Source organism: Salmo trutta, chromosome 22 (genome assembly GCF_901001165.1).
Source record: "Salmo trutta chromosome 22, fSalTru1.1, whole genome shotgun sequence".
Taxonomy (NCBI): Eukaryota; Metazoa; Chordata; class Actinopteri; order Salmoniformes; family Salmonidae; genus Salmo; species Salmo trutta.
Window position 1 is genome coordinate 19,537,965 of NC_042978.1, and position 144,179 is coordinate 19,682,143.

Below are 144,179 nucleotides of genomic sequence, written 5' to 3' on the forward strand. Positions count from 1 at the left end.
AGAAATGTCGCGAACTGAAGGCTCAGCACCATGAGGCTCAATGTGAGGGGCTAAAGACAGGAGAGGGTGGGGGGCAGAGAGTGAAGGAATGAGAGAGATGTATTTATCATTGTTCCGTAGCAACTGCTATTTACATGTTCCTAACACACACCTAAACAAAATTACAAATCTAGTTACAGTTGAGCTCTCAAATATTGTTCCCGTGGAAATGTCCATCAGCAGAGGAAATATGGTCCTGGACTGACTGGCAGTTCTTGTGTCCTCTCTTGGAAAGCTAGCGTGAAACAGAAATAAATTACGAAGGGAATATGTAAATAAATGTAACTCCTCCTAATCCCAAAGCCAACAATATAGTCTTGAATAGCAGATGCCGCTCTTGTATTTCTCTCATCATCTCCACATCAATAACACAACCTAATTGGGAAAAAACAATAAATCTGTCTGATGTACCTTGAAGATCCTGAGTTTGGTCATTGGAAAACAATGGAAAAATCTTCCTTTCTGCTGAGCCTCGATCTCTGCTCTTTATTTACGCCCCTGAACGCCCTGTGGACAAACAGGATTCGTGGAGCAGCCGGACGCAGAGCAGAACTCAGACAGGACTTGTCTGATGAGCTGCTGAGATGTTGTCATGTACGCGGACTATTGGGAGGGCCCATCTAGAACTGGGAGTAACACGAAGTACCTGGGATGCTGTGGCTCAACATGCTATTGGATGGTCCTACCTGATCCAACCCCCATGATGAGGGGGGAATCAGAGAAGGCAGCAAACAGTGCTTCACCGACTCCTGCAAAGGTGTATAGGTCTTCAGAGCCAGTAAGATATGAGAGGAGAGCTGCCCTGCCATCTCATCAGCTCCTTGGACCAGTATTTAATTTCAAGAGCCAGCAGCCTTCTGTCCACCGGGCTAAGGCTCCACTCCTCAGGTTCACCCCCAGGATACAAGCCAGCACCGGCAGCAAAATCTTGAGGGCCGTATGGGTCACGATCTTAACGATCTTCAGACACAGCATGGATAGCTGCTCGAACGTCAGCTTTAGCCAACAACGGTGTAGGGTTTTGTCAATATCTTAATTTTGTTTTGCCTTTCAGATGACACCCTATTCCCTATATAATGCACTACCTTTCACCAGAACCCTATCTAAAGAGACTTACGTTATTCTTCATGCCATGCTTGATCACTCTCCATTGGCTGGATAAAAAAAAGATATATATTTTAATTGGTGTTCACTGGTGTTAATGAAGTTACCGTGTCACCAGATAGCCATTAGCTACAACAAGAGTCTATTCCATTAATAGTGACTACCGAGTACATGAGCCATTTGTTCTAGGCTTATGGTTAGAGTGAAGGGTATGGTTGAGGTTGTGTGTAGTGATTGCTGTTATTGTATTTGAGGTTAGTGAAAGACATGGGACACTCATCCGTCAGACTTCAACTTCTCAGGTAGTTGAGGAGGATTGGAGCACAGCCTTTCGCTATGTTGAGAGAAGGCATTAGAGTCCTCTGAGCCTCTTTCTCCAGCTGCTCAGTGGTAGACCTCCGGTCCATTTTAACCACACCTGGGTCCCTGAGAGGACTCTCGGGAACCACAAAGAGAAATATGGAGTTGAATCTTAAGTTATATGGTTCCCTCTCCTCGTCTTATTTCCTTCAACTGTACTGATTTGATAGCACTGGACAGGTGAAAGCATATCCAACATCACCATAACGCAATGAACACACCTCAGATCGGTCAAACTCATTGTACAAAAGGCCGAGTGTCTGCGGGTTTTCGCTCCTCCCTCGTACTTGATTGATGAATTAAGGTCACTGATTGGTAAGGAAATCCCTTAACCTGGTTGTCTACGTCTTTATTGAAAGGATAAACCAAAAACCAGCAGACACTAGACCCTCCATGAAATGAGTTTGCACTCCTGGTCTAGACGATCCTATCTGCCAATCAGGGCTGAGTACGTAATTATATTTAAATTTGTATAAACACGCCCCACATGATCAGACAGCATTTCAATAGCAAAAGGCGGCTCAAGGAAATAAATAATAAAACATATGTTGTTTTAATTAAATAAACACACACAAAACGATTTATTAGACATACAGTGATAATTTAAAACATTCAATAATAAATTATAAAAAAAAAAAAATATATACAGTTGAAGTCGGAAGTTTACATACACCTTAGCCAAATACATTTGAACACAGTTTTTCACAATTCCTGACATTTAATCATAGTAAAAAAATCCCTGTCTTAGGTCAGTAAGATCACCACTTTATTTTAAGAACGTGAAATGTCAGAATAATAGTAGAGAAAAAGATTTCTTTCAGCTTTTATTTCTTTCATCACATTCCCAGTGGGTCAGAAGTTTACATACACTCAATTAGTATATGGTAGCATTGCCTTTAAATTGTTTAACTTGGGTCAAATGTTTCAGGTAGCCTTCCACAAGCTTCCCACAATACGTTGGGTCATTGTCCATTTGGAAGACCCATTTGCGACCAAGCTTTAACCTCTTGACTGATGTCTTGAGATGTTGCTTCAATATACCCACATAATTTTCCTGCCTCATGATGCCATTTATTTTGTGAAGTGCACCAGTCCCTTCTGCAGCAAAGCACCCCCACAACATGATGCTCCCACCCTGTGCTTCATGGTTGGGATTGTGTTCTTCGGCTTGCAAGTCTCCCGCTTTTTGGACATTTCTCCAAAAGTACTATCTTAGTCCCCATGTGCAGTTGCAAACCATAGTCTGGCTTTTTTATGGCGGTTTTGGAGCAGTGGCTTCTTCCTTGCTGAGTGGCCTTTCAGGTTATGTCGATATAGGACTTGTTTTACTGTGGATATAGATACTTTTGTACCTGTTTCCTCCAGCATCTTCACAAGGTCCTTTGCTGTTGTTCTGGGATTGATTTGCACTTTTCTCACCAAAGTACGTTCATCTCTAGGAGACAGAACGCATCTCCTTCCTGAGCGGTATGACGGCTGCGTGGTCCCATGGTGTTTATACTTGCGTACTATTGTTTGTTCAGATGAACGTGGTACCTTCAGGCGTTTGGAAATTGCTCCCAAGGATGAACCAGACTTGTGGAGGTCTACAATTTTTTGGGGAGGTCTTGGCTGATTTCTTTTTATTTTCCCATGATGTCAAGCAAAGAGGCACTGAATTTGAAGGTAGGCCTTGAAATACATCCACAGGTACACCTCCAATTGACTCAAATGATGTCAATTAGCCGATCAGAAGCTTCTAAAGCCATGACATAATTTTCTGGAATTTTCCAAGCTGTTTAAAGGCACAGTCAACTTAGTGTATGTCAACTTCTGATCCACTGGAATTGGGATACAGTGAATTATAAGTGAAATAATCTGTCTGTAAACAATTGTTGGAAAAATGACTTGTGTCATGCACAAAGTAGATGTCCTAACCGACTTGCCAAAACTCTAGTTTATTAACAAGACATTTGTGGAGTTGTTGAAAAACGAGTTTTAATGACTCCAACATAAGTGTATGCGAACTTCCGACTTCAACTGCATTCGGAAACTATTCAGACCCCTTTACTTTTCCCACATTTTTTTACGTTACAGCCTTATTCTAAAATGGATTAAATAGTTTTTTCCCTCATCAATCTACACACAATAGCCCATATTGACAAAGTAAAAATTGTTTTTTAAAAATATGACATTTACATAAGTTTTCAGACCCTTTACTCAGTACTTTTTTAAAGCACCTTTGGCAGCGATTACAGCCTCGAGTCTTCTTGGGTATGACGCTACAAGCCTATATTTGGGGAGTTTCTCCCATTCTTCTCTGCAGATCCTCTCAAATTCTGTCCGGGGCTCTGGCTGGGCCACTCAAGGACATTCAGAGACTTGTCCCGAAGCAACTCCTGCGTTGTCTTGGCTGTGTGCTTAGGGTTGTTGTCCTGCTGGAAGGTGAACCTTCACCCCAGTCAGGTCCTGAGCACTCTGGAGCAGGTTTTCATCAAGAATCTCTCTTTACTTTGCTCCGTTGATCTTTCCCTCGATCCTGACTCGTCTCCCAGTCACTGCTGCTGAACAACATCCCCACAGCATGATGTCACCACCATGCTTCACCGTAGGGATGGTGCCAGGTTTACTGCAGACGTGATGCTTGGCATTTAGGCCAAAGAGTTCAATTTTGGTTTCATCAGAACAGAGGATCTTGGTTCTCATGGTCTGAGAATCCTTTAGGTGCCTTTTGGCAAACTCCAAGTGGGCTGTCATGTGCCTTTTACTGAGGAGTGGCTTCCGTCTGGCCACTCTACCATAAATCCTTGATTGGTGGAGTGCTGCAGAGATGGTTGGCCTTCGGGAAGGTTCTCCCATCTCCACAGAGGAACTCTGGAGCTCTGTCAGAGTGACCATCGGGTGCTAGGTCACCTCCCTGACCAAGGCCCTTTTCCCACGATTGCTTAGTTTGGCCGGGCGGCCAGCTCTAGGAAGAGTCTAGGTGGTTCCAAACTTCTTCCATTTAAGAATGATGGAGGCCACTGTGTTCTTGGGGACCTTCAATGCTGCAGACATTTTTTGGTACCCTTCCCCAGATCTGTGCCTCGACACAATCCTATCTCGGAGCTCTACTGACAATTCCTTCGACCTCATGACTTGGTTTTTGCTCTGACATACACTGTCAACTGTGGGACCTTATATAGACAGGTGTGTGCCTTTCCAAATCATGTCCAATCAATGGAATTGACCACAGGTGGACTCCAATCAAGTTGTAAACATCTCAAGGATGATCAATGGAAACAATATGCACCTGAGCTCAATTTCGAGTCGCATAGCAAAGGGTCTGAATACTTTTCTAAAAACCTGTTTTTTCTTTGTCATTGTGGGGTATTGTGTGTAGATTGATGCAAAAAAAATATATTTCATCCATTTTAGAATAAGGCTATAACAAAGTAAAATGTGGAAAAAGTCAAGGGGTCTGAATACTTTCCGAATGCACTGTATATATATTTTACAAAGTGCAGAAAACCACCTTCTCCTTTAACTCTAGTGTGGTTATATTATAAGCCACAAGCTGGTTGTCAACATTCCAAACAGCAGCCCTGTTCCGTCTGTGACATGTACTCTGTAGTTAGAGCGTGCATGATTAGTGTGCCCTTCTGAATTTCCTGTCAAATGTCCTTTTTATGTGTCAGCATCTCACAACTTCAGCAATTCCTTCCTCGCCCCTCTGTTCTTTGCAAATCTCAAAGCCCCCCATGCTGCTTGTAAACCATCAAGTCACAATGTTTTTGAGGCCTGCAAAATCTCTCACTGCCCCGTCTCCCCTGTTATATCTTTCCACATTCAGTAAGTTCTCATACTTCACCTCAGACACAGATCTACTATGTAGCATTAGCAGGGAATGGGGAGTATAATTCCACCACATGGGAAACCTGAAATGTCAGACTGATAAAAGGAATGAAGGAGTTGAGAGATTGATGTATTGCTCCCCCTCCTGTCCTTTCTCTCACCCTCCTCTGTATGTTACCATGGCAGCAGGGGGTGCGTGACAGTCATGTGAAAACAAAGCTGATTGGATTAAAATACTTTGTGTGATCAGGGGTCAGGTAAAACTGCACACGCACTAAACACACCATAAACTGATTATATATACACACAGACACAGGCAGACACACACACACACACACACACACAACATATTCACACAAAACACACACACACAATCACATTAATGGCATAGAGCATGGCATACAAATTTAGACCACAGCTACATAGATACAATAGACAATGCATGACACGCTAACTTGATTAAAGACGTTTACTACAAAAGACTCGCAAAGACACAAATAGATGCACATAGTCCCTCATGTCTCCTGCACATTTTTTACTTACTTTAAAAAGCAACAGCACCTTTAATTGATGACATCCAAGCCACATGCTGTAAACCTTGTTTGAGGGGTTCCAAGCTTATGAAACATGGATTCATTCAGTCCAGGCCAAGAGCCTCACTAGACAGGATGTGAGGATAAAGGCCCACACACACAACTGTCCTATGTAAAGTACCATGAGTTTAAATGATGGATGTGACCGTGCAACATACATGCAGTGTTATCAGTTTCTACTACAGTAATACAAGCCCCTCTATTGTAGTTCTACAACTTAGACATAATCATATTTACTATAACAGTATTGAATAATATCAATAACAATCATTGTCATTAAACCAGTGTGTTTCTCTCCTCCCAGCTTTCCTTATGCTTCCCTGTCTCTTCCTGTTCCTCTTCTCTCACGCTCCCTCTCATTCAGCTCCCTCCCATCCAGCAGCTGCACGGTAGTGGACGATGGGGTTGTAAAAGCGAGGGTCGAAAGAGGAAGTCAGCGGGACCTTGTGAGTTATTATCCCCCCACCCCCCAACGTACACACAGGGGCCTGGGAACTGTCCTCTTCTCATAGAGGACCACAGTGCAGCGTGGAGCAGGGCTGTTCTCCGGGCCTACTTCCTCCATCCCCATCTGTGTACCTTACCACCCCCTCACAGGCCTGCTATACGTCCACAGCCGTCTTAACAACACATGAGCGTATATGTACAACAAGACAGCATTTGCTTCATAATAAAACCACATTGCCTTACAACAGATTTGTCCCCACCGTGATCACTTGCGGGTACTGCCCGAGGTGTCTGTTGCTGTGTGGCCCTAAACACGTCACAATGTGATAATTCATGGCAAAGTCATGGGTCTGGCAACAGAAATAGAAAATGTACGTAAATGTATGACTCAATGGGTCGGACATTATTACCGGGTACACCAAGATATAGACCATTTAAAACACAGTCAGATTTCACCTGTGGAGGCCCATGGTTATGGTGTTGAGATGCACCATCTGGGTTTATTAATAGTGTCCTATCTGGATCCCTGGCCTCTGGTCTGAGAGAAAACTGTGAGGTGTGAATACCAGTCATGCCTTTCCTCTAACAGCTGGTGATGATACAATTAACCCCCGCCTGGAGAAATGCCAGTCTCACTCACTTTACACTCGGGACTCCCGAGTGGCGCAACAGTCTAAGGCACTGCACCTCAGTGCAAGAGGCGTCACTACAGTCCCTGGTTCGAATCCAGGCTGTATCACATCCGGCTGTGATTGGAAGTCCCATAGGGCGGAGCAGAATTGGCCCAGCGTCGTCCGGGTTTGGCTGGGGTAGGTCGTCATTGTAAATAAGAATTTGTTCTTAAAACTGACTTGCCTAGTTAAATAAATAAATAAAAACACAATTTCTCTGTGTGTCAGACACTAACTCACAAACATGAACGAACACACACACCAGTGCTTTCATCTCACTTGCACCTCACTGATAAACACTCATCACTGATATAGAAGAACATCTGACTTACAACAGCAACACTTTTTTAATTCTCTCTCTCCCCCCTCCCCTCTCTCTCTCTCTCCCACTCTCCCCTCCCTTTCTCTCTCTCTCTCCCCCCCTCCCCTCTCTCTCTCCCACTCTCCCTTCCCTTTCTCTCTCTCTCTCCCCCCTCCCCTCTCTCTCTCTCCCACTCTCCCCTCCCTTTCTCTCTCTCCCCCCCTCCCCTCTCTCTCTCCCACTCTCCCCTCCCTCCCTCCCTTTCTCTCTCTCTCTTTCTCCCCCTTCTCCCCTCCCTTTCTCTCTCTCTCCCCCCTCTCCCCTCCCTTTCTCTCTCTATCTCTCACTCACTTTCTCACCCAGTCAGTGTGTCAGTGTGGTTAAAAGGCCATGGACTATGGCAGATTAGTTTGACCTTAGTGTACCGTGGGGCCAGAGAGACAGGATATGACTCCAGAGGGGAGAGAGCTGGCACCATGAACTCCAACTCCAGCCCATATACCAAGTCAAACATACGCATGCATTTGTTATTGTGTATTACAGAGGTCCTGGTATTGACCTGAGAACCTCAGGGCTCCCCATATTCCTCTAAATAATCTGCTCCAATCATATCAGCTCCAACTCTACCATACTACAAACAGACCTTGACCCAGCTAGAAGCTGGTTCCATGTAGTCTTTGAGTCTCCAGGTCATAAATATGACAGGGAAATAAACCCTGCAGAACCCAGCTCCCACTACTGGGGCCATCCTTTTCCCACAGTGCAGTATAAATAGCCCAGAAAAGTGTAGGCCGGGTGACAGCATGGCCACTCAGGGAAGGATCCCACACGCAACAGCACATTCCAGCCCACCTGGCCTTGACAGCGCCCAGGTCACCTTTCAGGATATACATCCCCCTCCCGTCTCCCCAAATAACCTCACACCTTCAAACCGCTCCCCCGCCGACCCTCTGCTTTCTCCACATCCCCCTCAGTAGGACCCCTTTGCTCTGAAGGCATCCAGGCTACCTCATGCCTGCCTCCTCGGCTCACGCTCAATGACCTTCCAACCCTGACCACTGTGGAACGCCATGACATGGCACGTTGGCGCGCCCAGAAAGAGGGGAGGGGGGTTTGAAAGTTGAAATGTTTTGAAAGCTGAAGCTCATTTATTGCATTTCTATTCAATTAAAAAACTTTAAAATGCTATTTGGAAAACCCTATCCATTATCACCTTAGATGCTGTAGGTTCATTCACCTCAGTAAATCTATAAAAAACACATAGACTATTAGCTATACAATTGTAATATGAAAAATGGGGGGAAATATATCGGACATATCTGTAAGCGACTATTTATTTACTAGTTGTGCACTCATTCTCCGAGAGTCGGTTTTTGTTTGTTTGGGGGATGTCCATAGACACCGCAGGAGTCGCGGGACAGGTTTAAAATAGCTTTTTGCCCGGCATCTCGCCAAAACCGTCAGCAGAGTCTCTAGACTGTTGCCTATTGCGCAGACTGCGCGTTGGGGTAGTTCATTTTACGTCCGCGAGAAGGCGAAGTTAGCCGTTTTAGAAAGTGGTTAACGTTTTGGTAAAAAGGCACATCCAGGAGGCAAATCCGGGGGACGCAGGAGAACATAACGAACTAACCACTGTTAAGGATTCCATTCGTTAGCACCCGATGCAAGCGCTCAGTCAGATCAAGAATATAAGAGTTCTGAGCTTTGATCAACTGGGAACAATGTTGACCCGTAATTTATTTTCAATATATATTTTTTTATTGTATTAATTTTTTTCTAATGAGAAAAAATTACCGGGGTAAGGTCTGTAAGTCGCTCAGGATAAGAGCGTCTGCTAAATGACTTAAATGTAAATGTAAATGTAAATGTCTGGACTTCGGTGTCTTCATATGTAGGCTTAGTTACGGCCATAAGCGCGCCAATGACAACACAAGCACAAGTAAGCGCCTCACGCGCTTCTCACCAACTTGTTTTGATGTGGTTGTGAAGTAGCCTTAAGCATATTTCCATGTATGAACATCAAGTGCAATATGATATTGTGTGCTGCTGTAGAACTTGATTGGGTTTTGTAGGTCACACTCCATATCTCAGTCAGTGTGTAGAGACATTGTGGAGACCAAGGCCTAGTCACATCTATAGCCTAGTCATAACAAATAGTTGAGGGAATCAGTGGTTAGTTGTTATTTAAGGTCTGAACTTGTGACTTGACAAGACCTGAATTCAACAGTATTTATCGAACTTTATTGTCCAATGTGTATTGTCAGTCAATGTCGAAAGTCAACAAGGTAAAGGAATACCACAATGTGTAAATAACATTTGATATGGGTTTCTGTCAAGTCAATCACATACTGTAGTTGAATTATGAACACGTTTTATGATCTGGGTGTTCTCTATTTCCTGACATTAACATTGGCTCATGACATGATTAATGCAATGTGCTTCTTATTTTGGAAGTGCATTTCTGCAACTGTATCACTTCATCTCTAGCATAGACTAGAAACACTAAAGATATGTTGACGGTGCAACATGAAAACAGTTGCCTCCAATGCAGTGTCCACCCTTGAAATATCTGTTTGGTGACAGTAGCCAAAGCTTGTCTCTCATTTTCTTGGATCTTGTAACCCATCTATTCCTCTAACCGACAGCCACTTTATATCGGGGTGTTGTGTATGCATACCTTTTCTTATACCTCAACATCTCAACATGCCCTAAGGTCCTGCCCAGTGCTGTGTCGTGCAGACATGTATAGCTGTCTGTGGTTTCATTTCCTACGGATGTCTCAATGGGTTGGTGAGAAGGGGGAGGTAATCGGCCCTAAATATACCCGTTGCTTCCTGTCACCGGGGGGGAGGGGGTTCTAAGGCACAGCATCTCAGTGCTAGAGGCACCACTACAGACCCTGGTTCGATTCCAGGCTGTATCACAACCGGCCGTGATTGGGAGTCCCATAGGGCAGCGCACAATTGCCCCAGCGTTGTCCGGGTTAGGGTTTGGCTGGGTAGGCCTTCATTGTAAATAAGAATTTGTTCTTAACTGACTTGCCTAGTTAAATTAATAAAATAAATAAATAAAAAACTATCACCAAGTGTATAATTATTTCGATCTTTTGGTCTGTGTTCAGATATTTTCTGTGGATTAATCCAGGAGCCTACTAGGGGCCATGTTTCATAGATGAGTGTCGTGAATTACATGTAAACAACTCCACCAACCATCATTGACTTAATGTCGATATGTCTACCTCAGAGGAGGCTTGTGGTAGGAGCGATAAGAGGATGGGCTCATTGTAATGGCCAGAATGGAATTCATGGCACGGAGTCAAACATGGTTTCCATATGTTTAATACCGTTACATTTATTCCATTCCAGCTTCCCACCAGCCTTCTCTGGTATAACTATATATTCGTCTCACTTGCCAACTATGCCGCTACAGAAGGTTACTTCCTTCTAGAATGACAACCAGTGATTTGGTTTCCCACGGCTATGAAATCGGGGTGGGGGAGTACCAATGAGGGGGGGTACCAATCCACGGGCAATCACTCTTCAGCTCTTTATCTGCCCCCTGGCACCAATGTCCACCGCTATAAATCTATTGCCTGGCAGCTGGAGTCTTCCTGATAATCACTACAGTGGTGTGAACCACGCTACTTGACAAACACACACATTGAATCTCCAGAACTATACACACACAGATCTATACAGAACAATTCAATATCTGTTGGCCTACATCTTCCTCAATTGAACAGATCAATTTATCCTTGTTTTGCCTCCCAAATCAGGAAATGGGTGCTACAGACTCAAATACATAATTTGTGACACTGCACTGTTCAATCAAAGACTCTGAAGTGAGTGGGGTAGTTTCCAGGTGTATGTCCTTGGTTATTAAACGTATTTGAGTTGTTTATAAAAACAGTCATGTTTTTTTTTTAACATGTTCTAGCCAATGCATCAAGAGAAGGATGAACAAACTGAAGTACAGCAACCAGGGGAAGCTGGTTGAGAGAATGCCAAAGCTGTCATCAAGGCAAAGGGCGGCTACTTTGAAGAATCTCAAATGTAAAATATATTTTGATTTGTTTAACACTTTTTTTTTAACTGGTATTGTATGTCTCATTTTCAAGTAACTTATGGTCTTTGGATAAAGTGTCATTTTACGATCCAACTCATGATGTATCATAAAACTGTTTTGATATTTGTTGCATGAAATGTTTCTACAGCAGTGAATTTGTGTCCTGTCTGTTAAAAGAGAAGACAAGGTGTTTATTGAAGGCAGATGGTAGAACTGAGAGAAAGAGAAAGTGATGGCACTGTAAAGGAATAGAAAGCGAGCAAATGTATTTTTTGTTGCTTTACATTGCATTGACCCTGCTGCCATAAGGCTTGTCTTGACATTGATTACCGCTACAATAGAGTTAGGTGGAATCCCCGAGGAGATCAATTTGCTCCCCCTGGACGCAGCTCTTTCATGAGCGGTGAATAGGTACAGCGGGAAGTCCCAACAGCAGGGGTCCTACAATGTTTCTCTAACAGAGTGTGAAGACAAACACATCACTGTGATGAGCTCTTTCTTTAGGTCATGAGCCTGCTATTTACACCTGGATCAGAATGATATGACCACGTCAACCAGCAATAATTGTTGTAATTATCTGTGGATACAGTAATAGATAATTAAGTTTGTTGTTATATTGGAGGTTGAATGATATCAATAAAGTGATGCTCTTTTGCTCAAACTGCATGATGGAAATAGGATTTTGATAAGATCACTGACCTGTTTCTAATATTGAACTATGTCCTGACCTACAATAACTCTAATGTATGGCATATCACCCACTATTTTACTGTAGACAGATTGCTCAGTGACTGACTGACTGCTGACTGCTCTACCAGATTGCTCAGTGACTGACTGACTGCTGACTGCTCTACTAGATTGCTCAGTGACTGCTCTACTAGATTGCTCTGTAACTCATTTTTATTTACGTAGCTTTTTTACTAATCTATTGAAAGTTATTTTGTTCATCAAAACAACATTGACTGTAAATACTATGGTATAGATATTGAAGGGAATATTCTTTCACAAATACCAGTAAACCTGCCGATGAGGGCAACCTATAGTTGCACAATGTTTAAGTGGAAGTTAAAAGGCAGAACGGAAAATCGTCAACATCTCTGCGGAGAAAAATACTAAGAAATAAATCAACGGGTTAGTTTAGAATCGTACGAAGCTTTGAGAAGTTGAAAAGGAGTGAAAATTCCTCCGCCGCGGCGACAGAAAAAAAAGAAGTTAAATTCGAAAGGTGGATATTTAAAACAGTTCTACAATTAAAAGCACTCAAATATCTCAGTAATCCGATTGTAATGCAATGTTGGTTGGGTGAGTGTCAAGTGTATATTAAAATGTGACGACACTCAAACAGATAGGCCAACTCCTCAGATAGATCCTCCTCTGTAACTTCTGCGGAGGAATATATTTTCCTTTGAGTGACTTCGGTAGTGACGGGGTGAGGGGATAGTAGTGAAGAAGCTTTGACCAGGGTGACGTTGTCTTTTATAGGAAAATATAAACAAAAACTAATATTTTAAAGTTAGAACAGACGCGGAAGAAATAAAGGGAACGGGTGTTTTATTATTTTTTACTCAGTAACAGTATTGTTCTTGGCGACAGACTTTTGAGTTCATTTCACCTAACCAGAGACGGAGCTCAGCCTCGCGCTGGCGACTCTATGTGGATTTTACAGAAAACATGGGCCAATTACCCGGTTTAGCTTCGGACAAAGTATTAGTCTTCGTCGTCTGCTGCATTCGGCTTTCTTTGGGTAAGATACTGCGATGTTTTTTTGTAATCCCTTTTTTTTACCTAAATCGTATTCTCTCGCTAGTTGCTTAGCATCTCTGCACACATGTCTGCATAACAACGCAGATGTGATTTTGACTTATTGATTCGCAAGGTGATTGGGCTACGTTTGATACAAAGTAACACATTTCGATACTTTGAAACTTTGTCACGTCAGTTTAGTAAATAGCCAGACAGAACGTTGTAGTGGTTACATGGCCTTAGCAGCTCGAGTAAAGGTGAAGAATGGGAAAAAGTTACAGGACAGCTACTGTTTTCTTTAGCAGTTTATTATTCAGAGTACATTGCATAGGCCTATTTATATTTTAAATATGTGATATAGTACACACAATATCACGTAAGATTGATAGATGGTGTTTAATTATAAATTATACTTAGTTGCCGAATTGTAGCTATATTGACTTTATTCTCGAGAGCTCGCACCGCTGCCCAGATGTTAGCTAACCATTGCGCTCGTCCATTATAGCTAGGGCTACAAGTGAAAGGAATTCAAAATGGTTGTGTTGTGTTAACTGTGAAAGTCGGAATTAAAATGTACGAATAAATCTCTTCTTTGTCATTTAATTGAGGTTGATGGAGTGTAGATTTGAGATGTCTATATGTTATTTTTTTGTATTTTTTAAAATGTTTTGGCTGTATGTGTTTAATGCTTATTGCTGATTGGCTCAAACAAAAAATATTCTGACAACACGCATATTGTCACATATTGACGATAATCACAACAATCATAGTGATAACAGTACTATTGTCAATACAATCATTCAAATCATCACGCTATGAATTATTATGCTAATACCAATGATATAAATACAGAAATTGTTATTGTAAGGGACAGATCGAAATATACTGGGAGGGTGGTCCAAAATAGGGGAGAGTTGTCAAACTTTTTTTTCTGCTTTGGGGAGAGAGGGTAGTGCTTTCCCCCATTGGTTTACATTTGCTGTTCTGCTCGTATTTCCCCTATAACCAATGGCTTAAGTTATTTTTGATATTACCCATATAAAGTTGATAAACATTTGTGAATGTTTGGTATTGTGTTGGTATTACTATCTCTCTGGGGTTAGGCCTATGCTTCTCTTCCTTTGTACAGTTGTTGGAAGTTTACATACACCTTAGCCAAATATATTTAAACTCAGTTTTTCACAATTCCTGACATTTAATCCTAATAAAAATTCCCTGTCTTAGGTCAGTTAGGATCACCACTTTATTTTAAGAATGTGAAATGTCAGAATAATAGAGGAGAGAAAGATTTATTTCAGCTTTTATTTCTTTCATCACATTCCCAGTGGGTCAGAAGTTTACATACACTCAATTAGTATTTGGTAGCATTGCCTTTAAATTGTTTAACTTGGGTCAAATATTTGGGGTAGCCTTCCACAAGCTTCCCACAATAAGTTGGGTGAATTTTGGCCCATTCCTCCTGACAGAGCTGGTGTAACTGAGTGAAGTTTGTAGGCCTCCTTGCTCGCACACGCTTTTTCAGTTCGGCCCACACATTTTCTATGGGATTGATGTCAGGGCTTTGTGATGGCCACTCCAATACCTTGACTTTGTTGTCATTAAGCCATTTTGCCACAACTTTGGAAGTATGCAATTGTCCATTTGGAAGACCCATTTGCGACCAAGCTATAACTTCCTGACTGATGTCTTGAGATGCTGCTTCAATATATTTCATAATTTTCCTCCCTCATGATGTCATCTGTGGCTCAGTTGGTAGAGCATGGTGTTTGCAATGCCAGGGTTGTGGGTTCGATTCCCACAGGGGACCAGTACGGGGAAAAAAACATGTATGAAATGTATGCATTCACTACTGTAAGGCGCTCTGGATAAGAGTGTCTGCTAAATGACTAAAATGTAATGTAAAAATGTGAAGTGCACCAGTCCCTCCAGCAGAAAAGCTCCCCCACAACATGATGCTGCCACCCCTGTGCTTCATGGTTGGGATTGTGTTCTTCGGCTTGCAAGCCTCCCCCTTTTTCCTCCAAACATAACGATGGTCATTATGGTCAAACAGTTCCATTTTTGTTTCATCAGACCAGAGGACATTTCTCCAAAAGTACGATCTTTATCCCCATGTGCAGTTGCAAACCGTAGTCTGGCTTTTTTATGGCGGTTTTGGAGCAGTGGCTTCTTCCTTGCTGAGTGGCGTTTCAGGTTATGTCGATATAGGACTTGTTTTACTGTGGATATAGATACTTTTGTACCTGTTTCCTCCAGCATCTTCACAAGGTCCTTTGTTGTTGTTCTGGGATTGATTTGCACTTTTCCCTGTCATGTTGTCCGATGCAAAATGTTCCTAAAAGTAACTCTGAAATGGTATTGTTTTTATGAAGATTTTTGAATATGTCACCATTTGGATGGAACCTAGCTATAGACACTCTAAAGACTCTGGCAAGTGAGCCCCAAACATCTAAAGAATAAGCTACCAGCCAAACAAGCTTGTAAGAATTGTACTTAAATTCCCCCCTCGTACTCATCTGGAGAGTGAGCATTTTTTCGTGTCTGTATCTATGTAATGATACTGTGTCTATGTAATGTGTCTGTATCTATGTAATATGTCTGTATCTATGTAATGTGTCTGTATCTATGTAATATGTCTGTATCTATGTAATGTGTCTGTATCTATGTAATTGTTTTCATGTAAAAAATAGGGACCACAATGGAAATAAGTCCCAGACTTTATTGTGCAATCCCGGGCAATTTTAAAAATCTTTGTGTGTGTGTATATATATATATATTTTTTTCTTTGCTCACAAATAAAATCAATCAATCCAAACCGTGCAGCAGCCAATTGATGAATGAAAAGAGACGTCTGTTACAAAACACCAAAAAGTTGAGTGACATTCAGAGATTGTCAAGTCAAGCCTTCTATACTGGGTAAGCCTACAAGGTAGGGAGGGATGTATTTTCTGTTTGTCAAGATTTACATAGTATATTTATTGTGATGTTGAAAATGCAAACCATGAGGGGGGAGGGTGTTCCGTTTATTTTACAGTACAAGGGGAGGGTCATGTGAAAATATTTGTATTGTTGGGGAGGGGGGTGTTTTTTTGGGGGGGAGGGGGGGGGGTTGACACCTTGAGTTGGACCAGCCCCCCACCAGTACATTTCTATATGTCCCTTACTATTACTATCTGCTCTGTACTATTACTCCTTTTTGATATTAACCAGATTCAACAGTACTGGTGCAGACACAGGCATAGCACACAAATGGTGGTCAATAGAAAAACACATGAATTCCACCCAGGTAAGGGACACTAACATAAAAGTGATTACATGTGACTGTAATTTATCCATTTTACATGGGCTCTCACAGTTTACAACAGAGGAGTCACACAAAAGAACACAAGACAATGCAAAACTGCTGCATGTAGGAGAAGAAGCGAGTGGAATGTTGCTGTTGGTGTTTCACATTCCTCCCTCTTTCTTTCTCTCTGTCCCTCATGCTTTCTCTCTTCCCCCTCTCTTCACTCACTCTCACAGTGCAGCACTCGGCTGTAACCTCCCTATTGTGTCAAGCAGATGATGCTGTCTTCTGTTGTGCTGTATTAAGTATCATCCCTTGAGGAGGAAGCCTCTGCCTATTTTTGTGGCACACAACCTAGTGCTTGCTCTTAGTGATGGCTGCATGTATTTACTCAGTCCAGACGGCGTGTGTGTGCACTGAAAAAGCCCAGTGATTGTGCCTGTAACTGCATTGCTTGTTCTGCAGTCCGACCCATGCTGGAGCGTGGTGTGAAATGTAATTTATCTGTGACATGCTGCCCCCTTCGCATGGAACACAAGCATCTGTTTATTGACCTGCCCACAGTTCTGCATTACTGAGCAGCTGGTGGCTCCGAGCCTGCTCTTTCCACTGCCAGTGGTGGGCACCGTGGTCGGCACATCAATCCGTCCCAGCTCTGAGTCTGCCTCTACAGACAATTTTTGATATTGTTCTGTTTGTTGCTCCTTCCTTTCAACCCTTTCTCCTTCCTAAGCTATAATGCTCATATTAGAATAGACCACATGTGTTTTTGCCCTGTTCTTTTGGTTGGGGTAGTAGTAAAAAATAATCAAGTGGCGTTACAGCAGAAAAGAACAGCTGTGTGACGAGGTCAACGGGCAAGAAGCTATGGAGCTCCAGATGTGTTTTTAGTCAAGTAGAGGGGGTGCGATCTGATGCAAGGGGGTCTTGGTGTGGTTAATGCATACATCAAAAGCACAGGCTGCCAAACTGAGCCTGAAGTGGTATCAGTGTTGGATGAGTGAAATAGCAGAGGAGGTGAGAGAGCAGAATGGAGTAAGAGAAGGGGGTGCTGCTGTGAAGGGTGGGGGGATTACAGGGTGTTGTCTGCATTGTTGAACAGGTTAGCAAATTAACAGGGAATTAAGATGTCCTGCATTCCTGCCCTAGCAGAACCCAGTAATCCTGGAGCCACCAGGGCAGAGAGCTAGTGCCCATGTCCAGGGCTCTACAGACTGTACACTACACCCAGAGCATTGCCCTCTGTGTACACAGCTTTAGATCAGGGGTGCTAACTATTTGAAACAGCAGATTATCATTGGGACTTAATTGTCGCCTCCCTCGCTGTATGTGACCTAGTCCTAATACAAACCTAGCTTGATGTTGATGCTGCTGTTTGTGCGGGCCACAGATGTAAGTAACCCTCTGACAAAGTTGTTTAGCTTAGTTTCTCTGCATGCTGAGCCAGGGTATTTTATTGCAGGCTCCCATGGCAACTGTTTGGCCCCTGGATATGGGCTATAGCAGTGTTTCCCAACTCCAGTCCTTGAGTACCCCCAATAGCACACATTTTTGTTGTAGTCCCTGACAAACTCATCTGATTGAACTCATTGAGGGCTTGATGATTAGTTGACAAGTTGAATCAGGGGTGCTTATCCGGGGCTACAACAAAAATGTGTACTGTTGGGGGTACTCGAGGACTGGAGTTAGGAAACACTGGGTTTAAGCAATTCCAGGAAACTGGGTTACTTCCTCAGTCGGTGCGAACAACTTCCTGTCCTCTCCAATATTGGACTGGAGCCAGTGCTCGGGGACGCCCATGTGTGTGCACCCTTTGTCAGTGTTTCATAATTACTTCCCCATCTCACTCCTCAGCCATTAGTTCAAATCCCCTTCGTCACTCATTCCCTCTCCGCAATGGGACCCAACTAACAGAGCCTCCCCTCCCCAGGGTTTGTAGTGGTTTCAGTAACAAAGCAGTGGTGAGCATTGAGGGAGGAATCAACGTGTGCCAGCCAGCTGCACAGCAACATGCCAAGGCCCCTGGCCCTGACTAGACATACTGTTTGTTTGTCTTTGATCTGTGCCCTTTTTTCAATTCCCATTTGTTCCAAAATATTTTCATTAATGACCGTCTTGTGATTTATCCTCATTGGAGCTTCTGAAATAGACATGGAACTTTGGTTAATATTGAACTTCTGAAATGAACAGAGATCTCTGGTTGTCAAATGTCTTACAGTGCACAGACCAATGCAGGCGCATGCACACATGCACAGAGAGAGAAAGGAAGAGGGAGCGTGAGGAAGAGGGAGCAATAGATATTCACTTCCATTTCTACTCATGTGGTCATCACATTGTCCAGCCCACACAGTCTCTGACCGCAGTCACACATGCACCTGCTCGCATCACTACACGTGTGGTGGAGGAGTCATTACTGCCTCTCTGTGTGTGTGTTGTCACAATACCAGAATTTTGACTTTGATACTAATACCAGGTTTAGTATCACAATACTCTATACCATCACGATACGCGATACCGAAACGATACCAAAACACTATACCACAGCAAAAAATAAGGAATATTAGCCAAAGTCACAGAATGGGACTTGATCCAGACAGATAAACTCAGCTACTGCTCTGTTCAATCATTGGGCATCTTTTGAATTGCATTTTTAAAAAAATATATGTCAACTTTTTTCAGAGACTGCCATGTATGCGTTAATGAATCAATCATACAATCAATTTGACTTTGTTTTTACCAATATAACTTTTATTTGAATGTTAAATCAAGATGTAGCCTAGACCTATTCACAGTACAGGTAGCCTAGTGGTGGGGCGGCAGGTAGCCTAGTGGTGGGGCGGCAGGTAGCCTAGTGGTTAGTGTTGGGCCAGTAACTGAAAGGTTGCTGGATCGGATCCCCGAGCTGACAAGGTAAAAATCTGTTGTTCTGCCCCTGAACAAGGCAGTTAACCCACTGTTCCCCAGTAAGCAGTCATTGTGAATAAGAATTTGTTCTTAACTGTCTTGCCTAGTTAAATAAGGGTTACATTTTTGTATTTAAAAAAAAAATGCATATCAATAGGAGTGTGTGTGCATGCATTGAGTTATTGATCTGGTTTTGGCTGATTTCATGCGTCTACTGATCAACAACGTTTGCATAGAAGTAGTTTCTCTTGTTAAAGTGTGCGCTGTCTCTTTAACAAGTAATGACATCATTCACGAAGCAAGAGGGGGGCGGCCTGTCAGAGCACAGTCAGTTTGCTGAGGCAATAGATCATCTCTGGGAGAGATGTGAGAGAGAGAATGAATAAGTGAATTAATAAAGTTTTTGGTGGCAATCAGCTCATGGAGAGAGAGGCAGTCGGGACTGGGCTGCATAGACGCCTGCCCCATTCGCCACTCCGCTCAGCCTCTGCTTCACATTAGCTCCTCACAGCTTCACACTCACATCAGCAGGGATCACAAGCTGCTCCCACCCAGACACTGTAAATCTCATCCGTTCTTCCTTTCTTCTCCTTTCCCGTCACGCCATCTCTTTTTTTCTTCTTCATCTCTGTTCCTGCGCTCACTCCAGCCATCCCTCAGTCAGTAGCAATGTTGAGGAAACTAGATGCAGGAGGTGAGGAAAATTAATACAAATATAGCTGTAGTAGTATGTGAGGGAAGGAGGAAGGGTATGTTTTAGTCATCTAATACCCTTTGTGGTCTCCCCCTCCTCTCCAACTGACCCCAGTTTTCCTTAGCCGCCTGGTTCTTATCATGTCTACAATGTCAGGGAATTCCCCTAAAGCACATTTCACTGAATAGGAGAGCCTCCATTAGGGGGAAGAAAGAATGTCAGTTTGTAGTTACAATAGGTTGGTAAAAGTTATTTATCAGCGGGGTGTGTGGTCGTGTGGTGGTACTGTTTGTTGTGTCTGTGTGAGAGGAGTGGGGCCAAGCTGCAGTGGGGAGGACCCTCACCTCCCTCCCAGAGTCCTCCCTCCTTTCCTCCCTCTCCCAGAGTCAAAGCCCGGGCCGGTGGCCTGCTTCAAGGGCTGTCCCTGACAAAAAAATGAAATAAATATTGGTCTACCGGAAGTCATCTGTTCTTTTGACCAATTGATTGGTTGAAATTTTTAAACGTCTATTTTTCAGTTTATAGACACACCCTATGTGTTTCAATAAAATCAACTATATGCATTCTATATGCCTTGAACTTGTCTGATGCTTTAAGTTTACGGTTTGATTAAATAAGACAAACGCCTCGAGGACGCCGTTTTCATATCTCAAAATAATTGTCATGTGGTTAATCAAAATTCTATCCAAATCTAAATGAAAATGATACAAACCTAAAAATGAACTTATTTCCATTGCCAGCTATGTAAAAATAGCCTACATAAAACCAACAAATAAAAACATTGCATCCTGCAGGTAGAAATGATCCTGATAAAAATCCTGTAAATCACATTGGCTACACATGGCCTGTCTGCAACGAACTTGAAACATTGTATCAACTATTAACTTGGGTCTGGCCTGAAGCTTGCATTGGCTAACTTGCAACATTGTATAAAATATTCTGGGCCCTCAGAGTTTCCTGTACCAGTGAGCTCGGGACAGACACAACTGTAGGCTATTTGCGCAAGGGATAAGAAGCAGTGCTTGACTTGGGCAAGAGCTCACCGGAGCTGAGTACCGGCACCACCTCTCCTAAAGTCCATGGAGAATAAGAGCACCTCCTCCCAGCTGCCCACTGCACTGAGGCTAAGAAACACTGTCACCACCGATAAATCTACGATAATCGAGAATTTCATTAAGCATTTTTCTACGGCTGGCCATGCTTTCCACCTGGCTACCCCTAACCCGGTCAACAGCTATGCACTCCCCACAGCATCTTGCCCAAGCCTCCCCATTTCTCCTTCAGCCAAATCAAGATAACCGATGTTCTGAAAGAGCTGCAAAATCTGGACCCCTACAAATCAGCTGGGCTAGACAATCTGGACCCTCTCTTTCTAAAATTATCCGCCGCAATTGTTACAACCCCTATTACTAGCCTGTTCAACCTCTAAAGCTGCCGCGGTCATCCCCCTCTTCAAAGGGGGCGACACTCTAGACCCAAACTGTTACAGACCTATATCTATCCTACCCTACCTTTCTAAAGTCTTCGAAAGCCAAGTTAACAAACAGATCACCGACCATTTCGAATCCCACCGCACCTTCTCCGCTATGCAATCTGGTTTCCAAGCTGGTCATGGGTGCACCTCAGCCATGCTCAAGGTCCTAAACGATATCATAACCGCCATCGATAAAAGACAATACTGTGCAGCTGTATTCATCGACCTGGCCAAGGCTTTCGACTCTGTCAATCACCGCATTCTTATCGGCAGACTCAACAGCCTTGGTTTCGCAAATGACTGCCTTGCCTGGTTCACCAACTACTTCTCAGATAGAGTTCAGTGTGTCAAATCGGAGGGCCTGTTGTCCGGACCTCTGGCAGTCTCTATGGGGGTGCCACAGGTTTCAATTCTCGGGCCGACTCTTTTCTCTGTATACATCAATGATGATCTTCTCAACTGTATACATCAATGAACTTGACTTCTCAACTGGCCTACCTGGTTAAATAAAGGTGAAATAAATACAAAATAATGTTCTGTTGCTGGAGCTCCTGTTCCTCTTATAGAATATTAGCTCAAAAGTATTGTTGAGCTCCTGCACCTAATATAAACACTACCAGCACCCAAAATGAGTACCGGAACCTATTTCAGTCCAAGTCAAGCACTGATAAGAAGTAATCAGGAAGCCATAAGACTCCTGAACAGCTAATCAAATGGCTACCCAGACTATTTGCATTGTCGTTGGAGTTTGAGGTGAAGAAAACATTACTTTGAGAAGCTGCACAGGCCATTAGTGGAGGTGCGTTAAGCCAATCAGAAATACTATCAGATCCCCAAATGGGCACATTAATATGCCTACATTTGTGAGCAGGCCAGGTAGCCTATAGGCCTACTTCTATGCGTGTGCGTCCTTACTCAACATTGACAGGGGCGCTCCAAACAAAAGACTGACTAAATTGACAAAACTCGTAAATGTAATGAAATTAACCAAAACTTGTTTCTCACAAGTGTAGCATAGGTTGTGCACTCTGCAAACGATGTGTCCACTCCTACAATGAGAACAGAAAGACCGACTAAATAAACTAAATATAATAATATTGAATGCATTAACAGAAATTACCATAACCAAAGTAACAAACATTGTAGATTACAAATGATAGGAATTAACGGTAAATGTACTACTGGTGATATATGTAATGGGGAATTGATATACATTAACAATCAAACGCAAACAAAAACGATTCACACAATGAAGTTATGAAACAATGAATGTGCACAAATTGTCGGGAGAGAGCGCATTCTGGACTGAGAAGTGCATTATGGTCAATCTGACGTCTGCATTGGCCATGCAGCATTTACGTGATAAGGTCTCAGCAGAAGTCAGGGCAAGAATGGCCTCAGCAGAAATCAGGGCATTCATACGTCTTGCACTTCGCGGAGTAGTACAGAGCTGTTGTCAAGGAAGTGAGTTTGTGTTTTTTACAGGATGTACCACCCCCACCTACTGTCAACCGATCATGTCAATGCAGAGCTATACAGCGCACTCTACATTGTTACAACATTTGGGGGATGAATGGTGATGTAGTACAGAGCTCGATTTGGCCTCTGCATGCCTCTGGAGGCTTCGCAATTGCGTCACACCCTTTATATGGAGCCTCCGACCTCATTTTTGGATCAAGTATTGGCTTTTAGTCTAGGCACAAATATATATACTGCTGGTCTAAAACAATCTCGGGTTGACCAACAGCCTAACGACCAAGCAATCGACCAGTCGGCTAATTGGGGTCAGCCCTGCTTCAGAATGGAAATGGAGTAATTAGTGACAGCCCATCCCAAATCCTGAGATCACTGCACCTGCAGTGTTTCCCCTAGGATTTTCTTCAGCAGCGGTGGCAAAGTTAGCTTGGAATAGTGGGCCTGGCCAATTGTGCAGTCTCCAACCAAAATGTTTTGAGACCGGCCTCTTGGCTACAAGAGAGACAAAGAGCTAATTTCCTGAAATTATATACTTTGCTATGGGCAGAGAGAAAATGATACAGTTTTAAAGCTAGTTTCCTGCAATTCTACACATTTTGACATGGCGTATGCTGTGTTCTTATGCTATCTGAGTGACTCAAGCCTTATAACAAAATTAATGCCATGACATTTTTTTAATTTTAGATTCTCCCTAACGGTCTAGTTTTTATTTTGTGATTGTTAGTTCTCAATGATGTTATTTAAAAATATATAACTCCATTATCTTTTCTACATACTTTATATCTGGTTTTAGTCATTTAAGTTTACACTGAAAACGTTTTATCTAGCACTGCTAAATGAATATAGGGGAAACACTGGCCTGGCATTGTGACGGCCTGTATGTGGAGCTTGTCAAACCAGTCAGGGGAAAGATCACAGCCGCGTACTCGCTTACTCTCCTTCTTGTTGCTCTTTTTAGCGCTCTTTCATGTCGCTATACTTTGCTATTTTTTCTGTCCTCCTACTCAGTTCTGTTTTTCTCTTGTCTTTTTGCTTTCTGTTTCTTTAACCCTTTATATACTACTTCCTGCTTTCTGTCTATTTCTCTCATTCGTGTCTAAAAAGTTATGAATTTTGGATCAACGTGGTGGCTGGCTTGAGCAGTTTTTACTGAAGAATTTCCTATTAATGAGCCAGTGTCTGTAGAGTGAAGCCCTAGACACAAATTTCACTGTTCAATCATGTGCATATTTTTGGCCCCTCTTTTTTAACCACAATGACCACAAATGAGACAGGACAGGAAAAGTGTGTCTGCCTGTAGCGCTTCCAAGTGTGTTTCTGTCACAAGAAGGCTAATAGGCCTAGCATATCATTTTAGAAATGTTTTGATATGCATTTTCTAGCAAATATCCCATTGATAATAGCCTCTCTATGCCTATCTGTGGTTAATGCACATGTAGACTAAGTTATCACAAGTTAGGATCAGCCTTGAATCATCAGTCACATGGGGACAAAAGTGAAGGATCCAGACAGAGAGGGACCTCAGTGTGATCTGTAATGTCTTCCTGTCTAAGTAGCATGAATAGTAGGTGTATTATTTTCGTGGTCAGTTAACATGCAAAGTCACACATGATATCACAGCATAGTTGTACACAGTACAGCAGTATCTGGTCTGATATGTCAGCTGATGAGTGTGTGTTTTTGCCTCAGGTGTTCCAGGCTCATTCGGTTGCCCTAAATGGTAGTGGTCATTTTCATGTAAAAGGACTAGGGCTGTCAAATGATACAAATAATGAATCGCGATTAAGTGCAATTTTTGAATTTGCTCATGTGGACCTAAATAAACCATTTTCCATTTAAAAAGCAGTGTATTGAGTTATAGGCATACTACACTGAACAAAAATATAAACGTAACATGCAACAATTTCAAAGATTTTACTGAAGTACAGTTCATATAAGGAAATCAGTCAATTGAAATAAATTCATTAGGCCCTAACCTATGGATTTCACATGACTGAGAACACAGATATGCGTCTTTTGGTCACATATACCTTAAAAAAAGGTAGGGGTATGGATCAGAAAATTAGTCAGTATCTGGTGTGACCACCATTTGCCTCATGCAGCAGCGCAACACATCTCCTTCACATAGAGTTGATCAGGCTGTTGATTGTGGCCTGTGGAATGTTGACCTACTCCGCTTCATTGACTGTGTGAAGTTGCTGGATATTGGCGGGAACTGGAACACGCTGTCGTACACGTCGATCCAGAGCATCCCAAACATGATCAATGGGGGTTACGTACAGGTCATGGAAGAACTGTGACATTTTCAGCTTACAGGAATTGTGTACAGATCCTTGTGACATAGGTCTGTGTATTATCATGCTGAAACATGAGGTGATGGCGGTGGATCAATGGCACAACAATGGTCCTCAGGATCTCATCACGGTTTCTCTGTGCATTCAAATTGCCATCTATAAAATAAAATTGTGTCCATAGCTTATGCCTGCCCATACCATAACCCCACCGCCTCCATTGGGCACTCTGTTCACAATGTTGACATAGGGCAAACCGCTTGCCCACACAACGCCATACACGCTGTCTGCCATTTGCCTGGTACAGTTGAAACCGGTTATGACACCGAACTGCAGTCAGGTCAAGACTCTGGTGAGAACGACTAGCACGCAGATGGCCTTCCCTGAGACAGTTTCTGACAGTTGGTGCAGAAATTCTTTGGTTGTGCAAACCCACAGTTTCATCAGCTGTCCGGATGGCTGGTCTCAGATGATCCCGCTTGTGAAGAAGCCGGATATGGCGTTCCTGGGCTAGCGTGGTTATACATGGTCTGTGGTTGTGAGGCAGGTTGGACGTACTGCCAAATTCTCTAAAACAACGTTGGAGGCAGCTTATGGTAAAGAAATTAACATTCAATTATCTGGCTACAGCTCTGGTGGACATTCCTGAAGTCAGCACGCCAATTGCACCTGTGTAATGATTATGCTGTTTAATCAGCTTCTTGATATGCCACACCTGTCAGACGGGTGGATTATCTTGGCAAAGGAGAAATGCTCACTAACAGGGATGTAAACAAATTGGGGATGTAAACAAATTTGTGAGAAATAAGCTTTTTATGCATATCAAACATTTCTGGAATCTTTTATTTCATTTCATGAAACATGGGACCAACACTTTACATGTTGGGTTGATATCTTTCTTCATGTTACACTACCGTTCAAAAGTTTGGGGTCACTTAGAAATGTCCTTGTTTTTGAAAGAAATGCAAATTTTTTTGTCCATTAAAATAACATCAAATTGATCAGAAATACAGTGTAAACATTGTTAATGTTGGAAATATTTTAATGGCTGATTTATGAAATATCTACATAGGCATACAGAGGCCCATTATCAGCAACCATCACTCCTGTGTTCCAATGGCACGTTGTGTTAGCTAATCCAAGTTTATCATTTTAAAAGGCTAATTGATCATTAGAAAACCCTTTTGCAATTATGTTAGTACATCTGAAAACTGTTGTTCTGATTAAAGAAACAATAAAACTGTCCTTCTTTAAACTAGTTGACTATCTGGAGCATCAGCATTTGTGTGTTCAATTACAGACTCACAATGGCCAGAAACAAAGAACTTTCTTCTGAAACTTTGTACTCTGGTTAGAGCCAGTTTGCGCAGTTCTGTGAAGGGAATATTACACAGCATTGTACGAGATCTTCAGTTTCTTGGCAATTTCTCGCATGGACTAGCCTTCATTTCTCAGAACAATAATAGACTGACAGGTTTCAGAAGAAAGGTCTTTGTTTCTGGCCATTTTGAGCCTGTAATCGAACCCACAAATGCTGATCCTGCAAATACTCAACTAGTGTGTAGAATAATTCCCAAATATGCGGAGAAGGATATCACATATCTATATAACTTTTGTGTACCTATTCAGGATACATCACCATGAAGAGATTCATTCATATCCATAATTATGCATTTATATGCAGTACAGATCAGGGACCCATGATGAAATTCCTTTACTGCAATTCCGTTACTGGGTGTAAATCCACTTTACTTACTGTAGTTCAAAACCCCAAATATTTTTTTTTCAAATTCAATGTGTCGTGTCATAGCTTACACCCCATTCTTTCTACAGACATTGTTGAATCTTAATTCAGAGCAGATATTTAAGAGTTTTTGGAAAACGTGGACACATAAAAAATGGAGGGAGATTTTACCGAAATTCTGTTATCAAACTTTGCGTCTGCACATTTCTTCCAGTAAATGTCTTCTATGTTAAATGTTCAGTGTAAATGGTTAAAAGTAGTCCTTGAGCATAGAGTTGGTTTGTTAATCTATGAAATCAGTGTTTTTTCTTTGGCATACATTTTAAGTGAAAGAAATCTGTGAGCCAGTGCAATTCCGTTTTTGTGGTATTGCCCTAGTGTGGTTGTGTTGATCAAAGTTGTTCATAGAAACTCAGTGATTATTAGTTAATATCTATTGATTCTTGGACCTCAGTCTGATTCCCTTCTTTGTCCTCCAACCATCACTCAGTTGTTTAAAATATTTTTGACAAAGATCTCGGCTTTTCCTTTAAATTGGTAGTAGCTTTGGATTTGTATATGAGCCTGCATCGTGTAATTCCTTTCAGAATGGTATGCATACAATATGTGACAGTCTTCTTACAGGAAGTAGTGTTAACGCTGAGCACACTTCCTGTGCTGTGATGACTGTCCTGTCACACGAGGGTTGGCGTTGCTGTGAAGTTGTCTGACCTGCCCTCTTTCTTCCTGGAAAGAGCTCCCTCTGGGTTTTGGCAGTGACTCACCCACTGGTTGATTATGGCAGTGAACATCAGGCAAATACTTAGACCACACTAAATTAGGCATTAATGAAAAAGGCTTATTTTTTAACGTTGTCTTTCTAGCAGCTGAAGATTTTCACAAATGCATGTTCTGTTCCTTCCTGTTGAAAATCCACATTTTTAGAATGGTGGATACTTGGTGATCTGAAATGCTGTCAGCTTTTTTCATACCTTGAGTTTAATCAACGCTATCAGCCCTCATATTAAATTTGAAAATTGATATTGGCAACTAACATCATCATTCTATTTGGCATCTGCCACCACCACCTGGTATGCATCAGGACCACTTGAGTTCCATCTCCTGTTGAATCCTCCCCACACGATAGAGGGCCTGAGTGTCTGATTGGCAGCCAGATAGATGAGCTTTGTGGTCTCAATTAAGGCTCACTGATGTCTCTGTCTGCTGCATGTTCACTCGCTGACTTATCTGGCTTTAGTAGTTTCCTATGTTGCTATGATCTCCTGGGGATGGGTTTTGCAGTACTGGTGAGTTATACATGAGTTTGATTGGCATAAGAATGTTGGAATATATATTAGGATAATTGGATCTACACTACATGATCAAAAGTATGTGGACACCTGCTTGTCGAACATCTCGTTCCAAAATCATGGCTCTTAATATGGAGTTGGTCCTCCCTTTTGCTGCTTTAACAGCCTCCACTCTTCTGGGAAGGCATTTTACTAGATGTTGGAACATTGCTGTGTTGACTTGCTTCCATTCAGCCATAAGAGCGTTAGTGAGATTGGGCACTGATGTTGGGCGATTAGGCCTGGCTCGCAGTCGGCATTCCAATTCATTCCAAAGGTGTTCGATGGGGTTGAGGCCAGGGCTCTGTGCAGGCCTGTCAAGTTCTTCCACCCCGATCTCGACAAACCATTTCTGTATGGACCTCACTTTCCTGTTTCAGCATGACAATGCTTCTATGCACAAAGGGCCTTCCCCAAACTGTTGCCACAAAGTTGGAAGCACAGAAACGTCTAGAATGTCATCGTTTGCTGTAGCATTAAGATTTCCCTCTGGAACTAAGGGGCCTAGCCCGAACCATGAAAAACAGCCCCAGACCATTATTCCTCCTCCTCCAAACTTTACAGTTGGCAGTATGTATTGGGGCAGGTAGCGTTCTTCTGGCATCCGCCAAATCCAGATTCGTCCGTCGGACTGCCAAGTGTGTGATTCATCACTCCAGAGAATGCGTTTCCACTGCTCTAGAGTCCAATGTCTGCGAGCTTCCCACCATTCCAGTTGACACTTGGCATTGCACATGGTGATCTTAGGCTTAGGTGCGGCTGCTTGGCCATGGAAAACCATTTCATGAAGCTCTCGACGAACAGTTCTAGTGCTGACGTTGCTTCCAGAGGCAGTTTGGAACTCGGTAGTGAGCGTTGCAACCGAGGACAGATGTGTCCCATTCTGTGAGCTTGTGTGGCCTACCACTTCGCGGTGAGCCATTGTTGCTCCTAGACGTTTCCACTTTACAATAACAGCACTTACAGTTGACCGGGGCAGCTCTAGCAGGGCAGGAATTTGACGAACTGACTTGTTGGAAGGGTGGCATCCTATGACGGTGCCACGTTGAAAGTCACTGAGCTCTTCAGTAAGGCCATTCAACTGCCAATTTTGCTATGGCGATTGCATGGCCGTGTGCTCGATTTTATACACCTGTCAGCAACAGGTGTGGCTGAAATAGCCAAATTCACTCATTTGAACTGGTGTCCACATACTTTTGTATATATAGTGTATGTTTTCAAGAGGGTTCTGAGTAAACCGATATTGGAAGGCCTATAGAAAAAGATCAATAACATTATTTATCATGTTGCGTGTTCTACACATTTTCCTTCCCAAGAAAATTGCAAGAAATTACCGGGCTTCCTGATATTCCCGTTCAAAGTGCATATGCTATTTAAAAGCATATAATACCTGCAAATTTTGTCATTGTTGATGTTTCCTAGTTTTAACAGGCCTATGAAGCACTGTTGGCCGATTGGTCAAATGTTATGAGGTTATTACAGTCTAGTGAAAAATTACAATTTGTTTTAGCCTACCTTTGTTACCATATGAAATGCGATTAAAGGTTGCATGTAGTTTCACCATAAACAATGCGTGCACTTTGAATTAAGGACGACTTTGTGTAAGTAAATACGGTAAGCTACAACAATGTGCGCACACACGCACAAACACACACACACACCCTGAGTGTTGATTATTGATTATGCAGAGAGCAGACAATGCCGAAGGAAGACCGATTTAGACATTGCTTGCATATCATTTCCATTTCACATCATGCTGTTCAAAGAAATAATGTATTATAATTTACCGGTTTCTCACAATTATTTATCCCAGGAAAGGGGAGTGGGTTTGGATGGAAAATCCCAGTAAATTTTGGTAACCCAGCTCCAACCATTAAACCCTATTCTTGACTGATGTGTTGTATTCCTGTCTGTTACAGCTCTTCAGTGTCTGGATGCTGTTAAGCCGTGTGTGAACAATGCTACGTGTGCCACCTTCACCAACGGGACAGGGTACTGCAGGTAAGACTGGCTTGGCTGAGGAGGAACCCCTCAGCTGATTGTTGAGTCCAGGACTAACCCAACCCAAGGGATAAATCAAACCCCATCTTTCCACAGGCACAGGGAACACTGACTAATACCAATACTGAGAGCACCACCAAAATATATACTTATACCTCCAAAGAGATCTCGGGGGATCTCCCAAGTTGTTGTTGCCAAATTAATAAAGACTCTGCCACTGTATTCAATGGTATCACTATCATTCACTGTCTAAATCCAGATAGGGTATTGCTTTTTAATGTTGGGGAATTCCACATTAACAGAGTGATGCTGAGACTGACTTTTCACTTTAAAATGTATGTGAAACAGAAACCAATGATTGCAAAGTTAAACAATTTCCACATAAAATTGAACAAAAACACATTTACTTTAAGAACAGTGCAGATGCAAAGTTTGATAACAGAATACCGGCACGAACAGCACCAACCGTCATTCTGTTACCAAACTTTGCATCTGCACTGTTCTTCAAGTTCTTCTCTTAACACAGGGGTCCCCCAGGGGTGTGTCCTCAGCCCTCTGCAGTACACCATGTTCACTCACGACTGTGTGGCTTTGTATGACACCAACTCTATCATTATGACCATCCTGTGTCACTTTACTTGGACTACAAAAATACACTTTATGAAACTGTCAATAAGCATTATGACCAGCATAATCATATAAGCTAGATAGGCCTATCACATACATGTCCTTATGTCAATCATCAGTCAAAAAGAGGGTGTCTTGTCCTACTCCTGAAATGTGCATTAGGGTAGGTGCATGTCTGACATCAATGTGAGCGCAATTACAATGATAATTTAATATGGTAAATTTCAGAAAATTGTATATAACATAAACATACTGTTGACAAGTAGGTTATGGTGTAATGGAATGTTTTGCCTTGTGAGTTTTGACACTCTTATGTAGGTGTCATAACCAGCCATAAAATAATGCAATATATCTCACAACAGGTCTAAATATATGTTGTGACAGTGTTAGGACCATATTATGACAGGTTATGTCAGCTGTTATGACATAATGACATGGTATTGACCGTGTCATAACGTGTTAGGAGGCTGGATGTCAAGTAAAGTGCTACCTAATTTTAATTGGAAATTGTTAAGTACTCCTTTTGCATAAACAAACCATACAACTTTAACTTTGCAATCATTGGTTTTTATTTGACATACATTTTACAGTGAAACATCTGAGTCTGTGTCACTCTGTTACCATGGAATTGCCATGTTCTGTAAAGGTCTGTAGTTATTTAGGTTTGTCATGGCATAGGCCTAAGCCTAATTCCTTTGAAAGTGCTTGTAATTATGACCTTAGCAGAGAAAGAACAGATACTCCCAATATGATCACCAATTATGGAAGCACACAGCTGGGTCATAAGCCTATTACGTTTCATTTAATGGTATGTGAATCACACTCTGTTTCTGTTCCCAAACCTGTGGAATCTGAAAGGTGTGCTGCTTTCAAAATAAATAGAAAACATCTAGGCTATAATCAATGTTTGCAAATACACTACATGACCAAAAGTATGTGGACACCTGCTCGTCAAACATCTCATTCCAAAATCATGGGCATTAATATGGAGTTTGTCCCCCCCTTTGTTGCTATAACAGCCTCCACTCTTCTGGGAAGGCTTTCCACTAGATGTTGGAACATTGCTTTGGGGACTTCGATGGGGTTGAGGTCAGGGCTCTGTGCAGGACAGTCAAGTTCTTCCACACCGATCTCGACAAACAATTTCTGCATGGACCTCGCTTTGTGCACGGCGGCATTGTCATGCTGAAACATTAAAGGGCCTTCCCCCAAACTGATGAGACAAAGTTGGAATCACAGAATCGTCTAGAATGTCATTGTATGCTGTAGTGTTAAGATTTTCCTTCACTGGAACTAAGGGGCCTAGCCTGAACCATGAAAAACAGCCCCAGATCATTATTCCTCCGCCACCAAACTTTACAGTTGGTGCTATGCATTGGGGCAGGTAGCATTCTTTTGGCATCTGTCAAACCCAGATTTGTCCATTGGACTGCCAGATTGTGAAGCGTGATTCATCACTCCAGAGAATGCGTTTCCACTGCTCCAGAGTGCAATGGCGGCGAGCTTTACACCACTTCAGCCGACGCTTGGCATTGCGTATGGTGGTCTTAGGCTTGTGTATGCGGCTGCTCGGCCATTAAAATCCATTTCACGAAGCTTCCGACGAACAGTTCTTGTGCTGACGTTGCTTCCAGAGGGAGTTTGTAACTCGGTAGTGAGTGTTGCAACCGAGGACAGACGATTTTTACGAGCTACGCACTTCAGTACTCTCCGGTCCCTTACTGGGATCTTGTGTGGCCTACCACGTTGTGGCTGAGCCATTGTTGATCCTAGACATTTCCACTTCACAATAACAGCAGTTACAGTTGACCGGGGAAGCTCTAGCAGGGAAGAAATCTGACCAACTGACTTTTTGGAAAGGTGGCATTCTATGACGATGCTACGTTGAAGGCCATTCTACTTTCAATGTTTGTCTATGGCTGTGTGCTCGATTTTATACACCTGTCAGCAACGGGTGTGGCTGAAATAGCCGAATCTACTAATTTGAACTGGTGTCCACATACTTGTGTGTATATATAGTGTATGTTACTCTACAGGTGTAGGGAGTCCATTGTGTGTCCTCCCCTGGTCTAGAACATGACACTGACCTTGAACTTGGTGTAGCTTTTTACCATCAGTGGTTGTAATGAGAACGACTAGGAGGATAAGGGAGCCGAAGGAAAATAACACTGAACTTGAGTCAAACACACTGGTTTTAAGGGTGACTATTGAGTAACTGGCATTGACTGCCCCAGAGGGAAGTTTCAACATTCAAGTTTGTCCCTCTTCTCTATTATCTAAAAATATAAATGTACTCCTTTGTCCCATATTGAATGTCTATGATGATAACGGTAGCAGCAGAGTATGTGAAGGCTGAGGGGCCTGGCAGCGGGCTGCGCCTCCTGAAGAGAGGAGTCTTTCAGTCCAAGGCCAGTCAGGTGACCGAGAGCAGGGCAACTGTTAGACTGATTAACCAATCAGTCTATGTGCCGTCGTCACACAGGCACGGCTCCTTCCCGCCGACCGACCTCAAAAGAGTCATTGTGTGAAAATCCCATTATGTGTTTATTAGACTTCTAACATATTAAAAGGCAAGCAGTGAAAAATAAACAGTGACCTTCCATTCCCCCTCAAGACGTGTAATTATGGACTGTAGAGCAGCCCAGGGGTGAGAGAGATAATTATGATGACTACTGTTGTGTTGACATGCTGTCTTTTGGACAAGGCTGGACACCGGCAGGGGACGAGGGAGGCAGGCTGAAATGTGCTCGAAGATGGATTGATGGCTGCCCGTTGGCTTTTGTGCAAATGGAACAGGAGGATACAGAGAAGGGAACAGGAGGATACAGGAGGATACAGGGAAAGACAGGAGGATACAGAGAAGGGAACAGGAGGATACAGAGAAGGGAACAGGAGGATACAGAGAAGGGAACAGGAGGATACAGAGAGGGAACAGGAGGATACAGAGAAGGGAACAGGAGGATACAGAGAAGGGAACAGGAGGATACAGGAGGATACAGGGGAGGAACAGGAGGATACAGAGAAGGGAACAGGAGGATACAGAGAAGTGAACAGGAGGATACAGAGAAGGGAACAGGAGGATACAGGAGGATACAGCAAAGGGAACAGGAGGATACAGAGAAGGGAACAGGAGGATACAGAAAAATACAGGGAAGGAACAGGAGGATACAGAGAGGGAACAGGAGGATACAGGAGGATACAGAGAAGGGAACAGGAGGATACAGAGAGGGGAACAGGAGGATACAGAGAAGGGAACAGGAGAATACAGGAGGATACAGCGAAGGGAACAGGAGGATACAGAGAAGGGAACAGGAGGATACAGGAGAATACAGGGAAGGAACAGGAGGATACAGGAGAATACAGAGAAGGGAACAGGAGGATACAGAGAAGGGAACAGGAGGATACAGGAGGATACAGAGAAGGGAACAGGAGGATACAGAGAAGGGAACAGGAGAATACAGGAGGATACAGCGAAGGGAACAGGAGGATACAGGAGGATACAGGGAAGGAACAGGAGGATACAGAGAAGGGAACAGGAGGATACAGGAGGATACAGAGAAGGGAACAGGAGGATACAGAGAAGGGAACAGGAGGATACAGAGAAGGGAACAGGAGAATACAGAGAAGGGAACAGGAGGATACAGAGAAGGGAACAGGAGGATACAGGAGAATACAGAGAAGGGAACAGGAGGATACAGAGAAGAGAACAGGAGGATACAGGAGGATACAGCGAAGGGAACAGGAGGATACAGGAGAATACAGAGAAGGGAACAGGAGGATACAGGAGAATACAGAGAAGGGAACAGGAGGATACAGGAGGATACAGGAAAGGAACAGGAGGATACAGGAAAATACAGAGAAGGGAACAGGAGGATACAGGGGAATACAGAGAAGGGAACAGGAGGATACAGAGAAGGGAACAGGAGAATACAGGAGGATACAGGAGAATACAGAGAAGGGAACAGGAGGATACAGGAGGATACAGGAGGATACAGCGAAGGGAACAGGAGGATACAGGAGAATACAGAGAAGGGAACAGGAGGATACAGGAGAATACAGAGAAGGGAACAGGAGGATACAGGAGAATACAGAGAAGGGAACAGGAGGATACAGGAGAATACAGAGAAGGGAACAGGAGGATACAGGAGAATACAGAGAAGGGAACAGGAGGATACAGGAGAATACAGAGAAGGGAACAGGAGGATACAGAGAAGGGAACAGGAGGATACAGGAGAATACAGAGAAGGGAACAGGAGGATACAGGAGAATACAGAGAAGGGAACAGGAGGATACAGAGAAGGGAACAGGAGGATACAGGAGAATACAGAGAAGGGAACAGGAGGATACAGAGAAGGGAACAGGAGGATACAGAGAAGGGAACAGGAGGATACAGGAGAATACAGAGAAGGGAACAGGAGGATACAGAGAAGGAGATAGGGGCACATTCAGCTGATGCTTAGTAATGCTTTTTCATTGAGGTGACACCCAAGCATTCCTCTGTCTATCTTTTTGCTTACTGGGAACGTATGAGAGAGTTGAGTCTGGGAGGGAGAGGCTGGCTGGCTGGCTGGCTGGCAGAGCAGAGCAGAGTCTGGGAGGGAGGGGCTGGCCGGCTGGCAGAGTCTGGGAGGGAGAGGCTGGCTGGCTGGCTGGCAGAGTCTGGGAGGGAGAGGCTGGCTGGTTGGCAGAGCAGGGTGTGTTTCAGCTGTTGGACCGGTGGGACTACAAACCTTCAGCCAGGGTGTGTGAAAGAGGCGTGTGTCACCGCTGTGTGTTTTGTGTGTCGCCTGTCTGTTGAGCCGGAGCCCAAGTGAACCTATGTGTCACAGCACAGTGTTGATCTTAACATTTAGAAAACATAAGCTACGCTAGACCAATAAGGCCCAAAGAGAATGGCCGTTGGATGATATTCCTGTTTTTAGGAACATTCACAAGATACTAGAGCCTAGTACCTGAGAACAGCAACCCTAGGGCGAGAGTGATGGCATCCAAACCTTTTTTCTTTGCTGAACAAAATCCCTTTGTCTACTGCAGTGCCATGGTGCAAACTGATTATTTCTCCTCTCGCTCTCTTGCTCTCCCTTTCTTTTCTGGCTAGAGAGTTTAGTGTGTAGTTTGTTTGACCTGACAAGTAGAATTTGCCTTGGGGCAGAGGGAGGGAGAAAGAGAGAGTAAAGAAAGGAGGATGTCTCTAGCAGTAATTTGAGGAGAGTATCTCAGAGCAGACTCGTCGCTGATGAGCGGTGGGGAGGGGGGAGAGAGATTAGCCTGTCACTGCCCCTCGCTCATCACTCTGTCTGTCAGTCATCTCTCAGTCTGCCGGGCTAGATGCCTCTGGACACAATTTATCTGGCTTCTTAATCCTTTGCTCTCTCCCTCAATTTATCTCCCTTTTCATTATTCTCACCATCTTCTCCCTTTCTTTTCATTTAACCCCTCCACCCTACTTTTTGTATCTCTGTCTCAGTCCCTCAATCACTCTGTTACCCCTTGTCTTTGTCCCACTGACTTAACCTTACCCCCTTTCTACATGTCTGTCAGTCCTCTTTCATCCTAGGCTTTCCCTGCAGAGAGCCATGATGTGATTTCCTATCCCAATGGAGCATCATACTGCCTCAGGTGAAACAGGAGAGAACCAGAAACTCTAGCAGTAAGGAGGGAGAGCAAAGTGGAGGAGCACTGCTTTAGCTCAATCACTTCCTCACTCCTTTCACTGCACTCTACTCCATACCTCTACTCCACTCCAGCAGACTAGCAAGCACACAGCCGCAGTAGCTGATAACACACACACACACTTGAGTGGCCAGGCAAACACATGACCAAAACCTAAGTCAATAAAACCCTGTGATTTTGAAGAAACAAACCCAAGGCGTTGATTTTTCTCTTCATAGTCTCGAGTCATCACAGTCCTCTTACCCACCACAGCTCAACTAGATGCATTGATAGTGTGGAACCACACAGATTAGAGGCTAAAGCCAGGCCCAAGGGCACCTTGAGACTAGGGAGTGGCTGGCCTGGCACTGGGACAGTCAAGCAGGGAAAGAGCTGAAGTGTGGCTGGCATAGAGGGCTAGGAAGAGGTCTGCCGGTGGGGGTGTTGGTGGATGTTAGGGAGGGGTATGACTGGGGGCTGTGTGTATGGTCTATGGGAAGGTTCAGAACGGGGTGGAGACGAGACCATTCATCATTGCCAACTCTTGTCAACATGGCCCGCTAGCCAAGAGGGACTGTCCCTTTTGAGGGTGTGTGTTTGTTCCTGCCACACACACATGCACACACACACACGCACCCCCACCCCCCACCCCCCACATGTCCACACACCCACTCTCACCCTCAAAGGGAGGAAGCCTTACAGAATAGTGGGGAATATAACAACCAGATTCTAAACCCACAAGACACTGCAGTGACAAGTGGAACTCTGTGACAAAGATCTGTGGTGATAATGACAATAATGAAGAGGTGATGCCACTCTGAAGCCATCCCACTGTGGTCTCATGTCCCATCTATGAAGCCAGTACAGTTAAGCTGGGCTAACCATGTGAAGTTTAAAATGAGAACCGTTTCAAAGGCCCAGTGGTTGTATGACCTCAATGAAATATGTAGGCCTGCTAGACCTTAATAACTAAACAACACCACACAACAGAGGAAAGCAGATGGAGCATACAGACTCAAAATGGATTCTTCCTTCTGTCTGTCAGATCTTGATTCTTTTGGAGTGTGCTTTTAAATACAGTTTGCTATTTTACCACACAGCCCAACATTGGACTCCACCCTCCAACAGTCTCTTTTTCTCTCCTCTCTTCCTCCTTTCATTCCCTCTCCCGTCTCTCCGCAACCCACCCTTTTTCTCTCTCTATTAATTACTTTCCATTCGCACCCCTCCCCCTTTCACCCCCATCACTCGTGTTGTTTTTGCAGCCTTTCTTTCTTCTCTTTATGAAAATAGGTTAAAGCTGAAGCTGAACGAGACCGAGTGTTTGCTTCCAAAAATACCACTCTGACATGTCTTCTGAGTAAAGAGCATAGAATGCAGTGAGCAAAAAGGAATGGGAGAGTTTTATTGTAAAGAAGCCAAGAAAGAAAAGCAATACTTTTTCTATTATGCCCATGGTGTCCTATAGCCTAGATCAGGTGTGTTAACCACACGGTCCCCCAAGGACGATTCTGTGATTCAATTTTTACAGCTAGGAAATATAGCACATTTTCAGTGTGAACCTCCAGACCTCATTGAATACCGAATGTGGCCCCCGGGGAAATGAGTTTGACACCCCTTGCCTAGATCTTCTAAAAAGAGGCACACATCTCCCAATATTTTCAACCTACACCATCATTTTTGGTTTTGAATTGTTACTTTCTACTGTAGAATATATACTACATACTTGCACCAGAGAGTCCACCTACGCTCCAGTCCAACCAGCCAAAGCGAATGAGGCGAGTGTGAAATGTGAACAGGAACTCTGTTTGTACAGCCCAGTCAGTGTCTGATGGCCAGAGGGAGAGAGGAGAGGAGGAGGGCATGACAGAACGATTAGGCATTAGTGAGCGGGCGGGAATAAATGAGAGCGTTAGAGAGGCGAAATCCTCCCCTCAGCCCTCACCCACGCCCCAGTGGACAGGACCGGGAGAGGTCAGCCATCGGAGAGCCAGAGGTAGAGTGAGAGTGAGAGGGAGAGGGAGAGGGGGTGCAGGGACTGGACGGGGGCCTCTAATGTGAACCAGCTGTAGAAACCTGACACCACGAGAAGAGGGAGGAAAGCTGCAGGGAACTGAACTGAGAGAAGGAAACAGGGAGGGAAAGAAAAATCCCACATTGAGGATAACAAAGAATCCTATAGATGAGTTTGGCTGCAGAACCTCTGGGTTATTCCTGAAAGTAGAGCTGACTACAGTCTAGCTATGTGGTGAGGAGCAGTCTGGACCGTATTTGACTGAAGGGCTTTGTGCATGATTTATACCATTTATTTTTTTGTTCAAGTTCAACATTTTTTATTTGTTCAACATTTCAGTGAACAGACTCCACAGGCCAACATGTTTTGTTGTATTATATACACTGAGTATATCAAATATTAGGAAACACCTTCCTAATATTGAGTCGCACCCCTTTTGCCCTCAGAACAGCCTCAATTCGTCAGGACATGAACTCTACAAGGTGTTGAAAGCGTTTCACAGGGATGCTGGCCCGTGTTGACTCTAATGCTTCCCACAGTTGTGTCCAGTTGATTGAATGTCCTTTGGGTGGTGGACAATTCTTGATGGAAACGGTTGAGTGTGGAAAAACCCAGCAGTGTTGCAGTTCTTGATACACTCAACTGTGTGCCTGGCACGTATTACCATACTCCGTTCAAAGGCACTTAACTATTTTGTCTTGCCATTTACCCTCTGAATGGCACACACACAATCCATGTCTCAATTGATTTAAGGCTTAAAAATCCTTCTTTAATCTGTCTCCTCCCCTTCATCTACACTGATTGAAGTGGATTTAACAGATGACATCAATAAGGGATCATGGCTTTCACCGGATTCACCTGGTCAGTCTATGTCATGGAAAGAGCAGGTGTTCCTAATGTTTTGTACACTCAGTGTATGTAATTTTAGGTCCTCTCCCATAATAGTAATGATGTGTGTCATGCACAGCCTTGTTCTTCTGTTGCAAGGGGTAGGTACTGATTTGGTTAGGGGCAATATTATACTGAACAAAAATTTAAGTGCAGCATGCAACAATTTCAAAGAGAGTTACAGTTCATATAAGGAAATCATTCAATTGAAATAAAATCTGGTGTGACCACCATTTGCCTCATGCAGTGCGACACATCTCCTTTGCATAGAGTTGATCAGGCTGTTGATTTTGGCCTGTAAAATGTTGTCCCACTGCTCTTCAATGGCTGTGAGAAATTGCTGGATATTGGCGGGAACTGGAACACGCTGTCCTCCAAATCAATCTAGAGCATCCCAAACATGCTCAATTGAGGACACGTTTGGTGAGTATGCTGGCCATGGAAGAACTGTGTACAGATCCTTGCAACATGGGGCTGTGCATTATCATGCCGGAACATGAGGTGATGGCGGCGGATGAATGGTACGACAATGGGCCTCAGGATCTCGTCATGGTATCTGTGCATTCAAATTAACATCGATAAAATGCAATTGTGTTCGTTGTCCGTAGCTTAGGCCTGCCCATACCATAACCACCATGGGACACTCTGTTCACAATATTGACATCAGCAAATCATCAACAACAATGCCATACATGTGGTCTGCGGTTGTTAGGCAGGTTGGATGCTCTGACAAATTCTCTACAACTATGTTGTAGGCGGCTTATGGTAGAGAAATGAACATTAAATTCTCTGGCAACAGCTCTGGTGGACATTCCTGCAGTCAGCATGCCAGTTGCATACTTCCTCAAAATTTGAGACATCTGTGGGATTGTGTTGTGTGACACAACTGCACATTGTAGAGTAGCCTTTTATTGTCCCCAGCATAAGGTGCACCTGTGCAATGATCATGCTGCTTAATCAACTTCTTGATATGCCACACCTGTCAGGTGGATGGATTAGGAGAAATGCTCGGTAACAGGGATGTAAACAAATTTGTGCACAACATTTTAGAGAAATAAGCTTTTTGTGTGTATGGAACATTTCTGGGATCTTTTATTTTCACTCATGAAACATAGGACCAACACTTTACATGTTGCGTTTATATTTTTGTTCAGTGTATATTGAATAGAGCACAAAACCCTGAAGGACAACTATGTATCGCTGACGCTGTGACATTTCATTTTGTCAACACCGGTTTGATAATCCCAATTTAATTCAATCAAACTTATGTCATCTTTCTTTCAACACTGGTGAATTTCAGACAGATTTTTCAAATAAGTGCACATTAGTTTATAGCCATCTACACAGTAAAATATATTGTTCCCTTTAATCATACAGTATAGGTCTTACTGCTGAAACATAAAACGAATACTAACGTGGACATGGTCGGCTTTGTTTGACAGGCTGCTAATGTGATCTATGTCTGGGGGAGCAGGGGCTGTGTCATCATTCTTTCAGAGGGTTGAGAGGTTGTCATGGAGTAGAGGGGAGTGTAAATTCCCAGGTCATTAGTATTGTTGCGATACCTCTTAGTACAGCCTGTCGATGGTGTGGATAGTGTTACTGGAGAGAAGTGCTGAGACAGGGAGGAGACAAGATGGAGGGATGGGGAGGAGTTCTGGGGAGGTAGCTATGCCTGTGGAGCATGTCCAATCGGAGAGAGGTGAGGTGAAGAAGTCTGTGTCACAGCTCTTTGAAGATCTGTTTTCCTTGTCTTTCTAGAGGTTGTGTGTGTGTGAAACAACAAGTGTGTTAAAACAGGTGTGTGAACCCTCGGACTGTGTGATGAGTACTTGGGTGAAGACAACACTTACACACTTTCTATTGATCTATTCTGGGCTTCTCTCTGTCATTGATCATGACAGCCGGAGTTTCCCATGCTCTCTCAACCTAATATTTTCAAGCTGCGTTTAGTGCAGAATAAATATAGTACTGTGAGACTTCATTTAAAAAAAAATTCTATCTCCATTTCAAAAGATTCAAATTATTCTAATTTACTGTGCTCCTGCATATTTGTCCGTCAATTATCTGCGAAAAAAATAAATATATTACCAGTTTGAAAAGGTAACTGTGTGTATGGGGGGTGAGATGTGAAAAGGTAACTGTGTGTATGGGGGGGGTGAGATGTGAAAAGGTAACTGTGTGTATGGGGGGGTGAGATGTGAAAAGGTAACTGTGTGGATGGGGGGGGTGAGATGTGAAAAGGTAACTGTGTGTATGGGGGGTGAGATGTGAAAAGGTAACTGTGTGTATGGGGGGGTGAGATGTGAAAAGGTAACTGTGTGTATGGGGGGGTGAGATGTGAAAAGGTAACTGTGTGTATGGGGGGGTGAGATGTGAAAAGGTAACTGTGTGTATGGGGGGGGTGAGATGTGAAAAGGTAACTGTGTGTATGGGGGGGGGGTGAGATGTGAAAAGGTAACTGTGTGTATGGGGGGGGTGAGATGTGAAAAGGTAACTGTGTGTATGGGGGGGTGAGATGTGAAAAGGTAACTGTGTGTATGGGGGGGTGAGATGTGAAAAGGTAACTGTGTGTATGGGGGGGTGAGATGTGAAAAGGTAACTGTGTGTATGGGGGGGTGAGATGTGAAAAGGTAACTGTGTGTATGGGGGGGTGAGATGTGAAAAGGTAACTGTGTGTATGGGGGGGTGAGATGTGAAAATGTAACTGTGTGTATGGGGGGGGGAGATGTGAAAAGGTAACTGTGTATATGGGGGGGTGAGATGTGAAAAGGTAACTGTGTGTATGGGGGGGTGAGATGTGAAAAGGTAACTGTGTGTATGGGGGGTGAGATGTGAAAAGGTAACTGTGTGTATGGGGCGGTGAGATGTGAAAATGTAACTGTGTGTATGGGGGGGTGAGATGTGAAAAGGTAACTGTGTGTATGGGGGGGTGAGATGTGAAAAGGTAACTGTGTGTATGGGGGGGTGAGATGTGAAAAGGTAACTGTGTGTATGGGGGGTGAGATGTGAAAAGGTAACTGTGTGTATGGGGGGGTGAGATGTGAAAAGGTAACTGTGTGTATGGGGGGGTGAGATGTGAAAAGGTAACTGTGTGTATGGGGGGGTGAGATGTGAAAAGGTAACTGTGTGTATGGGGGGGGTGAGATGTGAAAAGGTAACTGTGTGTATGGGGGGGTGAGATGTGAAAAGGTAACTGTGTGTATGGGGGGTGAGATGTGAAAAGGTAACTGTGTGTATGGGGGGGTGAGATGTGAAAAGGTAACTGTGTGTATGGGGGGTGAGATGTGAAAAGGTAACTGTGTGTATGGGGGGGTGAGATGTGAAAAGGTAACTGTGTGTATGGGGGGGTGAGATGTGAAAAGGTAACTGTGTGTATGGGGGGGTGAGATGTGAAAAGGTAACTGTGTGTATGGGGGGGTGAGATGTGAAAGGCTGTGTTTGTGTTCCTATCGTCTGTACCTGAGCCTTCTCAGGGAGGTAGGTGTGGTTGCCTGTATCTGTGAGGCAGCAGTTCACTCTATGGCTGAGAGTCCCTCGACAATGTGTCGGCAGTGTGCCAGACACACACACACACTCAGCAGCACTGAGGCGCAAAAGGCCCCTGAGACAGTGTCTGTCTAGAGCAGGGTGACTGACCACTGATGATGCTTCAACATCAGTCTCTGACCACAACCAGCAGATAGCACTTAAGAAAATACAGACACAACCAAGACAAAATACCAGACTTAAATACACACACGTCTAGCTGACTACAGTACAAATTACACTGCCAAATAGAAAGAGTCAAACTGAGAGGGAAATGTCAGACTGAGAGAAGCGGAAAGTGAAAGTAGGGGGTGGTGGGACAGGGGTAGGTCATAGAACGGGTGGAGTGCAGGTTTTCATTTTTCCTCTTGTGCAATATTGTAATTCCCTCTGTGCTGTTCGTCATGTGGTTAAATCACTTTACAGAGAGAGAAGAAAAGAGAAATGTATTCCCTATGTCTTGTGACCTAGCAAACACACACACACACACACACACACACACACACTCACACACTCACACACACACACACAGACACACAGGTTCCAAGTGCTTGTCCAACTCCACATACGATTGTTCTTGTTTTTAGTTTTTGCCACTTGGGTAACTTCCATGTAAAACCACCTCGTCACATCCTTCTGCTTTTTGATATGTCAAAAACCTGACCTTGCTGTCACCCTTTCAGTTCTTTTCAAATGTCTTAGCTCCAGCGAAATTAACATGAATAGTCCAAATAGTATTTTCCCTGTATGAATCACACACACCCTCTCCAACATAAGATTCTCACACTATGACATGTACTGTCCACTATTACTGCTTCTCTTTCTCTTTGATGTATAGTGTTTGTTGTGTAGGTTTCTATAGCTGATAACGTGCTGTCTTTAATGTAGTCGCTAGCTGTGAAAACTCCTATTGTCCTCTGTCTACAGGTGTGCCGCAGGCTTCCTGGGTGAGTACTGCCATCACAAAGACCCGTGTCATCCTGGTTACTGTCTGAATGGAGGGAACTGCTCAGTGGCTGTGTTGGGCATCCCGGGCAGTCCCACCTGCTCCTGTCCCCTGGGCTACACCGGGCAGCACTGTCAGACCCCCCAGAACTCCACCTGCTATCCCAACAACCCTTGTGCCAACAGAGGAGTCTGCACCCTGCTCTCCCTCGACAAGTACAAGTGCCAGTGTGCTCACGGATGGACAGGTCAGCTCCTCTCTGACTCAAAAGTACTACTGTACAGTCCATTCCTGACAAGTGCTGTGCAGTTCACTAGTCCAAATCCCAATACATTATTTCCACTATTCGTCATATGTTTGGTACACGTGTTCAGGACAGTTCTTAGCCTTTGCTTTGATCAGAACTCTGTACTGTATGTTGTGGTCATGATACGTAACCAAGGTTACAAGGACATGAGGCTCTGTTTCCCCTATTTTTCTGTTATATAACCTTATATAAGCCCACTCATCTCTCTCCCTGTGCATCCAGACATACGATGTGAGCGTGTGGACACCTGTCTACCAGGACCCTGTGCTAACGGAGGCACCTGCAGCTCTCTGTCCGGGGGCAAGTTCAGCTGTACCTGTCCTGCAGGCTACTGGGGTCCCCGCTGCCTCAATGACACTGACGAGTGTGCTGCCTCCGCCCCGGTGTGTCAGAACCAAGGGACGTGTGTCAACACCCCCGGCTCCTACAGATGTAACTGCGCCCCCGGGTTCACCGGCCGCCACTGTGAGACCCCCTACATCCCCTGCACCCCCTCGCCCTGCCTCAACGGGGGCACGTGTCGCCAGACTTCTGAGACCAGCTACTGGTGCCACTGCCTGCCAGGTGAGAGAGAGCGAGGAAAGGAAAGAAAGAAAATAACGAGAGAAAGGCTTCATGAGGCCTGCATGCATGCAGCATATTGTTGCAATCAATGTTTGAGGTGCAAGCACTAGAATCCTGCTGGCGCTGTAACACTATTCACCATGTATTAAAACCCTACTGTACCCAGCAGAGCTTTATGGGCACAACAATCAAGCACTGTCAACCATAGCCCATGTTATCTGTTTACAATATAACTTGTTATCACTATGATAACTGATACATGATATGACAGAGGTTGCCAGCCAGATTGATAGCAGTGAAATATCATTCCTATTTTTGACACTCTCATGGCAGGTTTCAATGGGACTAACTGTGACAACAACATAGACGACTGCCCCGACCATCACTGCCGAAATGGAGGGACCTGCATGGATGGCGTCAATACCTACAATTGCAAATGTCCCCCGGAATGGACTGGTAAGTATAAAGATAGTCTATGATTTTTTTCTGTTTGTCTTTTTTCTTCTTTGTTTCAGTTTCTGTCTTTTGTTCAGTGTCTGTGTTTCTGTGTCTGTCTGTGGTTTCTCTCTGTGTCTAAATGGGGGACTTATTTCTACTCTAGTCTCACGTGTCCAACTCTCTTCCCCCAACCCCCTACAGGTCAGTCCTGTACAGAGGATGTGGATGAGTGTCGCCTGCAGCCCAACACGTGTCAGAACGGAGGGACCTGCAGCAACATCCAGGGCAGCTACACCTGTGTGTGTGTCAACGGCTGGAGTGGCCTGGACTGCTCTGAGAACATAGATGACTGTGCTACGGCTGCCTGCACCAAGGGCTCCACCTGTATCGATCGTGTGGCATCCTTCCTCTGTGTCTGCCCCTATGGAAAGACAGGTGGGGACAAACAGCCTGTCTGCTGCGTAGATATATACAGCTGTCTCATATAGACTGATCAATGGATAAGTAGAAAGATAGTGTATTAATCCCCAAGGGGAATCTATAAGCACAGAAAACACACAGGCTAAGTGACCGTTGAATATTCCCTGCCAGGTTTGCTGTGCCACGTGAACGATGCCTGCATCAGTAGTCCGTGCCGGGACGGGGCGCAGTGCGACACCAACCCCATCAACGGCATGTTCAACTGCAACTGTGCCCCAGGCTACAAGGGAAGCACCTGCAACGACGACATCAACGAGTGCATCATTGGTGAGGGACAGATCAAAGCACATGATACCCAAAGTGTTTTGCGATTAGACTATACAGACTATTCTGTAAGAAGTATCCTTCCTCTCTGTTTGGTACTTTCTGTACTCCTTTATAGTTCTGTGTAACTAACCTCTCAGGCTTCCCCTCAGGTCCAAACCCCTGTGAGCATGGAGGATTGTGTGTGAACACGGATGGCTCATTCACATGTAACTGTGCAAGAGGTTATGATGGGCCGCGCTGTGAGACAGACATCAATGAGTGTGTCTCCAGCCCCTGCCAGAACGACGGCACCTGTCTGGACCGCATAGGAGACTACAGCTGCATCTGCATGGAAGGTAAATGTGATCAGTGATTCCCTATCTCTCTTTCTCACACACACACACACACACACACACACACACACACACACACACACACACACACACACACACACACACACACACACACACACACACACACACACACACACAATACTGTTGTGTAATATTCTCTCTCTGTTTCCAGGATTTGAGGGAACACACTGTGAGATTGACATCAATGAGTGTGCTAGCTCTCCATGTCTGAACCAAGGGATCTGTCTGGATCAAGTCAAACGCTACGTCTGCCAGTGCCCTCTAGGTTCGTCTGCCTTTTTCTAATCAATTGAATTTCTCAATAGTGTTTCAGAAGGTGTCTAGCTACAGTATTTAACGCTGAGTTCCGTTCCTGGCCTTTAGGATTCAGTGGGGAGATGTGTCAGATCGACATTGACGAGTGTTCCAGCACGCCCTGCCTCAACGGGGCCAAGTGTATCGACCGACCCAACGGATACGAGTGTGAATGTGCTGAAGGTACTAACCGTGTGTATGTGTGTGTGTGCGCACTAATGTTCAAAATTTTGGGGTCGCTTAGAAATGTCCTTGTTTTTGAAAGAAAAGCACATTTTTTTCTCCATTAAAATAACATCAAATTGATCAGAAATACAGTGTAGACATTGTTAATGTTGTAAATGACTTTTGTAGCAGGAAACGGCAGATTTTTTTTATGGAATATCTACATAGGTGTACAGAGGCCCATTATCAGCAACCATCACTCCTGTGTTCCAATGGCACGTTGTGTTAGCTAATCCAAGTTTATCATTTTAAAAGGCTAATTGATCGTTAGAAAACCCTTTTGCAATTATGTTAGCACATCTGAAAACTGTTGTTCTGATTAAAGAAACAATAAAACTGGCCTTCTTTAGACTAGTTGAGTATCTGGAGCATCAGCATTTGTGGGTTCGATTACAGGCTCAAACCCCTGCCTTTCTTCTGAAACTCGTCAGTCTATTCTTGTTCTGAGAAATGAAGGCTATTCCATGCGAGAAATTGACAAGAAACTGAAGATCTCGTATAATGCTGTGTACTACTCCCTTCACCGAACAGCGCAAACTGGCTCTAACCAGAATAGAAAGAGGATTGGAAGGTCTCAGTGCACAACTGAGCAAGAGGACAAGTACATTAGAGTGTCTAGTTTGAGAAACAGACGCCTTACAAGTCCTCAACTGGCAGCTTCATTAAATAGTACACTGCAAAACACAAGTCTCAACGTCAACGGTGAAGAGGCGACAATTAACAGGTGTGCCTTGTTAAAAGTTCATTTGTGGAATTTCTTTCCTTCTTAATGCGTTTGAGCCATTCAGTTGTGTTGTGACAAGGTACGGGTGTCTCAACGTCAACAGTGAAGAGGCGACTTTGGGATGCTGGCCTTCTAGGCAGAGTTGCAAAGAAAAAGCCATATCTCAGACTGGCCAATAAAAAGAAAAGATTAAGGTGGGCAAAAGAACACAGATACTGGACAGAGGAATTCTGCCTAGAAGGCCAGCATCCCGGAGTCGCCTGTTCACTGTTGACGTTGAGACACCCATACCTTGTCACAACACAACTGAATGGCTCAAACGCATTAAGGAGGAAAGAAATTCCACAAATGAACTTTTAACAAGGCACACCTGTTAATTGAAATGCACTCTGGGTGACTACCTCATGAAGCTGGTTGAGAGAATGCCAAGAGTGTGCAAAGCTGTCATCAAGACGAAGAGTGGCTACTTTGAATAATCTCAAATATAAAATATATTTTGATTTGTTCAACTATTTTTTTTGTTACTACAATACTCCATGTGTTATTTCATAGTTTTGATGTCTTCACTATTATTCTACAATGTAGAAAATAGTAAAATGTCGAAAAACCCTTGAATGAGTAGATGTGTCCAAGCTTTTGACTGGTACTGCGTGTGTGTGTGTGTGTGTATATATATATATATATATACAGTTGAATATATATATATACAGTTGAAGTCGGAAGTTAACATACACCTTAGCCGAATACATTTGAACTCAGTTTTTCACAATTCCTGACATTTAATCCTAGTAAAAATTCCCTGTCTTAGGTCAGTTAGGATCACCACTTTATTGTAAGAATGTGAAATGTCAATAATAGTAGAGAGTGATTTATTTCAGCTTTTATTTCTTTCATCACATTCCCAGTGGGTCAGAAGTTTACATACACTCAATTAGTATTTGGTAGCATTGCCTTTAAATTGTTTAACTTGGGTCAAACGTTTTGGGTAGCCTTCCACAAGCTTCCAACAATAAGTTGGGTGAATTTTGGCCCATTCCTCCTGACAGAGGGTGTGTAACTGAGTCAGGTTTGTAGGCCTCCTTGCTCGCACACACTTTTTCAGTTCTGCCCACAACTTTTCAATAGGATTGAAGTCAGGGCTTTGTGATGGCCACTCCGATACTTTGACTTTGTTGTCCTTTAGCCATTTTGCCACAATTTTGGAAGTATGCTTGGGGTCATTGTCCATTTGGAAGACCCATTTGCGACCAAGCTTTAACTTCCTGACTGATGTCTTGAGATGTTGCTTCAATATATCCACATAATTTTCCTGCCTCATGATGCCATCTACTTTGTGAAGTGCACCAGTCCCTCCTGCAGCAAAGCACCCCACAACATTATGCTGCCACCTCCGTGCTTCACGGTTGGGATGGTGTTCTTCGACTTGCAAGCCTCCGCCTTTTTCCTCCAAACATAACGATGGTCATTATGGCCAAACAGTTCCATTTTTGTTTCATCAGACCAGAGGACATTTCTCCAAAAAGTACGATCTTTGTCCCCATGTGCAGTTGCAAACCGTAGTCTGGGTTTTTTATGCCGGTTTTGGAGCAGTGGCTTCTTCCTTGCTGAGTGGCCTTTCAGGTTATGTCGATATATGACTCGTTTTACTGTGGATATAGATACTTTTTTACCTGTTTCATCCAGGATCTTCACAAGGTCCTTTGCTGTTGTTCTGGGATTGATTTGCACTTTTCGCATCAAAGTACGTTCATCTATAGGAGACAGAAAGCGTCTCCTTTCTGAGCGGTATGACGGCTGCGTGGTGTTTATACTTGCGTACTGTTGTTTGTACAGATGAGCGTGGTACCTTCAGGCGTTTGAAAATTACTCCCAAGGATGAACCAGACTTGTGGAGGTCTACAATTTTTTTTCTGAGGTCTTGGCTGATTTCTTTTTGATTTTCCCATGATGTCAAGCAAAGAGGCACTGAGTTTGAAGGTAGGCCTTGAAATACATCCACAGGTACACCTCCAACTGACTCAAATGATGTCAATTAGCCTATCAGAAGCTTCTAAAGCCATGACATCATTTTCTGGAATTTTCCAAGCTGTTTAAAGGCACAGTCAACTTAGTGTATGTAAACATCTGACCCACTGGAATTGTGATACAGTGAATTATAAGTGAAATAATCTGTCTGTAAACAATTGTTGGAAAAGTGACTTGTTTCATGCACAAAGTAGATGTCCTAACCAACTTGCCAAAGCTATAGTTTGTTAACAAGAAATTTGTGGAGTGGTTGAAAAACAAGTATTAATGACTCCAACTTAAGTGTATGTAAACTTCCAACTTCAACTGTATATGTATATACATTTCTTGCATGTTAAAACCATGATGTCTAAACTAAAGCTTTAACACATGGAATATTTAACCGTTACTCAATGTGTGGTTTCTCTCCCCAGGCTTCTATGGGCCACTGTGTAAGGAGAACATCGATGACTGTGACCCGGAGCCCTGCCACCATGGTGTGTGTCGTGATGGCATCGCCACCTTCTCCTGTGACTGCGACCCGGGCTACACCGGCTCCATATGTAACATCCAGGTCATGGAGTGCCACAGCAACCCCTGCCAGAACCGCGGACGCTGCATCGACCTAGTCAACAAGTACCAGTGCAACTGTCTGCCTGGCACCTCAGGTGAGCGCAGCGAAAGAATGGATGAAATATTTTTTGTATTTCTTTGTTTTTGGGTTACAAAAACATTCGTAATAAGGGGAAACCAGTGCAATAACAGAAAGTTTGGGCAAACAAAAACATAAACTCACATACACTGTGCGGTGTGGACGGTGCATCTCTGTCTACATACTATTTGTGAAACTTTGGACTAGACTCTAGACCATGACTGATTTCTTGTTTGTGAAACTGTAGTAGACCATGACTTAATTGGTGTTTGTTATGTATCCCCAACTGACCCTTTTAACTGCTGCTCACTCAGTGCTGTCAGCCAGCCCCAAAGCTCTGTGCTGTGCTCCTGTGAACTTGAAACACCAGCAGTTCCTACTCTGTTCTGTGGAGTAGAAGTGGCTTCCTGCAGGGTAGAGCAGAGCTCTCAGCTCAGAGCACTCAGACAGGAGGGGATCAGTCATAAGGGTAGGCCCAGCTCTGCTCTGCCAAGCACGCTGCCCTGGCCTGGGGGATTTGTGCAGGCCAGTGCACTGGTACTGTACACAGACACACACACACACACACACACACACACACACACACACACACACGCAGGAGACAGCTTAGGTCACACATACTTTCACTCGCTCAGCTCACTGTCTTTGGAACACACCTGTTAAACACGGTCAGCTAGTCCACTGCTCCCCCTGGTGGATGCCATTGGAACTGCAGCTAACTTTTGTAACGGAGTGCCTATTCAAAAAGCCTCCAAATGCATCCTTCCTTTCTTACATTTGACTCAAAGCTAAATGGTTTGTCTTCTGGTTTTCTTCTCAGGGGTGAACTGTGAGATCAATGTTGATGACTGCGCCAGTAACCCCTGTGAGTATGGGAAGTGCCAGGATGGGATCAACGAGTACAAGTGTGTCTGTGCTCCAGGGTACACAGGTAAACACACATACTTTTCCCTCTCAACTATTCAGATGCTTCTCCATGTTAATGACAGTACATGCCTGATTTTTCCAGTGAATTAATTAAGCCATTTCTGAATTATTTCTCTCAGGTGCAAAATGTGACGTGGACATCAATGAGTGTAATTCCAGCCCGTGTATGAGTGGGGGCACATGTGTAGACAAGGTGAACGGCTTCATCTGCCTGTGCCCCCCTGGCACCCACGGCCCCCTGTGCCACTCTGGCACCGACCACTGTGCCCCCCGGCCCTGTGTACACGGAGACTGTGTAGAGCAGCAGAGCGGGTACGCCTCTCCTCACCTTTTCTCTTCCTCTCTGTCACTCTAGCTCTCTATCACTCTTTCTTGAGTCATTTTTGAGTCATTTTTCCTACCCATCGACATATATGATTTCAGGTTATATGAATGAAAATGTTGAATTGTATTAGTAGCCCATTAGCTGACACCATGACGTCAGCTGATCTTCCTGGGCTCCAACACATAGTTCATATGATAGAAATGCATACTTTAGGTCACTCTCTGTCTGTCATGAACCCTTACTCCCTCCCTTGGTCTGTGTGTAGGTACCATTGTGAGTGTGAGTCTGGCTGGGTCGGGCAGCACTGTGACCAGGAGAAGGATGAGTGCCAGTCCAGCCCCTGCCAGCATAGTGGCAGCTGTGTGGACAGACTCAATGGATACTCCTGCCAGTGTCGCCCCGGATTCACAGGTCTGAATCAGGCTTTTCTAAATCCTTTATTCATTATACAGATGATCCCATTAAACTGCAGTCCTCAATAGATTCAAGCGTTATTCTGTTCACCGTTTTATTTTAAAGCCCACTAATTTCCTTCCTGCCTCTCCCCTCAGGTGTGAACTGCGAGGTCAACATAGAGGAGTGTGCATCAAGCCCGTGTGAGAACCATGGTACCTGTGTGGACGGAGTCAACAGCTACACCTGCCTGTGTGCCGCTCCGTACTCAGGTAACAGTACCATCCGCTCTACGGTACTACCCACATTCCCTCTGGTGTAGCTGACGTTGATTGTATCATGGGCATTTTGGATATGAACAATCTTGTGTCCACAGGAAAGCACTGTGAGGAGGAGTTGGTTCCCTGTGCGTCTCATCCATGTGAGCGGGGAGGTGTGTGTCAGCCAACCCCAGACTACACCTTTTACACCTGTAGATGTCCCAGCGGCTGGCAAGGTGGGTATTCACACAGAGGGAAAAGGTGTGTGTTGGGGAGATTTTCTACCGTGGTGTTCATTCAAATGGGATGTTTGAATAGGCCCCCGTTGCACTGAGGATGTGGATGAGTGCAGGAAGAACCCGTGTCAGAACAGAGCCCGTTGCATCAACAGCCAGGGCAGCTACGTGTGCAAGTGTCAGCCAGGCTACAGCGGCCTCAACTGCCAGACCAACATCGATGACTGCTCCCCCAGTGAGTTATCACCCAGCTCTTGTGCACACTCCCACGGATAGCCCAGGCATACTTACATTACATATTGTGTATATTCTCTATGAGCATCTTGTGCACTGTACTCCTCTCTGGAGCTAATGTATCAATCTTCACAAACAGCTTCTATTGTGGGTCTGTTGAACTTCTTGTCTGTCTCTCTCTCTCTCTCTCTCTCTCTCTCTCTCTCTCTCTCTCTCTCTCTCAGACCCGTGTCTGAACGGCGGTTCCTGTGTGGATGGAGTGGGAGGGTTCTCCTGTGACTGCCGGCCAGGGTTTGATGGGGAGCGCTGTGAGGCAGAGATGGATGAGTGTGCCAGTCAGCCGTGCCGGAACGGAGCCATGTGCCGTGACTACGTCAACAGCTTCGTCTGCGAGTGCCGTCCAGGCTTCGATGGAATCCTATGTGAACACAACATCCCAGAATGCACTGAGAGGTGGGTTACAAAGGACTGTAACTGCAGTCACTGTGTTAAAGTGTTTGCAGTTGATTCACTCAAAATTATTCTTCAACGAGTTTTCCTTTTTGATATGTGGCTCCATGTGGACTGGGACGCATTTAGAAAAAAGTATTGAAAATTGAGTTCGGTTGCAAAACGCAAAGACTTCTATCATGGGTGACCACATATCTTTCTTTCTCGCTCTCTCCCTCCCTCTATTTCCCTCAGTTCTTGTCTGAATAACGGGACCTGTGTTGACGACATCAACACCTTCTCGTGTCGTTGTCGTCCTGGTTTCTACGGGACCTTCTGTCAGTATGAGCAGAATGAGTGTGACTCTCAACCCTGTAAGAACGGAGGGACCTGTACAGACGGCCTGGGCTCCTACCGCTGCACCTGCCCTGTGGGCTACAATGGGCAGAACTGCCAGGTAGAGAGAGAGTGTGTAAAATGGCGTTGAACTGAAAATGACGTTAAAAAAAGGTATCTGACTATAACATCTCTCTTTGTCTGGTTCTTCATATGAAAATCAACACTAACATTTCCGACTCCATTTGTCCCATTGCAGAACTTTGTGAACTTGTGTAGCCAGCCACTGTGCAGGAACGGAGGGTCCTGTTCCCAGTCACAGACCACCTGGTCATGTCACTGTCCTGTGGGCTGGACTGGTCTGTACTGTGACGTCCCCAACATGTCCTGTCAGGACTATGCTGCTCGGAATGGTGAGCATTCCATGTCTCTACAATCCACTGTGTTTTATTCAGTCACCTCTCTCAGGTAACGGTCAAATAGCCCACAGTCAGTCAAAGGGATAGTTCAGGATTTTGGCAATGAGGCCCATTATCTACTTCCCTAGAGTCAGATTAACCATTTTTATGTATCTGCGTCTACTATGAAGGAAGTTAAAGCTAGTTTTACGAGCCAGTGCTAACTAGCGATGACTTGTTATCAACTTCCTTCAAACTGCATGCAGATACATAAAAATTGTCTCCACGAGTTCATCAGACTTTGGGGAAGTAGATAAACAGCCTCATTGCCAAAATACCAAACTATCCCTTTAATCAAATTACATGTTTATAAAGACAGATGGATGAATATAAAGAACATGACGATATAAAGGAATTTATAAACTGGGTGGTTCGAGCCCTGAATACTGATTGGCTGACAGCCGTGGTATATTTAAGTAATAAAGCATTACGAGGTGTGGTATATGGCCAATATACCACGGCTAATGGCTGTTCTTATGCACGACGCATCGCAGAGTGCCTGGACACAGCCCTTAGCCTTGGTATATTGGCCATATATCACAAACCCCCGAGGAGCCTTATTGCTATTATAAACTGGTTACCAATGTAATTAGAGCAGTAAAACTAAATATTTTGTCATACCCCTGGTATAAACTGGGTGGTTTGAGCCCTGAATGCTGGTTGGCTGGAAGCCGTGGTATATGAGACCGTATACCATGGGTATGACAAAACATTTATTTTTACTGTTCTAATTACGTTGGAAATCAGTTTATAATAGCAATAAGGCACCTCGGGGTATATTGACAAAATACCACGGCTAAGGGCTGTGTCCAGGCACTCCACGTTGCGTCGTGCGTAAGAACAGTCCTTTGCTGTGATATATTGGCCATATACCACACCTCCTCGGGCCATATTGCTTAAGTAAACCATGCTGATTATGGCTAATATGTTGTGTGTGTGTGTCTCTGTCAGGTATCCCAGTGGAGATGGTGTGTAAGCACATGGGTCGCTGTGTGAACGTCGGTAATGCCCACCAGTGTCAGTGCCAGCCTGGCTACACAGGCAGCTACTGTGACAAGACTGTGGACGAGTGCCAGTCCAACCCCTGCCGCAACGGAGCCACCTGCATGGATTACCAGGGCACATATGAGTGTATGGTAAGTTTTTTGTGTGTGTGTGTGTGTCTGTGTGTGTGTGTGTGTGCGTGTGTGTGTGTGTGTGTGTGCGTGCGTGCGTGCGTGTGTGAACATCTAACAAGGTGTCTCTGTTCCAGTGCAAGGCTGGCTACCAGGGGGTGAACTGTGAGTATGACGTGGATGAGTGTCACTCTAACCCTTGTCGTCATGGAGGAACCTGCATCAACCTCATCAACCGCTTCTCCTGCGCCTGCCCGCCTGGTACACATGGTAAGCAGATACCAGAAGATTCTTTCTTGTTTCATCTATCTCTTTCGCTCTCTTGTTTTCTGGCCCATTGGTTTTACATAACCCTGACCTCTCAACCGATGGTCTTTCCTCTCTCTTTCCTCTCTCTTTCCTCTCTTTCCCCTCTCTCTTTCCTCTCTTTCCTCTCTCTTTCCTCTCTCTTTCCCCTCTCTCTTTCCTCTCTTTCCTCTCTCTTTCCTCTCTCTTTCTTCTCTCTTTCCTCTCTTTCCTCTCTCTTTCCTCTCTCTTTCCCCTCTCTCTTTCCTCTCTCTTTCCTCTCTTTCCTCTCTCTTTCCTCTCTTTCCCCTCTCTCTTTCCTCTCTTTCCTTTCTCTTTCCTCTCTCTTTCCTCTCTCTTTCCTCTCTTTCCTCTCTCTTTCCTCTCTCTTTCCCCTCTCTCTTTCCTCTCTTTCCTCTCTCTTTCCTCTCTCTTTCCTCTCTTTCCTCTCTCTTTCCTCTCTCTTTCCCCTCTCTTTCTCCTCTCTCTTTCCTCTCTCTTTCCTCTCTCTTTCCCCTCTCTCTTTCCTCTCTCTTTCCTCTCTCTTTCCTCTCTCTTTCCTCTCTCTTTCCCCTCTCTCTTTCCTCTCTTTCCTCTCTCTTTCCTCTCTCTTTCCTCTCTTTCCCCTCTCTTTCCCCTCTCTCTTTCCTCTCTCTTTCCTCTCTTTCCCCTCTCTTTCCCCTCTCTCTTTCCTCTCTCTTTCCTCTCTCTTTCCCCTCTCTCTTTCCTCTCTCTTTCCTCTCTCTTTCCTCTCTCTTTCCTCTCTCTTTCCCCTCTCTCTTTCCTCTCTCTTTCCCCTCTCTTTCCTCTCTCTTTCCTCTCTCTTTCCTCTCTCTTTCCCCTCTCTCTTTCCTCTCTCTTTCCTCTCTTTCCTCTCTCTCCTCTCCCCCTCTGTAGGTGTTCAGTGTGAGGTGAACATGGACGACTGTGCTCCCAAGCCTGGCTCCTGGGGGCCTCGCTGTCTGAACGGGGGCCAGTGTGTGGATGGGGTGGGCCGCTACACCTGCTCCTGCCCCCCTGGCTTCGCTGGAGAGCACTGTGAGGGGGACGTCAATGAGTGTCTCTCTGGACCCTGTCACTCTCCTGGCAGCCTGGACTGTGTGCAGCTGGCCAACGACTACCAGTGCCGCTGTCGCCTGGGCTACACAGGTAGAGAACTACACCCCTCTGTATATGTTATAAGACACATCAACAACTGTTATCTAGCTTACCCCACACTCATGCTGTGTAACATGCCATCTGTCTCTTTTTTAGGACGCCTCTGTGAGTCCATGGTGGATCTGTGCCAGTCTAAGCCGTGCCATAACAGTGGCACCTGTTCCATGAACATGAGCTCAGTCCATGGATACACATGCACCTGTCAACCAGTAAGTCATGATAATGTTACTCTACCCTTTTACAATGTTGGTTTTCCAATTGCCAGACTGCTGTGTTTCTAAGTACTCCATGTACCAGCTTGCTGATCTTTATCTCTTTCTTTGGCAGCCCCATTGATATTGCATTGTGCTGTATAACATTGTATTTACCTCAAATGTAGCTATGGGTGTCTATTCTTTCACTACTGGCTTGTTTTCCTAACTACTAACCATTCTCATCCTCCTTACCTTTGCTTCAGAGGGTGAGACAACATAGTTCAGGTATGACTGAGAAACAGGAAGAGACCAAACATTCGCACAGGTTTTCTGACTAGTCAACTGCAGGAATGTATGTTATGAATGTAAAACCGAGTCCACAGGTGTCTATCCAGCCAGTCAGTTCACGTCTGACGCCTTCTCTGTCTCATTTCTTTACTCAGAGTTTCACTGGCTTCAACTGTGGAGAGGTAGAGGGCTACAACTGTGCCCAGCTGCGTTGTCAGAACGGCGGGCACTGCCAGGATTCTCAGGGTGGTCAACTGCACTGCCGTTGCCAGCCAGGCTTCAGTGGGTCGCGCTGCGAGACCGTCCACAGCTGCCAGAACCGGCCCTGTCTGAATGGAGGAACCTGTATGAAGGACCCACACAACCCATACCAGTACAGCTGTCGCTGCCCAGCCCACTTCTCAGGCAGGCACTGTGAGAATGTCATCTTCGACCAGTCCCCCCGCACCCCCTCCTGCCCTTATGTAGAGTGTGAGCAGCGGTCCGGGGATAAGGTGTGTGACCCGCAGTGCAACAACCATGAGTGCCAGTGGGACGGAGGGGACTGTTCTCTACATTGGCGCCGGCCATGGGTCAACTGCACCGCCTCTGTGCCCTGCTGGGAGCTGTTCCGCAACGGCCGCTGTGACCACGAGTGTGACAACTCTGGCTGCCTCTTCGACAGTTTTGAGTGTCAAGAGAGCACAAAGTCCTACTGCAAGTACGTACAAGAGTTGTTAACAACACAAACACATCAATACACATGTTTATTAGGTACACCCATCTAGTACCGGGTCAAACCCCCCTTTGCCTCCAGAACAGCTTGAATTCTTCAGGGCATGGAAATGTTGCTCAATTGGTATTAAGGGACCTTAACGTGTGTCAGGAAAACATTCCCCAAACCATTACACCACCGCCACCAGCCTGTACTGTTGACACCAGGTGGGATCGGGCCATGGACTCATGCTGCTTACACCAAATCCTGACTCATCAGCCATCAATGCATGACGCAACAAGAACTGGATTCATCGGACCAGGCAGTGTTTTTCCACTCCTCAATTGTCCAGTGTTGTTGATCACCCGTTTTGCCCATTCTAATGTTCAATCGAACAGTAACTGAATGCCTTGATGCCTGTCTGCTTTATATAACAAGCCACGGCCAAGTGACTCACTGTCTGATGGAGCGAGCCATTATCGTGACCCTAATAAACTGGCCACTGAGTGTATATGTCTTATTAAGAGATTATTAAGATTATTACGAGAAAATGTATACAATAAATTCAGATTTAAATGCTTTTTAAGCCATAGGAACTCCTAGAGTCTTCTAAATTCCCTAACCCCTCCCTCTCCCCTTTCCTATCTACAGGTATGATGACTACTGTGCGGACCACTATGCCAACAAGATCTGTGACAAGAGCTGTAACACAGAGGCATGTGGCTGGGATGGCCTGGACTGCTCTGAGGACACCCCTGCTAAGGTGGTTGATGGCACGCTGGTGATCGTAGTGTTACTGCAGCCTGAGGAGCTGCTGGGAGACGTGAGAGGCTTCCTGCGCTCCCTGGGAACCCTGCTGCACACCAACCTCCGTGTCAAGATGGACGCCCAGCAGAAACTCATGGTGTATCCTTACTATGGCCTGGAGCACGACAACGCCATTGAAGGACAGTCTGCTACAATGAAACGTAGAGGCAAACGGGAGCTGGACAAGGAGGTTATCGGGTAAGGAGATGTCTTTATCCTGACTGTCTCTCTCTCTTTCACTGCTAGATAAGATTAAGTGTGTGTAGTCCTCCGTGTTGTGAAGTAAGCCTAACCAAAGTTGTGTTTGTTGCAGGTCTAAGGTTTACCTGGAGATTGATAACCGAGAGTGTGCTGAGAGCTCCATGGACTGTTTCTCCAGCACAGAGCTGGCTGCATCCTTCATCGCTGCAGAGTACCTGAAGTCTGCACTGCCCTACCCTGTTGTTTCTGTCGACAGTAAGTCCCTCTCCTTTTTCCCATTGTGACACCTCTAAACCACCATAATGGTAATGTTACATCAGCACACACTTCATTATCTTTGAGACCTTATTAAACTCACTTATCATGTTCTTTGGTAAAAAGTGACACTTTGCTCCATTACTCATGCTCTGAATGCAGAGCCCATTTCAGATAACGTCACCTAGTTAAGAGTTCCATGTCTCCTCCTCCTCCAGGTGACCATATGGACCCCCAGAAGCCCCCCGTCATGCTGTACCTGGCTGTGGGAGCAGCTGTCATCATCCTGCTCATCCTGGTGCTGGGTGTGCTGGCCGCCAAGAGGAAACGCAAACACGGCATCCTCTGGCTCCCCGATGGCTTCCTGGCCAAGAAAGACGACAAGAGGAGAGAGCCCCTGGGCCAGGACGACTTCGGCATGAAGTGAGTGCAGAAAAGACAGAGGTTGCGTCCGAAATGGCACCCTATTCCCTGTACAGTGCACTACTTTTGACCAGAGCCTGCGTATGGTCTATATATACATTGCATTCGAAAAGTATTCAGACCCCTTGACTTTTTCCACATTCTGTTACTTTACGGCCTTATTTTAAAATGTATTAAATTTGTTTTTTTCATCATCATTCTACACACAATACCCCATAATGACAAAGCAAAAACTTTTTTTTCTTATTTTTTTTTACATTTTAGCATATTTGTATATATTTTTAAAAAATGAAATCACATTTACATAAGTATTCAGACCCTTCACTTCATTGAAGCACCTTTGGCAGCGATTACAGCCTCGAGTCTTCTTGGGTGTGACGCTACAAGCTTAGCATACTTGTATTTGGGGAATTTCTCCCATTCTTCTCTGCAGATCATCTCAAGCTCTGTCAGGTTGGATGGGGAGCATTGCTGCACAGCTATTTTCAGGTCTTTCCAGAGATGTTCGATCGGGTCCGGGCTCTGGTTGGACCACTCAAGGACATTCAGAGACTTGTCCTGAAGCCACTCCTGCGTTGTTTTGGTTGTTTGCTTAGGGTTGTTAAAAATGTTTATTGAACCTTTATTTAACTAGGCAAGTCAGTTAAGAATAAATTCTTATTTACATTGACGGCCTACCAAAAGGCCTGATGGATTGTGAACCTTTTCCCCAGTCTGAGGTCCTGAGCGCTCTGGAGCAGGTTTTCATCAAGGATCTCTCTGTACTTTACACCGTTCGTCTTTCCCTTGATCCTGACTAGTCTCCCTGCCGCTGAAAAACATCCCCATAGCATGATGCCAGGTTTCAACCAGACGTGACGCTTCAAATAGTTAAATCTTGGTTTCATCAGACCAGAGAATCTTGGTTCTCATGGTCTGAGAGTCCTTTAGGTGCCTTTTGGCAAAACTCCAAGCGGACTTTCATGTGCCTTTTACTGAGGAGTGGCTTCCGTCTGGCCACTCTACAATAAAGGCCTGATTGGTAGTGTGCTGCAGAGATGGTTGTCCTTCTGGAAGGTTATCCCATCTCCACAGAGGAACCCTGGAGCTCTGTCAGAGTGACCATCGGGTTCTTGGTCACCTCCCTGACCAAGGCCCTTCTCCCCCAATTGCTCCGTTTGACCGGGCAGCCAGCTCTAGGAAGGTTCTTTGTGGTTCCAAACTTCTTCCATTTACGAATGATGGAGGCCACTGTGTTCTTGGGGACCTTCAATGCTGCAGACATTTTTTGGTACCCTTCCCCAGATCTGTCCCTCGACACAATCCTGTCTCGGAGATCTACGGACAATACCTTCGACCTCATGGCTTGGTTTTTGATTTGACATGCACTGTCAACTGTGGGACCTTATATAGACAGGTGTGTGAAAGGGTCTGAATACTTATGTAAATAAGGTATTCCTGTTTTGGTTTTGCAACAAATTCAAAACAATGTTTTCGCTTTGTCATTATGGGGTATTGTGTGTAGATTGATGAGGATAATTATTATTTTTTTTAAATCCATTTTAGAATAAGGCTGTAATGTAACAAAATGTGGAAAAAGTCAAGGGGTCTGAATACTTTCCGAATGCACTGTATATACTGAACGGAATATAAACGCAACATACAACAATTTCAAAGATTTTACTGAGGTACAGTTCATATAAGGAAATCAGTCAATTGAAATAAATTCATTAGGCCCTAATCTATTGATTTCACATGACTCTGAATACAGATATGCATCTGTTGGTCACAGATACCCTTTAAAAAAAAGTAGGGGTGTGGATCAGAAAACTAGTCAGTATCTGGTGTGACCACCATTTGCCTCATGCGGCGCGACACATAGAGTGTAGAGTTGATTGGGCTGATGATTGTGGCCCGTGGAATGTTGACCTACTCCACTTCAATGGCTGTGCTAAGTTGCTGGATATTGGCGGGAACTGAAACAGGCTGTCGGTCACGTCAATCCAGAGCATCCCAAACATGCACATTGGGTGACATCTCTGGTGTGTACGCAGGCCATGGAAGAGCTGGGACATTTTCAGCTTACAGGAATTGTGTACACATCCTTGTGACATAGGTCTGTGTATTATCATGGTGAAACATGAGGTGATGGCGGTGGATGAATGGCACAACAATGGTCCTCAGGATCTCACCACGGTTTCTCTGTGCATTCAAATTGCCATCAATAAAATGCAATCATGTTCGATGTCCATAACTTTTATTTCAGCTCATGAAACATGGGACCAGCAACTTCACATGTTGTGCTTTTTTTGTTTATATTAAATTCCGGCACTATACTGGGAATGAAGACAAATAGTGTACCTCTATAGTGTACAGTACCATACTCTAGTATGTTCAAACTGGTACTGAACTGAGAAAAATGTTTGACCAATGTACCATAATGTAGAGCCTCATTCTCCTGATCCACACCGTCCTCTTCTTCCTCTCCTCCCTGCAGGAACTTCAAGACCCAGGATGGAGGGATGATGGACGGAGGCCAGCGATGGATGGAAGAGGAGGCTCCGCCCAAGAAACCAAGGGTGAGAATGAGAAAGGAGAGAGACATTTTGGGTCAGAAGGCTCACCAGTTGCATACCAGCATGATGTATTTAGTTAGTATCTAAACATCTCCTCTCCCCCAGACTGAGGACAAGCCCCTGCTACCACTGGGTGTGGATGGAGGAGTGGACCGACGGGAGTGGACTTTACAACACCACAAGGCTGCTGACATCTCTCTCACTCCACCACAGGCTGATCTGGAAGCAGACTGCCTTGATGTCAATGTCAAAGGACCAGGTAGAGTTTAAGGTTGATTAGGATTGTTGTCAATCAAGTATAAGGATACCTGACTGATTGCCCTTGGTGTAACTGTATAATTTTTACTCTGAACCAAATTGAAAAATTCTCTTCCAGATGGCTTTACCCCCCTGATGCTGGCTTCTCTACGAAACGGAGGGGCGTCTGATTGCGGCCTGCAGGCAGAGGAGGAAGAGGAGAGTGGGGGAGATGAGCCGGGACCCAACGTCATCTCAGACCTCATCAACCAGGGTGCAACACTCATGGCCCAGACAGATCGCACCGGGGAGACGGCACTCCACCTGGCTGCTCGCTATGCCCGGGCCGATGCCGCCAAAAGGCTGCTGGATGCTGGGGCAGATGCCAATGCTCACGACAACATGGGTCGCACACCTCTCCACGCTGCTGTGGCAGCCGATGCCCAGGGAGTGTTCCAGGTAAGAGGCTTGAAAGACACTCTTATTAGAGCAGTTGATTAACTAGTGCTGGTACTGTGCTCACATGAGCAAAGGTTGAAAAATCATATTGAGCTTATTGAGTTAACACTCTGTTCCCTTCTCAGATCCTGATCCGTAACCGGGCCACCGAGTTGGATGCCAGGATGAACGATGGCACCACACCTCTGATCCTGGCTGCCAGGCTGGCTGTGGAGGGCATGGTGGAGGAACTGGTCCACTGCCACGCAGACATCAATGCTGTCGACGACCACGGTGAGCCCTGGCATTGTTTTTACATGTATATTGTATATCAAGGGTCTCCAACAGGTTGATCGTGAGCTACCAGTAGCTCGCAGCCGACCTATGAGTAGTTCGGGGAAAAAATCTGAAAGTACATGGAATTTTTCACGTGCTCCAAACTATCATTAACAAATCTCACAAGTATCAGACACCGCAAGCTCCCAGCTACTATCTAATCAATGCAACACTGACATTATCCCACCCCTGGTTAGCCACTATTGGCTTAAATAGCCAAATCTAACACAATATCTGCCAATTAATTTCCAGCAACATTGCCCCAGTCTGTGTGTGTGTTGTGTGCTTTTGTCTATCACTCTGTGTGTAGCCAGTTGATCTGACAACTGTCTTGTGTGTTGACCGGAATACTTTCCCCAAATCCTCCTCAATTAAAAGTTATGTGCAAAGTAGGCATACCAGGCTTAAATATATATTTTGTATCTATTGTTATTTGCTAACTTTGCCATGAAATTAGCATCGGCAGTACAGAACCATCGCTAGACCGGCACATTAGATGGAACATTCCTCACTCGTTAGATGCGCAATTAAAGGGCAAATAAACAAAAAAAATCAAATGTGTTAGTTTTCTTCCAGACCCCAAAAACGTGTCTTCTGGTGTGATTTAAGCATTGACATGGACTCAGAACATCCAATTTCATTGTTTCTCTATGAACAATTGTAATTTTGAGTGAAAAACTAACTAAATCTAAAACCAGGAAAAATAAAACTGAGAACATAATTTGGGAAAATATGAAACTGCATTTGGGTAAAAAATAACAGATTTTATAGGGCCCCCTTAGAGTTGTTTATGAACCATTATTTTACCAGGTATATTGGCAGAAAACATAGTGCACTACTTTCTATTGTACACTAAGGACCTGGAGAAGAGAAGAATGTGCCAAATTGAAAGCTTAAAAAAAATGTTGCTCTCATGCTAGAAAAGGTTGTTTTTACATTATTTTATACAGTTAATCACATTGGGATGAGAGACTTGTCGTAAACTGAGACTAACTGTTCAGTAATACAGTACATAGGAAATATTGTTTTAGACATTTTCTCACTGAGTGGTGCCATACGGAGCAAGAAATAGGGAAACAAATAGGAATGGAGTCCAATTACCATTATAGTATGATTAGAGCTGGGTCTTTAGTTTGCGTTGTGGTTTTGTCATTTGCATTTCCGTCATGCTATTGCTCGAGAACCATAACAGAGCAATTTGCATATTTGTCTCAATGACCAGTATTATTCTTCTCTCTCTCTCTCTCTCTCTCTCTTTCTCTCTCAGGTAAGTCTGCTCTGCACTGGGCAGCTGCTGTGAACAATGTGGAGGCCACCCTAGTGCTGCTGAAGAATGGAGCCAACAGAGACATGCAGGACAACAAGGTTTGTATTTCACATCCCTGTCTTGTTTTGCACGAGTTTTCCTACCTCAAAAGTAGCTTTTATGTCAAGCTATATCCCATATTCTATCACTTTAGTATAATTTTTTATTAGCTTTGTACATTTACATGTCTTCATGGGTTGTTTTGCCTGTTGTGTTCCTCCAGGAGGAGACCCCATTGTTCCTGGCAGCCAGAGAGGGTAGTTTTGAGGCGGCCCAGGTTCTGCTGGACCACTACTCTAATAGGGACATCACAGACCACCTGGACCGGCTTCCCCGTGACACCGCACAGGAGCGCATGCACCACGACATTGTACGTCTGCTCGATCAGTACAACCTAGTCCACAGCCCTCACAACGGCCCCAACCACATGGGCGGAGGAGTGGGACACTCCCTGGTCTGTGGGGGCAATGGAGCGGGCTACATCGGCATGCGGGCCGGGCCCCAGGGCAAGAAGAGCAGGCGGGGCGGGGGGAAGGTTGGAGGTCCGGGCGGGGGTACAGCCAAAGAGCTGAAAGACATGAAGGCTAAGCGGAGGAAGAAGCCAACAGGAGGAGAAGGGCCTGCAGTGGGAGCTGTTGGAGGAGCCAGTGGCAACGGCACTAAAGCTGCAGGAGGGCTGTCAGAGAGCTCAGTCACCATGTCTCCTGTGGACTCCCTGGAGTCTCCACACTCGTACACAGGAGATGCTGCCGTGGCATCTAACACAGCCAACTCTCCTCCTCTCCTGAGCAGCCCCTCCTCTAGGCCCCTGCTGCCTCCCGTCAGCCACATGCTGGGCCAACAGCAGAGCTGGCTGGGTTTGAAGCATGGATACGGCAGCCACATGTTCAGCCTCCTCCCCCAGCAGATGGGTAACGGCCATTCTGGTATGTCCCAGCACCATGGCCAAGGCCTGCTCACCCCCATGAATGTCACCATGAGCCGCGAGCAACTGCCTCCCATCGTTACCTTCCAGATGATGGCACCGGGGGGCGGACAGGCCCTGCTGAAGCAGCCCCAGCCTGGGCAGGTGCAGTCACAGGGGCAAAACCAGGGCCAGCCCCGCTCTCAGCAGGGCCCTACTCACCTGCACTGCACCCAGGGCATGATGTACCAGATGCCCGGCGTGGGCCTCCAGCACAGCCTGTCCCACAGCCTCCCCCACTCTCACGGCCTGGCCCACAGCCACGGCATGGTGCATGACGGCCAGTCCCGCCAGCAGCTCCCTCCATATCAGGCTATCCAGAGCCCCGTGGATAAGTACCCCACCCCTCCCTCTCAGCACAGCTACGCCACCGCTGGCTCGGAGGGCACCACCCCGGGGCACCCGGCTCACCCACCCAGCGAGCACCCGTACCTCACCCCCTCCCCCGAGTCCCCTGACCCCTGGTCCTCCTCCTCCCCCCACTCCAACTCAGACTGGTCTGACGTCACCACCAGCCCCACCCCCCTGGGGAACCCCCATGCACTGCCGCCTCCCCGCCACACACATATTCCGGAGCAGCCGCAGTCCCAGCAGACGCAACAGAACCCCCAGCAGCCTCAGCATGGCAACATGCAGGTGTTTGTATAGATGAGGACTCTCTTAAAGCACCCAACTCTTAAAAATGTTGTTGATCTTTGTAGTTAAACTACAACACTTAAACTCTTATCCGTCACTTCTTTCATAATTTGTTTTTGTCTTATCGTCTCTCTGGTTACAGTAATCACTTTTACACTTCATTGTTACATGCTTTTCTTCCATTTTGCACTTACAGATAGAGTGTGTAGTCTGGTTTGAGCATTGCTAACTAAAACCAAAAACTGTTTGACTACCTTGGACAGTTTGAAAGTGACTGATCATCAGAAATCAAACAAGGAACCAGAGCCAAACAGTGATCATGTCATGTAAGGAAAATGGACTGTTCAAGAAGGCACTAAGACAGAATCGACATTGGATATTCTTCATTTGGCTTAATCGGCTTCTTTTTGTCATCCCTTTTGGGCCGTTTCTTTTGGCTGAGCCTTATTTTTGACATTTTTGATGGACATATTTGCTCATTTTAACATTTGATCGTTTTCATTCACTTTGTTTTATGTAGACCTGCCAATGACATACTAATGTTTCATTGAAAATTAACTCTACTTTTTATATGATGGGTCCGTTCACTTATGTTAAGTTGTGTTCTTTAAGCAAAAACGTAGGATTTGTATTCTGGAATGTTGCTTAGTAGGATGTGGTGAGGCTATTTTGAGGGGCTGTCGTCGTGTGGTTAGAAAGATACACACAAGCTAAAAACATATAGATACATCTCTTCAATGTTTGGTTCTAAGCTAAACTGTGGTGTAAATAGTTGTAATATAAGTCACTGTATTCTTTTTCATTCTTGCTTCTGTTACAGTGTAGCCTCTGTACTCCCCCACACCCTGGGAGGGATGTTAGTAAGTTGTGGCTGTGGTGTTTCTGTGTCAGGAGAATCTGTGTTACTGAAGAGTTGGAGATTTATGGTACGTTTATGGATGCAAAAGAATATATGGTGACTGATGAAATACCAGATGAAAGAGAAGGGCATAATTGGATGTTGCACAATGTCTCTCGCTATAGATGGTCTTTCATCATAGGGGTTTCACTATGGTGTGTGCAATACGATGATTACGCTTTACACCACCAAGCCAACCACCTTAGTAAGTCCCCACTGTTAAAGAACAAGGTTTAACTATGATACCTGTTACTTTTAAAGCTGTTATTACTATTCTATTTTACATGAATATTGTTGTATATTATCACTTCTCTCAACAGTTTGACTGGTTCTGAAGTTGTACTTTTTTTGTTTGATATGGCAGTTGCTTTTCCCCCAAAATCATTTAATCACCCTTTTGCTTAATTACAATCAGTGTATTGGTGCACCTTCTTTAATTGTTTTGTGATTCATAAGCAAAGTCTGAATATGTTTAAGATATTTGTTTTGTAATGAGTATTTTTGTTTTCGTAATGTTTCTCATGTGAGCACAGCCTTATGTGACTACTCTGTGACTGCAGACAATCATTGATTGTTTCTATTTTGCACCGTTAAATGGAACATCAATGTCTCCAAGACCAAATTTACTTGTTAGCCAAAAACTCATTGCTAATCATTGTATATCCACAGCATTGTTCACAGTTTAAAGTGTTGATTGGAAATGTTGCATTTGGACATATTGTCTAATCAAAGTAGATTATTGTCACAATGTATTCTAGGTTCATGTATTTTGACAGAGCAAGATCCAAATACACACACTCACACCTGACAAGGTGGTCTGCAGTCAATCATTATAAGTCTGTTATGGTAAGGTATATTGTTTTGTGAAAAGTGCCTCTATGAGCAAACCACAAACCAAAGTCATTACCCGTTCCCCATCTCTGGCACTTAATATCCTCCACTACAAATTACTTCCAATGTGCTATCTCTGGGTCCAGGCCTTTTGGCTAATTGGACCATCAATCCACGTGATCAAATCAGCAGAGCTCCCCGAGCATGGTATTTACACTTAAATGCCTCATTATTCAAGGCTATTTTTTACAGGCTGTATATAAACTATTTTTGTATGTTTGTTCTTTATTTTTCTGTAAACCATATACATGTTATATGAATGAAGTAGTTTCCCCTCATGTTTGTATAATGTAGAAGGTGCCTGTTAATAAAGAACAAAACCTATCTAATTGAAATAAACCAAACAAATGATCAAGTGCATATTATATACATAAATAAAGTCAGACTTTTCAGATCCATCTGCCTATTGTGCATGTGTCATTCTTTCATGGTTTTTCACAGGAATTGTTTTAAGAAATGAAAACAAATAAAACGGTTTAATTACAACAAATTGTGCTCTGTATTACACTGAACAAATTCAGTGATAAAGCAATCAAAGCAAAGCATTGATATTATGCTGCTTGGCAGACAATTTCATCCAAAGTGACTTACACAGTTTAAATGTATGCACTCACTGTACTGTATGTGATCTCTGGGGGGATTGAAGCCATAACTTTACCAATGGAGCCAGGAGGAACACGCAGGATGTAAACCATCGTTGCCTCAAACCACATTTCATGTGACCTTACTTGCCAGTATGAGCATACTTGAATGACAGAAATCTTACATATAGTAAAGACCCGATTCATCTAAAACTCACAGACAATGCCACCACAGTTTGCAGCAGAAACCTGTCCACCAGACAGAAATGTAATTAATTTGATTTCTATGGTCCACCCATCCAGCAGACAGCAGTAGAGAGCAGGCTGAAGGTCAGTTGTTAGTGTTCTGAGCAGATGAGGAAGCAAAAATACTGTACAAGGAAGTAAAATCATACAAAATGCTTTTGATTTAGCTATGTCGTTGCAACTTTAGAATATATACTGTCATAACGCAGACAACAATTATGGTATTATGGACAACAACATCGGTATGAAGGGGCAATGGTAGAATCCCGTTGCTGTTAGCCAGCCTGGGTCAATGGACGCGAGGACTTGAACTGTGGATAAGTTACCTGGCTAGCTACTAACAGACAGCTGAGCTCATTAGCTAGCAACTACAGCTCTCGCTTGAAGAATTACGGCTCAAGTTCAACAACTTTTGTATTACCTAGCTAGCTTTCCAGTGCTACCAGGTAGGTCTGCTAGTCTTGCACTATCAAACTGTATGAGATTGGGTCAGTGTCTCCAGCGTAACATTATCAAGCCTGCTTTCTTGTTGATGAGTGATTAGACACCTGCGCTAGCTAGCTAGCCAACTTTCTTGGAATGGTCACATGCTTTGACTGTAATCAAACTGAATTAAAAGTTGAACTATTAAGTTGATCATTGAATGGTTAGCTTTCTGTCAATTGTTCAATGTAGCCTGACTTGTTTTGTCTAATCGTCATTGAAAGGGATTCTCCAATCATGAGAATGTCCAAACGCACCTCTCACACTACAAATGAAAGGTAGTTCGTCTTTGTTGGACAAGGAAACTGTCAGTATGGCATTTGCTGGTGCCCCTGATCTTGTGGCCAAAGAGAGGATTGTGTGTTGCTGTTTGTTAGCCAGCAGGAGGGGGCCAGCTTGGCTGCCGGGCTACAGTGTCAGTGTGAGCAAATGTTTCTTCACAACCACTGAAGCTTGTCTCCAGTGCCAGACCACAGGAGCAAGAGTTGCAGCCATTTGGCCCATCGGTTCTTCCTTTGAATGTTTTAAGACTGTCCCCTCTTCCTGCAGACTGACTCCCGTCTGTCCCCAACATGGCATCCTCCAGGCTGAAGTACCTGTCTCTGGGGGTGCTGGTGTTCCAGACCACCTCTCTGGTGCTGACCATGCGCTACTCCCGCACCCTGCAGGGGGATGGTCACCGCTACCTGGCCTCCTCGGCTGTGGTGGTGGCTGAGTTCATGAAGATCATTACCTGTTTGCTGCTCGTCTTCAAGGAGCACAGTGAGTGGTCTGGATAGAGCTGTCTACTTCCCATCTGCAGTATAGGAAAATAAGACTTTGTGTTTATGTATAAATTTAGGCCTAGAGGATGACACATGGAAGGGTTATGCAAGTTATATCTCGGTATCTAACTTTCCCTCTATCTACACCTCTCTCCTGTATGGCCCAGGCTACAGTGTTCGGGCTCTGAGCAGTATTCTGAGGCAGGAGATAGCCCACAAGCCTATAGAGACCCTGAAGCTGGCCATTCCTTCTGGGATCTACACCCTCCAGAACAACCTGCTCTACGTGGCTCTGTCTAACCTAGATGCTGCCACCTACCAGGTAGAACAACCTGCTCTATGTGGCTCTGTCTAACCTAGATGCTGCCACCTACCAGGTAGAACAACCTGCTCTATGTGGCTCTGTCTAACCTAGATGCTGCCACCTACCAGGTAGAACAACCTGCTCTATGTGGCTCTGTCTAACCTAGATGCTGCCACCTACCAGGTAGAACAACCTGTTATGGAGTTTTTTTCTCATCCATCTCTACACATAATGCCCCATAATGACAGAGTGAAAACCTGTTTTAGACATTTTTGCAAATGTATTGAAAATGAAATGCACAAATACCTAATTTACATACGTATTCACACCCATGAGTCAACACGTTAGAATCACCTTTGGCAGTGATTACAGCTGTGACTCTTTCTGGGTAAGTCTCTAAGAGCTCCTGGATTGTACAATATTATTCAAGGTCTGTCAAGTTGATTGTTCATCATTGCTAGACAGCCATTTTCAAGTCTTGCCATAGATTTTCAAGACGATTTAAGTCAAAACTGTAAGTACGCCACTCAGGAACATTCAATGTCGTCTTGGTAAGCTACTTCAGTGTATATTTCATTTGTGTTTTAGGTTATTGTCCTGCTGAAAGGTGAATTTGTCTCCCAGTGTCTGTTGGAAAACAGACTGAACCAGGTTTTCCTCTAGTATTTTGCCTGTACTTAGCTCTATCCCATTTCTTTTTATCTGAAAAAACTCCCTAGTCCTTGCCAATTACAAGCATACCCATAACATTCAGCCTGGTCTCATAGACTATACAATACATTTTTACATTTTAGTCATTTAGCAGACGCTCTTATCCAGAGCGGCTTACAGTAAGTAAGTAGTGAGTGCATACATTTCATTTCATGCATTTACATTTTTTAAATTTTTTTGTACTGGCCCCCCGTGGGAATCGAACCCACAACCCTGGCGTTGCACACACCATGCTGGCGTTGCAAACACCATGCTCTACCAACTGAGCCACAGGGAAGACATAACAAAGAAATTGTAAGTCCAGAACAGTCAAATGAGTATGATATGTTACATTTGGTATGGTTACATAAGACAGATGGTTACTTAAGGCAAAAACAAAAGGACAGGAACAGCTAGCAAACTTAAGGTTGAGGTTTCAAGTCTCATCACGGACAACTTTAGCAATTTAGCAACTTTTTAACTACATACTACTTTTTAGCTACAGCTTCGATTCCCTTTTGCTTGAATTCCCTCCCCAAAAACTCTCACTGAGAACTTTTCGGGTCTGCTGAGTGCAAACTTGAACGTTGTGAAAATTCTGTGCAACTTCCAGCGCACAGAGGCTGTACCTGTTTTTAAGTTGGATTTAACAGTGGCCAAGAATGCTAATGTGGCTATTTGATCATAATGTTGGCCGACCATAAAAAGCAATGTAGAAAATGCATCTCATAACATTTTAACATAGAAATAGCTGTTCTATCATTCAGCCTACAGTAGCAGCCAATGTGTGGTGTTCAATGTAGGCCTACATTCCATGAGACATTTGAAAGAAACATGCAGGGCTTGACATGAACCTGTTTATCCACTTGTCCTTCAGACAAGGAGGTGACTGAAAATGTTGTTGTTTGGTGCAAGAAACCACTTTACAAAGTAAAACGTATTATTACAGACAATCAGACAAATTTTGCTACCCGCTGCCTATTGGTTACTTAGCTTATTCAAGCCTGTCTCAAAATACAACACTGCCTCTTTAAGGCAAGAAAATAGCTCTTTACCTGACTCGCTTTTCAAAGATGTCTAGAAATGTACATATTTTGTGCTCTTGTAGGAAGCAATCACTCCCCTATTGCTGACTAGAAATGATCTATAACTGTGCTAATAACTCACTAACTAGCTAAATATATTAATAGAATGTGCACACGTGGCTACATGCAGCTCTCTGATCTCAAAACAGGCAGCATCTACTCACGACTGCTCATGCTGTAAACACAGTCCAGTTCAAAGTAAATGGCACAGATCCATATATAACAATGGTCTATTTGCATATAGGCCTACTGCAGCTCTGATTGTTTATGCTGCACTGGTCTGCATTCTGCCTACAACAAAATCTCATGCATAGTTAGTTTTGTTTCCGTATGTTGCTTTGAAAGTGGCTAATATTGCATTTATTCGATGACAATTGCTGCAGTAAAGGGAAACGTTGATAGTGTTAACAGGGAAAACACTCAGAAAAGTGCTTCCAACGTTTTCTGAGTCAAGATCACTTTTTGAGTCAAAATGCAAGCCGAGATCTAGCCTATGCAATATTAACCAATTACGAACAGTACTGTAACAATTAGGTTGTTGTAGTAAGCTATAGGCCCAATACATTATCATTGCATATTGGCTTTGCTTGAATTGCCCTACCAATGCATTGTTGTTTGGGCCATTTTTTTAAATTCTATTTGGAAATTTGAGGTTGGTTATATGATCACACTGGCAATAGATCCATTGTTGTATTACTTGTGAGGCACAGCTGAGTGCGTATACATAAAAAAAAAGCTTTTCATTTGTATTTTGCTGGTGCCTGCATCTAATGGGAGAGAGCAGCAGACTGAGGGTCCGCCTCAACATCCTTCCTCTCTCCCTTACCAAAATCCAGCTGATGGCGAAACTCAAGTCGCATCTCATTATTTTTGCCTCATGCACAAATTAATGTTACGCCTATGAACAGAGAAAGGGAAATATTCCTTGACATTAAAAAAGACCCAAGACGCTAATAATAACAACAACGTAAGCCTATAGAATGTCTTACTCATTTACAATGCATTCGGAAAGTATTCAGACCCCTTGACTTTTTACACATTTTGGTACATTACAGCCTTATTCTAAAATTGATTAATTTGTTCTTTTTCCTCAACACTCTACACAGAATACCCAATAATGACAAAGCAAAAACAGCTTTTTAAGACATTTTTGCAAATGTATCAAAAATAAAAAACAGAAATACATTTTATATAAGTGGTCAGAACCTTTACTCAGTACTTTGTTGAGGCACCTTTGGCAGCGATTAAAGCCCAGAGTCTTCTTGGGTATGACGCTACAAGCTTGGCACACCTGTATTTGGGGAGATTCTCCCATTCTTCTCTACAGATTCTCTCAAGCTCTGTCAGGTTGGATGGGGAGGGTTACTGCACAGTATTTTCAGGTCTCCAGAGATGTTAGATCAGGTTTAAGTCTGGGCTCTGGCTGGGCCACTCAGCCAGACTTGTCCCGAAGTCACTCCTGCATTGTCTTGGCTGTGTGCTTAGGGCGTTGTCTTGTTGGAAGGTGAACCTTTGCCCCAGTCTGAGGTCCTGAGCAGGTTTTCCTCAAGGATCTCTCTGTACTTTGCTCTGTTCATCTATCCGATTCCTTCGATCCTGACGAGTCTCCCAGTCCCTGCTGCTGAAAAACATCCCACAGCATGATGCTGCCACCACAATGCTTCACTGTAGGGTGGTGCATAGTTTCCTTCAGATGTGATGCTTGGCATTCAGGCCAAAGAGTTCAATCTTGGTTTCATCAGACCAGAGAATCTTGATTCTCATGGTCTGAGAGTCCTTTATGTGCCTTTTGGCAAACTCCAAGTGGGCTGTCATGTGCCTTTTACTGAGGAGTGGCTTCTGTCTGGCCACTCTGCCATAAAGGCCTGATTGGTGGAGTGCTGCAGAGATGGTTGTCCTTCTGGAAGGTTCTCCCATCTCCACGAATTAACTCTGGAGCTCTGTCAGAGTGACCATCGGGTTCTTGGTCATCTCTCTGACCAAGGCCCTCCTCCCCCAATTTCCTCAATTTGGCTGGGCGGCCAGCACTAGGAACAGTCTTGGTGGTTCCAAACTTCTTCCATTTAAGAATGATGGAGGTCACTGTGTTCTTAGGGACCTTCAATGCTTCAAATGTTTTGGTACTCTTCCCCAGACCTGTCCCTCGACACCATCCTGTCTCGGAGCTCTACGGACAATTCCTTCGACCTCATGGCTTGGTTTTTGATCCAACATGCACTGTCAACTGTGGGACCTTATATAGACAGGTGTGGGCCTTTCCATATCATGTCCAATCAATTGAATTTACCACAGGTGGACTCCAATCAAGTTGTAGAAACATCTCAAGGATGATCAATGGAAACAGGATGAACCTGAGCTCAATTTTGAGTCTCCTAGCAAAGTGTCTGAATACTTATGTAAATAAGGTATTTCTGGTTTTTTCTGTATTGTGTGTAGATTGATGATGTTTTTTTAAATTTTATTTAATCAATTTTAGAATAAGGCTGTAACGTAACAACATTTAGAAAAAGGGAAGGGGTCTGAATACTTTCCGAATGCACTGTATTACTGCTGCAGTGCTTGTTGTAGCGCAGTGGAAATGGGAAGAATGTGCATTTTATGGCTGTATTTAACACTTTTATAAAAGTGTTGACAGTGCTGAGTAAGAACTTAAACATGAATTCACTCATAAAAAGAGCATATCTTTGCTGTATTTTATCTCTCTCTAGTCATGGTTTTAAAATCTCACAGTATCAACTTTGCTGTAGCTTTATTTTATGCCTGCTACGATACTGCAGACACGGTCATCTGAGCCTTCCGATTGGCCAGCGGTAGGCCTGTAGTGCACTTGATTTGCTCTCCGGGCACGTCGGGAAGGCAGAGTTTGTACCTTCAGACACATGTAATGGTTCAAAATGGCAGCAATTTGCCTACCTGGCGCGCAGGGCAGCTGAATCCCCAGACTAAATAAAAAGATGTAGGAACACAAGGCTTTATCGTTGGGTTTTTTACAGAAATGTTTGGTGATCGACTAGGAATGCTTTGGAGATGACCACTGCTCTAGGAAGTTGAGTGAAGTTCAGTCTCGTGCTTCTCTCTGTGGGCTGATATTTCTCCTGCGCCACAGTCTCGGGGCTACTGCGTGCAGCTTTAGAGGGAACATTGTTTGCAACTACTTAGCATGTCAGTTAACCCTTCCCCTAACCATAACCCTTTTAGCTAACCCTTCCCCCTAGCCTTAATCCTTTAACATAATACCCTAGCCTAGCAAACGTTAGCCACTACAAATTGGAATTCGTAACATATCATACAAAATGGATGCTAGACATCCAAAAATGAATACATACGAAATGTAACATATATCAAACTAAATGGAGTGTCTCGGATTTACGTGTACAGAATAATAAGAAATGCTCTGAGACCAGGTTGTAACATGATGAAGCCATCACCATACTTGAAAAAATAAAGAGTTGAATTTGCCCCAAACATACCACTTTGTCTTCAGGACATAAAGTGAATTTCTTTGCCACATTTGTAGCAGTTTTACTTTAGTGCCTTATTGAAAACAGGATGCATGTTTTGGAATATTTTTATTTATAGGGTTTATTATTTTCACTCTGTCATTTAGATTAGTATTGTGGAGTACCTGCAAGGTTGTTGATCCATCCTCAGTTTTCTCCTATCACAGCCATTAAACTCTGTAACTGTTTTAAAGTCACCATTGGCCTCCTGGTGAAATCCCTGAGTTTCCTTCCTCTCTGGCAACTGAGTTAGGAAGGATGCTTGTAGTGACTGGGTGTATTGATACACCATTCAATGTGTAATTAATAACTTCACTGTGCTCAAAGGGATATTCAATGTATGCTTTTTATTTTTACCAGTCTACCAATAGGTGCCCTTCATTGCGAGGCATTGGAAAACCTACCTGGTCTTTTTGGTTGAATCTGTGTTTGAAACCTTACAGATAATTGTCTATGTGTGGGGAAACAGAGTCATTCAAAATCATGTTAAACACTATTGCACACAGAGTGAGTCCTTCCAACTTCTTATGTGACTTGTTAAGCAAATCTTTACTCCTGAACTAATTTAGGCTTCTCTATAACAATTGTTTGAATACTTATTGACTCCTTTCAGCTTTTCATTTTTAATTAATTTGTTACAATTTCAAAAAAACATCAACCCTGTTTGACATTATGGGATATTGTGTGTCGGCCAGTGACAAATAGTAAGTTCAGGCTGTAACACAACACAATGTGGAAAAAGTAAAGCGGTGTGAATACTTTCTGAAGGCACTGTATTAGTGTCTGGGGTAGTATACTTTTTATGGTCTCTGAATGGGGTCTCCTGTTTTCCCCTTGTCTGTCTCCACCAGGTGACCTACCAGCTGAAGATCCTCACCACAGCTCTCTTCTCAGTGTCCATGCTGGGCCGAAGACTGGGTGTGTACCAGTGGCTCTCCCTGCTCATCCTCATGGCTGGGGTTGCACTTGTCCAGGTAAACTCTACTCCAACTCCTTTACAATCCACTTTTTTTTAAACCTGCATTTTACACACTCCAGTGTGTTTTTATATCTTTGTGTGTGTGTGTGTGTGTGTCCAATGTCTAGTGGCCCTCTGAGTCCCCTGGGGCCCCTGAGAAGGAGCAGCTGTCTGCGGGGTCCCAGTTTGTTGGCGTGGCGGCGGTGCTGGTGGCCTGCTTCTCCAGTGGCTTTGCTGGCGTTTACTTTGAGAAGATCCTCAAAGAGACAAAACAGAGTGTCTGGGTCCGTAATATCCAACTGGGTCAGTATGAAACGGTTCTACCATACTCGGGTTGTAAGGGCACTTGTTCCAGTTTTCCGTCCCAGAATTACTCTGTTATTATCAAATAACTATTATTTCTGACAGCGCTCTAGTACTGTGTCTTTGAAGTGAGTTTTTAGTGTTCCTTCCTCCTCACTGAAACCCTGCGTTTTTCTCTCAGTGCCAAATGAGTCTTCCTGCTGAGTTTTTTTTTTTTTTTTTTTACAGCTGAACATGTGAAGCGTGTGTTAATTCTCCTGTGATTAATTTCCTGGTGTGAACTTGTGCTAGTTTTCTGTATAGAGTTTCTGCATTGAGAAAATGCTGCGTTCATCCTCATACACATTGGATGAGACTAGTGTTTTAACATTAATGTCTATGGATGTAGACATTGTTTTTTTTCAGTCAATCACTGCAGGTTATTGTTTTTGATGAAAGCTGGCAGGGTTACGTTAAATCCATTTTCCTATCATTCATATTCAGTTCAAACTCATATCATCTGCCTGTTTGTCTGTGTGTAGGAATGTTTGGCCTAGTGTTTGGTCTGATGGGGATGTTTGCGTACGATGGGGAGAGAGTCCAAGAGTCTGGGATGTTCCAGGGATACAACACAGTCACCTGGATAGTGGTGGCTCTGCAGGTACATCTCACTATTATTTTGTTTACTTCACCTGTGAGCTGCAGGTCAAATGTACTCAGTATGTACTGTTAGTTCACAAGAACAAATGTGAAGAAATTGTGTTGTTAGATTCTAAATAAACAGAGTAAAACTCACGGACGACTAGTAAAGATCAAACCAAGTTTATTCACCCACTGGGTCACACAGCTGCATAACACAAAGACATATTTACACAAGCACTGGTATTTAAACCTTCCTCCTATGCTGAGGCATCTCACACATCTGGACAGCCAATACATCTCTGTTGCTAGACAGGACTTTAGTGATGCCTGTTCTTTCTCACTTCATCTGACCTGACCTGACCTCGGCCCAAATTCCTCACTCTTCCCCACCTCACGGCTGTCCTGTTGACTTGTACCAGAATGTGGCCCTTCTCTCCATAGGACACCTGATGTCTAACAATAACATGTTCTGACAGAATGTAAACATTCTGTGTTCCCTTCTCTCCCTCAGTAACATGGAATAAGGATATTTCAAGTTTAAAAGTCAGAACCAGTCGTGGCCAAAAGTTTTGAGAATGACACAAATATTAATTTCCACAAAGTTTGCTGCTTCAGTGTCTTCAGATGTTACTATGGAATACTGAAGTATAATTACAAGCATTTCATAAGTCTCAAATGCTTTTATTGACAATTACATGAAGTTGATGCAAAGAGTCAATATTTGCAGTGTTGACCCTTCTTTTTCAAGACGTCTGCAATCCACCCTGGCATGCTGTCAATTAACTTCTGGGCCACATCCTGACTGATGGCAGCCCATTCTTGCATAATCAATGCTTGGAGTTTGTCAGAATTTGTGGGGTTTTGTTTGTCCATCCGCCTCTTGAGGATTGACCACAAGTTCTCAATGGGATTAAGGTCTGGGGAGTTTCCTGGCCATGCACACAAAATATTGATGTTTTGTTCCCCGAGACACTTAGTTATCACTTTTGCCTTATGTCAAGGTTCTCTATCATGCTGGAAAAGGCATTGTTTGTCACCAAACTGTTCCTGGATGGTTGGGAAAAGTTGCTCTCGAGGATGTGTTGGTACCATTCTTTATTCATGGCTGTGTTCTTAGGCAAAATTGTGAGTGAGCCCACTCCCTCGGCTGAGAAGCAACCCCACACATGAATGGTCTCAGGATGCTTTACTGTTGGCATGACACAGGACTGATGGTAGCGCTCACCTTGTCTTCTCCGGACAAGCTTTTTTCCGGATGCCCCAAACAATCGGAAAGAGGATTCATCAGAGAAAGTGACTTTACCCCAGTCCTCAGCAGTCCAATCCCTGTACCTTTTGCAGAATATCAGTCTGTCCCTGATGTTTTTCCTGGAGAGAAGTGGCTTCTTTGCTGCCCTTCTTGACACCAGGCCATCCTCCAAAAAAATCAGAATCGGTCGACCTCTAACAGTAAGGCGAAGGCCTTACTGTTAGAGGTCGACCGATTCTGATTTTTTTTCAACGCCGATACCAATTATTGGAGGACCAAAAAAAACGGTGCCGATTTAAAATAATAATAATAAATGTAATAAATAAAAAATAATTATTATTATTTATATGAACACTTATTTTAACTTAATATAATACATCAATCAAATCAATTTAGCCTCAAATAAATAATGAAACATGTTCAATTTGGTTTAAATAATACAAAAACAAAGTGTTGGAGAAGAAAGTAAAAGTGCAAAATGTGCCATGTAAAAAAGCTAACGTTTAAGTTCCTTGCTCAGAACATATGAAAGCTGGTGGCTCCTTTTAACATGAATCTTCAATATTCCCAGGTAAGAAGTTTTAGGTTGTAGTTATTATAGGAATTATAGGACTATTTATCTCTATACCATTTGTATTTCATATACCTTTGACTATTGGATGTTCTTATAGGCACTTTAGTATTGCCAGTGTAACAGTATAGCTTCCGTCCCTCTCCTCGCTTCTACCTGGGCTCAAACCAGGAACACAGCCACCCTCGAAGCATCGTTATCCATTGCTCCACAAATGCCGTGGCCCTTGCAGAGCAAGGGGAACAACTACTTCAAGGTCTCAGAGCGAGTGCTGTCACCGATTTGAAACGCTTTTAGCATGCACCCCGCTAACTAGCTAGCCATTTCACATCGGTTACACCAGCCTAATCTCGGGAGTTGATAGGCTTGAAGTCATAAACAGCTTAATGCTTGAAGCACAACGAAGAGCTGCTGGCAAACGCACGAAAGTGCTGTTTGAATTAATGCTTACGAGCCTGCTGCTGCCTACCACCGCTCAGTCAGACTGCTATATCAAATATCAAATCATAGACTTAATTATAACATAATAACACACAGAAATACGAGCCTTAGGTCATTAATATGGTCAAATTCGGAAACTATCATTTCGAAAACAAAATGTTTATTCTTTCAATGAAATACGGAACCGTTCTGTATTTTATCTAACGGGTGGCAACCCTAAGTCTAAATATTGCTGTTACATTGTACAACCTTCAATGTTATGTCATAATTATGTACAATTCTGGAAAATTAATTACGGTCTTTGTTAGGAATAAATGGACTTCACACAGTTCACAACGAGCCTGGTGTCCAAAACTGCCGCATATACCCTGACTGCTTTCACGGAACACAAGAGAAGTGACACAATTTCCCTAGTTAAAAGAAAGTCATGTTAGCAGGCAGTATTAACTAAATATGCAGGTTTAAAAATATATACTTGTGTGTTGATTTTAAAGAAAGGCATTGATGTTTATGGTTAGGTACACCATTGGTACAACGACAGTGCTTTTTTCGCGAATGCGTTTGTTAAATCATCATCCGTTTGAGGAAGTAGGCTGTGATTCGATGAGAAATTAACAGGCACAGCATTGATTATATGCAACGCAGGACACGCAAGATAAACTTGTAATATCATCAACCATGTGTAGTTAACTAGTGATTATGTTAAGGTTGATTAAAAATCTGTTGTTCTGCCCCTGACCAAGGCAGTTAACCCACTGTTCCTAGGCCGTCATTGAAAATAAGAATGTGTTTTTAACTGACTTGCCTAGTTAAATAAAGGAAAAAAAATCGGCCACAATCGGTGTCTAAAAATGCCGATTACCGATTATGAAAACTTGAAATTGGCCCTAATTAATCGGCCATTCCGATTAATCGGTCGACCTCTACTCACTGTGCGTGCAGGTGCACTCACACCTGCCTGCTGCCATTCCTGAGCAAGCTCTGTACTGGTGGTTCCCCGATCCCGCAGCTGAATCAACTTTAGGAGACGGTTCTGGCTCTTGCTGGACTTTCTTGGGCGCCCTGAAGCCTTCTTCACAACAATTGAACCGCTCTCCTTGAAGTTCTTGATGATCCGATAAATGGTTTATTTAGGTGCAATCTTACTGGCAGCAATATCCTTGCCTGTGAAGCCCTTTTTGTGCATAGCGATGATGACGGCATGTGTTTCCTTGCAGGTAACCATGGTTGACAGGGGAAGAACAATGATTCCAAGCACCACCCTCCTTTTGAAGCTTCCAGTCTGTTATTCGAACTCAATCAGCATGACAGAGTGATCTCCAGCCTTGTCCTCGTCATCACTCACACCTGTGTTAACGAGAGAATCACTGACATGTCAGCTGGTCCTTTTGTGGCAGGGCTGAAATGCAGTGGAAATGTTTTGGGGGGATTCAGTTCATTTGCATGGCAAAGAGGGACTTTGCAATTAATTGCAATTCATCTTATCACTCTTCATAACATTCTGGAGTATATGCAAATTGCCATCATACAAACTGAGGCAGCAGACTTTGTGAAAATTAACATTTGTCATTCTCAAAACTTTTGTACAGTTTTTAAGTGGAAAAATCTTGCACTGTTAATCATGTTGAATGAATATTGCCATGCCTCTTGACTAAGGTGCTATTGCTTGATCTCGTTCCAATTGTGTGAGCTTAGTAGTATTATAGTGTCCCTTTGCCCACAGCTCATCCAGTCCATATCTGGTGTGTGTTTCTCTAGGCACTAGGAGGGCTGGTTATAGCAGCTGTTATCAAGTATGCAGACAACATCCTGAAGGGCTTCGCTACGTCACTCTCCATCATTCTGTCAACACTCATATCCTACTTCTGGCTGCAGGACTTCGACCCAACTAGGTTCTTTCACAACACACACATTCTCTCTTGAGCCGGGTTATTTTAATTAACTAATTGGATGTTGCTTGTCTCTGACACGTGTAATGCTGTGTCTTTTCTTGTCTTGTGTCCTCTCCAGTGTGTTCTTCATGGGTGCAATGCTGGTCATCGTGGCCACCTTCCTGTATGGCTACGAGGGCAAGCCCTCCCCCAACCCCAGTCGTGCCTAGGGGACATCGCAGAGGGAAAAAAGGAGGACCGAAAGAGAGGTCAGGTAAAAGAAGATATGAGAAGTGGAGAGGAAGAGAGAAGGGGAGTGAAGGACACTAGACTAGGGGCATTGAGATGGGCCTCTGACACCATGAAGTGCATCAACTATGAAATGTGACCAGGAAGTAGCCAGACAAGGCTGTTCCTCACCATGGTTACCACTACAGAGAAATAGACCCATGAGTCATGACCAAGCTGAGCAGTGTACTGGTCAGCCAGCTTACCGCACTGGGCCAAAACTAGTTGGGGGGGGGGTTCCCCTGTCTTAATGTTACTGTCATCAGCTCAATCATGAAGATGATGGGTAAAACAAAGACACCATAATGTTCACACATGGCTTGTGACAATAGTCCAGATGTATTGGACTCCGCAGACATACTGATCAATGATGTTGCTGTCTCATTGCTGTAGAACTCTGTTTGTGGGTCGTTCCACGAAATGAGTGCCTTTTGCGCCCCTTTGATATTTTAAGTAAAAATTGTGCACCGATATTAAATTTTTTAAAGTCTGTTATATTAATTGAAGTGCCCTTTTGTGTATATACTGTATTTCTAAAGATGATTATTTATTTAATGTGATTAGTTATTAATTTACGTCTTTCCCTAATTTTAAGGTCAACCCTGTTACCTGAACTGAATTCTCATTTTAAATATAAAGAAACACTGAACATCTAATATTCAAACCATAGTGTAAAAAAAGCTGGTTCTACTCTTTTTGGCCATTTTCTGTCACAAGGGGATTTATGGCTGTTTTTAAGATTAAATCGTCAACCCTGTTACTTTAATTGGCCCTTACTATAATATTTTTTTGAGATGGGAAAATGTGTTTTTATGAAGTTGAACATGTGGTCTTTGACAGTGTTAAAATTACGTGAAATCAAACATTATTTTTTTCCAAGTTACACTACTCAAAAGGCACCCAATTGGTGAAACGACCCTTGTACTTTTCCTGTCCTTGTGGTCACTTGATTTGTTTGTTATTTGGGGAAGCGGGTAAGGATGACTTTGTTACTGTATTTACCAATCATCCATAAAGAAAATGTTTCCTACATCAAAGACGAGTGTGTCATTTAGAAATTCTACAAGTGCTCTGATCCATGAGATGCAAACACAGTCACACTCATACTCTCCCTCTTATATCTGACAGTAATACATCTTCTGAGTGCATATTGTGCGTGAGACCTATAGCTTAGAGGATTGACTGATTCCACTGACCCTCTGTCAACACCGAAACATGAATATGCAGCAGCCGTGTGTACCCTGGCAATGTGCGACTGAGGGAACAACTATTACACTTGCAGATGAATTCAAAGACGTTCTTAGAACACGCAAACATGTTTTGCCTTCATTTTATTGAATTAAAAACAATGCTTGCATGCTAAATCTCCCACGCATCCTTTATGAAACCCTTTGGAATACCTGGCCACGTTGTCCCACTGTACATATTGAATGTACAGTTCTGTACATCCTCCAGTCCGAGTCGTTCTGTTCTCAGGACACATCTGTTACTGTGAATGACTGGCTCTCAATGGACGTTTGTCACCATACAGTGTCTACCATACACAGTATGTGATATGACCTTCAATATAAACAATTGATTTGTAATATCCTATTCAGCCCACTCGTCCCTCATAGAACTATGGCTTGTGTGTAGTCAGAGGGGATGTGTGTGCATGCGTGTGTAGTCACAGAGGGGATGTGTGTATCAGTGTAAAGGCTAGTATGGTTTGCACCTCAGTAGTGAGCAGCATGGGGAGTTCATTTTGTTACATTCTCAGACTCCTTCTCCTCTCTGTACATCATGCCTGACCTGGCCCACACTGCTGTTCTCCTTGGCCATTCTGTAGGTGGCTATAGAGAGCCTGTCTTCCCCCTTTTCCCAGTAACACATTCATCCTTGTCTGTAACTGTACTGAGCATGAAGGCTGCATTTAAATGTACTACAATCTTTGTTCTTACATATAAAATACATTATATTCCCCAATCTCACCTGTATTATACCCATAAAGCCACATTCATGTACTGCTGGGCCTCTCACACCTTGGGTTAGTCTCAAATGGCCACCTATTCTCCACATAGTGCATTACCTTTAACCAGAGCCAAATGATAATGGGGTGCCATTTCAGAAACAACCCTCTACATCACTGTCATAGACCCAGAACAGTCTGTGATTAAAGATGGCTGCTCTGTCATCTCGGTGAGGCAGCATGGTGTGCAGTAGGCTACAGGCTGCTCCCCTAGAGTGTAGCCTACTCTGAGCCCTGCTGGGCCTGGCACACTCACAAAGGACTAGTCCTCTCTGCTTCTCCAGGACAGAGGATGTTATAAAGGCAGGCAGAGGTCCCTCCGTGGGTCTGGTCTGTATTTAGGCCCTGGTCCAGACAGCAGTCCTCTCTCTACTCAAAGGCAGTGGTGGGGATTTAAGGCAGCTGTCCCCCAAGTCTCTATCCATATTGATCTCATCATGGCAGGATGTCTGGGCCCTAGTTACACCTCCCCTCCTTCTCTCTGCTACTTAGGAGGGATGACCACCAGGGGTGGGCCCTTCCTGGGCCTCCACATCAGCACCTGTGCATCGTTGGCGTTGGGCCTCCCCAGGGCGTTGGGGGGGATGGGCTCCATGTGGGTTAAGACGCGGGGCTGGTCCTGGTGTGTCTGGCCCATCAGGGTGGCTCTGGAGCCAAGGGGCATGGAGGGGTCCACCAGGATGTCCACCCTCATGCGCCACTTGACCGTCTGCAGAAGGATCTTCTCCCGCGTGGCCGTGTTGAGGGCCACCAGCCAGGTGGTGAAGCTCTGGTCCCTCTTGATGCGGGTGAGCAGGGGCAGGTTGTTGTCGCTGATGGGCACGGCCCAGGTCACACTGGGGTAGAAGTTATCGTTCATGCTAACGGTGAAGCGCAAGGGCTTGGAGGTGGGCCCCGCCAGGGTGACCGTCTCGGTGGTGTTGCCATACCAGGGGTAGCTCACCCCATCTGAGTCACTGATGGCCCTCACAAGACCCTCACGCAGCTCTGGTAGCTCCCAGCTAGACCTGCAAGAGGACAACAGGTCAGAGGTCAAACTACAGTTAAATAGATGATGGGTTGGAACCTGTTCCTAGTGGGTCATGGATTAACAGTGTCGAACTGTAGGGTCACAAGGAGACTTAAAGAGCTTTAGGTGTCTCACACAGCACATTACATTTGGGAGCCTCTGTGTTAGACATTCTCAAAAAGAACTGAGTAAGACATACAAATACATAAAATAAGTTTGATAAATGGATTTCACCTCAGGGCTCCACACTGTAGTCTATGTATGATAGATGGTTCAGTGAGTCTATGTATGATAGATGGTTCAGTGAGTCTATGTATGATAGATGGTTCAGTGAGTCTATGTATGATAGATGGTTCAGTGAGTCTATGTATGATAGATGGTTCAGTGAGTCAGTGGATTAATATCTTGTGTTTTTCGGCCAATGAGAGAGTGTCGGCTGGTGTGACCTGATGCCACGTTCTCCCCTACAGATCAGCTCCATTTGTCTGTACCCCATGTTTTTCTGCTGCACCCCTAGACCCCCCCAGTCAGGATTATACACCTCACATACGCCTCCTCCAGAGAAAAACACCCCCAGGCAGTGCTGGAGGAGGCTGTACGTCTTGCTCGTCACTGGGTGTGTGATTCTGTCTCCTGGAGAGAAAGGAGCGTGGGAGTGTGTCAGTGCATCTATCTCTCTCTCTCTCTCGTTTCTGTGAACACAATGTATGTCTAGGAGCAGTTGTTTAGCTCCTCTGTCATCTCTATTTTGATGGTGAAGTCACAGGAACAGAATCAATTGGTGGGGGTTTGAATGAAGGAGGGTGAGTGCATAGTTAACCTTCTGTTTGCGCAAATCCTCTGCTACACATGCACTCACACATATCCACATATCAACTGTTGCATTGCATTCATGTCCACTTTGACAAAACACACACACTTCCTACAGCACCAGAGAAGTGACAGTTTGGGACAGAGCAGCAGAGGGAGGTGGGAGCAGCTGGGGAGCTTCAGTCAGCAGCCTGGAGAAATCAACTCACATGCCAATGTCATTGTAGGTGTTGTAGAATTCCATCTGTGTGCATGCCTGGATCCAACCCACCACCCAAGTCTCATTACGGGGAATAGGGGGCATCACTATCCGCGCAGAGGCCTTGAAATAGGGCGTCTTGTAGCGCAACACTATAGGAGAGTTCTCCTCAATGCTTGTTGGGGAGTGATCGATAGTGGCGGAAACGTCATAGACCACTATGTTTTCGCGTTTGATGCGCGACTTACAGGCGATGCTCTGGATGCAGCCCATGATGAGGTTATGGTTCTAGCCAGTTGGACCAGACAGGATGATAACACTGTCACGTCCTATCGACTTACAAACAATATGCTTAATATGTCACATTAGTCAATGCATTGTATGCATCCAAAAAGGCAATCAGTACCATTTACATGTATGCACAAAGATAAAACAGATAGGTGGTCAGATCTTAGGGTAGGGGAGTAGATTCATTAAATAACAGCAGTTGGTGGTATTAGATCCTCTCTACGCCTCGGATCGCAGGTGTAGGCTATCGGTGTCTGCGTGGCACTGCCCTCTCTTGCAGTCCCGGCTTCCGTGGGCTCCAGCCCCTCAAAATGATTCAAATCCATACGTCCTCTTGCAGGTCTGTGCCGTTTGATCCTCTTCTTTCTTCCCCGGGCTGTCATGTCACAAGCCGGGGGAGAGCGGCACACTCAGAGGCGTCGTGTCAATGGCCCAGTCGGGTGGTTGTCGTGATGCATGATGATGCGGCGCTGGCGGCTCACGAGGCGCGCTTGATCCGAGCGATGACAATCTAGACCACCAGGCATTCCTCACCATGAGTGTAAAACGAAGGATAAAAACACGGTCAATGCAGAGAGATCCCCCATTTTTTATTCAACGCTTCCTCTGCAGAATTGGCTGAACAACAGACTCGCGCTTCGATAAATCAGCGGGTGAAAAACAAATGTTCAAAAACCTAGAAATCATAGACAACAGTTCTATCCAATCCGACAATCAGTGTATCGAATTGTTGCTGCATGGCTTGATAAAATCCCCGTGTAGACACATTAAGGATGCTGTCTTGTCTCTTCTCTCCCAAGGCGATGCATCGTCTGGCGCTGTTCAGCTTCCTTGGTGCTGATTATGCTGAGTGAACCAATGAACAGCAGAGGGAGAGTGAGCGCGTGGGAGTACCGGGAGTCCTTTATTTGGCGGTAACAGTCTGTGCATTTCCTCCATGGCTTGAATGGCTATAGCCTATGACTGCTAGGCTACTCACATTCATCAAGTGTCTGCCTGGTGATAAGAATAGACCAATTGATGGTTTAATTTTTTATGAGCGACATATTCACAATCATGCAGTGGCAAACTCTTGTCAAATCTAGACCCATTCTTTGATGGCAGCACAATTGATAAGATCCGGCCATAATTGTATCATATGATTTTAGGGCAAATCAAAATAGATACGAGGAATGCTTGATATTCTTCTAAATAAATAGTACTTTTCTGATTAAATGCCTAAAATAATTTATAGCCTTCGTCACTAGACTAATCTTTGTTTAACATGATGATGAACCACTGTCGAGATTTTTCCTTAGCTAATAAATCAACAAAGCTAAGCGTGGCATTATGAGCAGACAAGACTGCCCATTTTCAGCTAATACGGACAAATAGGAGGTTCTACAGTTGATTTATGCCACTTGGTATCACATTTCAGTTTATGCGATCGGCTCTGCGAGTGAACCTGATGTGTACAGTAGACAGAAATAGCAAAGCACCTCCCCTTAATGACACACTGGAACTCTGCTGTCATCCTTCAGTGATCCATTTGCCTTGGAGTTGGTTAAAGATCACTCCTGCCTCCGAGTAGGCCTACTTTTAACAAAATAATTTTTGCGTGTTCCTGATGATACTACAGGTTGTGTTTCTACTTGAAGGACTGGGCGCAGGGAAATGAACCCAGTGTGCCAAAATTGTGGAAGTATGTGAACATTTGAAATTAGAGGCTATCAGTCTTAAAGGCTTGCCTGTTTGCACGTTATTTTGGCATTAATACTTGTCACATATCAGTTCGCAAATAATGTAAAAAAATATATATATTATTGAGTTAATAAAGCCGCAGACACATATGGTCTCTTTTTTTGTTTTCTTGAGTAAGGCAGCTCCAAAATGCAGGTGTTTCAGCCTAGCTCAATGCTTTCTGTGGTGTGATTGGCTCAGTGTTCTGTCAGTCATGGGGACACTACATCATGCAAAGTGTATGTCCTTAGTAAGGGTAGACATCCACAATTTCAGGCCTTTGGGTCCTGCCATAGAGTTATATTAGAAGTGCCCTTCCAAGAAGGCTCAAGGTCATTGGCCACAGATAAAATGACATCAAATCACGTTATATGTACAGTAGCTTTGATTGGACTGATCATGGCAACATCATACTTTCAAAGTCTCAGCTAGCAGTCATCATCATGAATCAAGTTGACAATTTACTGGCAAATCCTTTTACATTTTAGTCATTTAGCAGACGCTCTTATCCAGAGTGAATGCATACATTTCATACAATTTCATAATTTTTTTTCTATGCTGGCCCCCCGTGGGAATCGAACCCACAACCCTGGCGTTGCAAACACCATGCTCTACCAACTGAGCTACAGGGAAGGCTTTTAATCCTTGTCATATGAAGAGAAATAATGAAGATAAATTATAGACAAAACGTATCGGTGCTCATCGGCCATTGGACATAAAGATTGCGCAACAAAGTTGGAAATCGCAAATTCAACAATAAGTCGTTTGGAAGGAATCAGTGGCTAACTGCAAGCAGTGCAAAGCAACCAGTAGCTTGCTATTCAATGGAATGGCTGTGTGTTTTTTATTCCGAGTTCCCACCATAAATCCAGAGAATGCCAGACTTTGCTTTGATGACAAAGTTTGAATACAAAACCGCCGCGCCACCTTCGTGTTTAAGTGAGTACATCACAAGCTAAGGTGAGTCCAAAAATGTCTTGAATGCTGCTGCATAAATGATGTAATATGGCAGGGAGATATGTATACTGTAGCTAAGAAAGTAATACTAAGTGTATGTTGTGTAGTAAGCTGTTAGTAGCTCATGTGCCTCACCCTAATAATTTGGTCTATTTTCACCTCTTAATTTCACCTAACGTTACTGTTCTGACTCGGTGGTGCTGCGCATGTAGTCTATAACCTGTTTTAGAGAAATGTCATCATCTAATATTGTAAGAGGTTTCATTGTCTGTTTATATGCACCCTTTATTTATCCTACGGTTCTGACTTGGTGTACAGGGAAAATACTGTAAGAGCAGCCGATGTTCTGCATTCTGTCGCAAGGTGTTGGGACTGCATTCTGTGGTAAGGTGTTGGGACTGCTGTTGGGACTCTGCTGTTGGGACAGCTTTATGTAGGCCTTAACAGTTTGTGGGCACCGTTTGTCGCCATTATAGTGAAATTAATGTATTCTTTAGTGTTGTTTAGAACCTCCTATTGTTTAGTGTTGTGCCAACTTTTTTTTGTTCGCTCCACCAAGATTTACATGCTAAAATCGCCACTGATGGTATGGTATGTCCATCACCCATTTCTTATGATATGTAACAAATTACAATTCGTATTATATGTTTCCAATTTGCAAAACATATTAAATGTAACAAATTCTAGCTAGGTAGCTAGCTGGCTAATGTTAGGTAGGCTAGGAGTTAGGGTTAGGTTAGGGATAGCTAAAAGGGTTAGGGTTATTTTTATTAGGATCCCCATTAGCTAATGCCGTAACGCTAGCTAATCTTCCTGTGGTCCAACACCAATTAACAAGACATTACAATTAAAATACCTGACAGGAAACACATTTAACATTCAGTTGATGCTTTCTATTTCCTGTCCAGTCATATGGTCTATTGCATTAGATGTTCTTTTATTTTTCTCTTGAAGGTGGATTTACTTTTTGTCTGAGAAATATAGATTGGTAAAGAGTTCCATTCAGCTTTGGCTCTTTATCAAACTGTAGATTTAAGGCGATTTGTCCTTGGGTTGTTTTAGCTGCCCTGAATTTGCCTTTCTGGTTTGGTGGTTATGCGTGTTGCTAGTATGTACTAACTGGCCATGATAAATACTGTGTTTAAAAAATATATATAACATTTCTAAAGAAAATCAGAAAACGGATAGTAATTTGTTTTCAACGTGAAGCCATGAGAGATTCTGATGCATTTTGATAATATTCATACAAAGAAAGCAATGAAGAGCTAATCTGGCAGCCCTGTTTTGAGCGATTTAGAGCTTTTTTATATCTTTCTTTGCTGCAGCTGACCATATACAGTTGAAGTCAGAAGTTTACATACACTTAGGTTGGAGTCATTAAAACTCATTTTTGAACCACTTCACAAATTTCTTGTTAATAAACTATAGTTTTGGCAAGTCGGTTAGGACATCTACTTTGTACATGACACAAGTACTTTTTCCAACAATTATTTAAAGAAAGATTATTTCACTTATAATTCACTGTATCACAATTCCAGTGGATCAGAAGTTTACATACACTAAGTTGACTGTGCCTTTAAACAGCTTGGAAAATTCCAGAAAATGATGTCATGGCTTTAGAAGCTTCTGATAGGCTAATTGACATCATTTGAGTCAATTGGAGGTGTACCTGTGGATGTATTTCAAGGCCTACCTTCAAACTCAGTGCCTCTTTGCTTGACGTCATGGGAAAATCAAAAGAAATCAGCCAAGACCTCAGAAAAACAATGTTGACCTCCACAAGTCTGGTTCATCCTTGGGAGCAATTTCCAAACGCCTGAAGGTACCACATTAATCTGAACAAACAATAGTACGCAAGTATAAACACCATGGGACCACGCAGCCGTCATACCGCTCAGGAAGGAGACGCATTCTGTCTCCTAGAGATGAACGTACATTGGTGCAAAAAGTGCAAATCAATCCCAGAACAACAGCAAAGGACCTTGTGAAAATGCTGGAGGAAACAGGTACAAAAAGCATAGATATAGCATACATAGAACAGATCTACCGCTTCATAGAGGTGCTTTCAACGAACATGACAGATCTATAACTCACATTTCTATGTGAATTTGGTCGTGTCGCCCAAAAAGTTATATTGCAGCTTTAAGATTTGCCGCTTTAGGTTTGCAGAACTTCTGTTCATTCAGTTGGTCTTATCTGTCAATGTTGAAAGCTTTAACAAGACACAACTAGGTTAGAGGGAGATATGTTTGACACTTGGGTGCACTTCAGGACCTGAAGTTAGGAGCACTGCCCTAAATCAGGTTGACAACTCTAAACTCCAGAAAGGTCCTGGAACCAAAGCAACAGCTAATGGGAACTTGTGCTGACATCTAAATCCATTGCTTATAAAATCCTTGATCTTGTTTAGCCAAAGACGAAGTAGTAGACTACTTCATTGGTCCTATGATTTCCATGATCCATATTCTAGAGTGCGTTGTTTCCTTGCCATGGTGGAAAATAGCAGATCTCAGGGTCAATTACAGAATGTCTGAGATTTTATTGTCCCCAAGGTGAGACATAAGGACCTTTGCCAAAGTTTCTGGTACAAATGGCGTTTCAATGTGGATTTTTGCTTAGACCCTGTTACTGAAGCACCACAGACTTGCTTCTGGATGTTCAAATAACTATATCCACACTCAAAGTTGCAAGTATAGTTTCTCAAATTGGTTTATAAACACATTACAGTATATATCACATCAATTTCTTACCTCATTAGCCTATGTCACAAAATACCTCGTTTTAGGGTAGGCTACCAACAGAACATTGGTAGAACAGAACATTACATTCAGATATCAAGAAACATTTCAGATTTCTATACAGGCACACCAATTATTTTGGTGTGTCCCTGGAGTATTTAGAGGGTGCTTAGAGCTTCTCTGGAATGGGAGTGGAGAGCAGTGCTGAACCTTGATGCAGTCTCGAAAGAACTCAGAACGTTAAAACGAGTCCACAGTAAAACGAGTCCTGTATCGACATAACCTGAAAGGCCGCTCAGCAAGGAAGAAACCACTGCCCCTAAACCGCCATAAAAAAGTCAGACTACGGTTTGCAACTGCACACGGGGACAAAGATCATACTTTTTGGAGAAATGTCCTCTGGTCTGATGAAACAAAAATAGAACTGTTTGGCCATAATGACCATCGTTATGTTTGGAGGAAAAAGTGGGAGGCTTGCAAGCCGAAGAACACCATCCCAACCATGAAGCATGGGGGTGGCAGCATCGTTGTGGGGGTGCTTTGTTGCAGGAGGGACTGGTGCACTTCAGAAAATAGATGGCATCGTGAGGCAGGAAAATTCTGTGGATATATTGAAGCAACATCTCAAGACATCAGTCAGGAAGTTAAAGCTTGGTCGCAAATGGGTCTTCCAAATGAACAATGACCCCAAGCATACTTCCAAAGTTGTGGCATAAGTACAACAAAGTCAAGGTATTGGAGTGGCCATCACAAAGCCCTGACCTCAATCCCATAGAAAATTTGTGGGTAGAACTGAAAAAGTGTGTGCAAGCAAGGAGGCCTACAAACCTGACTCAGGTACACCAGCTCTGTCAGGAGGAATGGGCCAAAATTCACCCAACTTATTGTGGGAAGCTTGTGGAAGGCTACCCGAAATGTTTGACCCAAGTTAAACATTTTAAAGGCAATGCTACCAAATACTAATTGAGTGTATGTAAACTTCTGACCCACTGGTAATGTGATGAAAGAAATAAAAGCTGAAATAAATAATTCTCTCAACTATTATTCTGACATTTCACATTCTTAAAATAAAGTGGTGATCCTAACTGACCTAAGACAGGGAAGTTTTACTCTGATTAAATGTCAAGAATTGTGAAAAACTGAGTTTAAATGTATTTCGCTCAGGTGTATGTAAACTTCCGACTTCAACTGTAACCGGACAGTACTCTAAGTGTGATAGGACCAGGGATTGAATCACCTGATTCAGAGTGCTAGATGTTACATACTCTGAACGTTTTCTTATAACAGCAATTCCCTTACCCATCTTAATAACAATATGATCTATGTGTTCTGACCATGATAAAGCTGCGTCCAACATGATGCCTTGTAGTTTTGTTTTTTCACTTGCTCTACATGCGTTCTATTCATCGACAAATTCAATTGGGGATCACCAGCAAGCAAGGGTTAGGGGGAGGGTTAGCTAAAAGGGTTAAGGTTAGGGGAAGGGTTAGCTAACATTCTAAGTAGTTGCAAAGTAGCTAATAAGTAGGGAGTAGTTGAAAAACTGCTAATTAGCTAAAATGCTAAAGTTGTCCATGATGAGATTTGAACTTGCAACCTTTGGGTTGCTAGACATTCACATTATGCACCACCCATCCATTCCAACTGACCACCCTACTTTTGTTTTTGCCTTAAGTAACCATCTGTCTTATGTAACCATGCCAAATGTAACATATCATACTAATTTGAGTGTCCCGGATTTACATTTAATATGTTACATCAAGTCTATGAGACCAGGCTGTATACAGTGGCTTGCGAAAGATGCAAAATATTTTTTATTGTGAAACAAACAAGAAATAAGACAAAAAAAACTGAAAACTTGAGCGTGCATAACTATTCACCCCCACCTTTTGCAGCAATTACAGCTGCAAGTCTCTTGGGGTATGCCTCTATAAACTTGGCACATCTAGCCACTGGGATTTTTGCACATTATTCAAGGCAAAACTGCTCCAGTTCCTTCAAGTTGGATGGGTTCCGCTGGTGTACAGCAATCTTTAAGTCACACCACAGATTCTCAATTGGATTTAGGTCTGGGCTTTGACTAGGCCATTCCAAGACATTTAAATGTTTCCCCTTAAACCACTCGAGTGTTGCTTTAGCAGTATGCTTAGGGTCATTGTCCTGCTGGAAGGTGAACCTCCGTCCCAGTCTCAAATCTCTGGAAGACTGAAACAGGTTTCCCTCAAGAATCTCCCTGTATTTAGCTCCATCCATCATTCCTTAAATTCTGACCAGTTTCCCAGTCCCTGCCGATGAAAAACATCCCCACAGCATGATGCTGCCACCACCATGCTTCACTGTGGGGATGGTATTCTCAGGATGATGAGAGGTGTTGGGTTTGTGCCAGACATGGTGTTTTCCTTGATGGCCAAAAAGCTCAATTTTAGTCTCATCTGACCAGAGTACCTTCTTCCATATCTTTGGGGAGTCTCCCACATGTCTTTTGCTTATTTTTTTCTTCAAGAAATTGCTTTTTTTCTGGCCACTCTTCCGTAAAGCCCAGCTCTGTGGAGTGTACGGCTTAAAGTGGTCCTATGGACAGATACTCCAATCTCCGCTGTGGAGCTTTGCAGCTCTTTCAGGGTTATCTTTGGTCTCTTTGTTGCCTCTCTGATTAATGCCCTCCTTGCCTGGTCTGTGAGTTTTGGTGGGCGGCCCTCTCTTGGCAGGTTTGTTGTTGTGCCATATTCTTTAAATTTTTTAATAATGGATTTAATGGTGCACCGTGCGATGTTCAACGTTTCAGATATTTTATTTTAACCCTACCCTGATCTGTACTTCTCCACAACTTTGTCCCTGACCTGTTTGGAGAGCTCCTTGGTCTACATGGTGCCGCTTGCTTGGTGGTGCTCCTTGCTTGGTGGTGCCCCTTGCTTAGTGGTGTTGCAGACTCTGGGACAGATCATGTGACAGTTAGATTACACACAGGTGGACTTTATTTAACTAATTATGTGACTTCTGAAGGTAATTGGTTGCACCAGATCTTATTTAGGGGCTTCATAGCAAAGGGGGTGAATAAATATGCACGCACCACTTTAACGTTTTTAATTTTGTAAACATTTTTGAAACAAGTAATTTTTTTTCATTTCACTTCACCAATTTGGACAATTTTGTGTATGTCCATTACATGAAATCCAAATAAAAATCAATTTAAATTACAGGTTGTAATGCAACAAAATAGGAAAATCGCCAAGGGGGATGAATACTTTTGCAATGCACTGTATGTTGGTCTCCTCCTGACAGGACTGCAACTCGGTAGCCTTCCACAAGCTCCCCACAATAAGTTGGATGAATTTTGGCCCATTCCTCCTGACAGAGCTGGTGGAACTGAGTCAGGTTTGTAGGCCTCCTTGCTTGCACACACTTTTTCAGTTCTGCCCACACATTTTCTATAGGATGGAGGTCAGGGCTTTGTGATGGTCACTCCAATACCTTGACTTTGTTGTCCTTATGCCATTTTGCCACAACTTTGGAAGTATGCTTGGGGTCGTTGCCCATTTGGAAGACCCATTTGCGACCAAGCTTTAACTTCCTGACTGATGTCTTGAGATGTTGCTTCAATATATCCACAGAATTTTCCTGCCCCATGATGCCATCTATTTTCTGAAGTGCACCAGTCCCTCCTGCAGCAAAGCACCACCACAACATGATGCTGCCACCCCCGTGCTTCATGGTTGGGATGGTGTTCTTCGGCTTGCAAGCTCTCCTTTTTTCCTCCAAACATAACGATGGTCATTATGGCCAAACAGTTCTATTTTTGTTTCATCAGACCAGAGGACATTTCTCTAAAAAGTATGATCTTTGTCCCCATGTGTAGTTGCAAACCGTAGTCTGGCTTTTTTTATGGCAGTTTTGGAGCAGTGGTTTCTTCCTTGCTGAGCGACCTTTCAGATTATGTCGATATAGGACTCGTTTTACTGTGGATATAGATACTTTAGTACCTGTTTCCTCCAGCATCTTCACAAGGTCCTTTGCTGTTGTTCTGGGATTGATTTGCACTTTTCGCACCAAAGTACGTTCATCTCTAGGAGACAGAATGCGTCTCCTTCCTGAGCGGTATGACGGCTGCGTGGTCCCATGGTGTTTATACTTGCGTACTATTGTTTGTTCAGATGAACGTGCTACCTTCAGGCGTTTGGAAATTGCTCCCAAGGATGAACCAGACTTGTGGAGGTCTACAATTTTGTTTTTTCTGAGGTCTTGGCTGATTTCTTTGGATTTTCCCACGACGTCAAGCAAAGAGGCACTGAGTTTGAAGGTAGGCCTTGAAATACATCCACAGGTACACCTCCAATTGACTCAAATGATGTCAATTAGCCTATCAGAAGCTTCTAACGCCATGACATAATTTTCTGGAATTTTCCAAGCTGTTTAAAGGCACAGTCAACTTAGTGTATGTAAACTTCTGACCCGCTGGAATTGTGATACAGTGAAATAATCTGTCTGTAAACAATTGTTGGAAAAATTACTTGTGTCATGCACAAAGTAGATGTCCTAACCAACTTGCCAAAACTATAGTTTGTTAACAAGAAATTTGTGAAGTGGTTGAAAAACAAGTATTAATGACTCCAACTTAAGTGTATGCAAACTTCCGACTTCAACTGTAAAACATTTTTGGGGGCAGACTGTGTCTTTCATACAATCAAATGGCTAAGAAATGCAAATGGTTTATAGCCTAAATACTGATTGATGATAAGGGCCTATGGATTACATTTTCTTGTAGGAATTCCCCAAAATGTAATTGCTTATTTTAAACAGATTAGAAACAGGAGGAGAGCGAGAAGGAGTGAAAGTGGGACAAGCTGAAGCGGGAATTGGACCCCAGACTTCTGGGGCAGTAAGATAAAGGTGAATTGAAATTGACTTGAAAAACAACCAATGATTTGTTAATTTAATTTAAACAAAAAATGTAAGAATAATGCAATTTAATAATATGTTTCTCAAAATGTAAGTATATTTTATAATGTTTGAGGATAACCAAATATAGAGGACATTAAGTGATTGAACTAATTAGAAGTCTGGTTTTAACATCCTTGCACTTCCTATCGTACCACGTGGCTCTGTTATTAAGATTGTGGGTAATACATTTTTAAAATACTTTTTCACACTTTGTTGTATGCATGTTTGAAGATAGGAAAGTATACTTGTATATTAGTATTAAGCAGATTGTTGTGCCATGAGGTGTAATGTATCATGGTGATCGGATATCAAAACCGTCAGGCAAAATGGCGTTCCATGATGAGACCACCCATTCCCACATTTCCAACTTTTAATGGTAGAGGAAAATACAGTATCCTGCTGTAAAACCTACAGTTACTGCTGGTGGAATGAGCACTGTGCTCAACAATGCCTGACAAAATGGGTTAAACTGATAAATGATCAGATACCTAAATCAGTGAAAATACTCCAGAAGAAGTTATCTAATTCTTTACTAGACAGGGTATAAAACACCATAATACTATTTAGAAGCTTTAAAGAGAGGAAACAACACCAAAAGAGAAGGTATCTAATTCTGCACTAAACAGAACTTGAAACACCAAAATAGTGTTTTGAACCTTTTCCGGTAGTGCTCCCAGTTCCTGGCAATGTGTTGCACAACACCTGATTAAGTGGTGTTACAACACCATGTGTCATGTTTCAAAACATCTCAGGATGATCTGTTTCAATACTCTAGAAAAATCAAGGTTTTGTCTCCTTTGCATTGGTGACAGCTCAGTTGCCATTAGTTTTGGTGTTACAAAAGCACTACATTTTAACAGTGTAGCTCGTCATGTGATGTTTGCTATCCATTTGTTTGCACTTAAAGAGGAACTCCATTTTGGTATTTTTTCCAATTAGTCCACTGTTGATACAGTCCCAAAATGTTTAGCATGTCAGCAGTCATGTTTTTAAGATATTGGAGTGTCAAGAAGCAAAGTGTCAACGGCCACATCCTCATGATGATGTAAAATGCCACCCTACATTATTGTTTTTTACTTTACAAAATTTGCTACAAATGTAGGATCTTAATTGTATCACCCTGTTGCAGGATAACTTTCCAACAAAGCAGAACATTTAAAACTTGTAGTGTATTTGAGGTTTAAAAAGGCTACTGAAGTGTATTGTTTACACTTTGAAATTTCAGACATGATTTTCCCTTTCGAAAAATATATTAACCCCTACAAAATGTCCATGAATTATAATCCACATAATAATTCACATTCTCTGTTTCTGCAAGATTATTTTCCTGCTGTAGCAAACTGGCTCAAGTTAAGATCCTAGATCTGTACTGGGCCCGAGTGTTACGACTTCCGCCGAAGTCGGTCCCTCTCCTTGTTCGGGCGGCGTTCGGCGGTCGACGTCACCGGCCTTCTAGCCATCGCCGATCCACTTTTCATTTTCCATTTGTTTTGTCTTTGTCTTACACACCTGGTTTCAATCCCCCAATTACTTGTTCATTATTTAACCCTTTGTTCCCCCGTGTTTGTTTGTGAGTAATTGTCTTGTATACGGTCCGTTATTGTGGGCTCGGTATATTGTGTTGTATTTGTGAATACTTGAGTAAATACATTGATTACTCATATATGCTGTCCTGCGCCTGACTCTCTACACCAGCTACACACAGGCCGATTACACCGAGTAGAAAGGCTTGACAGGGCATTATTTTGAAAGGAATTGAGTAAAACCCTACATGCAGTCATCAGATCCTGTTTATACCCTTCCAATTCCTCTGCCCCCGTCCTCTCCCAGGCGATGGAGGAGACGATGCAGTTGAACCAGCCATAGTTCAGCTGCCTAATTGATGGCTTTCCGCGTAACCAAGACAACCTCCAGGGCTGGACTCATGTCATGTAGGGGACTGCTGACATCCGATACGTTCTCTTCTTTGACTGCAGTAATCAGATGGTTAACTAACTACAGCGCCTTGAATAGCAGTGAAAGAGCAGTGTGCTCTTGGATCTCTGATACTTTTCTTCCAAATGCAACAGTCCATGTGAGGAAATGACCTGATCCAAGACAAGGTGGTCAGTTACATTTTCTATGTGCAAGTGTGTATTGACAGGTGTCTGGAGAGAGGGAAGAGCAGTAGACGCTCAGATGACAACAGAGACATTCTACAGAAGCAATAAGGCCCCATCTATCCCAAGCCACCAGACATTTATTGTTGTTGTACTGAAATGTTCTGTGTTGTGGATGTGCCAGTTTGTGTGTGTCATGTACAGGTAACTGCCAAAATAAAGTAAATGAGGGATACAAAGTATATTGAAAGCACGTGCTTTCACACAGGTGTGGTTCCTGAGTTAATTAATCAATTAACATCCCATCATGCTTAGGGTCATGTATAAAAATGCTGAGCAAGCCATTATGCTGGTCATTATTTTGGCTACCATGGCAATGCCCCCATAGGATGAGAATGCGCCCATCCACAGGGCACAAGTGGTCACTGAATGGTTTGTTGAGCATGAAAATTATGTAAATTATGGCCATTTTATTCACCAGATCTCAACCCAATTGAACAGTTATGGGAGATGCTGGAGCTACGCATGAAACAGCGTTTTCCATCACCATCAACAAAAAAACGAATTATGTAATTTCTTGTGGAAGAATGGTGTCGCATCCATCCAATAGATTTCCAGACACTTGTAGAATCTATGCCAAGATGCATTGAGGCTGTTCAGGCTTGTGGTGGTCCAGCGCCCTATCTCAGAGAACATCAACTAGGTGCAGCTGTGGGCAGATTTTGTCTTGAGGGGATGGTAAGGGGGCCGGAACATAATTACAAATAATTTATAGACTGCAAATTGACCGCAGAAGCCCAAACAGATGACTAAAACACTTCAAACATTGGTTACATTTCTATACAATCACATACACACTACATGACCAAAAGTATGTGAACACCTGCTCGTCAAACATCTCATTCCAAAATCATGGGAGTTGGTCCCCCCCTTGCTGCTATAACAGCCTCCACTCTTCTGGGAAGGATTTCCACTAGATGTTGGAACATTGCTTTGGGGACTTACTTATTTTCAGCCACAAGAGCATTAGTGAGGTCAGGCAGTGATGTTGGGTGATTAGGCCTGGCTCGCAGTCGGCGTTCCTATTCATCCCAAAGGTGTTCCATGGGGTTGAGGTCAGGGCTCTGTGCATGCCAGTCAAGTTCTTCCACACCGATCTATACAAACTATTTCTGTATGGACCTCGCTTTGTGCACAGGGCCATTGTCATGCTGAAACAGGAAAGGGCCTTTCCCAAACTGTTGCAACAAAGTTGGAAGCACAGAATCGTCTAGAATGTCATTGTGTGCAGTAACATTAAGATTTCTCTTCACTGGATGAATGATGAAAAATGAATGAAAGACAGCCCCAGACCATTATTCCTCCTCCACCAGACTTTACAGTTGGCACTATGCGTTGGGGCAGGTAGCATTCTCCTGGCATCCGCCAAACCCAACTGCCAAACCTGCCAAATCCAGATTTGTTCGTACTTTTGGTCATATAGTGTAAGTTCCCAGGCTGTTCAGTCACACAGAGTGCCACATATCTGTTTCACTGTCTTCATATGACCACATCTGGATTGCTGTTTCAATATGAACAGCTTTCCAAAAATTAGACTGGGGCAACTCAGCAGGCCAACCCATCTGTCCAAACACGTGTGGCAGACATGTGCAACACTCCTCTCATTCTATCCATGTACAGAGTTGTGTGATTGTGGTGTTGTTAATTGAATGGAAATTCATTATTATCCCGTAATTAATTGTATACTGTCTCCTCCAGGTATTTGCTGAAGTCAAGAGAATGTTAACATCAAGTTGGGGCCATTGAAGTCATACCACCAAGCCAATAATGACTTGTTTGAATGAGTGCGTTACGCAAAAGGTTTAAGTATGAGGATTGTTGAAAAACTGGCCATTGGTGTGTGGGGCAGACTCCATGGTGACTTGTTTTGAATGAAGGCTCCAAGTTTTGCAATGCTGCCTGCTGTACCAAAATAGAGTTAGTTCTTGTTTTATCTATAAAGAGGTCCATAGCAAATAGCAACAATATGTTTTTATGTATGCTTTTATTCTGTTAAAACAGAATCTCTGCTCTAGTGGCAACTCTGTAATCAAAGTTAAAGGTTTTAAATGATGTGGCCAGTGGAACGCTCCTCTGAAGGACCACGCTGCACCGGCTACAACAGTCCAGTAGAGGGTAGTATGGGTGTGTGTTTTGCTATCTGTCGTCTATGTTCCGACAGCCTGTCTGCTGACATCTTTACTATTGGGCCTAGTTTTCAAATCCTGACCTGTAGCAGTACAGTGCTCCTGACTCAGCCATATCATGCTTACCTTTTTTAAACTCCCTATCTCAGGGAGTTGGTGCTACTGACCAACATTTGAGAAAAGGAGTGTGTCTGCATCTGATTCTAATAAATCTACATTTCAATTAACACTAGAACTCATTCATCTAATACATTGTTATGCACATTTCTGTTTGAACAGTCTACAATTCCTGAAATGCTGGAGTGACTCAGAGTCTTATGATTGAATGCTTCACTACTTTGGAACCTTGCACTTCAGGAAGTGAAGTCTCCCCATTCCATATGACCAATGGATGTCTCAGACTGGGATGACATGCTCCAGTAAAACGGAACCTCTGACACGGCACTAATGAGGGGGGGGGGGGATGGAAGCTAGCTGGGTGTCTACCAGGTGAATGGCCATTTGTGTGCCTAGGTTTTGTGGAACCTAATGGGGGATGATCCCACCTGTCTGAGCTGGGCTTGGGCTCTACAGGACAATGGGAGGAAGGGGCGAGGGGTGTAGGGAAGAGAAAGACGTGGTGGAGGAGGGGCACACTGACCACTAGCAGAATGCTTTTAACCACAGGTGAATGAGAAATGAGAGAGCAATAGAGAGAAGTCTGTGCTGGCTGGCTGTTAAGGAGGGGCTAAAATGACCATAAACCTGTGAGGGGACAGATATAATTTATACCAAAATGGGAAATTTTAGCATAAAATATATATTTTTACGTTTTTTAATAGTTCTCCAGATAGTACTTGTGAACTAGGGAGGTGGGGTGTACAGGGCGTAATCACCTAGCCTGCCTGCCTGTGAAACGTGTTTGCTGCTGACCTTTCTGCTTTAATGAAGTTTCACAGAGATAAAGGTTGAACACTGGGACTGGAGCTTGGCCCTCTGTGTGTGTGTGTGTGTGTGTGTGTGTGTGTGTGTGTGTGTGTGTGTGTGTGTGTGTGTGTGTGTGTGTTTGCGTGCACACACATGCTTGTGCGCTCCTCCCCCTGCTCATGTGGGGTGAGCATGTGTGCATCTGCGCAAGCATGAATATGTAGGCTAGGATGGGACATTGGGATTGTTTGTGGAAGTGTGTGTAGCTCTCCCTATCTTGTCTGTCTGTGTGTGTAAAGGCTGTGTCTTATCACTGCTCCTCCCTCTGCTGTTTGTCTGCCGATGGACTGTCTGTCTGTCATCACCAGGTAATGCCAGGGCCAAGGGATGCTTTCAGGTGAACAACTAATGCTGCTGATGATGTCTAGGGTGACAACAATAGGCTAGATCGGCAATCATTTAATCAATTAGGCATAAATAGATAGATAGATAGATAGACAGACAGACAGACAGACAGACAGACAGACAGACAGACAGACAGACAGTGCCTTTGGAAAGTATTCAGACCCAATGACTTTTTCGACATTTTGTTACTTTACATCCTTATTCTAAAATTAATTAAATAGTTTTTTCCCTCATCAACCTACACACAATACCCCATAATGACAAAGCAAAAACATGTTTTTAGAATTTTTAACTAATTTAGAAAATAAAAAACTGAACTATCACATTTACATTAGTATTCAGACCCTTTACTCAGTACTTTGTTGAAGCACCTTTGGCAGCGATTACAGCCTCGAGTCTTCTTGGGTATGACGCTACAAGCTTGGCACACCTGTATTTGGGGAGTTTCTCCCATTCTTCTCTGCAAATCCTCTCAATCTCTGTCAGGTTGAATGGGGAGCGTTGCTGCACAGCTATTTTCAGGTCTCTCCAGAGATGTTCAATCGGGTTCAAGTCTGGGTTCTGGCTGGGCCATTCGAGGACATTCAGAGATTTGTCTCTTAGCCACTCCTGTGTTGTCTTGGCTGTGTACTTAGGGTTGTTGTCTTATTGGAAGGTGAACCTTTTTGAGGTCCCAGTTTGAGGTCCTGAGCGGTCTGGAGCAGGTTTTGATCAAGGGTCTCTCTGTACTTTGCTCCGTTCATCTTTGCCTCGATCCTGACTAGTCTCCCAATCCCTGTCGCTGAAAAACACCCCCACAGCGTGATACTGCCACCACCATGCTTCACCGTAGGGATGGTGCCAGGTTTGCTCCAGACGTGACACTTCGCATTCAGGCCAAAGAGCTCAATCTTGGTTTCATCAGACCAGAGAATCTTGTTTCTCATGGTCTGAGAGTCCTTTTGGTGCCAAGTGGGCTGTCATGTGCCTTTTACTGAGGAGAGGCTTCCGTCTGGCCCCTCTACCATAAAGGCCTGATTGGTGGAGTGCTACAGAGATGGTTGTCCTTTTGGAAGGCTCTCCCATCTCCACAGAGGAACTCTAGTGCTCTGTCAGAGTGACCATCGGGTTCCTGGTCACCTCCCTGACCAAGGCCCTTCTCCCCCGATTGCCCAGTTTGGCCCGGCGGCCAGCTCTAGGAAGAGTCTTGGTGATTACAAACTTCTTCCATTTAAGAATGATGGAGGCCACTGTGTTCTTGGGGACCTTCAATGCTGCAGACATTGTTTTGTACCCTTCCCCAGATCTGTGGCTCAACACAATTCTGTCTCGGAGCTCTACAGACAATTGCTTCGACCTCATGGCTTGGTTTTTACTCTGACGTGCACTGTTAACTGTGGGACCTTATATAGACAGGTGTGTGCCTTTCCAAATCATGTCCAATCAATTTAATTTACTACAGGTGGACTCCAAGTTGTAGAAACATCTCAAGGATGATCACTGGAAACAGGAGCTCAATTTCAGAGCTCAATTTCGAGTCTCATAGAAAATACTTGAATACTTATGTAAATAAGGTATTTCTGTTTTTATTTTTAACACATTTGCAAAAATTTGAAAAACGTATTGCCTGTTTTCGCTTTGTCATTATGGGGTATTGTGTGTAGATTGCAGATTTTTTTAGATATGTAATCAATTTTAGAATAAGGCTGTAACGTTACAAAATGTGAAAAGAGTCAAGGGGTCTGAATACTTTCTGAATACACTGTATAGTATATAGCAATGGCAAGAGACAACTTTGTGTCTACTTTTTTGTATAATGCACTCTCACTCTCATGTAATCAATTTTAGAATAAGGCTGTAATGTAACAAAATGTGAAAAAGTCAAGTAAAGTGTCACGCCCTGACCATAGAGAGCCCTTGGTTCTCTATGATGTTGTAGGTCAGGGCGTGACTAGGGGGTGTTCTAGTCTTTTCATTTCTATGTTGGTGCTCTTGGTATGGTTCCCAATTAGAGGCAGCTGATGTTCGTTGGGGATCATACTTAAGTTCTCCATTGTTCCCACCTGGGTTGTGGGATATTGTTTGTGTTAGTGTTTTGTGCACTATGGCTTTCACGTTTGTAGTAGTTTGTTTATTGTTTTGTTTAAGTTTCACAGAAATAAAATATGTGGATTTCAAATCACGCTGCGCCTTGGTCCGACCATTTCTACGAGCGTGACATAAAGTCAATACTTTCTGAATGCACTGTATATATATATATATATATAGCAATGGCAAGAGACAACTTTTTGGCTACTTTTTTGTATGATACATGCAGTAGAATCATTTAATTTTTGATGAGATGCTGTGGATATTCAGTAAAAAAAATTATACTCATAAATTGTAGGTATGAAATATTGCATGTTATGATAGAGAAACACTTGGTTGTTACCCTCTTTTCAGTGGAGAATAGAGAGAGGGAGCAAGGAAGAAGTGCCTGTTGATAGCTATGAAGAAACATAGTGAGGAGAGGAGTTTGAAAGGAACTCCTTGTCCCCTCTCACAGAGCGTGGCTCTCTCTCCTCTATCTGCCCTCTGAAACTCTGACGTCTAACGCCGCGTCTACCTGCGTCACCTCACTAATACCTCATTTAGCCCCGTGGAACATTATTGGTTAATGAAATGGGGGGGTAATATAACTCCCATATTCAGAACCTTGTGTTCTGACATTTGAAAGGTAGGTTGAGCTACTTTCATAGATATTCAGTCGACAACCCCTCCCCCTCTTTACACATGCACACACACACAAAAAAAGACTTCCCAGACACCCGAGCCAAACCTCATCCCGTCCACCCCTGCCACAAGCTCTTACTCATCCTCCTTCAGTCTGGGCCACATAGCCCCCCAGGAATGCTCCACACAGACACATCCATATTCAGCTACATCACAGCTTGGAGGAAGGTTGATGGAGTTTTCATCTCACAGAAAAGGCCAAAATCCTATTTTCGAGAAGATAGTAAGATCTTAAGATATAAAAAAACCTGTTCTTTTTCTTCCCCTATGATCTCTTTGATACAGTATGATCCTCTTGTTTGTCCTTCTCTTTGGTGACCCTGTGAAGAGCAGGTAGGCCCACAATACCCACCCAGTCACACAGGAGCTCAGAGCTTTACGTTATTAGGCCCTTTTTGTTGGTGTGTGTCATGTTAAACAGTGAGTATTAATGTTTACAACATCTTACACACCATTCTCTGACCGAGCTCTGCCAGTCATTCTGCAGGACATTCTGTCTCCCAAGATTTTTACATCTAGCTCATTCCTTTTGGCTATTCCATCACTTCACATGAAAGGCTGTTGAAATGCATGGGGAGGCTTACTATTTCAAAACTTTTATAAATGTTCTTTTAAACATATATTATTCATATGATACATTACCTTTGAGTCATAACATAAGACAGGCCTACATGAGTCCTATGTAGATTAATGGGTTGGCTACATTAGGAGAAATCTAATTTTCACAAAATCAAAGACTATCTTCACACAGACCTATAAGTAAATGTACTTATTGATTACAGTAGCTAGGTTTCATCCAATTTGCAATGGATTTTCATGTGAATATTATAAAATCTGCATTTAAAGCATATGCGCAATTTTCCACCCAAGTTTTGTGTCCATCAAAACTGACTTGTTGCAGATAAAAGCCTGTACGTGATGACGTGGTGCACATAAAAACATTTTTGCACTAAAGTTCTCCTGTACCGAATAAAAAATATAAATTCAACGTGTTTCGATTGCATTTTCCACTCTATCGATGGTCAGTGGCGGTTCTAGACCATTTCAACTGGGGGGGGCCAAGCCGGGGCCAGTTGTACTGTTAGAGGGGCCAGTTACATACGTTAATGTTGTCATATCGTTTTCTTCACTGCATTGCAGGCATTAGCAGGCAAAAGACCATGTTCATAATCATCATCGTTGCCACTGTCTAATAACGGATGTAAAAAAAGAACGATAGCAAAAATTAGTTTTGTAAAAATGATTTCATACTCCACATTTAGGGGGGCCACAAGGGGGTCCAAAATTGTTGTTACAGGGGCACTGCCCCCTGTAAAAACTCCACCCATGCAAAAGCTGAAATTGAATCTGGTCTTTTCAAACAGCTCTTACACTAAAAGGGTAATATCATAATTTTCACAATTTCACAGTATTATTTCAATCTCATAGTGGGGAAATATATATAGAACACAGGAAAATCAGCCTAGCTATTTTTTTACTGCACTGCCCCTTTAACCATAATCTGTAATTGCTTGTCAAGAGCTAGGCTTTATATGTAGGAAAGGGAGTTGAAAATGACCCAAAAGCATTATAAAGTAAAACATGCCCAACAGGGCTTGGTAACCCCAGTCCTTCAGTAGCCTAATCCTGGGGGTCTTCCACATTTTGCTCTTCCCCCTCGTCACCTGATTGCTCAACTGCTCTGCTTACCTGTAAGCAAGATGTCACCTCATTTTTGGTGTCAGTGGATCATTCCTCAGACATGCATGAGGCGTTGGAGGGTGGGAGTTGCTCGCCTCATACCTGTCATAGGGGGTTTCCTGACCTGATAAAGACCTAGGGGACTGAACACATCAGTGTCTGAACACATCAGTGTCTGAACACATCAGTGTCTGAACACATCAGTGACCAGTGGAGTATTCATCACCCTTGTTTTGTTTTAACATTTTGTTGCTAGACAAAATGCATGAATGAAAAATGCAACACTAATAAGTCTTGATTTGATAAGTATTCACCCCCCTGAGTCAATACATGTTAGAATCACCTTTCGCAGTGATTACAGCTGAGTCTTCTTGGGTACATCTATAAGAGCTTTGCACACCTGGATTGTGCAATAGTTGGCCATTATTATTTTTCAAATTCTTCAATCTCTGTTAAGGTTGTGGGGATCATGACTAGACAATTTTCAAGTCTTACCATAGATTTTTTCAAGCAGATTTAAGTCAAAACTGTAACTTGGCCACCCAGGATCATTCACTGTCTTCTTGGTAAGCAACTCCAGTGTAGATTTGGCCTTGTGTTTTAGGTTATTGCCTTGCTGAGTTAATCTCCCAGTGTCTAGTGGAATGCAGACTGAACCAGGTTTTCCTATAGGATTTTACTTGTGCCTAGCTCCATCCCGTTTCTTTTTATCCTGAAAAACTCCTCAGTCAAGCATACCCATACCATGATGCAGCCACCCCCATGCTTGAAAATAAGGAGGCAGTTACTCAGCGATGTGGTGTTGGATTTGCCCCAAAAATAAAGGGGGATACCTAATCAGGTGTACAACTAAATGCGTTCAAAAATGTGTCTACTGCATTTAACCCTGATTCAGAGAGGTGCGGGGGACTGCCTTAATCGACATCCACGGCACCCGGGGAACATTAACTGCCTTGCTCAGGGACAGAACGACAGATTTTTACCTTGTCAGCTCGTGGATTCGATCCAGCAACCTTTCGGTTACTAGCCCAACGCTCTCACCACCAGGCTACCTGCCGCCATATAAGTGTATTCCTTTGCCATGTTTTTTTGCCTTGTTGGATACAGGATGCATATTTTGGAATATTTGTATTCTGTATATTTGTATTCTTCTTTTCACACTGTCATTTAGGTCATTATTGTGGAGTCACTACAACGTTGTTGATCCATCCTCAGTGTTCTCCCTTCGTCACCACTGGCCTCATGGTGACATCCCTTAACAGTTTCCTTCCTGTCCTGCAACTCAGTTCAGAATGACGACTGTATCTTTGTGTCTGAGTGGTTTAATACAGCCACAGCATTAATATTAACTTGACCATGCTTAAAGCACTAGTCAGTGTCTGATTTGTTATTGTTACCCATCTACCAATCACTGCCCTTCTTTTTGAGGCTTTTTCGAAAAGCTCCCTGGTCTTTGTAGTTGAATCTGTGCTTTAAATTCAAAACTTGACTGAGGGACCTTACAGATGTTGTATGTATGTGGGACAGAGGAAGGGTAAGTCATTCAAAAATCATGTCATCCGTTATTATTTTGAATTGTTTGAATTGTTCTTCCACTTTGACATTACAGAGTATTTAGTGTAGATCAATGAAATGTATTTCAATCACAATTTGTAATGGAACAAAATGTGAAGACATAGAGGGGGTGAATTCTTATGATACCCACTGTATATATTAATACATTATAGGTTTCATAGAGATGCATTGACAATCTTTGTTAGTATTTATTTAATTTCTATATTACCTATGACCCCAAATCACCCAGATGTTTGCCTGTTGGACATGGCTCTGAGGCAGTAGCAGTGAAGTTGAGTAACAGAACAAGTCCTTTATCTCACTTACTATCTGACCCTGTGTTCACTCTGTACATTCAGTTCTTTCAGTGTCTGGTCTCCACAACGTGTGTGTGTGTGTGTGTGTGTGTGTGTGTGTGTGTGTGTGTGTGTGTGTGTGTGTGTGTGTGTGTGTGTGTGTGTGTGTGTGTGTGTGTGTGTGTGTGTGTGTGTGTGCGTGCGTGCGTGCGTGCGTGCGTGCGTTGACGTGAGAGTGAGAGAGGCTGTGTGTGTGTGTGCGTTGACGTGAAAGTGAGAGAGGCTGTGTGTGTGTGTGTGTGTGTGTGTGTGTGTGTGTGTGTGTGTGTGTGTGTGTGTGTGCGTGTGTGTGAGAACCATATGCGGTGCTATAGCAGGGCAGTGTAGCGTGCAGTGCAGGAGCGAGCAGGGCCTAGCCGGCCCAGGAGAGCCCCAGTACTCTGGTAATCCCTGTGTTTTCAGGAGCCCTGGCCCGTACTTGATGAGCTTGGGCAAGGAAAGGGGTAGCGTTCTCTCTCTTTCTCCCTATCCCGCTTTCATTCCCCCCTCCACCCCTGGAGCCGCTTCGCGAATGAATGGGTTCCAAGTGTTAACTCAGCAACTCTCTCTTTCTCTCTCTTCTTTTCCTCATTTTCTCCCAAAGAGAGGAAGAGAGCCAGATGTGGCTAAACGCGTACCCAGAGAGAGAAACAGAAGAGAGATTCTTATCCTCTTTCTAGCTGTGAACATTCTAAATGTTGCCGTGAAGTCTGTGTGAGTTGAAAATGGCATTCAGACATGTTGGACATATCTGACACCTTGAATTATTTTTAGCTGTACATGAATTATATGCAGAATCTTAAACGTTTCTAAACAGAACTATCAATATTCATGTTCATTTGTAATTTTCTAAATTAGTGACCAATTGAAGATTTGAATTTAGATAACACTTGCATGTTGCACATACCATACATGTGTTGCTCCCTCAGTGCCTGGAGTGTGTTGGTGTAATGTGTTGGTGGTTAAGGGGTTAAGGGGCAGACTGTGCGTGTGCACGTGTGTGCATGTGTATGTGTGTGCACAGGGAGGTGGGAGCGTACAGGGATTACTGTGAGGCTCTAGGCCCCAGGGCAGAGGGGCTGTTTCCTGGCCATAGCCCCTGTTTGTCCTGCCTGACCTGGCAGCTCTGGGGGCAGATCCTGCTTGGATACACCCCCGCTCCCACGCCTGTCTGAAGCTGTTAGCCACTGGCTGTGAGTGGCTAGCTGGGCTTAGTGCGTCTGAGCTGTGGGTGGGGTGGGTGCTGGGGGGGGATGCAGGGGACGTTGTGTTGGGATGGCTTAGTGGGGAGAGGAGGGGTGTAGAATAGGGTGGTTCTGGTTTATGACTTTGGTTTGATTCATTACACCATTTATTTCATATCAGCCTGTGAGAGATCCACATGAATGAGCCTTGTTGGTGTTACCTTAAACACAATGTCTCGCTGCCCCGCCGTCACACACGCTCTAACTGTACCCCTCTCCTTTTGGCTCTCTCTATCATACACGCATGCACACATACCCGCACTCACACTCCGTCACACTCTGATAAACAAATCTTCTGAATAGTTTTCTATGTATGACCTCCATCTGAAAAGATAAAATGCATTTTCATAATTTTGTCATAAAGCCATTGAAGAAAATTAAGATGAATTGTATGTTGAAAATGAATATGAAAAGAATTGTCTTGGAACATTGTCTTCTGTGTCTTTGATTGGGTTGTTAATGTAACACCCCCAATTTGACCTAATCCATTAGGAGTGAAATCATGTGATATCCTAGCTTGTCTATATGGTGACTTTGTGCAGTATGCTGTTGTTACTACAAAGTCCCGAATCATAACACCTCCCTCTCTGCCCTGAGGTCTGTTTCATTATCAATCTCAAAAATTCCTAATGAAATGGAGGGATATTTACTTTTTCCCCCCAAAAGCTTTCACAGCTCAATTGTTAGTATTTAATGGGTTGTTATTATTTTTCAATTGGTGGATTGAGCGTTGGGTTTTGAATCCCATAGAGTAGCTCTGTCCGTGTTTTTCTGGCCTAGATATACACCGCAGTCCAGAGCAAACCCACAGAGCCTCAGACACATGGAGAGGACAGAGAGGGAGGGAGAGCTCCCTGCTCCTTCACTCACATACTAACTTGTGATTGGAGCACTTACACTGACTGTGTGTGCTTGTGCCAACAATTTAACAACATTTTGACTTTTTACATTCATACTGTATTGAAACAGTTTAGTAGTATCTAACATGTAAGTATAGGCTGCTTGATCTGAATATCTGAATGTGACTGAGCCTATGCATTCCAACTTCACATTATGCATTATGTCAAACAAATGTGTTTTAGCTGTTTTAATATAACTGACATAGGTCACAATCATTTTAAAATGAGGATGTGGTCCTTTCTATAAAAGAGGCAAACTTCATCCTACCCTGGAAATAAAATGGTCTAGTATCATTAAGTTATTACTCCTAGAGTTACAGTGCGACTTCTTTCCTTACCGCTTATCATTTTGAAGTGTAGATAGGCCTACTGGAAATCATGATCTGTCAGGGGCCTGTAGCCCCCCCCCCCCCCCCCCTACACACACACACACTGTCATAGGTTAGCCAGTGTTGTCACTCGAACCCTGTTTATAAAACTGTCCACGCCACTCACCTGGCAAGAGAGAAAGCTCATTGACGGTGAGGGCGACAGGGACTCAAATCCAGGCTCTCAAGTTAACATAGGGAGGGACCCAAAAGGCACACACTGTCTCTGAGCAAAACAATAGATCCCTTTTAACTTTATGGTGCCTGCATTTTTTCAGCTGCTATTTGGAAAAGCTATTTCATTTCAAGCATACATAAAACATATGTTTTTATGAATCTTGAAAATTTCTCTTACTTTTCGGGCATGTGTAACATGACGGCTGAGTCACAGGACTCACCAGCCGAGCTGGCCAGCCCGCTGGTCATGTCGCCTAACGTGAGTCTGGACTCCCCTTTACCGCCATCGCCTCTGATGCTGCAGGCCCGGATCAAAGATGGGGTTCTGATCAAGTCTGAGCCACGGGCAACAAGTCCGAACGCGGATCGAGAGGAGGGAGCTACTCTGGGCCAAACCGAGGAGCACCTGCCCACTGGGAGTAGACGTAGGAAGAGGCCCGTTCAGAGAGGGAAACCACCCTACAGTTACATCGCTCTCATAGCCATGGCCATCGCCAACTCCCCCGAGAGAAAACTCACACTTGGTGGTATTTATAAATTCATCATGGAACGTTTTCCCTTTTATCGAGAGAACTCCAAGAAGTGGCAAAACTCCATCCGCCACAACCTCACCCTCAACGACTGCTTTGTCAAGATTCCCCGGGAACCTGGAAGGCCTGGTAAGGGCAACTATTGGACTTTGGACCCCGCTGCTGAAGACATGTTCGACAACGGGAGTTTTCTGCGGAGGAGGAAAAGATTCAAGCGCACTGACGTAAGAACCTATCCTGGGTACATGCAGAGCTCTAGTGCGTTCACTCCGACCCCCATGGGCAGACCGGCATACCCCAACACCATGTACCCAGGAATAGGATCGGGTTACGGCTCGCAGCTGGCAGGGACCCCCCTCCCGGCGATGCTGCATCATTATCAAACCCCTGCCGGAGTCAGTCAAGGACAGCCAAGGATGTTCAGCATCGACAACATCATCAGCCAGCAGTCAGTGATGCAGGGAGGAGAGCTCAACCCGCTGGGGTTAGGCGGTGGAGACCTGGACACCATGTCAGCTAGCTGCTCCCTCACTGCCACTGACCCCTCCAACTGCTTCCAGATGCAGACTGTCAATCCCTCAGGGAATTCACTGGGCAGAGGCGGTGGGGGACTGTCATCAAACCTGGCACCCGGGTATCCTTACTCTTCCTCGGCATCCCCCCCCCACCTACCTTCCATGATGCAGTCCAGTTTCTCTCCAGGTAGCTCTCAGGTGTACTGCACGGGGAACCGTCTGTCTCTACCCGCCGTGCGCTCCGGGTCTTGCGCGGAACACACTGAGCAATTACTGGGTCTCTCCAGCACAATGAACTCTTACAACAACTCTTACATGAGACAAGCCAACTTTGCATCAGGATTAGATCGGTATATGTGAAAAACTGTTTTTTTTTATAGAGACAAACAACGATAGAGCCTCAATACATTCCATTTGAAATAGGTGTGAAACCTCTTGTTTGTTTTAAATGCAAATCGACATTCCATTATAGTTTTGTTCATATCTCAGTGCTTTTGGTTCGTTTATCTTATGTGTTTTATAACATTAATATTGATGTGTTTTTACATGTTCTGTAGCCTATCTACTTGTACTTCTTTGTCCGAGAACAATTCCAATTACTGAACCTTACATTTTTGTCATTGTCACCTGTAAAAAATAAGAGTTCTCAAACAATATTATTAGCCATATACCTGTATACTGTTCTATTTTGTGAAATGTAAATAGTTTATTTCTTTGTGAATTATATTGAAAAGGCCTACATTGTTATTTACCGTGTTTGGTTGGTGTAATAAATACATTTTTTGATAAGCATGGTCTTGTTGCTTGCATTTGTTGAACTGAATAGGTCTACATGTCTCTGATATGAATTATGCCTACTTTAAATTAATAGTTGATAGATCATTAGACTTTAAATCCAATTCCCATAAGCCGTATACTCATGAATGACTTTTTTTTATTGCATACCTAATAGCCTATACATTTATATTAAGCGAACCAAATCTTTACTGATTTATTCACGATTGGCCTGCTTGGGGATTTTCGCAGACTCTCTCTAAGCGATATACTTCCTTTATAAAGTCGCTAATTATGTTGATATGATTCGTTTCCTACCTGCTAATAAAAATGACCAAATCAGAAATAGTTTGTCAAATGTATAGGGTTGAATTAGGCCTAAACAAATGTCTCCTAATTTAACCTTTTGTTCTATTACAAACTTCTAGGGAATATATGCAGTATTTTATTTGCCTGATTTGTAACATCATTTATATGCATTGTTGGTAGTAGCACAGAAACGACATGCTTTACAGTTATTATAAGTAATGTCACAGTATACATATTTGTGGTTGTATCGTTATGAATCCATGTACACACGTGGATATCCATATATGCACAGGTTTTAGTCTTGACCTAGTTGATAAAGAAGATTGGAGGCCAAACGGACTTCTTAGTCTAGCCTTATTAAGGCCTAAAACATATTTACAACACATGTGTGTTGCTGTTATCTGCTTTTATAGATTTTTTTAAACATATACATTTGGAACATTGGATTGGGCCAGCACTGTTTACTATCGCCTCGAGTCTGCATGCATGCGTAAAGTAGCGAAGTCTATTGACTACATATACAGTGCATTCGGAATTTAGAGTTATTTGGTAACTTTAGCTGTGAATGATGCAAACCTTAGAATGTCTTAGAAATATACACACAGTGTCTTAGGAAAGTATTCAGACCCATTGACTGTGTCCACATTTTGTTACGTTACTACGTTTACGACTTATTCTAAAATAGATTAAATGTGTTTTTCCCCTCATCAATCTACACAAAATATAATAATGACAAAGCGAAAACAGGTTTATTAGATATTTTTGCAAATGTATTAAAAGTAAAAACAGAAATACCTTATTTACATAAGTATTCAGACACTTTGCTATAAGACTCGAAATTGAGCTCAGGTGCATCCTGTTTCCATTGATCATCCTTGAGATGTTTCTACAACTTGACTGGGGTCCACTTGCGGTAAATTCAATTGAATGGGCATGATTTGGAAAGGCACACATCTGTCTGTATAAGGTCCCACAGTTGGCAGTGCATGTCAGAGCAAAAACCAAGCCATGAGGTCGAAGGAATTGTCCGTGTCTGCAGCATTGAAGGTCCCCGAAAACACAGTGGCCTCCATCATTCTTAAATAGAAGGAGTTTGGAACCACCAAGACTCTTCCTAGAGCTGGCCGCCTGGTGACCAAGAACCCGATGGTCACTCTGACAGAGCTCCAGAGTTCCTCTGTGGAGATGGGAGAACCTTCCAGGACAACCATCTCTGCAGCACTCCACCAATCAGGCCTTTATGGTAGAGTGGCCAGACGAAAACCACTCCTCAGTAAAAGGCACATGACAGCCTGCTTGGAGTTTGCCAAAAGGCACCTAAAGACTCTCAGACCCTGAGAAACAAGATTCTCTGGTTTGATGAAACCAAGATTGAACACTTTGGCCTGAATGCCAAGCGTCACGTCTGGAGGAAACCTGGCACCATCCCTACGGGGAAACATGGTGGTGGCAGCATTATGCTGTGGGGATATTTTTCAGCGGCAGGGACTGGGTGACTATTCAGGATCAATGGAAAGATGAACGGAGCACAGTAGAGAGAGATCCTTGATGAAAACCTGCTCTAGAGCGCTCAGGACCTCAGACTGGTACGAAGGATCACCTTCCAACAGGACAACAACCCTAAGCACACAGCCAAGACAACACAGGAGTGGCTTCGGGACAAGTCTCTGAATGTCACACCAAGAAAGTCGTTAAGAGGACAACCCCTTTCCCTCTCAGGAAACCGAAAAGATTTGGCATGGGACCCCAGATCCTCAAAAAGTTCTACAGCTGCACCATCAAGAGCATCCTGACCGGTTGCATCACCGCCTGGTATGGCAACTGCTCGGCATCTGACCGTAAGGCACTATAGAGGGTAGTGCGTACGGCCGAGTACATCACTGGGGCCAAGCTTTCTGCCACTCAAGGACGTATATACAAGGCGGTGTCAGAGGAACAGAGGAAAGCCCAAAAAATTGTCAGACTCCAGTCAACCAAGTCATAGACTGTTCTCTCTGCTACTACACGGCTTGCGGTAGCAAAGAGGCTCCTTAGACTATTTACATTGACACTGCTGCTACTCGCTATTTATTATCTATGCATAGTCACTTTACCCCTACCTACGTACATGTACAAATGACCTAAACTAACCTGTACCCCGCACATTAACTCGGTACCGGTACCCCCTGTATTTAGCCTCGTTGTTGTTATTTTATTGTGTTACTATTTATTATTTTTTACTTTAGTTTATTTGGTAAATATTTTCTTAACGCTTTCTTGAACTGCATTGTTGGTTAAGGGCTTGTAAGTAAGCATTTCACGGTAAGGTCCACACCTTTGTATTCGGCGCACGTGACAAATAAAGTTTGATTTGATTTGACATCTCTGGAGAGACCTGAAAATAGCTGTGCAGCGACGCTCCCCATCCAACCTGACAGAGCTTGAGAGGATCTGCAGAGAAGAATGGGAGAAACTCCCCAAATACAGGTGTGCCAAGCTTGTAGCGTCAGACTCAAGAAGACTTGAGGCTGTAATCGCTGTCAAAAGTGCTTCAACAAAGTACTGAGAAAAGGGTCTGAATACTTTTGTAAATGTGATATTTCTATTTTTAATTTTGAATACATTTGCAAACATTTCTAAAAAACAGTTTTTGCTTTGTCATTATTGGGTATTGTGTGTAGATTGATGAGAGAAAAAAATTATTTCATCCATTTTAGAATAAAGCTTTAACGTAACAAAATGTCAAAAAAGTCCAGTGGTCTGAATACTTTACGAATGCCCTCTAGCCTGCTGGGACTGCTACCATTTGTCTCCAAACATGCATATTTTAAATGACCTCTGGTATCATGTTTATATCATCTGATGCATTTTACATACTCTGTGGCCGAACATGCGTAGGACAGGTAGCCAGGCTTACACCTGTAGGCCCATGTTAGATACACTACATCACCAAATGTATGTGGACACCTGCTCGTCGAACATCTCATTCCAAAATGATGACCATTAATATGGAGTTGGTCCCCCCTTTGCTGCTATAACAGCCTCCACTCTTCTGGGAAGGATTTCCACTAGATGTTGTAACATTGCTGCGGGGACTTCCTTCCATTCAGCCACAAGAGCATTAGTGAGGTCAGGTACTGATGTTGGGGCGATTAGGCCTGGCTCTCAATCGGTATTCCAATTCATCCCAAAGGTGTTCCATGAGGTTGAGGTCAGGGCTCTGTGCAGGCCAGTCAAGTTCTTCCACACCAATCTATACAAACCATTTCTGTATGGACCTCACTTTGTGCACAGGGGCATTGTAATGCTGAAACAGGAAAGGGCCTTTCCCAAACTGTTGCCACAGAGTTGGAAGCACAGAGTTGGAAGCACAGAACTGTCTAGAATGTAATTGTATGCTGTAGCGTTAAGATTTCCCTTCACTGGAACTAAGGGACCTGCCCGAACCATGAAAAACAGCCCCAGACCATTATTCCTCCCCCACCAAACTTTACAGTTGGCACTATGCATTCGGGCAGGTAGCGTTCTCCTGGCATTCGCCCAAACCCAGATTCGTCCGATGGACTGCCAGATGGTGAAGCGTGATTCATCACTCCAGAGATGCGTTTCCACTGCTCCAGGGTCCAATGGTGGTGAGCTTTACACCACTCCAGGCGATGCTTGGCTTGCCCATGGTGATCTTAGGCTTGTACACGACTGCACGGCCATGGAAACCCATTTCATGAAGCTCCAAATAAACAGTTATTGTGCTGACGTTGCTTCAAGAGGCAGTTTGGAACTCGTACTGAGTGTTTTAACCGAGGACATACCATTTTTACAAGTTTCAGCACTCAGCATCCGTTCTGTGAGTTTGTGTGGCCTACCTCTTAGCGACTAAGTCGTTGTTGCGCCTTGATGTTTCCACTTCACAATAACAGCACTTACAGTTGACTGGTGCAGCTCTAGCAGGGCAGAAATTTGACAAACAAACTTGTTGGAAATGTGGCATCCTATGACAGTGCCACATTGAAAGTCATTGAGCTCTTCAGTAAGGCCAATCTTCTGTCAATGTTTGTCTATGGAGATTGCATGGCTGTGCGCTCAATTTTATATACCTGTCAGCAAAGGGTGTGGCTGAAATAGCTGAATCCACTCATTTGAAGGGGTGTCCACATACTTCTGTAATTATAGTGTAGCTAATAGGCATATTTGAGTTGAGGAGACATGTAGGGCCTACCTATGCACGACTATGAAATTGAATCCATATACCTGTGCTGTGCTGTTCTAATCATACTTCTGGCGAGTCTATACTAAGCATTATTGGTATTAATTCTTAAAGCTAATTTATGCTATATCTGAAAATGTAGTCTGAGGCGCCATATGGATGGTGTGACGCGTTCGCGGAGCTTCAGAAGGCATGCAGACGCCAAATTGAGCTCCTTGCTGCATCACCGTGCTCCACCCAGACAATGTGGAGGGCTCCATATAACTCCAGATTGACATGATTGTTTGAGGGTAGGTGGGGGCGGGAGGTCCTGTGTAAACATAAACTCACTTCTTTTACAACTTCCTTCACAACCGCTCTGCTCAACAGCTCTGCTGCTCCGCGAAGTGCAAGAAGTATGAATGCCCTGACTTCGGCAGAGGCCATATCACCGTAAATTCTGCACGGCCAATGCAGACGTAGGGTTGACCATGTAGCGCCTAGAGATTATGGCGTTTACCTTAATCAGGTAGGCCTGTAGTTGGAGCGACACCTGGTGGTCTCAATGAAAAGTTAGTTTGTAGTGATTTGTGGATTGAAATTGGAACCTTATTCTACAGTTTGTCCACTAGGGGTCATGCAATACTAAGAAGTCACAAACTGAAAACCATAGAGCAAAAATGAAAAGGAACGTATGTATTAATGTGATATTGTTGAGGTATGCAACATTCGGATGTTTTGTTTGTTAAGTTTCCAGGCTACAGTCCAATATGGATGGAAGTGAAATCTGTTCTCATCCCTTGATGAAAATAACATATTTTTGAGGCAATAACAAAAACCGTTTAGGCTACCATGTCCACCACCACTATAAAAGCTGCACAAAACACTATTTTGAGTTGACTGTCCATGGTCCCAAGCAATCCAGACAGAACTGTTGGTTTATATCCTGCAAAAGCTATTCTACAAACAAGTTTTTTTTCTCATGTGATTTTGAAATAGACGAAGGTTTATTACATGATTAGCCCACAACAGAGACTTCTCTGTAGCCTATCCCTCGTATTGCATCTCAATACATGTCTGATCCAGGTGTTGTCGTGCCATGTAGAATAACCAACAGGTGAGCACACATCAGAAGTAACATCTGGCTCCTAAGTAATTCGTTTTTCCAGTGTCAGTGTAGGACCTGTGGTGGAAATGCAGACCCATGAGACTGCGAAATCCAAGTCTTGGTTTGGGTGATGATCAATTGTAAATGTGCGTCTACAGGTAACTACCAAAATAAAGAAAATACTTGAGTAAATGAGGGATACAAAGTACAGCATATTGAAAGCAGGTGCTTCCACACAGTTCTGGTTCCTGGGTTTGGGGCGGCAGGTAGCCTTGTGGTTGGGCCAGTAACCAAAAGGTTGCTTGATCAAATCCCCGAGCTGACAGGGCAAAAATCTGTCGTTCTGCCCCTGAACAAGGCAGTTAACCCACTGTTCCTAGGCCGTCATTGTAAATAAGAATTTGTTCTTAACTGACTTGCCTAGTTAAATAAAGGTTCAATAAAAAAATGTAAATGCCCAGTTGCTTATTTCTTTGGCTACCGTGGTTAGAAGAAGGGTGTGTGTTACCCACTTGTGGGAGATTCTGGAGCAGTGCCTAAGACAGCGTTTTCAAACACAATCAACAAAACAGCAAATGATGGAATTTCTCGTGGAAGAATGGTGTCGCATCCCTCCATTAGAGTTCCAGACACTTGTAGAATATATGCCAAGGCGCGTTGAGGCTATACTGGCGGCTCGTGGTGGCCAAGCGCCCTATTAAGCCGCTTTATGTTGGTGTTTCCTTTATTTGGTCAGGTACCTGTATAATCAGCCAATACATAATGTTATTTCTCGCCAAATCAACTCAAGCCTAAACTGGCGAGATAGCTTCGTGAGTGAACAATTATGAAGTAAGATTTGGCATTCCTCCCATGCAGCTGTCTGGGTCCTCGGCTCAGCTCGACAATGTGAGCAAGGCAGCGGCTGCCAGCGGAAGGGTCGGCTCGACCTGCCCAGGGCGGTGGAGGATTCGGGATGGTAGGGGTTCTGTGACGGACTAGCTGTGACTGTGTTTAGATAAATCACAATTGAGAGGATCTCACGGTCGACTGGAAACTTCAACTTCCCCACGGTTAGGCTACCTCACCTACTCTCCACCTCAGTAAAAACTGAACTTGAGTCAGGAGGCATCAACAAATTAAAAAATGTGGGCCTATAGCAAATTGACTTGGCATGAATGAAATATAACTTTGTTTATCATTGATGTGCTATATTTTGCAGACAGAGATAGCCTAAAATGTAATTCAAATGAATTTCGTAATTTATTTCGAATGACATTTGGGTCTGTATCGGGGGAAATCGTGAAAGGCTCATTGAAATATCGATTTGAATATTATATAGATGAAAGAAAGACATTTTAACCCACCCAAACATTGCCAATACAGTTGCTGTGGTGTTTTGGGCAAGATAAGCCGGTGCTTGTAACAGTTATACAGTTAGCTGATAGTCCTGTACATAGATGGATCAGGTGCTGATGTATGCATTACAATAACACCATGTTTCTGTAACATAATGAACTGGAATGCAAGCACTGCTCCCCTCCCGTCATGAAACACATAGACCCTTACACATTAGGCTAACATGCCATGTCATCTGTTCTGCCCATAGCGTACTCTGACAAAGACGCATAGGAGCAGGTTGCAGGCGCATACGTTTGTGTTTGTCTGAATGTGAATGATGTAGAAAATGTGGATGGATATTATTGTTATGACTTCTTGACAAGTAAAAGATAAAACCCGTGAGAAGTGATCGAGGAATGAATGGTAGAGCCATGGAAATGGATTCCATAGCTTGTGCTGCCTTTCTCCTCTGAAAATAAATAATACAAGGTATTAGTAAACATTGTTATTATTATGATAATTATGCTATTATTCGTATAATTAGGATCATTATTATTAAACAGTAGTCATATATATTATTTTATAATTCAAAGAGGATTCTTTCATTGGAAAATGCATCCCATAGTCTCAATTCTGAAAAACACTGCTTTCAATAGTCACAATTGCAATGTGGATATAAAGAATATTTACCGGTCAATCTGACTTGTGAATTAGTATATCAGCGCCATGTTTCAGTTAAATAATCAGTATATGTATACATACTGTACATAGCCATAAGTGAAACTGAGGAAATCTCCCTTTCGATAACATTTTGTTTACAGAAGTAACAAGTCATACGTTTGTTTAAACCCAATGGACACAATAATAATAATAATAATATCAATAGGCCTAATATTCATCTTAACATTAATAATAACAACACAATTATATTGTTTAAAAATATGTGTTGACAGAATAACAGAATAACAGAATAATAACAGAATAACCACTTATTTAATTAACTGTAACGATAATAAACAATTATTTGAGCACTTTTAAATCGTTAGCCTTGGTTTAAGCGATTGTGGATATTTAATTGCATCTATAGCATTGTTTTTGGTTTGTTTAGAAGGGTACAAGAGTGTGCATAATTGCAAATTGGAAAACTAAATATTTAGGATATATTACACATCAGATTCTAAAATTGATGAATATATCAAAATCAAGTGAGAACTAAAATAATCCACCGACTAACAAACAATTAAACAAACTTGTTTTCGACTTGAAAGCCATGACCATAAATATGCTAATAATGTTGTACAGGTTCTGGACATGTGTATTTTTTAGCCAATCAACTTACTCAGATTCTTAAGAATTGACCACTATGAGGTTTCAACACTACTGACACTGTGTAAACGTCCATCCTGTTTTTATATTACATGCATAACATACTTTTGATGATATTCCATATTTAGAAGATGTACGTGCAGTAGAGTATCATACCCAAGAGAATGTGTAAGGTAGCGCACTCACCACTCCTTCCTTACCTTGTCCGTCTTCCCTTCCCTTTGCCCTATCCTTCATTTCCTGGTAACGGTGACACGATGACCACGTGATATGGATGGCTGAATAAATAGCTTTTGAGCGCTATGAAGAGGAATAGTATGAAGCTCAGGCAGGATACTTGCTCCGTGCCTGTGCGTAAAGATATTCATACAGATATACAACAGTAAATTAACGACCTAAAATACAAACGCATGTAAGAAAGAAATACTTAATTAATGATTCATGTACCTATTAATGAATAAAGACAGCTTGTAGTGAACCTCAAGTAAATAGCCTTACTGATTAATGACTTTTCCATTCGAGTTTTGTTTTCCTGCGCTTGAATTCAGAAGAGTTTCTTCCTCGGTGAAACGAACCATAGCCCCCACACCAACTGGTTGGAGTGGCATTACACCTGGGTACACGCGTCGTCTTGCTCTCTTCTATATTCCAGTAATGTTTCTATGCAGCTCGTCGAATTAAACAGGAGTTAACGGTGGTCCTCCGAGGAGCTGGAGAGTGCTATACGCACGGACTGAGTACACCCAGCGTGGGAGCTGAAAAGACTCAGTACGGAACGAGAGGGAGGAAGAGAACCAGTCTCTCCAAGGATGACTCTAGGGACGGATATGTCCGACAACTCTGCTTTGTCTGATGATGTGGACATAGATGTGGTTGGGGGAGACATTTCCGTTGGCAAGGATGGGAAATACCTTCATCGCGATTTCCTAGACAATGACTCGGACGATAATTTGTCTCAGAACGCGGGGGAGAGGGGTTCCTCCCCCGGTCTCAGCAGCTCAGAGTGTCCGGCTGACCAGGTTGGAGTTGGTGGAGATTCAGGGGCCATGACAGGAGATAAGCCTGGTAAGAACGCTCTAGTCAAGCCCCCGTACTCCTACATAGCCCTGATAACCATGTCTATCCTCCAGAGTCCCAAGAAACGCCTCACTCTTAGCGAGATCTGCGAGTTCATCAGCAACAGGTTCCCGTACTATCGGGAGAAATTCCCCGCTTGGCAAAACTCCATTCGTCACAATCTTTCTCTCAATGACTGCTTTGTCAAAATCCCACGTGAGCCTGGCAACCCCGGAAAAGGCAACTACTGGACCCTCGACCCAGAGTCCGCCGACATGTTCGACAACGGGAGTTTTTTACGCAGGAGGAAGCGCTTCAAGAGGCACCAAGCCAACGAAATCCTCAGGGACGCTGGGGGGTTCCTTCCCGGGTTCGGGTACGGCCCTTATGGGTACAACTATGGACTCCAACTGCAGAACTTCCATGCTCATAACCCCTATCATCCTCACCTCACAGCAGGCGCTTTCCCTTTCCATAATACCCCTTGTGGACTCCCCTCGCCAGCCTCAATATTCCCCACGCCACATCCCCTGCCTTCTCTATTAGGGGCTGATTTACGAAAGCCATTCTACCCTCAGCTAAGCCCTACCTTGCCCGGCCTGGCGCCTCTCAAGACGGACACTAACACGCCAACTCGGCCCTCTTTCTCTATAGACAATATAATAGGTGCAGCTAACTCCGTGGCCTCCCCGTACAGCGCACAGTCGGGCAGCCACAGTCACAGTCAGGCTCAGATCCTGGCCATGTTGAACCCTGCACTCACCTCAGCTTCGAACCACTCGAACCTCTCGCAGGAAACCATGCTTCAGCCTGGTTCACAGACATTCTCCAGCAAAACTGCAAATCTTAACATTTGTCATTTCTAAACTGGCAGCAAAAACAAAACTCGCAGAAATCCTACCCGTTATGGTTCTGTCGTCTTATGTGAAGGTAGGATAAACGTTCTTTGAGAAATAAGAGTGTTGCTCTACCCACCTTTCTGATCGGAGAGAGGAAAGTTAAATGTATATTTATGGATTGTAAATATGTATAGGATACAATAAATGGAAGAAGCATGATGGTCAGATTGCAAATTCTAAGACAACATTAAGTGTATTCGTTGTCCTACATTGGCCTAGGCCCTCAACTATCTGAACAAAGATCCAGCTATTTTAACACAAGTTAAATGTCACGTATCTCACTCTGTGGGGAATATTTAATTGTTTCTTAACTATAATTGAGATTTTATTATGATTTGTATTGTTTTATATATATATATATATATATATACATATATGTATATATGTATGTGTGTATATATATATATGTGTGTGTGTATATATATATATGTATATATATATGTATGTGTATATATATATATATATATATATATATATATATATATATATATATATATATATATATATATATATATATATTGTGCGTTGTGAGATAAGAGATAAAGCACTGTTAATACCGAGACCGCAAACTCAGGTTTTAATTGTTAGAAAGCACATTGAGACAAGGAGGGTTATTAAATACAAATCTAACCTTTCCCACTGCCCCTCGTTCCCTTAAAAGCGGTGTTGTTGTGACTTTGTATGGATATTATTTCATGTTGTCAGTGGACAGATATGTGGTTTTGGTGTAAAGCGCATTACCTCACATCCTGTTAAACTGTTGTGCTTTAGTTCCTATCTATTTCATTGAAATTAATATGTGAAACGTATGTTATGTGTATAGACAGAGACACTTAATGTTCATAGGTCATTTTTTGTTGTAATGACAAGAATAATAAATGTTTGTGAATTTAAAAAGACTTTCGTTAACTTGTTTATTGGAACGTTTTATTGGCACTATGCCTGCACACATATGTCTACTCAAAGCCTAAAATCACATTAGGAAAGATAGAATGTGTGCGCCTACGTTTTTAACTTGTATTTTTGCATTTATCTAGCTCATCATTGTTGACTCGAGATCAAAGTTCAATCTTCATGTGTAGGCCCAGTTTGAACCGTGTAGTCTTTGAGAGGCCTACAAGCGCACTTCCTGAAACCATTATGAGCATACATGGTAGTTTACGCATTGGTGCCATAGGTTTAAATCTGCAGTTACATTTTGCGTGCAATCTGTAGGAATTAGGAGCATTTATTACTAGTCTATTCTCAATTTAAATATCACTAGTAGCCCATTAATTTGCCGATATACCACTACAGCCAACAAGTGTTATGATGACAGACATGCACATATAGATACAGATTTGTGATGTCCGAACTCCCACATTGTTCTGTGAGAAATATTCTGGAAGGGTGCGCATGTATTCCTTTAGTGTGGCTCTAAGGGCGTTTATAATGGACATTTTTTGGGGCAAGTAACAAAGGGTTAAATGAATGGGGACATCAGGAATTTTGAGGCCTGTAATTGAATGTGAGCGTTCTGCATGAATACCCATATTTTTGGGGTTTGGTTGCTAATTTGTAGCAGTATTGTTCATCAGGATCCTAATCCATGATAATGCGGATTTTTGCCCACTTGTTGATGTTGTGACTGAAGACCGAGTGCCCAGGGGCCTGATTTATAAACCGTGCGTACATACAAAATATAGCCTACGCCAAAATGTGCGTGGGCCTGTTTTCACGCAAAAGTTGGCATTTATAAAAATGTAATTTAACGTGAGAATGTGCTCACCTCCCCGTAAACTTTAGACCATGCGTACGCGCATCTCTACTCGTGGTTGAAATACTGTAGGCCTATGTTGTTCAGATGGGGGATAGGGTGAAAAACTTATTCATAAAAAAACTAAAAACAGGAAAACATATTAACAAGAATGCAGCAGTTTTCCATTAATGACAAGAGCTATAATTGGTGTTTAACTTTTAGAATCCGATATATTTTATTTTCATAACCATCGCAGAAAAGATTCCTCACATTTTCTGTCTGTGATGGGTTCATGTTCTCGAAGCAGCCATACAACAAATTACAATGCGCATCTCTCACTTAATTGGATCTAGTAGCCTAGTAAATAGGTCGCCTATTTCAAGTTCTACAATCCCATAGGTAGCGCGGTTTATAATATACAGTTGCATTTAAGACTTGAACAGTTGATATGTTATATTGAAGTAGGCCTATGTATGCTACTGTAAGTACTGTAATGACTTGTTTTGAGTAGCCTGCCTTAGACAATCTTTCAGAATTCGCAGGCAGTCCATCATATTTAGGTTGGGGGAAAAGTCGATGCAAAACATTGTGGAATTCACAGGTTCTGCTGACAGGTCCACAACAAATTTCCATTGTTTTCTTTTCAGAAACGGACACATTCCTTTGCCAGATACAGCATACATCACTGGAAAAGATGAAAACATTCTGCCAACACAGTAGATAGTCCGGTATCTTATGTAGAATATTTGACAGTATAGGTAGCCTCCAGTATTGCTGTGCAATAGGAGCGTGACATCATTGCCTATTTCATCTCAGTCTATACCAAGACAGGATATGAAAACCAAATCATCTATTGATAAACTAAACATTGAACAACAATGAATCTGTTGCATAGAAGTGTGGACTGTAGTGTTTAGCCTACTTTTACATAGTTTACAATATCCAATCAATATCAATACTATTAACACAATACAATCAATAAAATACAATCAATCTTGCAGAATGTGCTGGACAGTCACTACAGAACTGTGATCAAAATTACCATTGCTATTTATTTTTGAAACTGCCATGGCCTATCAAATAGTTCCAAATGATATACCAAATGAAGGGCGTTATTGTCACCATGAAAGGTTCATGGAGGACATTTTCCAGGTGGAGTTTTCATGCACAATTTTACAACAGGTCGGATTTATAACTGGAAACATGGTATGTATGGCGTTCACCAAGTTTATACATCTCAATATTTTTGTATGCCTACATGCCTTAGATGTGTAGTGTGAAATGTACGGGCTATAAATGAGGCCCCTGGGCATAAATGCGCTCTGCAGCTAGTGGTCCACTCCGAGACAAGCCACACACATTTGCCGCTGAAAAGCGATCTTCTCTTCAGGCGCGCGGCTCTCCGCTTTCATTTCATCTGTGTTGTCTGTGGACAGATACAATGCAGGCAGCGGGACTCATCCCGGTGTAGAAAACAGACCGATGATTTCATTTTGTAGTTGGCTAAGCACATGTTCCCAGGCAGAGGGGGGTGTAAAAGCTTATTTTATTTACCAGATCTGTGTGCAAATGGTTAAATGACTTGGTGGGGTGTTTTTGACAGCTGATTATTAAGGATAGAGGGTGGGAGGGCGGACTCTGTTCCACTTTCCCCTTCAGCTCACCCAAAGCCTTTGAAGAGAACGCAAACATGATGGTCGTACTTTTATGAAGTCTCATGCATTTATTTTGTTGGTGTGTTAAAAGCCTCAGAGCAGCCGATACCTTTTATATTATCTTCTTTCATTTCGGTTTCTGTGATGGTGCAACTTTAAGAAATAAACTAAACCAAATTACACATTGTGAAGAAAATCGAAAGGCCATTCATTGGAACTTTCCTGCCTGTGAAATTAGGCTGTCAATTAATTCAGATAATTCTCTATACATTGCCGATGCACTTGGTCTATGCTAGCCCTTCATGCAGAGGCTGTGTGCAATAATTATCCCCCTGATAATGCTAGGAAGTGAAACAGTGAAATCAGAACAGATAAAAACAATCGATATGACGATATTGTTTGTTTTATTGAAAATGAAAACACACGACTAAGAGCAACTTATATGCCCTGCGTTTATTTTGTGCAGTGGAGTAGCAGGAGACAAAATGACCGTTATGACAAATACCTAAAGACACATATCACTAAACCGTCACGCCTATACCTTCATTATGGTGCGAAGGAGATCATTTGATTACGATTAAAATGGTAAAAGGAAGGTCGAATCATTTGCTGACAGGGTAAGATTGTTATTTTATATCGGCACATATAGGCTATCTCTGTCAAACGTAGATAACAGCAGGCCTGCGCCTCCTATTCACCCGATGGCATATTGAATATGTTAGTAAATGTATTGAATAATATATTCATATAGTTTTGAGTAAAATATTCACTGTAGGCTAACTAACACAGGGATCAATTGCATGCACCACCGTCGATAGCCTCGTGCAACACAGGCTGCCATCTATCATCCAGAGAGCACTTATCATTGGAAAAGATGGTGTACCGAAATGGTGTCTCATCTCCTTCTTTAAAGTGACCCACAATAAAAACTGGATTACTAATAACACGTCTTGCTCGGGTCACAAATCACACAAACGTCCTTTAATCCAATTCTATGCAAGACAAATAGCTGTCGTCTTAATAGCATGTCCATTCTGCTTTCATTTGTTCTACATGCCGTGTAGTTGTCACACGAGGACCACCCACAGTCTCCGGACTGGATTTGTTTCTTTATTTGTCTCTGCGACAGTCGTCTGTCCTACAATTACAGACTTGCGTCTTAGCGCACTAAAACGAGTTACATGCTTTGAGTATATTTAAAACATGATGACTAGGTCTACTGCTCGCCTTTCTGAATAAAATAAATGTAGGCTTTGACGTGGATTTGCTTTTGATTGGAATGTGTTTCTCACTATGGCACCTCACCAGTGTCTTTCGTCGTAGTGTGCAGACGATAGTTCGTGCTCCTATTCAGATAATAACAGGATAAATAGGCCAACCAGTGTCCTCCAATTTTGGATATATGTGTTGATTATGGCAAAGTAGACTAGATTATCGATTTTTATTTGTGTCATTGAATGTCTTAAACATATTTTGTTTGGGGAGACCAATGGGCTATGACTTTACCCAACACCACATATACTTTTTGCACGTGTCACCTTGCTACAAAATATTGCAGCCTCGCCTTTCCTTGGCGTGCAGGGGATTACATGAAATCGTTGTGCTTAAACCATCCATATCCGACTCTCGCTCGTATGCTAATTACACCACCAATCAATTTGCCACTGCTAGTTGTGCTGTAAAGGACACTAATGATTTTTTAATTAGGGGCATCAAGATGTGTCTCTCTCCAGTTCTAATGCCCGGAGAGAGAGAAAATGGATATCAAGGCAGCTAATATTTGACACAACGCCCAGTTTGGAAAATAAAATGTAGGCTAATGTTAGTCGTTTTCTTTTAACCTTATATTGTAATAAAATATTCCAGAGAAAACGCCTCTGTAGGACTACCTACACGGAAATGATGCACCATAATAGGGGCAGAATCGTGAATATTCAGAACGGGTATAGGGGATTGATTGCCATGCACTTGTTCCACATGTTAACCTCTATATTATGTTACAAAAACAACAATATTACAGGCTGCAGCCTAATTTCCATAAGCTATGGATGAAACATATAATAAAACGGCCAAACATAAACAGAAGTATCATCATTATTATTATTATATTCATAACGTCAGAATTGTTGTTGGTTTAAAAATAAATTGAGCATGTGTAAAATAAATCCATATGCAGGCAGTTGCATATAGGCCTAATAGTTATAATGTCAAAATGTCATCTTATAATTTTGTCTTGTAAGCCTACAATCGATAATATCCTTTGCTTAAACAAGGTCTACATTTATTTGAATGTCTTGAAATGTATTATAGGCAAGCATCTTTACTATAACATTTTTATGTGGTCAACTGGGCTATGTTGTTTTTTTTGGGGGGGGGGGGGGGAATTCCTAGTAACAGAGAGGGGCAGTGTATTGGTATTGCTTTATCAAAAACAGTTATCATATTAGCATGGCTTTGGTTAAAGTCTTTATGAAAAGTTGTCAAAGTTTCAGTTCAGCTTTGTCTTAACATTAGCGTCTGCACATTAACTCTCTTGCAGCGCGAGGCCAGACAGTCCCGCTTTAATTTATCATGGACTCTATTTCAAACGGGGGTTACAAAGTGAGTTTAGCCATGTATACAATTTTCAATGTAAGTTTATTATTGCAATATGGTCGATGCAGATGTCATCCAAGGCTTGTTCTATCAAACCCGTATTGCAGTAGGCTATTGACGCAGTGGAAAAAATGAAATCCCAGAATGGAATAAACCAACAACGTAAAATATATGAGAATAAAATATAGAAAATGAATCAGAACCATTGTTTTGATCACATCAAATGTTTTATTGGTCACATACACATATTTAGCAGATGTTATTGCGGATGTAGCGAAATGTTTGTTTTCCTAGCTCTAACAGTGCAGTAATATCTAACAAGTCACAACAATACACACATCTAAAATGAAAAGAATGGAATAAAGAAATATAGAAATATTAGTATGAGCAATGTCGGGGTGGCATTGTCTAAAATACAGTAGAATATAAGACAGTATATACATATGAGATGAGTAAAGCTGTATTTAAACATTATTAAAGTGACCAGTGATTCCATGTCTATGTACATAGGGCAGCAGCCTCTAAGTAGCTGGGTGGTAGCGGGCTAGTGATGGCTATTTAACAGTTTGATGGCCTTGAGATAGAAGCAGTTTTCAGTGTCTTGGTCCCAGCTTTGATGCACCTGTACTGACCACGTCTTTTGGATGATAGCGGGGTGAACAGGCCATGGCTCGGGTAGTTGATGTCCTTGATTATATTTTTGGCCTTCCTGTGACATTGGGTGCTGTAGGTGTCCTGGAGGGCAGGCAGTGTGCCCCTGGTGATGTGTTGGGCAGACCGCACCACCCTCTGGAGAGCCCTGTGGTTGCGGGCGGTGCTGTTGCCGTACCAGACGGTGATACATCCCAACAGAATGCTCTCAATTGTGCATTTGTAAAAGTTTCTGAGGGTCTTAGGGGCCAAGCCGGATTTCTTCAGCCTCCTGAGGTTTAAGAGGGGCTGTTTTGCCTTCTTCACCACACTGTCTGTGTGGGTGAACCATTTCAGATCTTCAGTGATGTGAAAGCCGAGGAACTTGAAACTTTTCCAGTTCTCTACTGTGGCCCCGTCGATGTGGATAGGGGTGTGCTCCCTCTGCTGTTTCCTGAAGTCCATGATCAGCTCCTTCATTCTTTGTTGAAGTTGAGGGAGAGGTTATTTTCCTGGCATCTTTCCGCCAGCGTCCTCACCTCCTCCATGTCAGCTGTCTCGTCATTCTTGGTAATCAGGCTTACTACTGTTGTGTCATGTGCAAACTTGATGATTGAGTTGCAGGCGTGCATGGCCACGCAGTCATGGGTGAACAGGGCTGAGCACGCACCCTTGTGGGGCCCCTTTGTTGTGGATCAGCGAAGTGGAAGTGTTGTTTCTCACCTTCACCACCTGGGGGCGGCCTGTCAGGAAGTCCAGGACCCAGATGCACAGGGCGGGGTTCAGACCCAGGGCCCAGAGCTTAATGATGATCTTGGAGGGTACTATGGTGTTGAAGGCTGAGCTATAGTCGATGATAGTTGTAAAGATTCTATTGAGGTGTTTCCTTTGCTGTTGATATAGGCCTACCTAGCCTGCAAAACACTTTAGTTTTCAAACTATTTCACTTCGGCCTTTGTAGACTGTGAGCTGTTAGGCTGTGAAAGAGGCAGGCAGATGAGAGGTCCTCTGCGCCCACATAGTGCAGGAATGCGTTGGCCGGGGTCCCCAGGCACCTCGAGGCCTGGAGGAGAGGAGCCGAGGGCCTACTGCTACAATAAATCAGGGCCTCCCTTCTCTGCTCCACATCGCCCCCTCCGTGTTTTTACAGCGGACAGAGGAATCCTCTGCTTAATTAATTTAGAATGTGTAAATAAAGCAAAGACAGTGAACTTCCCTCATCTCTGGAAGCAAAATATTAACTTTGGAAGCGCTCGCCTCATCGACTTTTGACACAGTGTGAAACACTGACGGACACCTGCTGCTGGTCTGGCATCCCACACACAGAGACACAGGGGGATTAATTACAGTGGATATTAAACTGCGCGGATTACCAGACTATGATAACAGGTGATCCAGCCCGCCGTTCACGTGCATGTCTCGATGCACAGCTCCTTGTCCCGTCCCTCTCAGAGAGCACGCGCAGGGTGAGGGGTAAGACATGGGATAGCTCAGGGTTTCCAGGGTGAGGGGTGTGATGTATACTTCTTTAATGTGATTATTATCTCCATGACAACCTAGCTAGCCCCGTCTTTCTTTTGGAGTGGGACGTTTCTTTGAGTTGTTGTTGGCTTATTGGAGCAGCGCCGGGGACTTGAGAGGGCGAGTGTTGTGACCTTCCCGGTATTGCTTTGATAGAGAGGCACAGCTGTTGGCCGTTCTAGAACAGACTGATATTACTAATGGAAGTAGACAACAACATACGTTAGTAGAGTAACCTAGTAGGTCCATTTTATGCGGGGACGTTGATAGGCTACACGTCCCTTGGCACTTCGATGAGGGTGTGAATGGAACAAACAAGAAGCAATGGAAGCTGGAAAAAGGCGCGTCTTATGAGTTGGAATGAAAAGGCCTCCGAAATCTGAATGTATAGGGCCTAGGCAACAGCAAAACATACCAAACTCTTAGAACTGCAAATTAGTTCACCTCTATATTATGAGGGGCAATGAGGCCTTCCTTCTTCGTTTATTAGCCTTGAGGTTAACTGTTGCAGGCCTAGTTTCCCCATAACTGCTGTGGCCTATTTGTTAACCTGTTACGCACAAAAGATAGGCCTGTTACGCACAGAGTATAGGCCTAATCATACATTTAGGCTAGGTGTAATTTCATGTCCAATAATTGCCCGTAGAGAATATTAAATAATCAGTATATATTTTTTTTATGATGCAAATTTACTTTCAAGCTGGTCATTCTTAAGACTTGATCCTCGAGCTCTCCAAACATAATTATTATTTCTAAATTAATACTGACACTACACCAAAATATTTGAACACGAAAATGTGCACTTAATAATGTGTTGATCAACTTTTTCCCAAAATGTCTACCCCTTTAAATCACGCGCATACGCACTCCTGAATGTTCTTCTAATTGTTGCATAGCACTACTTTATTTGATTCCCTGCAGTTTACACAGTCTTAGACTTATATGGATGTTATATATTATTTGTATTAACATTTATTTATTTGTGTATGTGTTCTGTTTCAATTTGATGAATATTAAGGTGGACAATATGAAAAGCCTCTCAAATTAGGTTTACTCGATTAGGGAACATGTGGTATATTTTGGTACACTAAATAAAACGTTTTTATTTATTTATTTATTATTATTATTTTTTAGGTTTATTCTTCCAATATATATTCCAATCAGTATAACAAAACACAAGTCTGTGCTGCATTTTATATTTTGCAGAGAAAATACCTCAAGTAGAGTATCTCCCCAAGAAAGGTGAAAAATCTACTTTGTTTAAGTTGACACGTAATATATTTTCGAATGTGAGTTTGTTTTCGGAAAGAAGGGGAAAACCTCGCGATAAAAATATAGTTTACTATCCAGAGTGAAATGCGATCATGATGGGGTCGAGGGGCCAAACTTTTTAAGACTAATGTTTATTTAGAGAAGTGAGCGCTGTCTATGCGACTCCCGGTTCTCCTAGAATTGTAGCACTAATGTCTTTAGCAGAGTAGTGCAGACCACCGCTTGAAAAGCCCACCACGGTTACAAGGCTCTGCTGGCTGCCGCGCTGTACAGAGCCGCACGAGGGGACTGCAGTGTCAAAACAACGAGCTGTAGCCTACATGCAGAATCGATTGTCGACTGTATAACTTCCATGAAGTTACATTCATTCGAGTTAGTTAGTTCCTTTCAGTGTCCAAAGATGTGTGAATGCGTAACGAAACAAGAACGCGCCAGATGCTGATTACACTCTCTCATTCCATTTGAGGAAGAACGCGTCTGTAGACGCTACCATGTTGTACCCGGTGTTTTCTTACAGTTTGTGAAATTGAATTAGTTACGGTGGGGATCTGACCTTTTACCATACCCACACATTCTTCCACACCCTCAAGTTTGTGGTGTTTCTGGGTGTTTTTGTTTGCTCAGCTGGAATCTCCATCAGACACTGTGTCCGAGTCGTCCATGTCTATCTCTCCCATACCCTCCCCTCTTCTCTCCTCTCCTACTCTACTGCACTCTCGCCCTAGGTCCCAACGAACTCCCCCACACGCTCGCAGCCGGGCCTCGCCACCAACATGGATCTGAGGGAGGGCAGATGTGGAAGAAAACACACACACAAAATAGCAATAATGGTACCTTACACAGCACATACATTTATTTGATTTGTATTAATTTATTATTGTTAAACTATTCAACAAAAATAAAGCAATATATTATTATTTAAGGTAGCGCCATAATAAAACGTTTACTAGTCCTACCTTATTCTGCTGCTACTTGTGTTTGATATTATTAGAAGGGTCTTATTATTTAAGAATTCATTATGTTTAAAAGGCAATTGTCAAAGTAACTGTTCCTTCTTTCACTATCTAACATGCTGTTATGCACAACACTTGAAGATGTGTAACAGTGTGGGCTATTTACAACGTCACTCTAAGACATTGTGTTTGGTAACACTATTGAATAAAACAATTGTGTTAGGGTTACAATCAAAGTACTTTGTATGCTTTTACATTACATTTTTGTACACAGGCAGATTCATGCGGCAAAAGTAGGAGTTTGTTTTAGATATTATTGTGTACTGTCAGAATACATAACTGTGTATTCTAGGAATTTTGCTCTTGAAAGACAGATTTCCTATTCCATGCTGTTCCAAGTGATTTGTTGTTTTCCACAAAAGTGCCTCTGCAATTTGACAAAATGTGTTTCCATATGATGCCGCATCAGATAACAGCACAGAACAACCACAACAGAAGCTATAGAGTGTCACGTCACACCCCAAGCACACACTTATGTGAAGAGGCAGTGGTGGAGAATGCAGCATCCAAGCTCTCCCTACATCCCCACCTCCTTCCCACCACACACCTCCCTCCTGCCCCATTTTCTCAAAACTGGCAGGTCGAGGTGCACAGGCTCTGACTGAACCCTGAGTAAGTGCACAAAGGGAACTCAAGTTCTCCGGGGGACTCAAGACTCTTAATGTTCCACCGCGCTCCAGAACCTTTCCCCTTCCCACTCGTCCCCCTCCGAGACAGCCTCAATGGGAGGCAGTTGGGTGAAGTAATGAGAAAAGAGAAAAAGGGAGAAGAGGGGGAAGGGTTAGAGAGTACAGAGAGCCTCTCATTAATAACTCAATAACGCATAATCTGCTTGGGCAGGACCTTCACTGACAGGGTCTGCTTTGGCATTGTGTGAAGTGGCAGCAACCCCCTCTTCTGCAGCTAGCATGTCCTGGTTTAGACATGTGAAGTGTGTCAGCTGGCCTAAATATATCCAGTTGTTTTCAAGAAGCAGAGGTTTGACAAGACTCAAGAGCACTTTTATGTGGTTCAGCACCTTGCGAAAAATGTGTGCAGTCAGACAAAACATGTTTGAAGTCAATTTGAATTACATTCTTGTAGGAGTTTTCAATGATAGGAAGTTAGGAAAAGCTGTTTGATCTACACCACTACTGTTTGTATCAATTCCATGAAGCCACATCCAACGAAAAGCCTTGAAGAGATTGAATGGATGATTTATGAATGCAAGCCTGGCTTACCTCAGAGAGACAACAGTCTCTAATTAGTGGATGTTAGCTATAATCTGCAAGGAAAGTCTAAAATGTCCCACCTGGAGCCAAAAGTAAAGCATCTTTGAGTCACAGGGTTTATGTAGGCCGATATGTATTTATGCAGGAGTGGACGTTGGCAGGATAGGTCATATGACAGTGGAAGCTGCAAAGATACATAGGCCACACATGCAGACGTACACACACACATTATACACACACAGATCAATATCCTTCTTTTGTGTGGCTGATGGAACTAGACTCCTGGGCTAACACTTGTTATGCAGTTGGAAAGGGAGAGAGGGGGCGCAATGTCTCATTCCCAGAGTGAGATCTCTTCCCTGTTCACTTCCTCTTTCCGTTGCTGTTATTCATCCTGCTGGATCCACATAATAACACAGAATAATGACTGCTGCCCACTGTACGTGTGCACGTGTGTTTGTGTGTGTGTGTTTCACATCGGTGTCTGCCCTATTAGCACCAATTCAACGTGTTTCTAAGCGCATTAAACAAGATGGCAGTGAGGTATCATAAATGGTATTGTGTGCGTGTGACATGCCTGGTTTTGAAGAGGGTTGCGGTGGTAAGCTCCCAAGTTCAAAGCTAAAGAGAGTAAAAGGGGGAAAGATGATAAGGCCACTCTAATGCTTCTTATTTAGAGAGAGAAAAAATGTAGATAAAGAAATAAGAGCTGTAGGGGAACAATGGCGTCTGTGGTGAATGGCTGATACAGAGGTGAAGTGGCCTGAGATTGCAGCCTCAACAGCAGTGTGGAGGGGCATCTGGTCGTGTGTGTGTGTGTGTATATGTGTGGTGGGGGGTCATAATGCTCCTCATTATTAATGCTCAGAGTCATTTCAGTGAGGAGTTTTTTCTGATGGGAATGGATGAATGAATAGATGGCTGGATTGAGAGAGGAGGCTGAAGTGTTGGGGGGATGGTAAGGAGCAGAGAAATTGAGGTTAAGTGGAGGTGTTTAGATGCTGCAGATGCAGAGAGGAGGGAGAGAAAGAATAGGAGAGTAGACATCACAGGGCGGTGTGTTCTCAGTGTGTGAGTAGGACCACAAATAGGATAATTGAGTACAAATATCCTTATTTTAGCATTGAGCCTTTGGGATGGTAAGGATATCTTAGGCCACTCTGAGTGCAGAGCTCGTTGATGAATACAACTTCCTCCAACTCAACAGCAATAAGACAGAGGCAATGCTCATAGGCACCCTCCAGCAGACCACTAACATCCTCCTACCATAGATGGCCATACCATTCTCCTCTCCTCAGTCATCAATAACTTGGATGTGAAATTCGACCCTACTCTCTCCTTCAATGCCCCTATTACTCACGTCTGTAAAACTTAATTCCTTCACCTGAAGAACATCTCCCGCCGAGACCCTCTCTCACCACGTCTGACACAGAAAAGCTCATCCATTCATTCATTTTCTCCAGAATTGATTAGGGGAACTCAGTACTTGGGGTATCTGCCTGCAAATTCAATTCACAAATTACAGCTCATCTAAACAGTGCCGCAAGGATTTAGTCAAAAACCAAAAAGTATGCCCAGATCACCCCCATCCTTGTGGATCTGCATTGGATACCTGTCCCTCAAAGAATTGACTTAAATTAAGAGTTAAAAAAAATAGTAAAAATAGAAATAGGTGTGTCCACATTTTTTGATTGGTACTATATATATATATATATATTGTGAATTGTGAAAAACGGAGTTTAAATGTATTTGGCTAAGGTGTATGTAAACTTCCAACTTCAACTATATATATATATATGCAGTATATATATATATATATATATATATATATATATATATATATATATATATATATATACACTGCTCAAAAATATAAAGGGAACACTTAAACAACACAATGTAACTCCAAGTCAATCACACTTCTGTGAAATCAAACTGTCCACTTACGAAGCAACACTGATTGACAATAAATTTCACATGCTGTTGTGCAAATGGAATAGACAACAGGTGGAAATTATAGGCAATTAGCAAGACACCCCCAATAAAGGAGTGGTTCTGCAGGTGGGGACCACAGATCACTTCTCAGTTCCTATGCTTCCTGGCTGATGTTTTGGTCACTTTTGAATGCTGGTGGTGCTTTCACTCTAGTGGTAGCATGAGACGGAGTCTACAACCCACACAAGTGGCTCATGTAGTGCAGCTCATCCAGGATGGCACATCAATGCGAGCTGTGGCAAGAAGGTTTGCTGTGTCTGTCAGCGTAGTGTCCAGAGCATGGAGGCGCTACCAGGAGACAGGCCAGTACATCAGGAGACGTGGAGGAGGCCGTAGGAGGGCAACAACCCAGCAGCAGGACCGCTACCTCCGCCTTTGTGCAAGGAGGAGCAGGAGGAGCACTGCCAGAGCCCTGCAAAATGACCTCCAGCAGGCCACAAATGTGCATGTGTTTGCTCAAACGGTCAGAAACAGACTCCATGAGGGTGGTATGAGGGCCCGACGTCCACAGGTGGGGGTTGTGCTTACAGCCCAACACCGTGCAGGACATTTGGCATTTGCCAGAGAACACCAAAATTGGCAAATTCGCCACTGGCGCCCTGTGCTCTTCACAGATGAAAGCAGGTTCACACTGAACACGTGACAGACGTGACAGAGTCTGGAGATGCTGTGGAAAACGTTCTGCTGCCTGTAACATCCTCCAGCATGACCGGTTTGGCGGTGGGTCAGTCATGGTGTGGGGTGGCATTTCTTTGGGGGACCGCACAGCCCTCCATGTGCTCGCCAGAGGTAGCCTGACTGCCATTAGGTACCGAGATGAGATCCTCAGACCCCTTGTGAGACCATATGCTGGTGCGGTTGGCCCTGGGTTCCTCCTAATGCAAGACAATGCTAGACCTCATGTGGCTGGAGTGTGTCAGCAGTTCCTACAAGAGGAAGGCATTGATGCTATGGACTGGCCCGCCCGTTCCCCAGACCTGAATCCAATTGAGCACATCTGGGACATCATGTCTCGCTCCATCCACCAACGCCACGTTGCACCACAGACTGTCCAGGAGTTGGCGGATGCTTTAGTCCAGGTCTGGGAGGAGATCCCTCAGGAGACCATCTGCCACCTCATCAGGAGCATGCCCAGGCATGGGGATCTCCTCCCAGACCTGGACTAAAGCATCCGCCAACTCCTGGACAGTCTGTGGTGCAACGTGGCGTTGGTGGACGGAGCGAGACATGATGTCCCAGATGTGCTCAATTGGATTCAGGTCTGGGGAACGGGCGGGCCAGTCCATAACATCAATGCCTTCCTCTTGCAGGAACTGCTGACACACTCCAGCCACATGAGGTCTAGCATTGTCTTGCATTAGGAGGAACCCAGGGCCAACCGCACCAGCATATGGTCTCACAAGGGGTCTGAGGATCTCATCTCGGTACCTAATGGCAGTCAGGCTACCTCTGGCGAGCACATGGAGGGCTGTGCGGCCCCCTAAAGAAATGCCACCCCACACCATGACTGACCCACCGCCAAACCGGTCATGCTGGAGGATGTTGCAGGCAGCAGGACATTCTCCACGGCATCTCCAGACTCTGTCACGTCTGTCACGTGCTCAGTGTGAACCTGCTTTCATCTGTGAAGAGCACAGGGCGCCAGTGGCGAATTTGCCAATCTTGGTGTTCTCTGGTAAATGCCAAACGTCCTGCACGGTGTTGGGCTGTAAGCACAACCCCCACCTGTGGACGTCGGGCCCTCATACCACCCTCATGGAGTCTGTTTCTGATCGTTTGAGCTGACACATGCACATTTGTGGCCTGCTGGAGGTCATTTTGCAGGGCTCTGGCAGTGCTCCTCCTGCTCCTCCTTGCACAAAGGCGGAGGTAGCGGACCTGCTGCTGGGTTGTTGCCCTCCTACGGCCTCCTCCACATCTCCTGATGTACTGGCCTGTCTCCTGGTAGCACCTCCATGCTCTGGACACTACGCTGACAGACACAGCAAACCTTCTTGCCACAGCTCGCATTGATGTGCCATCCTGGATGAGCTGCACTACCTGAGCCACTTGTGTGGGTTGTAGACTCCGTCTCATGCTACCACTAGAGTGAAAGCACCACCAGCATTCAAAAGTGATCAAAACATCAGCCAGGAAGCATAGGAACTGAGAAGTGGTCTTTGGTCCCCACCTGCAGAACCACTCCTTTATTGGGGGTGTCTTGCTAATTGCCTATAATTTCCACCTGTTGTCTATTCCATTTGCACAACAGCATGTGAAATGTATTGTCAATCAGTGTTGCTTCCTAAGTGGACAGTTTGATTTCACAGAAGTGTGATTGACTTGGAGTTACATTGTGTTGTTTAAGTGTTCCCTTTATTTTTTTGAGCAGTGTATATAGTTGAAGTCGGAAGTTTACATACACCTTAGCCAAATACATTTAAACTCCGTTTTCACAATTCCTGACATTTAATCCTAGTAAAAATTCTCTCTCTTAGGTCAGTTAGGATCACCACTTTATTTTAAGAATGTGAAATGTCAGAATAATAGTAGAGAGAATGATTTATTTCAGCTTTTATTTCTTTCATCACATTCCCAGTGGGTCAGAAGTTTACATACACTCAATTAGTATTTGGTAGCATTGCCCTTAAATTGTTTAACTTGGGTCAAACGTTTCGGGTAGCCTTCCCCAACCTTCCCACAATAAGTTGGGTGAATTTTGTCCCATTCCTGCTGACAGAGCTGGTGTAACTGAGTCAGGTTTGTAGGCCCCCTCGCTCGCACACGCTTTTTCAGTTCTGTCAACACATTTTCAATGGGATTGAGGTCAGGGCTTTGTGATGGCCACTCCAATACCTTGACTTTGTTGTCCTTATGCCATTTTGCCACAACTTTGGAAGTATGCTTGGGGTCATTGTCCATTTGGAAGACCCATTTGCGACCAAGCTTTAACTTCCTGACTGATGTCTTGAGATGTTGCTTCAATATTTCCACATAATTCTCCTTCCTCATGAAGCCATCTATTTTAGGAAGTGCACCAGACCCTCCTGCAGCAAAGCACCCCCACAACATGATGCTGCCACCCCCGTGCTTCGCGGTTGGGATGGTGTTCTTCGGCTTGCAAGCATCCCACTTTTTCCTCCAAACATAACGATGGTCATAATGGCCAAACAGTTCTATTTTTGTTTCATCAGACCAGAGGACATTTCTCCAAAAAGTATGATCTTTGTGCGGGAAAACTCGCCATTTTTATTTATTTATTTGTTTATATATATATATATATATATACATATATATATATTTGTTTACCCCCTTTTTCTCCTGAATTTCAGAATATCCAATTGATAGGTAGTTACAGTCTTATCCCATCGCTGCAACTCCCGTATGGACTCGGGAGAGGCGAAGGTCGAGAGCCGTGCGTCCTCTGAAACACGACCCAGCCAAGCCGCACTGCTTGTTGACACAATACCCACTTAACTCAGAAGCCAGCCGCACCAATGTGTCGGAGGAAACACCTACGCCTGACAACCGTGTCAGCGTGCACTGCATCCGACCCACCACAGGAGTTGCTAGAGCGCAATGGGACAAGGACATCACGGCTGGCCAAACCCTCCCCTAACCGGGACGACGCTGGGCCAATTGTACACCACCTCATGGGTCTCCCAGTCGCAGAGCCTGAACTTGAACCAGGGTCTCTAGTGGCACAGCTAGCACTGCAATGCTCGAACCAGGATCTCCAGTGGCACAACTAGCACTGCAATGTTCGAACCAGGATCTCTAGTGGCACAGCTAGCACTGCAATGCTCGAACCAGGATATCTAGTGGCACAGCTAGCACTGCAATGTTCGAACCAGGATCTCTAGTGGCACAGCTAGCACTGCAATGCTCGAACCAGGATCTCCAGTGGCACAACTAGCACTGCAATGTTCGAACCAGGATCTCTAGTGGCACAGCTAGCACTGCAATGCTCGAACCAGGATATCTAGTGGCACAGCTAGCACTGCAATGCTCGAACCAGGATTTCTAGTACCTTAGACCACTGCGCCACTGGATAGGCCCGGAAAAACTCCTTCTGATTGGCTGGGCCTGGCCCACCCATGGCTGTGCCCCTACCAAGTCATGTGAAATCCATATATTAGGGCATAATTTATTTATTTCAATTCATTACCTTATATGAACTGTAATTCAGTAAAATCTTTGAAATTGTTGCACATTGCGTTTATATTTTTGTTCAGAATATATATATATTTCATTTTTGTAACAATTTTTCTAGTTTTTATTTTATTTTATGCACTTAGAAGTATTCTTGTATAATAAAAAGTGATTTACAAATGTAATAAATTATTTTTATTGTCCAGAGTTCTTCAGTATGAATAGGTCAAAGGAAGAAACTACACAGACTGACAGCCTACCTCTCCTCTGTCCCTATACATCCTTCTCTCCATTCCAAACTTCCCTCTTTCTGTGCCCACCCAGGCAGTCTCTCTCTCATTTGCTTTCTGTCTCCAGTTTTTTCCCTGCACCTCTCATTCTCTCGCCTGTCATTCCTCCAGTGTTTGGGTTGGGAACAGGAAGTTTGTCCTGGGGATGTGTGCGTTGGGAGGATGTGGTGTGATGGGCCAGGCCAGGCCGGGTGAGAGGGAGTGGGGCCTGGCGGAGTGGGGCCTGGCGGAATGGGGCGATGCAGCAGGGGGGGGGGGGTGGGGGTGGTGAGCTGCGTGTCCATGGCTGTTTGTCTTCCTCATTGCCCTGCTTGGCGATGTCACGGGCCATTGTAGCTGGCCAAGATTGATGAGGAGCAGGGACAGGAAGCCCAGGGCTGAAGGGCTGGTCCTGGGGCTGGAGGGTTGGTGCTGAAGGGCTGGAGAGTTGGTGCTGAAGGGCTGGAGGGCTGGAGAGTTGGAGGGCTGGAGGGCTGGAGAGTTGGAGCTGGAGGGCTGGAGAGTTGGAGGACTGGAGGGCTGGAGAGTTGGAGGGCTGGAGGGCTGGAGAGTTGGAGGGCTGGAGGGCTGGAGGGCTGGAGGGCTGGAGAGTTGGAGGGCTGGAGGGCTGGAGAGTTGGAGGGCTGGAGGGCTGGAGAGTTGGAGGGCTGGAGGGCTGGAGAGTTGGAGGGCTGGAGGGCTGGAGGGCTGGAGGGCTGGAGAGTTGGAGGGCTGGAGGGCTGGAGAGTTGGAGGGCTGGAGGGCTGGAGAGTTGGAGCTGGAGGGCTGGAGAGTTGGAGGGCTGGAGGGCTGGAGAGTTGGAGAGTTGGAGGGCTGGAGGGCTGGAGAGTTGGAGGGCTGGAGGGCTGGAGAGTTGGTGCTGAAGGGCTGGAGGGCTGGAGAGTTGGAGGGCTGGAGGGCTGGAGAGTTGGAGCTGGAGGGCTGGAGAGTTGGTGCTGAAGGGCTGGAGGGCTGGAGAGTTGGAGGGCTGGAGGGCTGGAGAGTTGGAGCTGGAGGGCTGGAGAGTTGGTGCTGAAGGGCTGGAGGGCTGGAGAGTTGGAGGGCTGGAGGGCTGGAGAGTTGGAGCTGGAGGGCTGGAGAGTTGGTGCTGAAGGGCTGGAGGGCTGGAGAGTTGGAGGGCTGGAGGGCTGGAGAGTTGGAGCTGGAGGGCTGGAGGGCTGGAGAGTTGGAGGGCTGGAGGGCTGGAGGGCTGGAGGGCTGGAGGGCTGGAGGGCTGGAGAGTTGGAGCTGGAGGGCTGGGTCTAATGGTCTCTTTGTGTAGTCTCATAGATCTAAATATATATCCTGCCTCTTTTCTATCTCTCTTTCTACATCCCCCCTCTCTCTCTCTTTCACCACACTTCTTTTTATTTTTATTTCTCATTGGCCTCTTTTGTATTTCCGCCACTGTACAGCAGGGTTTCCCAAACTCGGTCCCTATCTCTCCTTCTCCATCATTCCATCTGTGCCGGTACCATTTCCTGTCTTTCTGGACAGATTTTTCAGCCCCAGGGGATGTAACGGCTGATGTTGAAATGGTAATGGTCCTCCTCTTCCGCCTCACACCCCTCCTTTCCTCTCTTGCTCTCCTCTGCTCTCCTCTGCTCTCTCCCCTAATTCAATTATACATGCTTTTCCTGGCATGACCGCCTAGAGCCCCCTTTCTTCTAAACCCTCTCTCCCTCTCTCTCTCCCCCTCTCTCTCTCTCTCTCTCTCTTTCTCTCGCTCTTGCTCTCTCTCTCACCTTCTTTCCCATATCGTTCTCCCTCACACCACTCTTCTCTTCCCTCTCTCTGTTGTCCTCTACCCCCTCTCTCCCCTGCTTCTTTATCTCCCTCCATACAGTTGTTCAGTTTTAGTGCTGCTCTGTCTGATTTGCAGCTCCTGGATGGTCTCCATCTCTCTCCCCTCTCTCTGCTGCCTCTGTGGGAGCTGCTTATGGGGGCTGGAGATGGGTCACTCCTGGGTGAGTGATGTCACTGCTCTTCTCCTCCCTCTCTCCCCATCTCTCTTCCTCCCTCTATCCTCGCTGTGTGGATTACCTGCAGGCAGACTTCGCCACCAACACAGTTCCATGTTTCCATTAGAGTTTCGCCTGAAAGCAAAGGCTTGTATGCTGATACATTTTACGACATTTGTCTTAGTACACAAGAAAAAATTGTGCAAGTGTCTGCGTGTGCTCACGTGCATGTGTGTGTTGGCCTTTTGTGTTGACCCAGGGCTGATTTAGGGAGAAAGGCCTGTAAGTGAATGAATGAGTGAGTGTGTGTGTACGTGTGAAGGGGATCCTGTTGAGAGGGGTTGTGTACACAGATGCAGATCAGGGGGAGAGACTGGCCAGTGTGTTACTGTGGGGGCAATTGAGGGGATCGTCTTCCCCCCTCAGCCCCTCCCTGGCCCCAGCCAGGAGCCTCCAGGGGTCCCTGGGTTCTTTAGGAAAAAGATCCCGGCCCCCATCACCCCTGAACCTAGCGCTGGGCTGTTTACCTTGGCTGGGCCGGTTGACAGCTTTACTGATGTTACATACAGGCACACAGGGAGGGAGAGAGCAGGATGACGAGAGGAGGAGGAGAAGAGGAGAGAGGTAGGGAGAGTTAGTTTACTCAGAACTTAATCACCACATTTGAGGGAGCCATTTTTAGACAACCTGCAATGGCAAGACTTGTAGGTAGAAGTGTGTGTGTGTGTGCATGTGTGAAGGTGCATGTGTGTACATGTCTGAAAGACCTCTCTCTCTCTCTCTCTCTCTCTCTCGTGAGAGAGAGAGGGAGGGTGGGTGAGATAATGAGAGGCTGAGGCGTGACTTCAGCACACAGACAGGAAATGCTTTTCTAATGGAGCAATTTTCTAAGAAATATACTCTTTATTATCCATCACACAGAAAAAAAACGTTTCCTGCTCTTTGGAGTGACACTTGTCTCTCTGTGTGTGTTTACTTGTCCATCCCTGGGCAGCTGCTAAGGAGTGTCCAGGGTTTTGGGCTAGGGTGTGCTGGGGTGGGGGGTTTGTAATTTGGAGCACTAAGTTGTGTTTGTCTGTTCTGAGCAGCTGGACAAGCTGTAATAACACAAACAGGCCTTTGAACAGGGCAGCGTATTTTGTTGGCCGGGCTCTAGTTACGTCCCTGCAGCCTGCAGCACACTGGCTCTGGCCAGGGGACCCACTGGATCATTCATCACACACCAATCAGCAGGCCTTGGTGTGATCACTGATCACTCTGCTCGTGTTACTCTGATTGATCACAACTGAGCCTGAGCTGAACTCAGACGTCACTCTGTTGGTCTATCGTTTGGTTTGTTTGTTTGTTTGTTTGTTTGTCCGGTGGCTTGTTTGTTGTTAGCTTTGCGC

General features: G+C 43.7%; 5 protein-coding genes and 1 long non-coding RNA gene across 7 annotated transcripts; 5 read left to right on the plus strand and 1 right to left on the minus strand.

Moving 5' to 3' along the window:
• Positions 1 to 12,743: 12,743 nt before the first annotated feature.
• On the plus strand, positions 12,744 to 67,974 carry notch2 (notch receptor 2). Its single transcript, XM_029707110.1, has 34 exons — positions 12,744 to 13,137; positions 30,253 to 30,334; positions 43,971 to 44,236; positions 44,519 to 44,860; positions 45,194 to 45,316; positions 45,500 to 45,733; positions 45,890 to 46,045; positions 46,195 to 46,380; positions 46,550 to 46,663; positions 46,762 to 46,875; positions 50,080 to 50,313; positions 51,118 to 51,228; positions 51,344 to 51,536; positions 51,815 to 51,960; positions 52,101 to 52,214; positions 52,319 to 52,438; positions 52,521 to 52,673; positions 52,897 to 53,125; positions 53,357 to 53,558; positions 53,697 to 53,850; positions 54,847 to 55,031; positions 55,148 to 55,280; positions 56,193 to 56,444; positions 56,550 to 56,662; positions 57,091 to 57,635; positions 58,281 to 58,634; positions 58,750 to 58,892; positions 59,111 to 59,315; positions 61,792 to 61,873; positions 61,976 to 62,129; positions 62,247 to 62,566; positions 62,692 to 62,839; positions 64,149 to 64,246; positions 64,411 to 67,974. Exons 1-34 carry the CDS (start codon positions 13,065 to 13,067, stop codon positions 65,797 to 65,799), a joined length of 7,467 nt encoding a protein of 2,488 aa, XP_029562970.1. The 5' UTR covers positions 12,744 to 13,064; the 3' UTR covers positions 65,800 to 67,974.
• Positions 67,975 to 68,480: 506 nt separating this feature from the next.
• On the plus strand, positions 68,481 to 82,568 carry slc35a3a (solute carrier family 35 member A3a). Of its 2 annotated transcripts, XM_029707112.1 has the most exons (9): positions 68,481 to 68,849; positions 69,436 to 69,648; positions 69,818 to 69,955; positions 70,121 to 70,137; positions 76,081 to 76,203; positions 76,316 to 76,490; positions 77,012 to 77,130; positions 81,131 to 81,264; positions 81,383 to 82,568. In XM_029707112.1, exons 2-9 carry the CDS (start codon positions 69,459 to 69,461, stop codon positions 81,471 to 81,473), a joined length of 987 nt encoding a protein of 328 aa, XP_029562972.1. In that variant the 5' UTR covers positions 68,481 to 68,849; positions 69,436 to 69,458; the 3' UTR covers positions 81,474 to 82,568. The 2 variants fall into 2 exon arrangements, with proteins under 2 accessions (XP_029562972.1, XP_029562971.1); XM_029707111.1 differs by lacking the exon at positions 70,121 to 70,137 and having other exon boundaries at positions 69,818 to 69,972.
• A 293-nt stretch (positions 82,569 to 82,861) lies between these two features.
• fam78bb (family with sequence similarity 78 member Bb) lies at positions 82,862 to 86,707 on the minus strand. The gene is made up of 2 exons (XM_029707113.1): positions 85,568 to 86,707; positions 82,862 to 84,546 (listed from the first exon to the last, which is right to left on the minus strand). The coding sequence occupies exons 1-2, from the start codon at positions 85,828 to 85,830 to the stop codon at positions 84,024 to 84,026; spliced, it is 786 nt and encodes a 261-aa protein (XP_029562973.1). The 5' UTR covers positions 85,831 to 86,707; the 3' UTR covers positions 82,862 to 84,023.
• Positions 84,161 to 87,636, plus strand: LOC115158318 (uncharacterized). The gene is made up of 2 exons (XR_003868655.1): positions 84,161 to 84,327; positions 86,646 to 87,636. It is a non-coding gene; the product is annotated as an uncharacterized LOC115158318 (long non-coding RNA).
• Positions 87,637 to 110,955: 23,319 nt separating this feature from the next.
• Positions 110,956 to 112,531, plus strand: foxe3 (forkhead box E3). The gene has a single exon (XM_029708412.1). The coding sequence runs from the start codon at positions 110,956 to 110,958 to the stop codon at positions 112,204 to 112,206; it is 1,251 nt and encodes a 416-aa protein (XP_029564272.1). The 3' UTR covers positions 112,207 to 112,531.
• Positions 112,532 to 121,149: 8,618 nt separating this feature from the next.
• Positions 121,150 to 122,891, plus strand: foxd2 (forkhead box D2). The gene has a single exon (XM_029707114.1). The coding sequence runs from the start codon at positions 121,655 to 121,657 to the stop codon at positions 122,765 to 122,767; it is 1,113 nt and encodes a 370-aa protein (XP_029562974.1). The 5' UTR covers positions 121,150 to 121,654; the 3' UTR covers positions 122,768 to 122,891.
• Positions 122,892 to 144,179: the final 21,288 nt, after the last annotated feature.

Excerpts from the sequence above, each read along its gene's own strand:
- foxd2 (XM_029707114.1), top strand. The coding sequence starts at position 121,655 with ATGACTCTAGGGACGGATATGTCCGACAACTCTGCTTTGTCTGATGAT.
- slc35a3a (XM_029707111.1), top strand. The coding sequence starts at position 69,459 with ATGGCATCCTCCAGGCTGAAGTACCTGTCTCTGGGGGTGCTGGTGTTC. Across the intron at positions 69,649-69,817 it reads GCTCGTCTTCAAGGAGCACA|GCTACAGTGTTCGGGCTCTG; the intron begins GTGAGTGGTCTG and ends TGTATGGCCCAG. Across the intron at positions 69,973-76,080 it reads TAGATGCTGCCACCTACCAG|GTGACCTACCAGCTGAAGAT; the intron begins GTAGAACAACCT and ends TGTCTCCACCAG.
- notch2 (XM_029707110.1), top strand. The coding sequence starts at position 13,065 with ATGGGCCAATTACCCGGTTTAGCTTCGGACAAAGTATTAGTCTTCGTC. Across the intron at positions 58,635-58,749 it reads CTGGACAAGGAGGTTATCGG|GTCTAAGGTTTACCTGGAGA; the intron begins GTAAGGAGATGT and ends TGTTTGTTGCAG. Across the intron at positions 62,567-62,691 it reads ATGCCCAGGGAGTGTTCCAG|ATCCTGATCCGTAACCGGGC; the intron begins GTAAGAGGCTTG and ends TTCCCTTCTCAG.
- fam78bb (XM_029707113.1), bottom strand. The coding sequence starts at position 85,830 with ATGGGCTGCATCCAGAGCATCGCCTGTAAGTCGCGCATCAAACGCGAA. Across the intron at positions 84,547-85,567 it reads ACCTACAATGACATTGGCAT|GTCTAGCTGGGAGCTACCAG; the intron begins GTGAGTTGATTT and ends GTCCTCTTGCAG.
- foxe3 (XM_029708412.1), top strand. The coding sequence starts at position 110,956 with ATGAATCTTGAAAATTTCTCTTACTTTTCGGGCATGTGTAACATGACG.